At 43.9% G+C, this 144179-nt stretch overlaps 4 protein-coding genes and 1 long non-coding RNA gene across 6 annotated transcripts; 3 read left to right on the plus strand and 2 right to left on the minus strand.

Annotated features, from left to right (window-relative positions):
• Window positions 1–9114: 9114 nt before the first annotated feature.
• On the minus strand, window positions 9115–56316 carry LOC307092167 (sarcoplasmic/endoplasmic reticulum calcium ATPase 2). The gene is made up of 24 exons (XM_079759071.1): window positions 55986–56316; window positions 54450–54572; window positions 54149–54166; window positions 52824–52906; window positions 52295–52399; window positions 51914–52052; window positions 37340–37506; window positions 36207–36362; window positions 34536–34677; window positions 34046–34212; window positions 33439–33527; window positions 32959–33061; window positions 32536–32667; window positions 30577–30702; window positions 29869–30108; window positions 29235–29346; window positions 21806–22047; window positions 20862–21082; window positions 20261–20463; window positions 19944–20029; window positions 19604–19737; window positions 9959–10076; window positions 9708–9842; window positions 9115–9292 (listed from the first exon to the last, which is right to left on the minus strand). The coding sequence occupies exons 2-24, from the start codon at window positions 54565–54567 to the stop codon at window positions 9119–9121; spliced, it is 3210 nt and encodes a 1069-aa protein (XP_079615197.1). The 5' UTR covers window positions 54568–54572; window positions 55986–56316; the 3' UTR covers window positions 9115–9118.
• Window positions 56317–57024: 708 nt separating this feature from the next.
• Window positions 57025–67871, minus strand: pold4 (DNA polymerase delta 4, accessory subunit). The gene is made up of 5 exons (XM_079729355.1): window positions 67768–67871; window positions 65143–65254; window positions 63107–63190; window positions 58152–58263; window positions 57025–57200 (listed from the first exon to the last, which is right to left on the minus strand). Exons 1-5 carry the CDS (start codon window positions 67783–67785, stop codon window positions 57176–57178), a joined length of 351 nt encoding a protein of 116 aa, XP_079585481.1. The 5' UTR covers window positions 67786–67871; the 3' UTR covers window positions 57025–57175.
• A 2887-nt stretch (window positions 67872–70758) lies between these two features.
• On the plus strand, window positions 70759–89331 carry tesk1a (testis associated actin remodelling kinase 1a; the record flags this gene model as incomplete). The annotated part of the gene is made up of 10 exons (XM_079731081.1): window positions 70759–70974; window positions 77185–77306; window positions 77703–77751; window positions 78326–78472; window positions 83676–83758; window positions 84509–84599; window positions 84983–85066; window positions 85898–85984; window positions 86368–86464; window positions 87498–89331. 10 exons carry the CDS (start codon window positions 70759–70761, stop codon window positions 88721–88723), a joined length of 2202 nt encoding a protein of 733 aa, XP_079587207.1. The 3' UTR covers window positions 88724–89331.
• A 4148-nt stretch (window positions 89332–93479) lies between these two features.
• Window positions 93480–113569, plus strand: LOC307071303 (adipose-secreted signaling protein-like; the record flags this gene model as incomplete). The annotated part of the gene is made up of 5 exons (XM_079730289.1): window positions 93480–93537; window positions 93788–93927; window positions 94137–94278; window positions 109779–109904; window positions 113469–113569. The coding sequence occupies 5 exons, from the start codon at window positions 93480–93482 to the stop codon at window positions 113567–113569; spliced, it is 567 nt and encodes a 188-aa protein (XP_079586415.1).
• Window positions 113570–133259: 19690 nt separating this feature from the next.
• Window positions 133260–139206, plus strand: LOC307091886. 2 transcript variants are annotated; one of them, XR_013812774.1, is made up of 5 exons: window positions 133260–133321; window positions 137730–137894; window positions 138091–138211; window positions 138308–138362; window positions 138486–139206. It is a non-coding gene; the product is annotated as an uncharacterized lncRNA (long non-coding RNA). The 2 variants fall into 2 exon arrangements; XR_013812775.1 differs by having other exon boundaries at window positions 138094–138211.
• The last annotated feature ends 4973 nt before the right edge of the window (window positions 139207–144179 follow it).

Consider the following 144179-nt stretch of genomic DNA (forward strand, 5'->3'; position numbering starts at 1 on the left):
CACACAGTCTCTCTCTCTCTCTCACACACACACACACACACACACACAAACACACACGCTCGCACGCATGCACACACACACACACACACACACACACACACACACACACACACAATAGGCTAAGTAGACGGTATAAGATATAAGTTTGACTAAATCAATACCAGCAAAATTATTTAGGCTAGTAAAGAGAGAGAGAGAGAGAGAGAGAGAGAGAGAGAGAGAGAGAGAGAGAAACAGTTATATGCAGTCAGAGCTATGATGAGCTCTAAAAATTAGCCTAAAAGTGAGACAAAACTGAAAAACTAAATGTGGATGCAGGATAGGAAGTAATAAGGAACCACTTCAGATACTTTTCCTGGATTTTTATGTGGATAACAACAAAAAAGAAGAAGAAAATGAACATCTTAAAGAAACCTGAAGATAACTAGAGGAGAACTGACTGCGTGACTAGCCTTCAACAGGACTTAGATCAAAAAACAAAACCTGGACTTAAGCAGGGTAAGCCTGATCACAGGCCAAGGACACTTGCCCAAGAAGCCTTATCCCAGAAAACTCTTCTTGATATACATTCTGTTATCTGCTAACCATTAAGTAGGATTAGCAGGCTAGCATAGCAAACTAACTGTTAACCTTGGACAGGACAGTTTCAGCAGAACAGTAAACATTATATCACCATGGCAACCAAGCAGCCAGCTGAATACAGAGAAGTGGTGTTTCCTAGTAAGTGCACAAGTGCTGAGGCTAGGAAAAAACACAAAGAGCAGGTCCTTAAACAAAACCCAGAGGTCCTTTATACAGACTTTGTTCAAAGAGGCGAGAGGGTAAAATGTAACCTACTTTTTCCCACCAATCATGTCCCTGAGTGGACGTCTGTCCTCTGCAAAGACTACGACCACATACGCAAAGGGAGAATTGGTCGTGCTGGCAGGGTAACAATATCTGAAGATGAGACCCTGAACATAGATGACCCTGAGTTGACCATCTCCTTCTATAAAAAGGGTACAGTCATAATCCAGGGTAATGAAAACAGCCTGAGCTCCTTCAAGAGAGCATTCCCCATGCTGAAAGCAGAGGTAGAGAGTGGAAATTACACTGCTGAGAAGCAGGTAGTGGAGGAGACACCAGTCTTAACACCGGCTCCACCAGCATCCCCCAGCTCTGACAAGCAGTTCAGAGAATCACTGGCTCATCTTGAGCTAGACTTGGCAGAATTCAAAGAGCTCATGCTCGCCAGGTTAGACAACTCCCCTTATGACTCTTTCTGGGAACTCAAAGAGGAGCTCCAGGAACAAAGAGTTGACAATGAGACCTCCATCTCTGAGCTCAGATATGCCTTCCAGACCATCAAGGAGGAAAATCTAACCCTCAGAGCCCAGATAACAAAGGTGAAAGAAGACGCCAGCAACAAGGAGAGAGCCCTCCTATGGGAAATAATGAAGATGAAGGAGCAGGTGGAGATAAATAAAGCAGCATTTGACAATCATAAGCAGAAACACACAGTCACAAACACACTTACATACACAGAGGCGCAGCCCCTCCCACTAGTCACTCAAAACACACACCCCAGACCACAAACAAACAAAAACAAACAAACACTCCTCACACACTGATAACAAAAACAGCACACAGCGTTCCACACAGACAACTAACACCATTAAATCACAACCTCACGATGAAACCTCTCCTCACTCCCCCACACCCACATCCACTGATTCACTGCCGACCTCACAGAACCCTACAACATCAGACACACAAGTGGTACTCCTCATGGATTCGAAAGGGAAGTTCCAGAACCCCAAAAAACTGTTCCCTGGACAACGAGTATCCTCCAAACGCTGTAACAACACTAACCAAGCCCTCCTTCTCCTTAATCAGGACTCCTTTGGCAAACCCAACACCATCATCATCCACACTGGGACAAATGCCTTGCATTCTCAGCGCCACAGGACTACAGAAGCCATAAAAATGGTTGCCGAGAGAGCAAGCATGGAGTTCCCAGAATCCCGCATTGTGGTGTCTACTCTGCTTCCACGCACATATTTCCCACCCCACATTATCCATGACATAAATGCAGAGCTAACCAGAAGCTGCACTATCCTGCCTAACGTCTAGTTCATAATGTAATAATCGGCTCATAATGTAATAAAATCACGGACGCATAACGTAATAAGGGCTTTGCGCATAATGTAATACTGTAATAACTTATTACATTAAGAACCTTATTGATACTGCTCATAATGTTATAACAGTTCATAATGTAATAATAGCACATATAGTGAGAAAAGTGTTGCATTATCATAATTCTTACTTCTGCCATCCCTGCAGGAGTGGAAGGAAATGCTTTCACCTGTGTCTGTCTCTCAGCAAGATCACATATTTCTGCAAACATGCTGGAGCATTAGCCAACTTAGATGCCATATACTGAACCTCGGTCCCAATAAGTGGCAGGCCTCATAAAAAGGAAGAGAAGCCTTATTATTTAACGCATCATCCTCCATAGGTAAAATCAGTGGTATAAAGGCAACAACTGCAAACACTGACAACTAATGCACTTTTGGGCAGAGGTTTGTTTTTGAGTTTGACTATGATTTGAACATAGGTTTGGTACAGTTACCAACTCAAAAGCTGTCAGGAGAAGAGTTTGGAATAGGGAAGAAGGAGGGGGACTGCAGTTCATGTAGTTTAATGTTCTTTGCTACAATAACATAACTCCTGCAATGAAAACACATTTAAAATTGTACTTTTCAAAACAGTAAGTGAACACTCTTTCCTTCCATACAACCTTACACCCTTCCAATAAAAATGTAGCCGTTTTTTTTTTGTTGGTCTTTAATGCCAATTTAATAAAGGCTTTTATACATTATTTTCCTACTACTTACGTGAACTACATGATACAAGCAGCACAACATGTTAATTCAAACTTATTTTATTTTGGAACTTTTGAACAATAACAAAAAAGTCATCAAAAACGTTGGAGATCTGAACATCAAATTAGTCTCACAATATATACCAGCTATATACAGTATGGGAGTCTAGAAAAGACATAGGGATGTCATAGAAAACATGAACCAGCTCAAATGCTCTTTAAATGTAAACACAGCCTGTCAGGACACAAAAGTAAAAATATAAGTCCAAATAAATTTAACTAAACAATATGCCTATTAACATGATCATAAATTATAGTTGCCAACAAAAATAAAGTCAAGGGGGCTCCATTTGTCAGTGGTCAATGACTGTGCCAGTGATCACTCAAATCACTTTATTTCTTCCAATGAATGTCTTTATTATTGAACCATCCAAAGGATATAAGTCGAATCCCGATCCATGCTGTAATCCACCTGGCATTTTGGCTGAAGAGCTACCTGATGTTGGATGCAAGGCCACTATTACGTCCAGCTGCTTTATATAACCTACAAATACTAATGCTGCAGTCTTCATCCGTCACAATATTTAAACATTCCACCAAAGAATCACGTATAAAAATTCTTGGCAGGAAAGGCAGGGTTAGCTCTCTGAACAAGTTGGAAACTCTGTTGAAGGTGCCCAGCATTGTCATATCCATCAACAGGCAATACTGGATAATGGTTGACAGTACAATCAAAGGCAAATTAGGGCTAGCAATGAAGTCAGGGTCAGCAGGGAAGATATGTTTTGGCACTGTAGAACATGCAGAAGGAACAGTATCAGGGTCAGAGTAACGGACAGTGTGGAGGTCACCATGTAGGACATCATTGGGATCACCATAAGGAACATCACATGAGTCACCATGTAGGACATCATCGGGATCACCATAAGGAACATCACATGAGTCACCATGTAGGAAATCATTGGGATCACCATAAAGATCATCACATGAGTCACCATGTAGGACATCATTGAAAGGGTAATTGTTGGGGTCAGAGTGATGGTCAGAGTCAGGGTTTGAATGGTGTTCAGAGTCAGGGACAGCATCAGAGCCAGTATTATAAAGAAGCACCCTCTGCTTCTCCGCTCTCTGAATTCTTCGAATGAATGGTCTGACTGGTCCATCAAGACTAACATAATGGTCCCCACAACCTTCAGCAAAATAGCCTAGAATCAGCAATGGCAGACTTTCATCGTAGTGACCATGTGGGGATATTATTGCTGTTGCATCAACTCCAAGCGTTGACACAATCATTAAACTGTACATTGAATATGGTTGATGTTCTTTGTAGAGTCAAATGATCACCATATGTACCACTGTGCTGCATGCTTTGCACATAGTCATGCCATTGCCTTTCCACAAAATTAGAAAGATGTATTCCATTCATGGCATGTGGGTGAAGCATTAGGTCTGATACAATTTCTTGCCTTAAAGATGTTGCAGACCGAAAAATTCCAACTGAGGCAAGTTGGTCAACCATGGTAGCAAACTGGCAGCTGCCATCTGAATTAGGGTCCAAACGTGTCCTGAAACCTAGTGATCCAAAGGATTCTAACCTCATTCCATGGGTGATGGGCTGTAACAACTGTATGCGTTGATGTTTTCTGGCCTTGTGCTCAGAACGCTGCTTCTCCCGCTCCCTTGTGATACTTTTTTATGTTGATGTCCTGGGTTGCCTAGCATTCGAAACTTGACTTTGTATTTTGACAGATCTGCATTTCTTTTGACAACTATACCTGGTATCACAGTGTATCGTTTTGAAAATCTGGGACCTGTACTGACCCTCACCAACACTTTGTCCTTTTGTCCATCAGCTTCTGGACTGCACCTTTGAATTCTTTGCCCTGATCATGCTGCAAAATGTTGGGTGGGCCATGTTCAGTGTAGATTTCAATGAGATGTTTAGCAATCTCTTTGCTCTCTTTGCTCTTCAGAGGGCGTAGCCATATGTATCTGCTACACACATCAAGGATGGTTAGAATGTACCTATATCTAACGTTTCTATGCTTGACAGCCCATCTCCCCATGTCGAGAAGGTCGATTTGATGATGCTCTTGAACTGTTTTAGCCCTGATCGGCTTGGGAATGGCCTTGTTTTGAAAAGTAGCTCTGCAAAGTTGATAGCGCCTGGACCTGTCCAATACCTTTTGTGTACTGATGCCGGAATATTTATACGTTAAGTTTTCTGGCACCACAACCCTTGGTCTCTTCAAGCCCTGTCTTCACAATGCCTTTAAAGCTTGTCTTTTTTGCCACCAATTTCCCATCGTATATCAATGTCTTGCCGTCTTCCAATCGTCCAATCGTCCGTCGCCCAAACAAGTGCTTATTCCTCCAGAGACGAACAAGGGTAGCGCGTTGGACCCCTGTCCTTTCTTTAACAGGAACGCAAAACTCTCCTCTCAGTGCTTTAACAATGACATCATATGTCTCATCATCCATTTCTCGACTTCCATGGCCTTGAATGTCAGTAACCAAAAGGGCCAGTGTGAATAGGACCAAGATTGTCATGCCCAGTTTCATTGTTACTTTTCTGTGAATAAAACAAAATTCACTGAATCAGTAGACATTGAGGTGGGGTATGCAGAAACTCTTTATATTCAGCATCACTAGATTAATGTAAATATTTATTTTTAACAAATCATTTATGTACATACATTTTAGGATGTTGTGTACCGCTACAAATAATTTGATAACAAAACGTCTTCTCAACCGCCAGTCCACATCATACTTTTATGGTCCAAGTGGGACTTGAATCGGTGACCTTTAAGTCCCCTAGCCAAGTCCCTACGGACTGAGCAAAAAGCCGCCCCAGCTAAAACATACAACACTATTCTAACAAACATCTTAATACACAATAAATAGCTGCTAGCTTAAACACAAGAAATAGCTGAGTGCTAGCTTAAACACAAGAAATAGCTGAGTGCTAGCTAAAACTCAAGAAATAGCTGCTAGCTAAAACACAAGAAATAGCTGCTAGCTGAAACACAAAAAATAGCTGCTAGCTTAAACATACACATTATCTTACAAACATCTTAATACACATAATTTAAACAGATAAGGTGTATGGCTTGGTTTAACAAAGATATTAATTGAACTTTAAAGGTCACAAATAGGGCTGCTTACCTGCAAAAGTCACAGTAGAAGTGAGCACGGCGTTCTCAGAATCCCAACTAGTGGCTCAACTGTTAGTTCACATCAATAAAATGTGAGAGTGCAATTACTATTAAATAATACTTGGTTTCACAAATTTAGTTTACTAATGCACTGAAGCCCATGCCTTTTGCTTTTACTTGCAGCTTTGTTTGAGAGGTTAAATTATCATAATGCAACACTTTTCTCACTATATGTGCTATTATTACATTATGAACTGTTATAACATTATGAGCGATATCAATAAGGTTCTTAATGTAATAAGTTATTACAGTATTACATTATGCGCAAAGTCCTTATTACGTTATGCGTCCGTGATTTTATTACATTATGAGCCGATTATTACATTATGAACTTCTACTACATTGAAATTATTACGTTATGAGCCGTTATGAGCCGTTAATACATTATGAGTCTTTATTACATTATAAGCTGCAACAGGTGTTAATGTTCATAATTCCTTAAGATGTTTGTAATTGCGTTTGAATATTTATTAAATAACTTTTTGAATAATAGTCTGTTCTCAACCTTGGTTTCTTAAAAAGAATGGAAATAGCCAATCTAATGGGGTTTTTAATGACACAGATTAAAAACATACAAAGCAAGGTTGAAAAGTGTTGAAATGGCCCTTTAATAATAACCTTGTTTCAATGTATGATGCAATGCATATATATAGTTGAATCAATGTTGAATTAATTCTACATTCTTTCAATGTTGATCATATCATAGTTGAATCAAGGTTGATTCATTGTCAGAATTGATTGGAAATTCAACGTTATTTCAATGTTGATTATAGCGAGCCTGATGTCTGACATTAATGTTGATCACAATCTTCAGCCTGACAATATCTTAATGTTGATTTATTTTTTTTCAAAATTATTTTTGCTACCCTTGAAGTAGCACTCGGATTCAAAAAAGTTGGTGACCCCTGAACTAGACTATATGTCAATTGTATATATTGTACCAATATTGTCAAATCAATGCTAAACTGGTCGCGGCACATGATGTGACCCATTTATGTCCAAGTCGAATTTGGCAGTTTGCTGTATAAGTATAACTATATAGACTGCAAAAATAAATAATGCAAAAATTAAATAAATAAAACAGGACAGGTGTCTGGACGATGTTACTTCAGCAAGAGACCCAAAAAAGTATCATGAAGTTGGCATGGGTGTAACCATGGGGATAATGCGCCCCCCTCCTCCTAAAACTTTCAGCCCGAAACATGTTTTTTTAAAATCTGTGTTTGAATTCCATGTGAAACAGTGGGCTCACCGGCTCTTTAATGACACACAGCATTGAATAGATTATATGTGCATCTGCACAAAGCAACTAGAGCGTTTAACCGATGTTAGACTGCAGCCCTCTCAAATCTGTTGTGTTGAAAAAAGGATACTTTAGTTTTTTTGCCTTAACCCTGGCTCAATCCCATACTTACACAACACACTCATTATTGTGTAAAAAGATAGTTTTGTCTGCCGACATTTTCTTTTGCACTTACAATTATTTAATGTAGCCCAGTTCGGGATTCACGTTTCTTACAAAAAATAAGAAAGAACTGACGAACATTTAAAAGCTTCCCGATATGTGCAAAAGAAAATGTCGGCAGACAAAACTATCCTTTTACCACAATAATGAGTGAGTGTGTATTGTGTAAATGTGGTCACAAAATTCCAAAATTCACAAAAGACCCATCATCAATTTACTATTTAACCCTTATTAAATGCATTGTTTTGTAAACCATTTAAAAAATGTCTCTTTTAAAAGCAGTTTAACATTTTTTTAATTCTAACTAAAATGTACTTTTAATTGTCGAATAACTTATCCTTAACTTAAAACATATGCTCCATAAAATAGCATATTTTCTAAATGTTTTACCTGTTCTTTAGTAAAAAAGGTTAAAAGAGCCCATTATTAAACAAGCAGTAGTTATTTCCGGGGTACAATTTGTCATAGTACATGTATTGCGTTTCATGTTGAATTAAAAAATGCTTCCCACACAAGGTCATGTATAGATAAAGGAACATCTTTATTAGCATACAGTGTAAGACGAGACTATTGGCATTAGGGAAGGTTAAGTTAACACTGGTGCCTTAGACCAATGACTGCATTCCCTGTTAGAATAACCATGGTAGCCTACTCATTTAGCAAATTTCAAACAAGTAAAATAAATTGTACCTTTCAAATGCACCTTTCTACCAAGTCCAAGGTATTGGCCTCCAGCACTATGTTATTTAAAAAAATTAAGGTTGTCGTAATATTCTGTCACACTTGGCTCAGGCAGAATTTCTTTGTAGCAAACATAGGCAGAGAAAAAAAATCCCATTAAAAATAAAAATTAAATATCCAGCAAACATTACTGGTGATTTATCAAACATTATATATAACGTTATATTGCATGTGAAAAAAACTAATTTGAATCCGTTGGAAGAACCGAAAAATAATGTAATCGAGGCCTTGTACTTGATTTGGCCGCGTCGATTTAGTCTTCACTTGCAGGTTCTAGCTTTGAAAAAAAAAAAAAAGTTTACTAATAATAATTTTAATGTAGTGTAGCCTTTTTGAGACTGTTTTGGGGTTGGACATTCTCAACCTGTTAATAATTATTGATTAGGATACAACTGTTTATTAACCGTTGATTGAAAATAGCTCTTGAAAATGCGTATTTGTGTTTTTGTGTGTATGGTCTTATGTTTGTGTGCATGATTTACTTGACATTACATCATCATTCCCCACCCCACTACGTCCCTCTCTCTCTGGACCAGTGGCCATAATGACCAGTAAACAACCTCCCATTGTCTCAACAGATCTTAAGCACTTTACTTTCCTTCTTAACAATATTGAGTCTGTGTGTTTATGCTAGGATGAAATGCATTTGTTATATGTTCTTAACATCCTGGTTCCCCCCCGTTTGTCCCTCTTCCTTCCTTGTCCCCTTTGCTTCAGCATTAGGATCCCATCCTCTCCTTCATCCTAATCTTTTGGAATATATTATGAAATATCCCATGAATCCCACCCCATGAATCAGACCCCCCCCCCCCTCTCCTTTTCTGCTCGTCTTCATTCCCAGAAGATGTTGGTGATGTCAGAATCCAGACTGTAGATCCAGACCAATAGCGGCACGGAGATGAAGACGAAGGACCATGACACGCCTCTCATTGGCCGGCTGACCCTCGTCGTCATGGCTTCCATTAGTCCCGCCCCTCTCATCCTCTGGACCTCCTCCTCATCCTCCTGTACCACAGGGAAGTGAACCATGGCAGACGTTAGCAAACAGAGACAGAATGCGTGATGTTTAGTACAGCATGAGTCAGACAGGGGCTGGGCTTTAATGAAGCAATAGTAGATGAAGAGCATGTTCAATGAAGTAGAAATGTCAATATAAATACATTTTTAAGTTATGAATGACCTAGACAGGATTAACCTGCCCTGGACTCATGTGTATGAATACAGTGATGCATAGTAATGTAGGATATGTATATTAAGTGCAAACTCTAGATTGGACCTTGATATACTTGTATTTGTGTATTTTAAAAACATGATGGATGGTGGATTGAGTTTGTGTGTAGATTGCTTCAAGCCCTCTTTTAATTCCAATTGCTAAAGTCAAACTAGCAAAACATACAGACAGGAAGTTTGGCTGACTGACCAGAAGCTGGTTGCCAGGTTCGATATAGTTGCGAGCCAGAAACTTGAGTGCCTCATCCATGAAAATCACAGGAAGTGACATCTTCAGCACCACCACCCACTGGGTCCAGGACAGAGGACGGATCTGGAAGACGACCTGCAGGTGAGGAGGGGGAGAGAGAGGGGGAGTTACCCCAGAATCCAGAACAACCACCCTACGCAAGTGATGTGCACCGTGAGACACGCCTGCATTGGCAGGATGTGATAACTCACAGGCAGCGGGTCTACGTAGAGGATGAGGAAGTGGAGGGCCATTGACAGACAAATGGCTCCCACCAGCCACGGGTTGGACCAGGGAGGCATCTTCAACAGGGACTGGTTCTCTGACAGACTGGAGAAAAGGGGACATACATGCATTAACATTAGAACACAAATGAGTACTTCTCAGTAATACACGCTTCACTGCAGATTAAACTAGTCGCACATTTTGAATTTAGATATAGTTGGACCTTTTAAATGAATGTGTTTCCACATTTCAAATTGATATCAAGCTGTCCCTAATTCTGCACCATAGAGATATGAATCATTCAAACTAATGGCTGCACCCGAGTGTGTACTGTTGGTAGTCCACTGCTGGAATCTGGAGTCTCCTCAGCTATTGCCCTGACGTGTGACCCAATACGGCTTATAACGGAGGACCCCACCTTTTCCTCTACAGTATCTAATAAAGTTCATCAAACTTATGTTTTATGTGAAGATCAGCCTAGAAGCTTCTTTTATTTACATTTTTATTTAAATTTTTTTACAACAGAGGCCAGACAGCACAGACATTGTCAAACCATAATACAATGTTCAATAAAATAATTAACATAGATGGGTTGTATTCATATACACACAAGTTGTCAAAGGAGAGAGTAAGATAATAATGCGTAAAAGGAAAAAAAAGAAAAGAAAAGGGTGGCTATGATCTATTGGTGAAAACAAAGCATGGGCACCCTTTCTGCAGAAGGTCAACAATATCAACAGGAAGATAATCAATAAAGGATTGCCAAATATTATAAAAGGAGTTATCGTTACCCTATAACAGGCATCACCAAATGGCGGACCGGGGTCCGGGTCCGGACCCAGTGACGGTTCTTCCCGGACCCGTTACAATTCTAATATTAAATAAAAAAAGTACATGCACAGCTAATCTAGTTAAACGACAGGAGCGTCATCAATAGCCAAGCCAATCAAATTGATTGTTTGCCTTCCCGCACGCACTAGACTCGAGTGAGAGTGAGGAGATGAGAGATGGCTTGCTCAAAAGTGAGAAAAGTAGATGGTGAAAACCTAACTTTTAAAGATGAATGGACAGACAAATACATGTTCGTTCTGTCTGCAGCCAGTTCTAAACCGCTGTGTCTCATATGCTGTGAAACTGTGGCGTTAATAAAATGTGGCAACGTTGAGCGTCACTATGAGACCAAACATGGGTCGTTTGAGGAAAGGTACCCACAGAAGTCCGCAGTGAGGGGCAAGTAAAATGATCCAACTGAAAGCACAGTATGACAGGTCTACCCGTGTCCTCACGCATACATTTACAGGCCAGCAACGTGCAAATGAGTGTTCATTAAAGATTGCGTGGATTTTGGCTCAACGCAAGAAAGCATTCAGCGATGGGACAGTTGTGAAGGAGTGCTGGATGCGGCAGCAGAGACTTTACTTGACGGTCAACAAAAAGACGATGTGTGGAAAAATCAAGCAAATACCATTGTCAGCTACAACAACAACCAAAAAATCTGAACTATTAGCAGAGGATGTACTGGCACAGCTTGATGCAGCTGTTCAGAACGCAGTATGCATATCCTTAGCCATTGATGAGTCCACAGATGTAACGGATAATGCCCAGCTTTTGGTGTATGTGAGATTACTTCACAAAGAGAAGAAAGAGATGTGTGAGGACCTGTTGGGCTTCATGCCACTTGAGACATGCACAAGAGGAGAGGATATATACGAGGTGATAAAGGAGATGCTCACAAAAGGAAAAATTAATCTGAAGCAAGTAGTCTCAGTCACCACAGATGGTGCTTGCTTTACACGGGGAATGGGTTAGCCTAGCGATTGTAATACTTGCACTTGGTTCTATGAACATCTTTACTGTACCGACAGCGATATATTGTTTCACTTCTTATGACAAATGTACTTATTGTAACAAATGCACTTATTGTAAGTCGCTTTGGATAAAAGCGTCTGCTAAATGCCCTAAATGTAAATGTAATGGTGCACCTGCCATGGTTGGGAGAGAGAAGGGGGCTGTGGCACGGATGAAACAAGACAACCCTGATCTCATAGCCTACCACTGTATCATCCATCAGACTGTTCACTGTGCTATTCTGTCTGAAGGGTTTGCTGAAATAATGAATACCATGATGAAACTCATCAACTTCCTCAGGGCATCCTCATCCGTTCAGCATCGACTGCTAAGAGAATTTCTGAAAGAAACGGAGGCAGATGCAAATGACCTACTACTCCACAACAACGTTAGATGGCTGAGCAAAGGGAATGCACTGGGACGCTTCTGGTCCATCCGAAAGGAAATAGCTGCTTTCTTACAGCAGCTCAAGAGTCAAAAAGCAACACAGTTTGCAAACTTTTTGCAAGATAAGCACAAGATGGATGTGGTGGCTTTTTTGGTAGACATCACCGGACACCTTAATGAGCTCAATTTAAAGCTGCAGGGTCAGAAAAATTCTGTGTGTGATTTGATGAAAAATGTCCACTCCTTCCAGAAAAAAAAAGAAAAGTCCACTCCTTGAAGTGCTATTTTGGTTAGACCAGGGAACATCGTTTCAGGCACAATCTGCAACCAAAAAGTAGCAGAGTCAGTTGCTTCAAAATGCTCTCTCAGAGCAATATCTGCTTGCAGATCAGTGAGCTCTAACTGTAAAGATCCAGGATGTGCCCACTTGAAGGTCTGTTGAACCTCCTTTGAAAATCCTCTGATTTCTCTGATAAGGAATGGATTCTCGATTAGCAGGAGGAGCTGGTGTCCAAGTTGAAGCTGTCAAATCGTTGACAAAAGTTTCCAATCAGCTTGTCTATGAAGCCGCCATAAGGAGAAATGTCTCCCTCACCCTGAATTTGTTCCCGCATTTGTGAGAAGTGCTCACACTCTCCACAAATGCGGGAACAAATTCAATGTGTTCAACCTACTAAAGTTCTCACATGTAACCCCCCTCTTCCGAGACCTCCACTGGCTCCCTGTAATAGCTCGCATCAGATTCAAGATGATGGTACTGGCATACAAGGCAGTCGATGGAACTGCCCCTGCCTACCTCCAAGCATTAGTAAAGCCACACACCCCAGCTCGATCCCTCCGCTCAACTACCTCAGCTGGACGTCTGGTACCGCCATCGCTAAGAGCAAGCAAAGGTCGATCAGCAAAGTCACAACTTTTCTCTGTTTTGGGACCTCAGTGGTGGAACGAGCTCCCTACCGATGTCAGGACCGCAGAGTCGCTCACCAGCTTCCGCAGAAGACTCAAAACTCACCTGTTCAGAGTTCATCTCGACTCTGCATAGAAACCAATGCACAGCCACCATTGAATGTTGTACGTCCTGGCACTTGCACATTGCACTTATTCAAGGTACTTAATTGTGTAGCATCTACAGTAGCTGCTATCGCTGCTTTACACGGGGAATGGGTTAGCCTAGCGATTGTAATACTTGCACTTGGTTCTATGAACGTCTTTACTGTACCGACAGCGATATATTGTTTCACTTCTTATGACAAATGTACTTATTATAACAAATGCACTTATTGTAAGTCGCTTTGGATAAAAGCGTCTGCTAAATGCCCTAAATGTAAATGTAACAAATTCAGGGAATTTCAAAGGAGGTTCAACAGACCTTCAAGTGGGCACATCCAGGATCTTTACAGTTAGAGCTCACTGATCTGCAAGCAGATATTGCTCTGAGATCAGATTTTACAAAATGCCTCACCTGAAGAAAAAAGTGGCTGTTAGGTATTCTGTATTTAGTCTGAAGTTGTGTGAATGACATATAATTATCACTTTCAAACAAGTCAGAAAAACATCTCAGGTCTTTTGAGCACCAGTCATTGAAAATACTTTTTCCTACACCAGGAGGGAAGGCTTTATTTTGAGTTAAAGGTTGTAGCTCTGATGAGAAACCTCTCCGGCCCACGTGTTTAGTAATATCATGCCATACCTTAAGTGTGTTAGATATGATAGGATTGTTTTAACCCCTGCTGGGATGTCAACCATTGTAATTGAAGTAAAGGGAAAAGGGAGAAGGGGGAACAACACCATGCATCCACAAGGGTGTGTGTGATGTAGAAATTGTTTGAGCCAGCCTGAAATTATCCGAGCATGACAGTTGTAATACAGAAAATTTGGAAATGCTTGACCCCCCTTATCTATCGGTAATTGCAAAGTTTTCATCTTTAATCTAGATTTTTATCCATGCCATATAAACCTTGAGAGAAATATTTCAATATCTAAAATGGTTGTTCTATTGATCTTAAGTGGAAGCATTTGCATTGGGTATAATAGTCTGGGAAGTACATCCATCTTAATCAAGCTAATTCTACCCATCCATGATAGAGGAAGATCAAACCACCTGTTAAAGCCTGAATTTGACCATCTGAAGGGGAAATTGACAAGAGCCGCCCGGTCCCCAAAACACCCAGTGGCAAGGCCTTCGACTTGTCATAACTAATTTTGTACCCTGAAATCATTCCAAATTGACTGATAGATAATAGAAAAGGTATAGATCCCTCTGGATTGGTAGTAAACATTAATATATCATCATCATAGAGTGAAATTCTGTACTCAGTGTCTCCTAATATGATCCCCGACAGTCCTTGGTGTGTCCTAATAGTCTCTGCAAGAGGTTTGAGCGCAAGCGCAAATAATAGAGGGGAGAGGGGACAGCCTTGACGTGTACCTCTACCCAAGGGGAAGATGTCAGACATTGATCCATTTACCAGGACCCTCGCAGCTGGAGAGCTGTATAGAAGTTTAACCCACTCTGTGAAACCAGAGCCCAACCCAAACCTATTGAGGACATCAAATAGATACTATCACTTCACCCGATCAAATGCTTTTTAGCATCCAATGAGACAGCAAGGACCCTATTGTTTGTGCTTTGTGCGAGTTGTATTACATTAAGAAGCCGTCGAACATTGGAGTATGAATATCTGTTTTTATAAATCCTGTCTGATCTGATCTAATTAAAATGGGCAACACCTCCTCCAGTCTTCTAGAAAGGAGTTTTGATAGAAGAAAAAAAAAGATCTACTCAGAGTAAACTAAAAGGTCTGTAACTTGCCTAGCAATCAGAAGGTTTATCTTTCTTTCAAATCAAAGAGATGTGTGCAAGATTTAGAGTTGGCGGAAGTGTGCCTCTTTCAGATGAGTCGATAAACATGTTGGTTAGAGGTCCCACTACTAGCTTAGCCATCTTTTTATAAAATTCAGGACCAAACCCATCAGGACCTGGAGACTTCCTACTCTGTAGGGATTTAATTGCCTCTAAATAGTTTTTTCTCAACACTGACGTATTTTGACAATCAGAAGAGTATAGTTTCTGATAGAAGTCCATCATTATTTTACTTCATCATTTTGGTTTCAAATTGTTGTGTGCCTGTGCTATCTCTGATTGATGGTATTGTGTAAGACCCTTCCTGGCCTCTGGCCAATCGAGCAAGGAGCCTGCCGGGGTTGTTACCAGATTCAAATAATATATGTTTGGCAAAAAATATAGCTGATTCTGCTTTTTGAGTTAGTAATTGGTCTAAGGCAGATCGGGCTGCTTCTAGTTTTTTCAGTACAGCTGTAGAGGAGGATGTTTTAAAATCTCTATACAGGGTAATAATTTACTGCTCCATTTCTAGTTGGTTTGTTAATGATATTTTTTCTCATTGCATCTGTATAGGAAATTATGACCCCTCTCAAGAAGGCCTTAGCTGTTTCCCATAGGGTAGAAGCAGAAACATCAGGTGTGTCATTTGTGGAAATAAAAAGTTCCCACTGTGTTTCTAAGTATGTTAAAAATGTAGGCTTGCTAAGAAGATATGGGTTCAATCGCCAATGTCTTGATAAGTGGTCATAGTAGGGTGGAAGGAGTTCAATAATGACTGAGGAATTGTCTGAGATGGCACAAGTGTTAATAGAACAGGTTTTGGTCCTATCCAGGATCGATCTTGAGACAAAAATATAATCAATTCTTGAGAATGAGTGATGGGGGTGAGAGAAAAATGTAAAGTCTTTCTCTAGTGGATTCATGACCCTCCAAGCATCCAGAAGGCCTAAATCTGAGCATAGCTCCTTTGTGGCTCGAGCCATTTTAGAGGGAGGTAGGGTTTTAGGTGGGCTATGATCCATACTTGGGGGCAGATTAAAGAAATATCTGCCAATAACTTGGGAGTAAAACAAGCTGTCGAAAGTGTTTGAGGCGTAGACACTTCCTATGAGGACATGTTCCACGTACAGAAAACCAGTAATAATAACAAACCTTCCTTCTGTGTCCTGAGGGGTATTCCATAAAAGTCGCTAACGAAAGCGGCGCTAAGTTGGTTAAGCCTGGTTAGAACTAACACCAACTTCCACTTGAGGCTAAAGCAATTCCATCAACGCAGTTCAGCCGCGCCTTGCTCAGGTTAGTTCAAGCCAAGCTTACGTTATCGTGGATTAAGCGCGCTCACAAGATATGTAACCAGCCCAGAACTGTGAATGTCGAATCATGGATCAAATGTCCGAAAAGGACCGAGCGGGATCTTTTCCAGCGGCAAACAGAAGCTGCTCGTGGAGGTCTATGATGAGTACAAGCATACAATAACTCAAAAAAGGGAACACCGTAACCATTAATAAATACAGGGAGGCCATCTGGCAAAAAAATCTGTTGAATGCATAGGAGGTATTAAGCTTAACTTATTTTAATTGAATATTGACCATGGATTCCAAAAGAGGGAGATAGTCTCGAGGTAATGTGTCAGACTTGCACCCGGTCGTCTGGGGTTCAATCCCCATGCAATTAGTAATTTAGGAAGGATTACTGGAGAAATCAAAGAACTTTTCATGCCATTTATTTTCCATTTCTTTGAATATTCTAAATTGATTGACCATAGTAATTTTTTCAACAGAAGTGGTACTGGCTGCCTGCCAAGAAAATCACCTGAATGGAATTTATGTGGCTGACAATTTTCCATGCAGCAGTGTCTTTTTCATTGTAACAAAGGCTTCACTATCAGTAACATTAATATTATCATAAACTTTAACATTGGTTTCTGCAAGTTAGATTTGAGTTCTAGGGATATTGTAATACATATTAAGACATATTTATTATATAAAAAGTCAATTGCCTAATTTCTCTGAAATAAAAAGGTAATCACAAAAATAAGCTAACGCAAAGAACTCAATGACGCACTCAGGAATTGAACTCTGGTCGCCCGTACTACAGGGCTAATGCTAGACCACTCATTATTTTATTTGCATTATTTAATCTTAGACCCTTAGTGAAAATATAGGCTGTTTGTACTTCATATATGTACATTTATGACCGTGTATCATCAATCGTGAGGACTAGGCTTGGTGGAACCTTCTGATGGTACACTTGTTTCCAACAGATGGACTTCTCTGAAACACCGATCAAGTAAGCCTGACAGTAAGCCTGGTACCGACCAGGTTAGTTTGGTCGGATAAATTGCCATGGTTACTTAGCGGAGATTCCCTTAAGTCACGTTAATGGAACGCGACTCTAGCTGAAAGTAGCGAGGCTAAGCGAAATAAGCCCGGCTTTGCCTTTAGCTTGGTTGATGGAATAGCCCTCTGGATGACCTAATCAAGTGTAAGCGTAAGTTGATTGTGGATTAGTATTGCTACCCCTCTGCTTTTTTGAGTGGAATAATGAATAATGGATTTGACCAACCCAGTCTCGCTTTACTTTAAATTTTCAAGATCAGTGAGGTGGGTCTCTTGTAATAGGGCCACTTGCACCTTATCTTTCTTAGGCATGGAAAGTATTTTACGCCTTTTCACCACATTATTTATACCTTTGACATTTAGTGTAATGATTTTTGTGTAACTCATTATGTAGATTATATTCATCTAACAAATAAAAATGATCCATTCCAAACCAAGAAACAAAGAAATTAAAAAAAAAAAAATTCTTAAATTTATTATAAATCGGCAGATAAACTGTGCTGTCATAAACATAAATATGTCCATCCCCTAAATATGGGAGAACACAAATAATCTTCTTCATGCCCAAAAAACAATACTAATGTGAAAACAGTGCATAAGGTAATGAAAAAACAAAAACAAAATAAAATAAAGAGCTACCCAGTGGGTAGAATATAGGAACACATGCTGCTAAAAGGAGTAACCGCTTCTCAAAAAAACAAAACGACTTCCAGATCTTACCCCCACCCCCACAACATAAAGGTACTAACAAGCATATCATTGTGGTCACCTAGGTTAACGCATAGCTTTTGCAGCCACATTTATATCAGTTCCACTGCAAAGTGTGAGAGGAGAACAGTTGGGCAAAGTTAGCAGTAAAACAAGTATTGTGTTGAATTGTTCATTCAAAAAATAAACTCACCCAATCCTCAGTAGGGTGGCTTTGGAAACCCTAAATTCAAGTAAAAGTTATATGTTTGAACCAAAGCGCCTTCTGACAGATTCTATCCCAGTGTGTTAAGAAAGCATTCCGCATCTCTCCGTGTTTCAGACTTGTGTTCTGTGCCATTATGGTTGACAGACAGTGTGGCCGGAAAGCGCAAGTTGAAACAAATGCGTTTGACAATCAAAGCCTTACACACGTCGTTGAAGGCCAGGCGCTTTTTTCGAGCAGACAGGTCCTGATGGATGAAGATCCGCTGTCCTTCAGGTTCCAGATTGGGCTTCGCCCTCAGTGCTGCCAGTAGCCTTGTTATATCCCTGGAGTTGTAGAGCTTGATGATCACCGGACGTGGGTGCGGGCCGAGGCTGCGGTGGGCACGGTCGATTTTTATACAGTTCTTAGTGCCAGGGTCTGTTCCCATGTCAAGCACGGTCGGAAGCCAGGATTCAAAGAACTGTATGGGTCGGTTTCCCTCTGTGCCCTCTTTCAGATTGAGAATGCGAATATTGTCCCATCTGCTCTGGTTCTCCATATCATCCATGTCATCTGTCAATTCTTAAAAAAAATGTCCTACTATGAGGAGTCTTGCCTCAAGCCCGAACACTGTATCCTCCACATCCGATCTCCATTGTTCCATCTAGACGATGCGTTTGGATTGATTTTCCAAAGTTGTGGATATTTTTTGCCCGATATCTCAGAAAGCTTCCTGTCTATAATGTCACTGAATTGTTTTGTTACCTCGCGAATCAGAGCTGTGGTGTCTAATAGCGTTTCAACACTTCTCTGTGGAGAGTTGGCCTGGCTAGCAGTTGAATTCTCTTGGCTAGCAGCCATCTTTCGTGATTGTTTTGTTTAAGTCTTGTTTATTTCAACATTGTTTAAATTTCACGTGGGACACCTTTCTTGTAGTCTTTAGTTTGTACACTGATCTTGTTATAAATAAACTGAAATGGGTGCATGAAAGTGCATGAAAAATTAATTAAAGTTGTGTGGGAGCGGGAGCTCAGCGAAAACACGTCTCTTAGTCAGCCATCGTCATGTGACCCAACGTGCCAACTAGCAAACCATTTCTGTGCTGAAGCATCACAATGACTGGGCCAAAAGAGGAGGAGATCTGAGATGATCATCTCCTCATCTCCACCCCACCTCCACAGCGTCTCCCTCTTACCTACGTCACGTAGCATAAGTAACGGTTCTTAACCTTTAGCTTTAGCTCAGGTATGACATATGAGACATAAGCCTGATATGAAGTGGACAGCTGGTATCCAGGGGAAACCTGATCTGTTCCTACCTGTTCAGGGCATTGCACATCTCGATGGTGACCAGGACAGAAAGGGCCATGGTCATGGGGTAGGGGGACTCAAACACAGAGCACTGCACACCGGCAAATTCACTGTGGCCTTCGCTGCACTGCAGGTAGTGGGACTGAAACAGTGGGAAGGAGACATAGACATAGACAGACAGACAGACAGACAGACAGACAGACAGACAGACAGACAGACAGACAGACAGACAGACAAACAGAGACAACAGGTATTGTCACTTGATGTGGTATAATTCTATAATACTATTTTCTATTGAGAGAGCCTTAGATGGTCTCACTTTTGAAGTGAGCAGATGTGGTTATTTACCAGCTGGTAGAAGGACAGTTTGGGGCCATCGTGGGCGGCCATGAACCACCAGGCAGCAGCTCCCACTGTGGCTGCCCCCACATAGCCTGGAAAGGGAAATGCATCCGTGAGTGAGTGAGTGAGTGAGTGAGTGAGTGAGTGAGTGAGTGAGTGAGTGAGTGAGTGAGTGAGTGAGTGAGTGAGTGTGTGTGTGTGTGTGGTGCATGCTCTAATACCAGTTTTCCCGTGCTAATTATGGGCCCGAGTATTGACCAGTCACAGGCAGTATAGGTCCTATCCATTATCGATAAGCAGTAACAGCATTTGAATGGATTTACATCCGATGATGAGGTAGCGGCAGAACAGCCAGCCGGATATCAGCGGCTCCTTGGGGGTGCGTGGGGCGCGGGACATGATGTCCAGGTCGGGGGGGTTGAAGCCCAGGGCGGTTGCCGGGAAGCCGTCTGTGACCAGGTTGACCCACAGCAGCTGGACGGGGATGAGCGCCTCGGGCATGCCCAGCGCCGCCGTCATGAAGATGCTGCAAAACCAGGGTCATTGAAACACGAGCGGTTAGTCAATACTGGGAGATTCAGCGAGTTCTGAACCGTCATTCACATAATCAGTAGCGCTGTCACTCCATGTCCTCTGACAGTGCTCAGATTATACCCTAACGTTTCGGAAGGATCCCTGCAGAGAAATACCACTTCGTATTTCTGGCAGCCCTCACGGTGATTTATGAACTGGGGATTGATGCTATTCATACGGAAGCCCTTTGTAAACGAGTTACGTCCTTCAGAAGTTCATAATACTTATGTAGTCCTTCCCAACTTCAAAATACTGTACCAACAGTTTTGAGACTTCTTAACTGAAGCAACATGCATGGTGGCATGGCCACTCCTGCAGTGAAATGGTGCAACTGGGACTGACGGCCCTCACCAGACTACCTCCCCTATGTTGGAGGAGATGAGGTATCTGATGAACTGCTTCATGTTGTTGTAGATGGCGCGGCCCTCCTCCACCGCCGCCACTATGGTGCTGAAGTTGTCGTCGGCCAGGATCATCTCCGACGCCGACTTGGCCACGGCCGTGCCGCTGCCCATGGCGATGCCGATCTCCGCCTTCTTCAGTGCCGGAGCGTCGTTCACGCCGTCTCCCGTCTGATTGGTCGGGAGGCAAGCAGCAGCAGCAATTGTTTAAACAAAAACCAAAGCATTTTAATCTATTTCAGATGGAGAGTGGTGTAGTGGGTCACATGGTAGTGCTATGGCTTGATCCCAGTCCAAATCCAGAAATGCACGCTGTTTTAGGACGTAGGATAAGACGTAAATATGGAATGGCCCTCAACTGGGAGGTTGGGATGATCATCGTATGGACTTTCATGGAACAGTCAAAACATAGATGCTCAACAGACCAACTGGTCCGTGTGCTGATCCCTCTCATGAATCACGTCATGATTATGGATTAACCATAGAGCGGGCGTGGGCAATTTGGGATCAGCTTCTTCAAGAAACGCTAACCAAATACAAGATATGGGGGTTTGCACCTTTTGTATAGCCTAGAGAACAGTTACTGATTGAGAATCCGTAACTGTTGTATAGCCTAGAGAACAGTTACTGATTGAGAATTATGAATGCTGTTTTTCTCTTGAAAAACAGCATTCATGTCCCATATTTGTTTGACACAAAGGGCTCTACATCTAGATTACATCTAAATGTACATCTAGATTACATCTAAATGTACATCTAAATCTTCTGCAGCATTAGCTTTTGGTCCAGAACGTCTTGAACTGAAACCCAACTAGTCCCAATAAAGATGTTGCGATGTGATCTAGATACAGCTGGTTGTAGGGTCTAGACCGGTCTCCTGGGCCAGTGGCTCACCATGGCGGTGATCTCGTTCAGGCTCTGCAGGTACTCCACGATGCGGCTCTTGTGGGCCGGCTCCACACGGGCGAAGCAGCGCGTGTTGCGGCAGGCCTGGCGCTGGAGGTGGGGGGGCAGCTCGTCAAACTCCCTGCCTGTCAGCCCAACGCCGAAGGGGGAGGCGGCACCCTCCGCCTCCTCCTGCTCCGTGATGATGCCCACGCGCCGGCAGATGGACAGGGCCGTGCCCTTGTTGTCACCTGGGGGGAGACGCCAGGGGAGCATCTCAATGAGCCGTGCCTGTTTACTGACGCACAGACTTGTTTAACATGCAATTTACTGTATCACAAGGATGTGAAAAAACACAATGGGGTAATACAGCAGGAACTGTTGGAGCAGCCTCCTCCTCCAACTCCTCCTCTCTGAAATGTACTCGTGGGTTAGTACACAGGGTATTTTGCTCTCTGGGTTAAAAGTAACACCAGAGGGTTAGTACACAGGGTATTGTGCCCTTTGGTGTTAAAGTAACACCAGAGGGTTAGTATACAAGGTATTGTGCCCTCCGGTGTTAACATAAGGCAGTTTAATATGAGTGTTATAGGACACAATGTGCTTGGTGAGCATCATCGTTCTTTTCAGATATACAGGGTGGATCTTTGACACCAGTAGAACAACATCTCAACCAGCCTGGCTGAAATGTGCCTATAGTTGGGTCATCTATAGAAGTTCCGTGACCGTGGAGAGCAAAGGTTCGTTTCTCACTGGATTTGTCATCTATAAAGGTTAAATAAAAAAATGAGCCGGGGTGCCCCTCACAAAAATGTGGGGAAATTTTGGGAGAGCCCTATATACAAAATGGCTGCTGTCAGCCAAGATGGAAATTAACATTTTAATGGTTTTGCCCACAGTGCTGCATAATACATGGTTTCTGAGACTATTTGGGTCAAGAAATTCACAAATGATGTAGATGTATTGATTTCACCTATTTTTGACCTTCAAATTCAAGATGGCTGTCACTTTTGGCTCTTTAAATGTAAATTTTTCAAAATCCTCATTGAGCCTTAATATTGAGAGGTCTGCTCATTCTGAGTTCAGTTATGGACAGTAAAATTACAAGTAGGCTATGCAGATGTCATCTCAAAGTGAAAAAAGATCAAGGTTTGTGGTTGATGCGAAACAAACTTTGCTGATGTTATTAGTTACCTGAACTGTGTTGATCAATTGGTCTCTTCATTTCATTATGAACTGGAAAATAATGAACACTTCTGAATTGCATAAAATATTGATAAAGTTGTCTTCTGCAGTAATTCGTTAAAATCGTTAAAATCATTAAAATTGTTCAGCTCAAGGCAGATAATGCACAAATGTTCAAGGACATTGTCCCAATCCTCTGCGCTTTCCAACAACAGATGTCCTACATCTATGCTGTTTAGAATAGATTCAAAGGCTCTGGAATGGCAGACACTCTGTGCTGCTGAGTTCAACCAACACTGTTTACAGCAGGGGTAGTAGTGGAGGGTTCTGTAGACCAGCGGTCCCCAACCACCGGGCCATGGCCCGGTACCGGGCCGCGGGACATTCCTAACCGGGCCGTAGGTTCGTAGGCTACGACATGAGTAAAAAAATAATAATAATAAAAAAAAAAAGAATTCATGCAAAATGCATGCATACTTAATAAACTCAATTTACTTCGCAATACTGTCACTCTTTTACATGCCATAAGTCTATATGCAGTTGTTAGCTAAACTGCGAAAATGAGCAACTCAAAACAGACGTGTTTAGAAAGTTTCATTGTAGGGGTAGCGGGGGAAAAAGACCCACTGACGATAATGAGCAAGAAACCGCAAAGAAAAAGAAAGGGTCTTTCAATCGAAAGTATGACGAGTCGTACCTAAAATATGGGTTTATAGAGACCGGTGAGTCACATGCACCAAGTCCGTTATGTGTGGTATGTGGCGATACGTTGTCGAATGAAGCTATTAAACCGTCAAAGCTTATTCGTCATTTAGAGTCCAAGCATCCTACACTTAAAGACAAACCCCTTGACTTCTTCGAGCGTAAAAAACGTGAGCAAGAATCACAAAAAATAGTGCTTAAAACAACCACATCTGTGAACGTGGCTGCGCTAAAAGCCTCATACTTAGTGGCTAGTCACATTGCTAAGTGTAAGAAGCCCTTTACTATTGGGGAAGAGCTAATTCTGCCTGCTGCAAAAGACATGTGCAATGAACTCCTTGGGGAGGCTGCAGCAAAAAAGGTAGGCTCGGTACCTCTTTCAGCCAGCACCGCCCATAGGCGAATTGATGATATAGCGGAGGATATTGAAGCACAGTTGTTGGAGAGGGTGAATGGTTCACCGTGGTATGCGATCCAGGTCGATGAGTCCACTGATGTGGAAAACAGGGCAATTCTGCTTGTTTTTGTACGGTTCAGTTTTGAGGACGATGTGCAGGAGGATTTGTTGTGTGTGCTGTCACTTCCAATGAACACCACAGCTGCAGAATTATTCCGGGCTTTGGATGGTTATGTGTCAGGAAAATTAGTCTGGTCTTTCTGTATTGGCGTTTGCACTGATGGGGCTGCAGCCATGATTGGACGGCTGTCCGGTTTCACTGCAAGGGTTAGAGAGGTTGCACCTGACTGCGAGCCCACACACTGTGTCATTCACAGGGAAATGCTGGCTAGCCGAAAAATGTCGCCCGAGTTAAATGGGGTATTAAATGATGTAGTTAAAATAATCAACCACATAAAAGCACACGCACTCAACTCTCGTTTATTGGAACAGCTCTGTGAAGAAATGGACGCAGAGCACAAACGCCTTCTCTTGCACGCAGATGTCAGATGGCTGTCAAGGGGCAGGTCATTGGCCAGAGTGTTTGAGTTGCGAGAGCCGCTGCAGAGGTTTCTTACAGAAAAAAAGTCACCATTGGCAGCACATTTTAGAGATGAGCACTGGGTGTCCAAACTGGCTTACCTGTGTGACATATTCGGATTGCTTAATGAGCTCAACCTGACACTCCAGGGGAGAATGACGACTGTCTTTAAACTGGCAGATAAAGTTGCTGCATTTAAAGCCAAGCTTGATTTGTGGGGACGACGAGTGGACAGGGGAGTATTCGATATGTTCCAAACATTAGTGGGGATTTTGGGAGAGACTGAGGCAGGGCCCATTCTCTCGCAGCTGGTGCGCGATCACCTTGTTGCGCTTTCAAATGAATTCAAACGTTACTTCCCATCCTCCAAAGATCCACGGCGAACAAATGAGTGGATCTGCAACCCATTTGTCAATGTCCCGAATCACTTCTCAGTGCAGGAGGAAGATCAATTGATCGAAATAGCTAATGATGGTGGTCTTAAAAATGTGTTTGAGCAAACCTCTCTGGCGGGTTTTTGGATCAAAACCAAAGCGGAGTATCCCGAGATATCCGTAAAAGCGCTGAAAACGTTGCTTCCATTTCCCACCACGTACCTATGCGAGGCCGGGTTTTCGGCAATGACTGCCACTAAAACAAAATTGCGCAATCGATTGGACATTTCAAACACGCTAAGGGTGTCACTGTCTTCCATCACCCCCAGATGGAACCTTCTTGTTGCAGGGAAACAAGCACAGGGCTCCCACTGATTCAAATGAATTGTAGCCTATTCTGTGGCCTCACAAACGCGTGTTAAGTTCCCTTACTGACATTTTGTGTTGTGCATGTTTACACTTGATAGATGTTACTTCAAGTTTAGTTCAATATATTTATGTTCATAGTTGTTCACTTTTCACTTGTTCAAGTTCACGTTCTTTTTTAAGAGTTTGTTACCTTCACTGTTCATAAATAACTGGAACTAGTTATTTTAAATGAATGCATGCACAACACTATATGAAAATATCAACAAATTGGCAACTCCTGCGCAACATAATCCAACCCCCCCCGGCCCGGCCCCGCCCCGCCGGTCCGTGAATTTTTTTGGAGAATCAAACCGGTCCTTGGTGCTGAAAAGGTTGGGGACCCCTGCTGTAGACCAAGCACTACGAGGGAAGCACTACAGGCGGGGTGTGCGCTGCCCCCAGCTGTGGAGAGAGACTCTAATACATAAACGGCTAGCAAAGATTCTTGAGCATGAAGAGCTATCAGAGGACATCAAGGAGAATCTCAAGACCCTGCACAATGCACTCACTAAAACTCAGGAGGCCCCTACAGAAAGCTCACAAGGATCTTGAGGAGGATGGTGATGTAAAGGAGCTGATCAACAGAGTTAATGAGATACCTGGCACAGACATGGGGGACTTTTGGTTCTCGTTCCTGGAGATGACCGACCCACTTGTGCAACGTCTTAATGCATGTCATGCAAGAAATGGTACAGAGTACCTAGTGTCAACATACAACATGCTGCCTTGACTGATGGCATACGACAATCATGATTATGGAAGGTGGTTGCCAGATTATTGGGCAATAATCTCCTCGCTGTCAGATGAGAGAATGGCATTCTTCAACATTCACTTCAACCAGTCAATGACAGGGCTACCTTACTCCTGTCGGCCACTCGACCTTTGGATAGAAACAACTATGAACTCGGAGCTAAAGTAAGGATGGATTCATCTTCTACAGAATGAGAAGCAACTGTTCTCAACAACAAGAAATGCAAACAATGTTGCAAGGGTGAAGTCTTCTGTGAAGCAGAGCCTCAAGTGCCAGCGCCGCCATAGGAAGCATGTTGAATGCCAGCCAGCAAGGATGAAGAAGGACGAGCAGGCAGTTCAGGACCTGATGGCATGTATGAAGGATTTTGAAGCTGAGCCCTTTAACATCTCTTCACCTACACTGAGGTCACTACAGTCTGGCCTGGTCGCCTCACCAGTGTGAGTGCATGACCTAAAGACTGCACTTCCAGATGGCCAAGCTCAGGTTGAAACCTTCCTGCAAGAGGGAGTGTTCGCAAAGATCAAGCCTCTCACTGCAACCATCCACAGGAATAAGAGGCAAAATTTTGCTGGAGAAATTATCTGTACACCATCTGGTGCTCATATGAAGGTTGCCCATATGGAGAGATCGGGGCTGGCAACCCTAGTGGACCTTGCAGAGGGATCAGGAATGATCCAACTTGAGTCAGCCCTTGAGAGGAGAGTGACTCAGGATTGCCTTTCACTTTACAATGTAGATGGGTCAATGCGCAAGACTGTGAAGAGAGTTGTCTCTTCAAGCTAGACCCAGTAAGTGAAAAACTGAGAGACCACGTTAGCCTTGTGGACATGGGGCTGATCTGGCGGCTTGCCACCCCCACACCTGAAGACCGTGAGTCTTGGAAGCGGGACGGACCAGAGTACCACTGGGATGACTACTTGGATAAAATCTGTGCTATGATCTTCTCACGCCACGCCAACGCATATCTCATCATCCTTGTCAATGACATATATGACCTTCCTTTCAGTATCAAGGATGATGAGCACGATCGTCGTGCAGCAAAACACCCAAAAGGCCCAAATGTTTTTCCCAAGCCCGAAGACAGGTTCCCAGGTGCTGCTGAGTTCAACCAACTCATGGTTAATTCCGGAAATAAGGTCAGACTACAGAAACTTGTTAAGGAACAGATGAAAAGACAAGCAGGTCATGTGCATGGGGACATCATATACTACAAGGGAGAAACGTCAACCAACCTGAGCACTGGCGTGGCTAATGGGGACTATGTCTTCAGACATCCAGATGCAGATACAATGCTGCTCTCTGCCTATGCAAAAGTGAGAGCCAGTAAATACACTGGACCTGTTGTTCTAGACTGTGGGGACACAGATGTGTATGTCCAAGCAGCTTACGTCTCGCAGCAAGTCAGAGGTGATCTGCTGATTAAACCCAAGCATGCGTTAATCAACTGCCGTGCTATGTTCTCGGAAGAGGTTGCAGATATCATCTTACCTCTCCATGTGATCACTGGCAGTGACCACACCTCAGGGTTCTATGGGCATGGGAAGAAGAAGATGTTGGAGAAGGTGAAGATCAATTCTGAGGCAAGAGAGCTCCTGGGACAAGAGGGCGAGAGTCTGGAATTAAAACATGAAGTCAGAGCGGATATGAAGGCATTTGTCCTCTCCATCACTTATGCTGAGAGTGCAGAGGCAAGCTGCGGGCAGGCCAGAGTTTCCAAATGGCACAAACGAAGAATAAGAGTACAATCCGTCTCCCACCTGATGATGACTCTTTTAATCTTCATATGGAAAGGTCAAACTACTTTATATATCGCCAGCTCCATTACACCCTACAAGAGCATCCTTCTTCCATTGGTCACGGCTGGGAACTAGTGAACGGAAAGTGTCGACCAGTGCGTCACACCCTGCCCCCCTTGCCCCAGCAGCTCACACCTCATGACTGCTAAGATGAAACTAGCAGTGATGATGACAGCAGTCAGCGTGGAAATTCAACAAATTCAGATGGAGTCTTTTTAGTCGATTAAATAAATAAATAATAAAACAACGTTAATGTTATGTTAATGAAAACAACTCCAAGCTAAAGAATCTTCTCTGTCTCCCTGCTTTCATTGGTTCCACCCCAGACATCTGATGACCTATGTGTATGTTGTAATTTTAATCTGTCCATAACTGAACTCAGTATGAGCAGACCTTTCATTTGAACCTAATATAAAGGCTCTATGACGATTTTGAAAAAATGACATTTAAAGAGCCTAAAGTGGCAGCCATCTTGAATTTGAAGGTCAAAAATAGGTTAAATCAATAAATCTACATCATTTGTGAATTTCTTGACCCAAATAGTCGCAGAAACCATGTATTATGCAGCACTGTGGGCAAAACCATTAAAAAGTAAATTTCCATCTTGGCTGACAGCAGCCATTTTGTATATAGGGCTCTCCCATAATTTCCCCACATTTTTGTGAGGGCTCATTTTTTTTATTTAACCTTTATAGATGACAAATCCAGTGAGAAACAAACCTTTGCTCTCCACGGACACGGAACTTCTATAGATGACCCAACTACTAGCCATTTGGCCTCGGGCCAGCGTGGGGGAGCCATACTACGGTTCTGAGATTCTGCTGGGATTAGGCGCTGGGATGAGGCACTTGTTGCTTGGAGAAGGAAGCACTTCACACAGGGTTTTCACGTGATAGACTAGCGTTGCGTTTTTTACGCTTTGTTTTATATTTGACGCATCATAAAGGGTCGGATGGACAGACTCCTCCACCATGTTCCTGCCTAAGGGTTGTGTCCCAAAACAGAAATTCCCTATGAAAGTAACACCAGATAAAATGCAGATTTATCGTTTCACAATTTTTTTCCCATCGACCAATCCATTGGTCGTAGAGTTAGTCGCATTTCAGTGGACCAAGATGTGGGTTGCCTGACTACAGCCCTAGAGGAGATGCACAGAACCCTAACCCTGGTAAGTATCTCTACTGACCCCACAGAGGAGCAGACATGGTGCGCTGGGAGAGGGCCTCCAGCCAGCGGGATTACCTGTGATCATGATGACCCGTATGCCAGCCTGGCGACACATCCGCACCGCGCCCAGCACCTCCTTCCTGGGGGGGTCCAGCATGCCCACGCAGCCCACAAACGTCAGGTCCGACTGGGGAGAGCAGAGTGGAAAGAGTCCACCGTATTCAAAACAAGGACGCCTTTCAAATAAGAGCATGTGCTCATCGCAGACAGGGGGACCACGACAATACTGCACAGGCACAGCACTGAATACAACCCATTACTGCACTTGCACAACGGGTTAGCAAACAGAAAGAAATAATAAAATGAGCTAATCCAAACTTATGTTGTGAGGTTAAGATGAGAAATGGCTCCTATTCAACATCCAGCTGTAATCCTTCTTTTTATAAGAATTATTCATTTTATAAATTACTTCTTCTCATCAACAGTCATACTCCATATATCTGATTGTTATGAAGACACCCCCCCCCCCTCCCTCCCTATCCTCATCTTCTCCCACCCTCTCCCTCTTCCACTCTCTTTCTTCCTTTCCCATCCTCTCCCTTCATCATCCTCTCCAATCCTCTACCCCTCCCTCTCCCATCCTCTCCCTCTCCCACCCTCATCCTCCCTCTCTCTCACTCCCTCCCTCTTCCACCACCACACCACTGACCTCATAGTCTGCAAAGGTGGCCGAGTTCTCGAGGTTGAGGGAGCGGTGGTCCGGGGGGGTGTCCCTGGTTGCCATGGCAAGGCAGCGAAGCGTGTCCCTCCCCGAGGCCCACTCCCGCACGGTGGCAAGCACCTGCTCGCGGACGGCCGGGCTCAGGGGCACCCGGGTGGACACGGCGTCCGAACCCGTCCCACTGACCCGGATGTAGTTACAGCGCTCCAGCACGCTCTCTGGCGCCCCCTGGTGGAGAGGGAGGGGACAGGATGTAACGGTACGTTAAAGATCCCATATCATGCTTTTTAAGGGTTAATAATTGCATTAGGGGGTACTACTATAATAAGGTTACATGCCTGTATGTAAGAAATACCCCTTATTATTCTCACTGTTAATTTCTGCAAAACCAATTTCAACATCTTTCAAAAACGTTGTTTTGTATCATGTCGCAATAAGGCCTCCCTCCTGAGTAGCCCAGTCTGCTGTGATTGGTCAGCAAGGCCACTTTGTTGAGATTGGTCGAAAGCTTTCCGTGTGTTTGGGAAAATTCATACTCCCCGAGAAGTTGTACATATTGCGGGTAGCCGGGAGGCACGACTTCTGCACTTCAGCAATGCCCACTGCACACTGTTACGGAAGTAAAGTTTGAGGGCAAACAAGCTGTTTCACGCACTTATTGAAGGACGGAAGAGGATAAAAAGAGTCAGATCCCACCTTGATGAACATCTTGGCCCCTGTGGTGGAGCGGTTCTGCTTATTGGGTGAGCAGAAGACGGACATGGACTTCCTGTCCCTGGAGAACTCCAAGGTCAGCTCCTTCCTCATCAGCTGTTTGATCACCTGAAGGAGATCGGGGAGGAAGGTTCAGTGTTGTGCATCGTGTGTTTGAACCAATCAGGGGAGCGATGCAAAAGATATTCTCTCAGAGCATTTCAGTCACTACCGGACTACGGATTGCGCCTGTATTTGAAACAAACGACACACAATTAATGTCATATTATCGTTGTTACTATAACTACAGTTTTCGCGCGCGCATGCTCAACCTCTAGTTGTATTAACAGGGGTAATTGTTCAATGTAAAGTGGAGTATACTATGCATGCAAATCAATTATTAAATAGCTTTTACTGTTATTCAGGGCTGAAAAGTGCATTGACATTTTAAAATGCAAGGCAACTACTATTGGTTAGTTGAAAATAATAATCATCATTGAGATTAAACATCTCTTACAGTGTCCTGGTCAAGACAGGCAAATGTAGCCTACATTCACACATAGCATACACACAAAACATAAGAAAAATAAAACAGTCTGCAGGGGGGAAGGGGGATATCAATATTGCAAGATAAGGAGGAGCAACAAAGTGTAGACATTTCGGGAGGCTCACGGAGGTGAGTTATATTACATTTGAGCAACAAAGTGTAGTCTTGTGGTGGACTCTAGACATAATTCACCATACTGTTTTAATGACATTTTTTCGTTGTGTTATAGGAACACTGTCTCTTTAAGATCATGTCACTTGTGTATTGATATGCCGGTCGGCGCGATGTATGAATTGAACGTTTTTTATATAACAAAATGGACGACCTGCCGTTGCTTGTCGAAGTCGAGAAATTGTCTTCCCTTCTTTTATCACAATTTCTACAGTCTATAGGCAGAACGTCTCACCTGGGAGTGTTTGTAGACGGCGGAGCCGTCATGCCTAAAAACATGACGTCTTACCTGGGCAAGTGTGTCGCTGCGGTGTGTGCGCGTGCGTGTGTGTGCTTACCTGCGCGTGTGTTGATGGCGGAGCTGTTATGCTTAAAACATAACGTCTTACCTGGGCGAGTGTCGCTACGTGTGTCATGTGCGTGTGTGTTCTTACCTGCGCGTGTGTCGATGGCGGAGCCGTTATGTTTAAAAACATAAAGTCTTACCTCGGCAACTGTGCCGCTGCCTTTGTCTTGATGTGCGGTGTGTGCGCATGCGTGTGTGTGCGTTTGTGTGTGTGCACTTCCGTGTATGTGTCGCTGCCTTTGTCTTGATGTGCGGTGTGTGCGAGCGTGCTCGTGTGTGTGTGTGCGTTTCCGTGTATGTTCGTGCGCATGTGCGTGTGTGTGCGGTGTGTGATTGCGGTGTATAGGTGCGTGCTTGCGGTGTATGTATGCGTTCGCGCCTGCTGTGTGTGTGTGTGTGTGTGTGAGCTGCAGGTTTCTTGGCACATGCGCACATGACTTATTTGAGTAACTGGTGCGACAGGCCTGCTATTATAGTAGTAAGATGTGCATGATGGTGACGTCACATGCAGAAGGCAGCTATACCTGTTTATGGTAGACATACAGCTTTACGGCAGGGACACAGGTGTATGAGACACTCATCCAACTCTACCTGTTCAGACATTCCGTGATTTATTACAAATGACAGCTCTTGAATCGTATCTAAATCCCCTCTAAGTGCAGTTACAAACAGAAGTAATATGGGATTTGAAGAGCTTGTTGTTGCAGGACTCTGAATGACCCAAGCCGTGATGCTTGATGTATTGCAGATGCAGATGTATTCAATTGCTTGTACTAGTGAAAGTCAACATAGCATGTAAAGCGGGCAGTGACCGATCTGTAAGGTTTGGAAACGGCGTGCGGTCAGACAGAGGTGGTGGGAGGAGACGGCGGTGAGGAGGAGGAACAACAGTACGTACGGAGCAGCAAGCGGTGGCCCTCTCGGACGGGCTGATGCCTCGCAAGTTCGTGTCGAACACGTTCATCTTCTCCACCAGGCAGCACAGGGCGGTCTCTGTGGCCTCACCCACCTTCTCGAACACACCCTTGGACTGAACCAACATCAACCGTAAGAAAGCCATCATGGCAACATACTTCTCATTTGATTACTCTCCTTTTTTTTTTATAATGGCTTTGTAGAATATACAAATATTAAAAACATCATGGTACAGTGCATCCATCCCCCCACACACATTGAAATCCAAATAGATATTGAGTAGTCTTTTTTTATCTCATTGATATAGAGAATAGAGCACCATTGATTGGAACTAACAACCATAGGGTCGTCAAGTTAACTTAATTCGTCTCTCTAAATTACGCGCTGTGAAGAAAGTATGTCTGACCTCGTTGAAGTCCAGAGAGGAGTCGTTGCAAAGGGCGCAGATGGAGGCCAGCTCCACCAGGCCCTCATACTGACTGCAGCGAACCGCCAGGTCCTCTTTGTACCTGCAGCACAGAGCACAGATCCAGGCAGGCCACAGATCCAGGTAGGCCAGAGATCCAGGCAGGCCACAGAGAGAAGACACGGATTAAGGATGGAGGAAGGAAAGTGGACCATAATAAACCAAATGTTGACGAGGATAGAGGTAAGAAGGAGGTGAAGGAATGTTAGAAAGGAATAGGCTCAGCGAGGACAAAGGGGAGTTGGACATGCTACAGTAAACCTTTACACAAAGTAGTTTGTACGGGAGGGGAAGCCTTGAGTTTGAAATGGACAAAATACACTTTTATTGTTACGAGAAGCATGAAGAATTAATGCTTCTCGTGCAGGGCGGGGTGGTGCCATGGTGTTAACAGGTGTTAAAAGGTTAAAGGTCACTCACACTTCCCCTTCTGGGGCATATGTTGATCCGGTGATATTGAACTCGCTGAGATTGCAGCATTCTCCTGACACACTTTCCACCACAAACATCTACACACACACACACAAACAATGCACACACACACACACACACACACACACACACACACACACACACACACACACACACACTGTTAGTTAATGGTAGTGGATTATTACCATTCAATGACCACATTTGCAACAGTAGCCAACAGCTTATTTAAAGTTGCTACAACCTTAATTATTTTTAGTGGTTTTAGTTGCAGGAATGCGAAAAAATCACAGAACTTGAATTTCAATCGCAATTTTGCAATTTACTGGTAAATGAGATGCATTTGACATGATTGCATAGCCATATTCCTCAACAGGGAGGTCCCCTGTGGAAGTTCACCCAGGGAAGTCCTTCTGTAAACAGACTGGGCGGTGGGGCGATGATTGGTCAGTATTGCAGGGAAAGTGAGATGATTGGTTAAAGTCACGCTAAGTGTTGCAGGCGATGGACGTATTTTCAAGCTAGCGTTGCGATCATTTCAAGGGGACTGGCAAAAGTGACGTGAATTCTGGAGACTGCGACACGAGGGGCGTCTCACCCGGCAGACAGACATCTGGTTGGTGGTCAGGGTGCCCGTCTTGTCGGAGCAGATGACGGAGGTGCAGCCTAGCGTCTCCACAGAGGGCAGGGAGCGGACAATGGCGTTCTTGCGAGCCATGCGCCTGGTGCCCAATGCCAGACAGGTGGTGATCACAGCAGGGAGACCTAGGGGGGGGGGGGGGAAGAAAGAGAACGAGAGAGAGAGAGAGAGAGAGAGAGAGAGAGAGAGAGAGAGAATGAGAGAGACATAAGGATGAGCATGAAGGGCCAAAGACTGGTTGACAAATACAAAATATAAAATAAATAATACCTATACAGATATAAGTGAAGTAGAGAAAAGTATATAAAGGAACATAAGTAACTATAAACTATCCTTCAAAATTGCATGGACTCAACAATTCTAAAACGAAGAAGAGACGTTCGATTTTCAAATGGGTTCAAGGGATGGAATATAACGAATGCAGGGAGACAGAAGATGGCGGCCCTACCTTCTGGTATGGCCGCCACGGCCAGGGCCACAGCGATCTTGAAGTAGTACACAGCACCGCGCAGCCAGCTGCCGCCGTGCACAGGGTCGTTGAAGTGGCCCACGTTGATGGCCCAGACCGCGATGCATATCACACTGATCACCTGGAGGGGGCGCCGGTCCTGTTACTATCAAAGACCACATACGCCGGACCATCTCTTGCATCGGATATATAAATATAGAGACCTTTGAGAAATACTATTTGCCATTTTTTATGTATTTGTATATATTTTGGCATTGGGTTTTTGCAGTAATTTTTCAAGAGAGTTATGAGAACTTGAATGAATACTAATATTACAGTAACCCGTTACAAAATGGACATATTCCCTGATGTATACAGATAAACATGTACGATGTCTTAGAGGAAATGAGAGTTGGGACTCTTGTCGTTTGAGTGAACCCTCCTCCAGCCTAATGTGAAGCAATCGCCCTGTGGACACGAGTGTTCTGAATCTATTGGAAGTGGGAATTAAGACATAACAATGCACAAAGGGAGGTCTTCTCCATCTGAACAGGCGGGAGTGGTAGTACGAAAGATGGTCAACCATGGTCAACACCACCTCCGGAGAGGCCTGGGAACCAATCTCACCAGCTCATGTTTCACCTGCTCTTCAAATCAGGCTCGGCTGCCATTCAAAAAGATGAGTCCCCGGTACGAGCTAGACCGAACAATCACAACCGTTAATCACTATGAGGCGGGATAAAATGAAGGTGCAGGTACGCAATAGAGGCATCAACGACACCAAAGATGGCTGCCGCTGACTGAAAACAGTCTGCTGATTCCACAATCAAGACGGTATTAGACGAACTGGATGATATATTTTCACCAAAAGACAAATTAACATTCCTTTTTTTCATCACTCAGTGCTGTGTCATCCGTATTGTTGCTATGATTGGTCTATCCAATTGCATCCAGAGGCATTTTGGTACGTGCCCGTTGGTGACGCCCCTTGGAAATGGAAAATGAATGAGAGGTTACAGAATAAATGCAGTTTGCGGTCGCCTGCCAATGCCAGGATACCTCTGAAGGTGGTGTACGCTACCTTCAACCTAGCATAGCGTTAGCTTATCGTCTAGACCCAATGTTTCACAGAAATGTTTTCAAATCTAATGCTTGGCTCATACAAGGGACTGCTGTGATGGCCTTCTTGCCGTCTTTGTGTGTTTTTGTGTAGCTTGGGGCAAGACGCTTTGCTCCTCTCAGGTGGTTCCTGGTGATATAAGGCTCACCAGTCTTCCCATGGCTCTCTCCCTCTCCAGACATCATTTGACTTTTGTTACACCATTATTTTGGTTAACTTCTGTTCATCGATAAATGATGATTACTTTTGCAGTTCGATTTTGGTGTGTCCCCATATATGTTGTGGCCAAGAGCCGGGCCGTGACACTGTAATATGCTAATCTATCTGAATCATTGCTGTGCATTGCCTACTTTATACCATTCTACAATTGTATATGCAATGGAATAACATTGGAATTATATCATTAAAGATGATTGGCACCATCATCTAAAGCACTAGTGCACCACGGTAACTGTGTCTCCGCCCCTTCAAACCAGGGATGGGGTGCAAACCTGAACACAACAGTGCGTTGGCATCCCTAGATGCTGAACTGTGATTAGTTGGTTCAGTACCTTGGACAGCTGCTCTCCAAACTGGTCCAGTTTCTGCTGCAGGGGCGTGCGCTCCGGGTCCGTGGCGGCCATCTGGTCCCGGATCTTACCGATCTCCGTCTGGACCCCAGTGGCCACGACCACGCCGATGGCCCGCCCCGCCGCTATGTTGGTGCCCTGAAGGGACACACAAGTAACACAACAGGAATTGAAGCCCCTGTGTGGATCCTAGGGAGAAGGTGGGGCTGTAACAACCGCCAAATAAGTCAGTTATAGTGGATGGCTCTCGTGGCAATGAGTTGGGCTTCACCAACACCGATGCTGCCACGATGTGTTGACCAGTTTAACGTCTGGTCTCTGATGCTGCTCCTCTCCAAGGCTATGATAGACTATATTTAAGCACCGGTACAAATACCAGTACTCAGAGTCGGGCCCATTACAACCACCCCAAACCACTTTACGCAACGTGACGTAATGTTGAGGAGCCAACGGTGCACCAAAATACGTTTTTATGTTTTTTTTAAACGTGGTGGGAGATCTGTTCTATGTGTTCTTGTGTGGACGTGTGGGGCTCTGACTGGGTAGAGGTTGACTGCAACGTCCGAGAGAAAGTTTAGCTGTTCCCAAACCATGGCGTTTATTGCATAACGCCATGGTGTGTTTGGATGTTGAAGCTCCGTACGTGCAGCGATTTATTTAATACCCTCGTCCGAGGGTTAGGCTTCCCGGACACCAATAGTATAACGCTACGATGTGTGGCGCATTTCATATAGAACATTGCTCATCATAACATCATACTCAAGGACGGTACTAAAAAAGTGTCACAAAGTTGCCTACCATTGTGATAACAAGCCCCCCTCTTTCCTAAAACACTTTTTTATCAAATTGTTTGAATTCCCACTAAAACCGTGGCTTCACTGGCTCCTTAAACTGTATTGGTATTCTGAAGTACTCGTATCTGTACTCTGTATTTGTGAGTACCCAAATGGAAGTACCTGTACTTGCACTTGGTCTGTGAAAAGTGGAATCGCTGCTTCCCTATATGCAATACATATTTCCCAATTCAACAGCTACATTACAGATGGTATTTGTGATGACTTGGCCTACAAACACACACACACACACACACACATATTAAGTTTGTAAGATCTTACTGAGAAAAGCATGTTTTTCTTGTCCTGGTTGACAGCGCGGGGGTCTGGCACAGGGTCAGTGTGCTTCAGAACTGAGACGGACTCCCCCGTCAGAATAGACTGATCCACCCTCAAGGTTGTGGAGCAGATGGAGGTCAGCCTTATGTCTGCAGGCACCTTGTCACCAACTGTGGGTGAGAAGGGGAATCCAGAAGAAGTCACTAAACAAAAGTCATCAAGGTGTGCATGAAGCATCAGAAAAACCATGTCCAATGGAATCCATTGCAATCTCACATATTTTCACACACACACACACCATAGATGGAAATTAACTTTTCTGCCCACCAGTCACTATGGCAGGTAGATTTAAAAATCTACCAGCCACTCATCTTTTTTACCAGCCACTTTTTATACGCTATATAGTTTCACCCGGTCAATGATGGATTTAATATGGACACAAACGACTAAACATTGGATCTTTGTATGGATTTATATGCACGTTACGGGATGAATTGTTAAGCTTCTGTAAGGGCAACGATGGCACAGATGACTGATTTGGAACGGAACAACAGCAAAGTGAGGAACCCCGACTTTTTTACTGTTCAATTATTAATGTTGTTTTTGAACGAGTATTACACATCTGTGTGTGTACACCTCTAATGGCGAAAAGTGATCTCAGCCTTACTTCCACCCGTATGGCTCCTGTCTCTCTTTTAAATCTGTGAGAGTGTTTCTATCTGTGTCTACAGTATAGAAACAGATTGTGTGTGTGTGTGTGTGTGTGTGTGTGTGGAGGGGTATGGAGGGGGGTTGTGTGTGTGTGTGTGTGTGTGTGGAGGGGTATGGAGGGGGGTTGTGTGTGTGTGTGTGTGTGTGTGTGTGTGTGTGTGTGTGTGTGTGGAGGGGTATGGAGGGGGGTTGTGTGTGTGTGTGTGTGTGTGCGTGTGTGTGTGTGTGTGTGTGTGTGGAGGGGTATGGAGGGGGGTTGTGTGTGTGTGTCTGTGTATGTGACACGCAAACTATTAGAAAACCTCCAATAGCCAGGTTTAGGATTATCGGTTTATAGTCAAGAGGTGAGGAGAAAGAAATCTGTTGATCGACTAATTTATCTATTCGCATGCGAATCAATTGTTCAAGTGTTTTATCCTGAATGTCCTGAGGCAGATCAAACCTTGTAGGAATGCAGCAGTACAATATGCACCAAGAGGACTTTTTTACACAGTGCCGGGAATGGCACTACCATTCAAAGTAAAAAGACAAATATAAATATATTTGTTTGGATGATCCTAATCAGTCACAAAACTGTGATGTTAGAATCCACTGGAATGAAAGTACAAGTAAAAAAAAAGTGTTGTATTGCTTTAAAGAGTAAGGGTGGGTCAAGCACTCACACAAAAACACACACAATCCAGCTTCCTGTTGTTACATCAGTGACTAATGTCACTGTGTTCCCATGCTCTGTAGGAAAAACTGTAGGATTATCCGCACACACGTGCGCGCGCGCACACAAACAAACACACACACACACACTTTTGTGAACCCCAGCCTGAGACAGCGTGTACACTGGAAGTGTACACTCAAGTGTATTCCTACGAGCCCATATGAAAAGAGAGGGCTGTGTTGAAAATACTGTCATCAAATACGCATGAGGAAATATCACATGATCTGTGCATGTGCAAAAGTGCTTTCAGGATTGTCCAAAGCAGATATGGAAAAAGTTTCAGTGGGAGGAACTTGATGATACTCCAGTTCAAGGTCGGCCAAATAGTCAAATAAAAAACATCTGAAATTAATAGCTTTGCCTCTATTGTATTTATTCTATTTTACCAGTTTTCTTTTGTTGTAGTTCTCACTGCTCTACCAACAAGGGGACCGAGAGAGGAGAGAGAGGCAGATAGAGAGAGCAAGAGGGAGAGCGAGAGGCAGATAGAGAGCAAGAGCGAGAGGCAGATAGAGAGGCAGAGGGAGAAAGAGAGGCAGATAGAAACAGCAAGAGCGAGAGGCAGATAGAGAGAGCAACAGTGAGAGAGAGAGAGAGGTAGATGGAGAGAGGGAGAGAGAGAGGCACAGGGCCAGGGGTAAGCATGTACACGGGACGCTTGTCAAGGGAGAACTAAACAGAGGCGCTGCAATGTTATTCCAACTGTGTCAAAACACACTGATGGAAACCGGCTGCTGGAACTTGGCTTGGAAACAGCACGTTCTATGGAAGTGAGGCAAACATCAACCACAGCCTTGATATTGGTTTAACCTTCATAGCAGATCCTGGTATTTAGAGACAACATCAAAGGCTGCATATATTTGATGTATTTTTGTTGTTTTGTTGTCTGTTCTTATTCAAGAGCCTCGTCAGTCTTGTTTGCATGAAGATAAACCCACAAATGAATGAGGATAGTTTAAGTCTGTGGATAGCATTAAGGCTCAGGGCCCAGTTTCCCGAAACCTTCTTAAAGCCTTCTTACCGCTACTTAATTCGTAACCTCTACCTTAACATCTCACGTGTTTCCCGAAACGCTCTTTGCTACGAATCTCTTCCGTACGTTGTTCATTGGTAAGATTGGTCTGAAGCGCTCGTAGAACCCTCTTAGCTCTACCATAGTGATGGTTCAGCTTCTGACGCTAGTCGCTGCCACTGTAACCTTAAGAAATCCCTGTTACACATGGAACTGCCACATTGGCTGTGTTGTGTTTCACCAATGGGTTTACGTTATTCATGTACAAAATAATTGCTGGAAACACACAAGCACAAAATAAAAGCAGGATAGACATGCAGAATAGCAGTGTTACGAGAGTAGCGTATGTGTGTGCGCAATAATTTTTTATTTATTTAACCTTTATTTAACCAGGAGAAAGACCTATTGAGATTAAAAATCTCTTTTTCAAAGGAGACCTGGCCAAGACAGGCAGCAGCACAATGAACCACAGTTGCAGACAAACAGTTACAGACAAATACACAGGGACAAAAATTTAAATAGCACTAACATAAAGTGCTTTTTTGGCAGTGGCGTGCGGCAGTGCGTGTATGAGTGACGTCAGCGAGTGAGTACGAGTGAAGAGAGCGAGCGGTAGCGTGCTTCAGTCTAGTGCAGGGGTTTTCAAAGTATGAGAGAGTGAGCCCCCCCTCAGAGAACAAATTTCAGCTGAGCCCCCCCCAAAAATTTTTTCTAAATCCCTGTGTTTTGAAAGATCTTTTCATTATTTTACACATTTTAAACATCTCTGATCATATTTTACACATTTTAAACATCTCTGATCATATTTTTTGGAAACATTTTAGAAACATTTTAAACATATTTTTGAAACATTCTAAAAATCTTTGTGCGTTTTTAAACACATTTAACCCATTTTAACATCTTTATCTAAGAATGTTTTTGCTTAACGTTTTTGAAATACATTTGAACATCTTAATCTGTAAACTTCCAGTTTATTTATATTTATATATATATATATATATATATATATATATATATATATATTCACAGATCCCTCTGACATCAGGTCGAATCTGTCGTTGAAACGGGGATTTGTTTGTGTGCCACAGAATATGAGTCATTAACTTGCATTGGCTCAAAATCCGTGGCCGCATCACGGAAATACCTATTTCCTGTGAGACAAGGTTGCCTACGTTTAGACTTATTAAAGTTGTTTACCTCTATAGGCGTGGTTTCCGAACGGTCTCTTAGAAGTCTCGTTAGAAAACACTCCTTACGTTGTTCGTAAATGGCGCTAGCCGCTGTCCAGAAAGAACGTGCTGAAATCAATTGCTCAGAGATGAGTTTCCATTTCTTGCGCATGACAGCGTTCTAAGAAATATTGCAGTCTTTGCGAATAAAACATTGCACGAAATCCTTCTAGTAGGCCTAAACATTTATTTAACCATGGGCGAACATAGCATAGCCAACACTGATTTAAAAAAATATATAGAAAATATAGAAAACAGTGAGTAGATTGAGGCAATCACATCCTTAATTACATCTGTCGCAGCCGTGCAAATGAGCCTATTGATATTTTGTTTACAAAAGGTGTCTGCTCTCAAGCCAGGCGATCCCCATTCTCTGCTAGTACATCTCAGGCCAGGCGCTCCCCATTCCCAGGTGAGGACATACCCAGCTTTGAGGATCTCCCAGGACAGGCCGGCAGCTACCTCTTAGCCACTCAGAGCCTAATTGTTTGTCAATTTGCAAATTTCACAAATTGCTTGCAGAATTGTGCATGCCTTGACACTAGCCGCGTTTACATGGACACTTCTGATTTGATAAGAAGTGGAAGAACAGCTCAATCGGAATAAAACATGATCATATATACGCCTCAATCTGAATACTCTGATCGGAATAGAATTCCATGCGGAATAGAATAGGTGGTTTAGTCCGCTATAATCGACATGTATACACTTTTGGGTTGGTTTGGGCTGGGTGTGGCTACTTTTTAACTTAGAGAGATGGCATCAGCAGTTGCAGTAGTTCGCAATTGGTCCATCTGTACATTTATGCACACCGAACTACACCGCTGTTAAGGAAAGTGGATATTTTTTGCCTGATTCCCGTCTTTCTTATCACTCCGTAAGCAGTCCAGTAACTTATCAACCCCAGCGTGTCCGGTTGCTAAGCAACGTCAACTTCTTTGGTGGACTATTTCTCTGCTGATCAACACTATGAATGGTGATTGTAAAAAGACACACTGTGTGAAGATATTGTTTAGTTTTGGCAAGGAGCCGTGTAATAAGCGGGATAATGTATAGAACATCGCCGGTCATTATCGAAAATAATACCCTTCAAGGCGAAGCAAGACACCTCCGCTTCGCGTCGGAGTCCGGTTCGCCCTGTCTGGGCTTATTTTCGCGATAACGACCGGCATTCTGTAGAACATTAGCCCTTACAAATATCATACAAGTCCAGACCAACTTAACGGTTGTGCGCGAGAGACATACGGACGTATGGCCATATATACAGTACATTCCGATTGCATGAAAGGAAAATATCTATTCCGATTAGAAATCTAATCGGATTTCTAATCGGATCAGAAGTGTCCATGTAAACGCGGCTACTGTCAATGCGGCAGTTCCATGCGCATCGGGGATTTCGAAAAGAACAGTGGCGGCGACTAGCGTCAGGAGCTGAACCATCACTACGGTAGAGCTAAGAAGGTTCTACGAGCGCTTCAGACCAACCTTACCAACGAACGACATATGAAAGAGATTCATAGCAAAGAATGTTTCGGGAAACACTCGAAGAACTTAAAGAAGACGTTACGAATGACGTAGCGGTAAGAAGGCTTTAAGAAGGTTTCGGGAAACATTTCGCATCCGTAGCCAATTGAGGCCAAATGAAACCGCATGTTTGAATTAAGGATGTTGTCTCGGCTGTTCTTTGTTTGGGCCGTGGGTAGGCTACAGCAAGGTGAGGTCAGCTCGACTCGCTTCCAATAATTTCAAAAACTGAACAAAACTGTCTTCTAAATTAAGGAAATACTAGGAAATGAATAAACCATTATAAGAAACGAGTGAACGTAATAAGTGGTCGAAAGACTTTTTTCAACCACCGCCTCTTTCCCTTGACATTTAACACACACTGGCCGGGCGGTGCGCAAAGCCTGCACACAGACCCCTACAGGTCACAAAAAGCAAAGCAGTCTCAGCATAAACAGTATTATATAATAAGCTAAATAAACTATTAAAAATGTAGTTTTCATTCCATAATGTCTATTTTTCTATATATATTTTTTAAATCAGTGAAGGCTATGCTATGTTCGTCCATAGTTAAATAAATGTTTAGGCCTACTAGAAGGATTTCGAGCAATGTTTTATTCACAAAGACTGCAATATTCTTTAGAACGCTGTAATGCACCTGCCCATGAAATTGTAACTCGATCTCTGAGCAATCGATTTCAGCACGTACTTTCTGGACAGCGCCGTTTACGAACGACATAAGGGGTGTTTCCTAAAAAGACTCCTAAGAGACCCTTCGGGAACCACGCCGATAGAGGTAAACAACTGTGATAAGTCTCAACGTAGGAGTCTTCGTAGCGCGCTAAGAGAGAACGTTATCGGAAAACCGGGCCCAGAACAACAGGAATCTATACTGAATCTTCTCCTGAATAGAAGCCCTTCTCCACTCCTTAATAGATCCATGGCGCCGGTGACTAGAGATTTCCCAATTTCTTAAAGGGGACATATTATGAAAACAACACTTTTCCTGGGATTTGGGGTGTTGTATTGGGTCTCTGGTGCTCCCACACGCATACAAACTTTGAAAAAAGTCTGTATGCATTTCTGAAAGTACCCCGCCTACAGTTGGAAGGGGGCACATTTGAGTATTACCTCCCACTTCCCCACCCCCCTCCATCAGAGCATAGCTAAGATTTTGTGGACCAGCGGACGAGCGCTGGGCGGAGATGTTCGCGAATTTCAGAAGCAGGGATATTCCATACCAAAATAGATATATAAGAATAAATTGTCAGTTTGCCATGTGACTGCCTGGCAGGAAGTCCGGCGGAGCCGCCGCCGAAACTCTAGCAGCAGTCCGGCATCACCGGCGGGGGGAGCTCGGCGGCAGCCCGGCAGCTCAGCTCCGGGAGTACAATCACTTTCTCTTAAATGTCACGGTTCAATATGGACTTCAGGGAGTCAACGCCAAAGTTCCTTTCCCCCAATTCTTCTCAACCATGGCCGAGATAACCCCCACTACGAGTCTTTACTTGTTGTGGAAGTACCAGAGACGTCAGATGCAGTCTTAATGATTCACAATATCATCCGAGGCGCACATAGCTTTTGGCCGTGATATTAGATATATTATATAAATACCTATATATTATAGAATATTATAATTATATTATATTTAGTGCTGTCAAGCGATTCAAATATTTAATCGCAATCGCATTAATGTCATAGTTAACTCGCGATTAATCACATTTTTTTCTATTCTAGTTATCCCTTGATTTCGTGCTGCTAGCCTTTTAGTGAGATCAGAGTGTTGAGAAGGACAGTAATAAAATATATTTGGTAAGATGGATATAAGAAGAGAGACCCGCAGTGAATTCAACCCGGTCCACTAAACATCGGGTAGGTGCATGACAGTGGTAGGCCTACCGTAAAACATCAAAAGCCCAGGATTTTATTTGTTTCAATCGCTGAAATTTCGAACAAAACTCTTGCTCAGCAAAGATGGGAAATACTAACATTTATTATTTAAACCAGTATGAATATTCCTACCGTACCTAGGCCTATACACATTACCAGGCTATCGAATAACGCCCACACACACACACACACACACACACACACGGTGGTAATCAGGAGAGTCGGGAGAATTCACGGTGGGCCTTTAACATTTCGGGGCTGTCGGGCTGATTACTGCGGGATAACAATATTGCGTTTATAAAAGTTCCTTGCAGCGCCATCCGGCAGCCTGAGCTTTGCGCCCGCAAACTCTCACTCACTCAACAAATGCAACGCTCACAAACTGTCAACATCGCAACCAAGTCGATTTTGTCTAGAGGGGAGTAACTGAGCGGCCCCTCCCAAAGTGGTACAGCCCAGGTGGGCCTTGAACTGCGATTGGTCGGAAAGACGTAACAGCTAATGACAACATTGAACTCTTGTGCAGGCTCGAACAGAGTGACACACAAACACACACACACACTTTTAAGGAGTTTTTCACCCGCTCCGTATCCTTGCTTGCCCCAACAAGTTTGTGCAGCGTACTTGTTTTGTTTCCGGTGTTGCTAGATCCGGTGTTGTAGTTTTTCTAACGCGACTAGTTGTTGCTAGACAGCAGGTTAAAAAACTATGTTTGCCAAGCTGAAAGAGCGTTAATTGCTCGTTAACGCCGTTAATAACACGTTAAACTGACAGCACTAATTATATTATATAAATATAGAGCTCCAGGAGTCCGCAAACAGCAACAATCACTTCTCCTCCATGCTGTGGTTCACTCCGACAGCTCATTTGTCAATGGGCAGCAGCTCATTTGCATTAAAGCTCCAGACACCAGAAACAGCACATTCTGTAGGGACTGAAACAGAGTGGAATAGCGGTGGGTGAGATTCTTTTTTCCTAAAAGCTATTTCCAGCAAACAGCTTCAAAAACATTTTTCTGGAACTCCCATACTATGTTTACGTGTTGGGAAAACACCATAGTATGTCTCCTTTAAACAAAGATATATTGTGGTTGGTACAGATTGCTTATACTGTAATAAAATCCTTCATTTACAATAGTACTAAAACAGTACTTAACCAGTGACGAAATCACAGGGATGGCAGCAAACACAAAAGCCTTATCAATTCTGCTCAAATTCACTGTTGGCCAATAAAATGGATTTCCAAAATGTTTGATAGTTTTAAGAGTTTCTGAACCGTAATATTAAGTGAAAATGAAGAGCAGTGGATCATATAATCTAGATATAATCTGGATATAATCTGGATATTCTGAGCAGTTTGATTGAATATATTGTGGCAACCCGGCTTGGTGAGTGAGCCACCTCCTTCCAATCAGCACAAGAACCGGAGCTTACTTAAAGCCAAAATGGCACTTTTATTCAAACATAAATTATATTACTATTAAACCAGACAAAACCAAGCTTTGGAGGAATCCAGTCTTGTTCCTCCGGGTGGAACCACGTCAACCACGGCGACTGGTCTCTCCGCACATGCAAACCAGGAGAGCATGCTTTTTAAAGCATGCTTCCTCACCTGCTCCTCAGCTCCTCCGCATTTCAATGATTGGCACCAATGCTCTTACTGGCTCCATCTGTTGAAAATCTGTGGTACACCACCGTTGAGCGTGGCCCCCTGCTCGAGCCGTTGGACCGCCTCCCAGAGGAGAACTCGCTCCTCGGCTTCTCTCTGGGCAGCGGCCGCGGCTCCGTCGGGGCTCTGCATCGGGGTTCGTGCGTCCACTGAAAAACCTGTGGCTCGGTCGGGGCTCTGCATTGGAAGTCGGGCGTTCACTTAAAAAATTTCCATGGCTTGACCGAGTTGCCCGCCTTCTCCACCATATGTGGCAAACCGGCTTGGTGAATGAGCCGCCTCCTTCCAATCGGCACTCAAACATAAATTATATTACTATTAAACCAAACAGCTTTGGAGGAATCCACAGTCTTGTTCCTCCGGGTGGACTCACGTCACCCACGGAGACTGGTCTCTCCACACACACACGAACCAGGAGAGCCCTGAATGAGTGTGGAAGCATACTTTTTAAAGCATGCTTCCCCACCTGCTCCTCAGGTGCTCCACATTTCAATGATTGGCACCAATGCTCTTACTGGCGCCATCTGTCGAAAATCTGTGGTACACCACCTCCACAACCTGCCCCCTGGGCCTCCAGGGGCGCTGTGCCAGAGACGGGTTTCCACAATATATATAATACGTTATATAATTAGGGGTCGAAGCAGTCCCCTATTGTTTCTGTAACGTTTTTTTTTCCCCTAAAAAGTCATACTGCAGCCTATACCGTAAGACGAAAACTCTTCAAATTTTCAGGTATGGTTACCAATAACCCCCACTACCCATAAACCCAAATTTGAAAAAAAATCATGAATCATCGAACAGAATTTGTTTTATTTAGTTCTATTTGAGAAATATTGGCCAATAAAGTTGGAGCAGTTAGCCCATTTTTCTTATATGACCATTTTGTTATTGTATAAAAAAAAACATACGACCATTATTATTAGGTGGACACCAATACCCCCCACTACCCATAAACCCAAATTGTGGTACTGCACCCAAAGGTGGCGCTATTTAAAAAAAATTGAACTAGCCTTATTTCTCCTTACTAGATTGACCTGGGCCTCATTTCCCGTTAACGATGGATCTGCGCTCGTACGATCATTCTCACGATGGATCTTGCGAACCATCGTGAATTTCTTTGGAGCGTTTCCCGAAACTGCTCTTAACATAAACACTGCACTCACGACGTTCGTAGGATTGTAACTGTCCACTGACACGGTGCTGAAACGGGCTATGTAGGAAGGGGAGACGAGGGAATGACGCAGGAAAATGGGGTTAAAAAGGGTTAAAATATCTCCCCATCAAGGCTAACAGCAGAGTACCCTGCGAAAAGAATAGACTGCAATAATATGAATGCTAAAGATATTAAAACACAATTGATTAGGTCTAGGCCGACATATGCTATATCAGTCCTAATGCTGAAAGCACTGTGCATACTTTTTTTCACGGCATTTCCCCCAAAAAAATTTCCCAAATAGGTTGTGTGACAACTACATTTATCTTAATGTGCTGATTTCTGAAACATACTTTGCGCAGCAAAGAGAGCCGACTTTATCTGATTCCGCATAAGGTTTCATTGATTGGCGTGCATTCTCTAGTCTAGAATATTTGTAGACATTAAAAATGCAACGTTCCATTCATTCATTATCATTCAAACGAGAGGCTAGGCATTGACACACAGCTATTGCTGACCCGATTAGGAGAGATTGGTCTAGATCCTGCCCATATTGTTGGGCAGGATGAAGTAGGCTATTGGTCTTTTTACACTGCCGAGCCGGTTCAGTCGCAGCTTGGCACGCATGACGATTTCACCTTTTTATTATACCTTTTATTTTTTTAAGTTACCTGTGTAAAACTGAGGGGGTCAAATCCCCCGTTCGTTACGGCGCGGGCCTTCTTGGTTCACTGGGGAAGGCGGGGCTGCGCACGGAGTCTCTGACCTCTTTAGAATAATTTGTATTATTGCATACTCCCGAATGTTTTGATTTTTTTATGAACGAAGACACCCGCATGCAATAATGACTTCACGTCTGAGTGTAAACTACAAACATGATTAACTATGGTCCGGGATGTTCGTTAGCCTACTGTCTAGACAGGGTCCAATAAATAGTGAACTTCATCACAGCCTCACCAAAGCGCCGACAGTGCTTAATGCAAACAATTGCAACAAAAAACGCCTGCAGAAATTCTCCGACACCCACTGGTCTCAGCATGATGTCTACAGTAGCCTATGTCTTCTTTCATTGATCAATATGAGGACATTTTAACCACGATGGTTGAATAATGTAATCATTTGATTTTATTATATGCCTTGTGACGTGGCGTTTGACATTTCGGCTGCGCATGTATATTTGGAATTTTAAATTGCTGCAATAAATTATGTTGTTGACTTCTAACATGTCTCTATCTTTGCTGTTTAAATCTAACAGCAGTGTATGAGTAATATATCGGCGGTAACCACTGTTTTTGGTTGCGAAATTGTGCCAGCTGGACATTCCGTGGTATTGGATGTGTTTTAATAAAACACTTCCAATACACGGAATGTCCGCTGGTGACGCCACTGACGCTATAGTAGGCTAACGATGCTCTTAGCATCCTACGAGTAGCCCTAGAGTCCTCGTTAGCTAAGAGCATTTTCACGACGTTCGGTACCAACGATGCTTTCGGGAAACGGTGTGAAAACTGTACGATGCTCGTACGATGCAATTCACGATCCACTTACGCTAACGATGCTTTAGGGAAACGGGGCCCTGGACTCAAAATTTTCAACAAAAAACACAACATTGAACAGCACCTTAAAAATCATCAGGCAATCAACATTCCGGCTCATTAGTTTCCAACAATCGGACTGCCAAGCCACAGTATGGCATTAAGGGGAAGTTCTTCGTTAACCATTTTTCCTTCATAATTAACTCTGTCATTAGGGGTCCCTATTGTTTCTGTAACATTTTTTTTTCCCCTCAAATTCTGTAAAAAAGTCATACTGCAGCCTATACCGTAAAATTCAAATTTTCAGGTATGGTTACCAATAACCCCCACTACCCATAAACCCAAATTTGTGGTACTGCACCCAAAGGTGGCGCTATTGTAAAAAAAAATCATGAATTAGGCTTATTTCTCCTCACCAGATTGACCTGGACTCAAAATTCTTTCAGAATATTCTCTAGAATCCGATGCATTTATAAAACCCCTGCGTTTGTTAACCATTTTTCCTTCATAATTAACTCTCTAATATCTATATTTCTTCCGTTAGTGTCCTTGACTACAAAGGTTTAATTTCCCCAGAATTTCAAAGATTTTTCAGGTATATGCTCTGCACTTGAGAAATGTGTGCTTGGAGGTTTCGGGATGTTGTATGCTTATCAATAGACATGATGACCATGTGAATGAGACTGCAGTTCAGGTTTATCAGTGGCTCCTTGTACAGGTGATCCTTAGGTTGAGAGTTCGAATCCCGATTATAGCGTTATGAACAAGCTGAACATGACATCCAGCCATTGCTTTGCAGCTCACCTGAAAGCCGAGGCACAGTATTGCATGAAGTGGAACATCTTCATCAACATCTTTCCTTCATAATTATTTGTCATATTTATATATCTTCCAATAGTGTGTTCTTGACTTTTAATTTTGCTCGGACCCTGTTTATTACCGCTTGCGGTTATATTATTTATATTTCTTCCGTTAGTGTTCTTGACTAAAAATGTTTAATTTCCCCAGACTTTCAAAAATTTTTCAGGTATATGCTTTGAAGAAAGCCCTTAATTCACTTGAGAAATGTGTCCTTGGAGTTTTTTGGATGTTGTTTGCTTATCAATAGACATTTTGACCATGTGAATTAGGCTGCAGTTCAGGTTTATAAGTGGAACATCTTTCCTTAAATATGATTATATTATATTAAACACATAAATTATATAATATATTTATATATCTTCCATTAGTGTGTTCTTGACTTTTAATTTTGCTCGGACCCCGTTAATCACCACTTGCGGTTATATTTAGGGGTCCAAACAGCAAAGCTGCTTGGTCCCCTATTGTTTCTGTAATGTTTTTTGTTTTCCTCAAATTCTGTAAAAGTCATACTGCAGCCTATGCCGTAAGTCAAAAACTCTTCAAATTTTCAGGTATGGTTACCAATGACCCCCTCTACCCATAAACCCAAATTTGTGGTACTGCACCCAAGGGTGACGCTATTGTAAAAAATCATGAATTAGGCTTATTTCTCCTCACCAGATTGACCTGGACTCAAAATTCTTTCAGAATATTAATCTCTGGAATCATATGCATTTAAAAAACCCTGGTCTTCTGCTCGAAAAATGTTTACTTTTCCCACAATTTCATAGAAAAGCCAAACGTCCACAGTCTCAACCCATTTTGCCTATATGACCATTTGGTTATTGTATAACTACCATACGGCTATCATTAGGTGGATACCATTAACAGTGCAAATTTTCAGCTCTGTACTCTTTTAAGAAAGCTCTTAATTCTCTTGTGAAATGTGTGCTTGGAGTTTTCTTGATGTTGTGTGCTTATCAATCGTCATTTTGTACTGGTGATATTTAGGTTGAGAGTTCGAATCCTGATTAGAGCATTATGAACAAGCTTAACATGCATTCTGTCATTGCCACTCATTTAAGAAACACAACATTGAACAGCACCTGAAATGCATCAGGCAATCAACATTCCGGCTCATTAGTTTCCAAGAATCAGTCTGCCAAGACACAGTATGACTTAAGGGGAACATCACCGTTAACCATTTTTCCTTCATAATTAACTCTGTCATATTTATATTTCTTCTGCTAGTGTTCTTGACTACAAATGTTTAATTTCCCCAGAATTTCAAAGATTTTTCAGGTATATGCTTTGAAGAAAGCCCTTAATTCACTTGAGAAATGTGTGCTTTGAATTTTCTGGATGTTGTGTGCTTATCAATAGATATTTTGACCATGTGAATGAGGCTGCAGTTCAGGTTTATAAGTGTAACATCTTTCATTAAACATGACAATTATATGCTATTGTGGTGACCCACAATGACAATTATAAGACATTCACCAAGGGACTGTACCTTTAAGGAAAAGGGTTTTGGGGTAACAGTTCGGGTTTACGACAGTTCGGGTTTACGAGTGTTCCGGTTTACGGCAGTTACGTTTGGGACTCATGCTGGAGTAACTTGTATTATTTGAAGTGGAGAGTAAAGCCGACTCGACCCATCTCCGTCTCTTATCTAGTCATTTACTGCACTCCACACTATATTTATATATCTTCCATTAGTGTGTTCTTGACTTTTAATTTTGCTCGGACCCCGTTAATCACCGCTTGCGGTTATATTTATATTTTTGATTGAATGAAATAGGTCTGAAATGTTTAATATTTACACACGACTCAGTTCCAATGTTGCGTTCAGCTTATCACCCACACTTCCATGCAGCTATTGGTTGGCTGGTTTACTCCTGGTTTTTCAATTTAGATTCAACCTGAAACAAATACTCTCACCATGCATTCACACACTAAAGCGGGCAGGTGGCAAGGCCATTTCTAATCCATTACACTCCTAAATCTTAACTAAGGTCCTTGAAGTGAGACTTAAAGTATCTTTAATGTCGATGAATTCTCTAAAAATAAAAAAAACATCCAGAAATATCGGATCTAAAATGAATAACAGGGAACGACGTCATCGCTATCCGCTTATTGCTGGGTTCAGGTGTCAGCAACATGGTCAAATCACTCAATTTATAGAATGAAACTAAATAGAAACCCAGGATGATTATCAGGGTAACCCATTTTGTCCTCACAAAAACTAGAAATTCATCAGCATTGATAGAAGCTGTACAATAGATTGGTAAATCTAGAACAGCTCAATGTTATGTGGAGTTTACCAGCTACTTCCACGATCTCCCCCGGGACGATGTCTCTAGCCCGGATCCTCTGCACGCTCTTCTTGTCCTGCCGGTACACCTTGCCCATCTCCGGCTCGTACTCCTTCAGTGCCTCGATGGCGTTCTCTGCATTACGCTCCTGGAGAACACACATACACAGTTCGGTAAACTACAGCGCTCTTAAGGGTTTGCTCTGCCCCATGTAGCAGGTGGTTCTCCGACCCCACACAACTATGCAGCGAGGGAATTATCCAATGAGGACACATTACATTCGCGTTACCATCAATCAATTACTCAATCCTTTTCCTTGTTTGTTTTTTCGAGAGGGTCTTTCAGAAAAACAAAAACACACACACACACACACACACACACACACCTTACCTGCCATACTCCTACAATGGCGTTGGCAATGAGGATGAGGAGGATGACAAATGGCTCCACGAAAGCTGTGATTGTCCCCTGTCCTTCCTCAAACCAAGCCAGAGTCTGTGAAATAACCATGGTGGAGTTACTTTGAGATGAAAACCCATGCAATGCAAACCATTGCACTTATGTCTGTTTCTGTGGCTTGTTTGTCATTCTTTGTATATCTAGGTAACCCTTTATCATCATTTGCCTACAAAATTCTGCTACACCCCTACTACTGTATCTCTACAGGAAACAGCATTCATACTTTACAGGTGATGCACATATTACATTTTGCGGGGTTAGTCAGTGGGTTAGTCAGTGGGTTTCATAAACCCACTGACTAGATTTACAATGATCACAATTCAGCAGGTAACCCTGTAGTAAAACAAATTCAGTTCCAAGAATGCTTTGAACTTCAACAAGACAAACATTCTACACTTCTGCATTATCTTTATAACATTTCATGATTTAGATTTTGTATGAGGTGTCTGTGTTTACTTACAAAGGAAATACATGCGGCCAGCAGCAATATTCTGACCAACAGATCCTCAAACTGTTCCAGGATCAGCTCCCAGAGAGATTTACCTGGAACCAGAGGGGCAGAATCAGGCATGCAGGAAAGAAGGAGGGAGGGCCCACACAGAGGTCTAACTGAACCCTAGGGTCCGAGACAGACGACTGTACGGGCTAGGGTCCACACTTTATTACAGCCATTTTACATCTGGTCCGGGTCAGGTCCCATTCTATGACCGCAGGGCCCGGTCGGTTTATCATCATGTGTAAACCCGAGTGGACCTGAGCAGACCTGGGACCAGCAGGGATCAGCACTGATTCCTAGAGGAACGCATGGAAGTGCATGGAAGGTTTGTCAGGTCCATAAAATGCCTTAGTGATCCCTCTTCTCTCAGACATTCCCTGGGTAGGGTCTGCAACATCTCAGACAGACCTGTCGGTGTATAAATTATGTGTGACTAGACTTAACTTTTCATTTTCTTTTTACATCAAAGCACTATGAATCTTTTGGCATCAGATTATAGGACTGTCTCCAAAAGTTTGGCCTACATCCACCTTTGTCCTCGTCTGAACACCAGAAGAATCTCCTGAGCTCATTTCAATTGCTGTGTAAATAAGGTATGGCTCCCCTCCCATACTAAATGTTTCTGCCCGGTACGAGATAGGTCGACCAATCACAACCGTTTATCTAATATGAGGCGGGATAAATATGAAGAAGGTGCAGAGGAACACTGTAGAGGCATACCAACAACAACCAAGATGGCTGCCACTGATGTAGAACGGCCTGTTGATTACGCTATTGAGGCATTACTAAACAAACTACAAGGTATATTGTCATTAAAAGAAGAACAAACAACTTCACTAAAAGCTTTTGTTTTGTAGAAAGATGTCTTTGCTGCAAGCACGTTGTCTAGCCGTTTCGAAAATCTGCCCCATATGACATCACTAGTGGGTGTGTCCACCTAGATCTGTGCTGGATAGATGAGCAACGTTTACTTCAGTCCACTGGGTAGGCTGGTAGAGTGATCTTCCCAGCACAGATCTAGGTGGACACGCCCACTAGTGATGTCTTATGGGGTAGATTTTCGAAACGGCTTGTAAGGCTAATCACACTCACACCTGGTGGTATAATATGTCCCCTTTAACAATGTTCGCTGGTTTAAGATCAGCTCTGCACAACCCGTTTAGTCGCTCTGATTGGTTGCAGGCCTAAAGGCAATCTGCTCAATACCTGTAGGGGACGTCCCTTGGAAATCGAAATGAACAAAACGATCCAGACTAATTACATTTTGTGAAAAAAATAAACCATCCTACCTTCTTCCGCAGGCAACTCTGGAAGTAAAAAAAGAAAGGGACATATGTATGAAACAATAAGACAGGAGTCATAGCTGCTTCATACACAAGCAGTTGCATTTATGTCACCAGATATTTGGTCAGAAATACTACAATGTAATGTAAATTGTATGGATAATAAATTATTCTTGCAAACCAATGAACCCTAACCCTATGAAGCATAGCATGTATGTAACACCACTAACCTAAGCCTACTAATTCAGCCTGAGGTGTGACACTGATGGGTGGATCATTATGAAACACAATACTGAGATATGCCTACCATTGGGCCCCCATCTGTCCCGACTCTTCCTCAGCTGCTCACAGCTCAGGCCGGTTGATTCATTGACACTGAAGAAGCCCAGACTCTCCTCCACCGTCTTGGTGTGACCGTTGTCCATTATTACTAGCAGAGGAAGAGGGCGGGGGGAGAGAGAAAGACAGATAGACAGCGACAGAGAGAGTGAGAGTGATGGGCAGAGGGGGTAATGGGTTAGTGGATGTGATGAGAGAAGAGGAGGGCAGATAATGATGGGGAGAAGATAAGGAATAGAGGAGGGAGACAGGGACAGAATTAGAGAATAACAATGAAGTTATGGAAAAGCAAATCGGCTAAGTAGACTAAGGCACAAATTGAAAATTTTAAGTTCACAATCTGCAAATCAAATTTGAATCCATGACTAGAAACAAAACAAAATAGCTTGCCTTTGCACCTATTACATAGAAATCGCAGAAGATTACCACACATACTGGCTTGGGAAACCAAGCGACTGGATAGCCAAGGAACTAAACCAGGCTAAACGCAGAGCAAAACATGCCCCTGAGAGATGAACTGCTAGTTAGGTAACGTTATGTGGGGGGGAACAATGTGCCCGATCATAATATCAATGTCTATTTAAGGCTAAGCTATGTGTGAATATCTGGCCTCTGCAGATTAAACATCCCTGTCACCATTGATCAGGGCCTTCCTGCCCATTCAGCGTGCAGGGCGACAGAGGCCAGGATGCGAGGGTGACTAGTGGTTCAGAGGCCAGGAAGCTGACTAGTGGTCCACAGAGGCCAGGACGTGAGGCTGGGAGGCTGACTAGCGGTCCACAGAGGCCAGGAGGCTGACTAGTGGTCCACAGAGGCCAGGAGGCGGACTACTGGTCCACAGAGGCCAGGAGGCGGACTAGTGGTCCACAGAGGCCAGGACGCTGACTAGTGGTTCACAGAGGCAGGACACTGACTAGTGGTCCACAGAGGCCAGGACGATGATTAATGGTCCACAGAGGGCGGGACGTGAGCCTGGGAGACTGACTTGTGGTCCACAGAGGCCGGGACGCGAGCCTGGGTGGCTGATTAGTGGTTCACAGCTGGAACCTGAGCGGTTTCATGAGCTGTTGGGGTACTGGAGGGAATGGATGGACTTGGATCCGTCGCTCGGTCCAACGACAGCGCCATGCAGACGAGACATGAGCACATACTGTATAAACCCTGGACTGGCTACAATAAACGAGCCCGTGTTAAAGAACCCAACCAGCAGATCAGGTCTGGTCCACCCTGGTCAGGAAACAGTAGCGCATGGCAACCATCAGAGAGATGATGGAGACGCGAAGCCCGATGAAGGCCCAATGCAACACACCGAGTGACACTGGACGATGATAACGCTAGAGAGATCTCAACACACAACGGGAGCACGGCTGGCCTCACGCTTAAGGTTAGCCTCGTCCTTTACGGGAGCGTTTAGCAAACATACGGTCATTTAATATATAACCATATATATATATATATATATATATATATTAGAGCAGGCGGTCAGCCCGTCTGGGTCTCTTACCGATGCAGTGAGTCCGCGTCCGTCCAGAGAACTATCGATCCCGCTTTATAAATCACACTGATCAGAGTAACATGGGGGTCTGCGTTAAATAACGACTATCGTTTCATCCTCTCATCCTTCACATCTAAAGGTCGATGTTGTCATAGAAACTGCATCCGATTCTCAGATGAGTAGAAATGTCGCCGGTTAAAATGTAAAGGCTGTATACAGGCAAGAGTCCTCGCGTGTACTACAGGTTTAGGAGCGCAATTAACCGCAGTCCTTAGAAAATATTCCTTCTGGAGAATAGAAAAGATACCGCTGGATAGTGTTAATAGGCCACAGAATGGAGGCGATTATCGGTGTTCGGCTTGCCTTGATGAGTTCAGGGAAGCTGAACCAATGAGACATTTCGGAAAAGGATTGACGGCAGTGCTAGGCGAATCAAATTTGAGGATTTTCCATAATCCCACCTGCTATGAGTTGACTGCCAACGGTTCCGCCTCTAGGAATGACTCTTCACCAATCGCTGAAATTTGCGTCTGCTGTCTGAAAGCAGACGCAAATTTCGGATATAACTAAGAACAAATCAGCGCCCCGTCCTGAGTGAGTGGCAGCGCAGCAATCGAATAAAGAGACGTTATTGAGGGAGTTGATTCAGACGTTATCAGGACAATATTTATGTTTTCCAGGCGTCATGGCTCTGACGCCCTATGACACTCTACTGTCGTTTGCACAATATATATATATATATATATATATATATATATATATATATATATATATATATATATATATATATATATTTAAAATAAAGAAATAGCGTAATGGCTTACTTTATACTGTATAGAAGCCACCTACATTCAAAACTAAAATTGTATTACCAGATTGCAGACCATTTTACCCTGGTAGCAGACGTCCAATAGTGTACAGTTCCATCCGGAGGAAAGGTAATTTGGATGTATGAGATGCAGACTAGTGTAAGAGACGTGAGTACGATAATATGTTGAAAATTAATACGTGTGTAGTGCAAGGAGGGTGAGACATTGAGTGACAAGACTGGCATCATAGTGTTTGTTATTTATTTGTTGTCATTATGTCACCACCACCAGAGTTGAAGCAGGTCTAAACAGTCTGTTGGTTTAAAGGTCAAGGCAATTCTAACATGTAGTAATCAACTATGGGCATTCTTCTTGTTCTTCTTCCATCTCTCACAAGGGATAGTCACTCCATAAGCTGAAAGACAAAGACAGATGTCTGACAAAGACTCACTATTGTAGCTGTTTGCTGCGTTCCCCAGGTGAACAGGTGACAGATGATGCCATCATTACTGGGGTATAACAAGCCTTTTACGAGAAAGGATGAGTCGAATATCTATAGTCCATAATATTATATTATTCAGAGATGAAGGAGAAATCTTTAATTCTGTGATTGCTGTTGAGTGTTGTTGAAGGGTAAGCAAACCATGTTTGGGCTCCAAGTACCATCACATTTTGGGCCGAGATCTAGGAATGTGGTCTTAGCCTCATGTTACCACCCATGCTAACTTTGATCAAATTTTTTTAAGGGGCTATGACCCCTAAATCCTTTTTCTCTGTATATGTCTGATATGATTTTCAACATAGTGGTATGTGTCATTTAGTCATGGTTTAAAAGTATGATGTGATTTAGAGAGTAGGAGTAATATCCTATGTTTTTTGCTGGTCTGCGTCGTCCAGTTTGTGAACGCTGAAACCTCACCTCCTAACTAGTAAAATCTTTGAAGTCCCAGAAGACTCAGCGGCAACGGAGGCGAGATGTGTGTGGATGTGTGGAGCTCTGTCTTGGCAGCAGTTAGGGCTGATGACCGTGTCCGATAGAGGGTTAAACTTCTCGGACACCCATAGTATAACATGAAATATTTTTCCTATGAATATTTATAATTAAATAAAGGGGGAAAAGTGCAATCAATTTTGTCTTTTAATTTACATTTGACCCAAAGTCAAAGCTTTTTAAGAAAATTAATCAAATAAATGATATTGGTGTGACCGCTGAGTGCGTATGACACACCATCCTAGACGTTGTCTAGCACAAGGCTAAAGATAGCATCGTCGGCAAGCGTCTGGTGTATGTTTATACTCTCAGCCTGCTCCTCCTGAGACCAGGGGTCCCTGTGTGTCTGTGTGCATGCGTGAGGGCCCTGCTCACCTCCGGGTGAACTGGGGATCGTTGTTTGTACGCAGCAGCAGCTCCCTGATCTCGTGGGGGGGGTTCAGCCCGTAGACCTGCGCCCGCTCCCATCTCTGGAGCCTGCTGATACCTGGGGGAGGACATACGCTGGGGACGGGGCTCTTAGACTGTTGATACGGGCTGTCTACATACATAGATACATAGATGATTTACAGTATATATATATATATATTTACATAGATAGATGTTATATATAAACTCAGCACAAAAAGTAAGGAAATTTGTGTCTGGTTGATTATTTGATCATTTTAAAGTCTGTATAGTTCCCTTTCAAATGGTGCCCCATTTGTAAGAAACATTCACTTGTGGGATTAGCAGCAGAGCTGAGTATGTGGGTTGTGCAAAATCTTTTTTTCAATGGGGTTGAGGGTAGGACTGCTAGCAGGCCATTCCATCCTCTCCACTCCCACATTCTGGAGGTAGTCTCTGATAAACCCCGCCCTGTGGGGGCGAGCGTTGTCATCTTGGAGGATAGAGTTCGGTCCCAGACTGTAGAGATATGGGATTGCCAATGGTTGCAGAATCTCATCTCTAAATCTCTCTGCATTGAGATTTCTTCCAATAATGATAAGCCTCGTTTTTCAAGTGAGGGAGATGCCAGCCCACACCATCACACTGCCTCCACCAAAAGATGTTATTCTATCGGTTCAGCAATCATAATAGCGTCCTCCGCGTCTTCTCCACACTTTGACCCTACAATCCAACTGCTGTAGGCAGAATCTGGACTCATCACTGAAAATAACGTTCCTCCACATGTTCAGGTTCCAGTGCACATGTTGCAGACACCAGCTCAAACGGGCCTGAGGGTGAAGGGCAGTCATGGCAGGACTCCTGGCAGCCCTATGAGACCGGAGATTGGCTGTGTGTAGTCCGTTCCGGATTGTCTGGGCAGAGAGCTGTCGGCCATATCGTCCTGCAAACCTTGACTGCAAATCTGTAGAAGACAACCTATGGCACCTAAGTGCTGACAGGGTGATGGTCTTCTTGGGGTGTCGTCTTCTTGGGACGCCCACTTCGCGGGCTGTCTTTCACATCCCCCGTTATGTGGGATGCGGAATATGTGATTGTGAATATGCGGAACACCAGCTTGAAGTTGCCCAATCAATAACCAGTTTGGCAATGGCAGAAAAGATTTGGCAAATTTTTCATGGGCGCAACCCACATACGCAGCGCTGCTGCTCATCCCACAAATGCATGTTCCTTACAAATGGGGCACCATTTTAAAGGGAACTAAACAGGCTTTCCAACGGTATAAGATTTATTGCCAAAAAGCATTGTTACCACAGAGAAATAATCTACCAAACACAAATTTCCTTATTTTTTGTGCTAAGTTTATATATAAACAGAAGTCACAGACAGACAGACAGACTAATAGATAGGTGAAAGATATACATAGTGTGATAACAGATATATAGATATATGATGACAGATAGATAGATCAATTAGATCGAAAGAAAGATATAGAACGATTGATTATAGACAGATAGATGGATAAATAGAGGATAAGATAGATGATGGATAAATAGAAAGATTGATAGATTAAAGGTCCCATGGCATGAAAATTTCCCTTCATGAGGTTTTCTAACATTAATATGATTTCCCCTAGCCTGCCTATGGTCCCCCAGTAGCTAGAAATGGTGTTAGGTGTAAAACGAGCACTAGGTATCCTGCTCTGCCTTTGAAAAAATGAAAGCTCAGACGCTCCGATTTCAAATTTGGCCCCATATGTCATCACAAGGGGCCAGGTTACCTCCCCTTCTCTGCTTTGCCGGCCCAGAGAATTTGGCCCACCAATGAGACAATGAGCTACGACTGTTGTACACTTCTTTGTTATTTGGATAACCGTTCTGCTGTTGGTGTTATGGCACATAACACATCGGGTTCTCTGACGTCTCTGGTATTTCCAAAACGAGACTCGTAGTGAGGGTTATCTCAGCCATAGTTGAGAAGGAATTGGGGGAAAGGAACTTTGGCTTTGACTCCCTGAAGTACATGAACCGAGACATGGAGGAGAAAGGGATTGTTGCTCGCGAGTGCCTCGTGGCGGTGGTGCCTCGTGGCGGTGGTGCCTCGTGGCGGTGGTGCCTCGTGGCGGTGGTGCCTCGCAGCGGCGAGCAGCGGGCAGCGGGGCTCCGGCGGGAGACAATCGCGGGCAACAATCCCTTTCTCCTCCATGGCGCGGTTCAGTCTACTTGATGTGGAAGTGTAAGAACAAGAGACGTCGAATAACCTGACGCAGTCGTTTGAGATTCATAATATCGTCTGGAGGTGCACACAGCTATTGGCCGTGATAATATATATTATATGATATAAATATCTATGTATAATATGATTTTATTTAGATATAGAGCTCCAGGACTCCCGCCGGATCACCCAGATTTTTCTAGAATATTTACAAAACACGGCCAAAGGCTGTGTGCGCCTCGCCATTGTGATACATCCACTGTAAACAGAGCGCATGGTACCGTGGCCGCAAGATGCTCAGGGCCACACCCCCACCTTCCTCCTTGACCCGCCTCTCTCCTCCTCATTTGCATTAAAGCTACAGACACCGAAACGGCGCGTTTGGGGAAAGCTCAATGTGCGACTGGCTCGTAGTGGCTGTAATTCTGCACCACGGCTGATTTTCGGGAAGGTATTAAAACACTGTGATAGGGGCCCACTAATATCTATATTAAAGCATCCATAAAGTAGCATGCCATGGGACCTTTAATAGATGATAGACATGTCATTCATTGAGGTGTTACAGCAACTTATATCAAAAACACAATAGTCAAATGTTAATAAAAAAGTTAGTGAAGAATTGAGAATTGAATATAATAAATATCTATTAAAACAAATAGTTTTTTTTGAAGGTACAAAGTTAAAGGTCCCCGTGGCTTATATATAGGTGTTAGTGGGCCCTAAATACAGTATTTGAAGACGTTCAAGAAATTCAGCCTTTGTGCAGAATTACAGCCAGTCCAACAATGAGCTTTCGACAAAAGTGCCATTTTTTAGAGGCGGGTCAAGGTGGAGGGTGGAGGTGTAGCTCTGAGCAGCTTGCAGCCACGGTACCATGCGCTCATGTTTTACAGTGGATGTATCGCAATGGGGAGGCGCACATGGCTTTAGGCCGTGTTCTGCAAATATTCTAGAACAGAGATCTCCGGGTGCTATATCTAAATAATATCATATTATACATAGATACCTATATCATATAATATATATTATCACGGCCAAAAAGTGTGCACCTCCAGACGATATTATGAATCTCAGACAACTGCGTCGGGTTCTCCGACGTCTCTGGTTCTCCAGAGACGTCTCTGGAGAACCCTTCCGACGTCTGTGGTTCTCCAGAGACGTCAGAGACGGCGGAGACGGCGGGAGACAATTGCGGGCAACAATCCCTTTCTCCTCCATGTTGCGGTTCATGTATTTTAGGGAGTCAAAGCCAAAGTTCCTTTCCCCCAATTCTTTCTCAACCATGACTGAGATAACCCTCACTACGAGTCTCGTTGTGGAAATACCAGAGACGTCAGAGAACCCGACGTGTTATGCGCCATAACACCAACAGGTTTTATGGCGCCTCCAGACGATATTATGAATCTCAAACGACTGCGTCGGGTTCTCTGACGTCTCTGGTTCTTCCACTTCCACATCAATCTGAAGTAGACTGAACCGCGACATGGAGGAGAAAGGGATTGGTACCCGCGATTGTTGACAGCGATTGTCTCCCGCCGGAGCCCCGCTGCCCGCTGCCGAGGCTCCGGCTGGAGACAATCACAGGCAACAATCCCTTTCTCCTCCATGTCGCGGTTCATGTACTTCAGGGAGTCAAAGCCAAAGTTCCTTTCCCCCAATTCCTTCTCAACCCTGGCTGAGATAACCCCCACTACGAGCCACGTTGTGGAAATACCAGAGACGTCAAAGAACCCGACGTACAGCAGAACGGTTATCTCAATAACAAAGAAGTGTAACAGTCGTAGCTCATTGTCTCATTGGCGGGCCAAGTACTCTGGGCGGGCAAAGCAGAGAAGGGGAGGTAACATTTCCCCGTATGACGACATATGGGGAAAATTCCAAATTGGTACGTCTGAGCTTTTTTTTTCAAAGGCAGAGCAGGACACCTAGTGCTCGTTTTACACCCAACGCCATTTCTAGCTACTGGGGGACCATAGGCGGGCTAGGGGAACTCATATTAATGTTAGAAAACCTGATAAAGTGAATTTTCATGCTATGGGTCCTTAAAATGTTAAGCAATGCCATCACAGTGCAAAAATCTTTGCAATTATACAAATATAATATTGTCAATTGTAAGCTATCTGCATGTAATTGATGGATTATGATGGATGAGAGGGTGCTGTGGTATTGTACTTTGGCATTAACATTATTTTCTACTGCTTTCTACTTTACTACAGCTGAGTAGTAAGTAATAACACAAATATTATATTACAATAACCATATACTAATAACCAATAACCAAAAAACACAAATATTATATTACAATAACCATATACCAATAACCAATAACCAAAAAATACCATATTTGGAAAACCATTCTAAAATACAAGATAATGTATAGCATATGGTGTCTAGCTCAATGTCCAGTGTGGCATTACCACTGAAAAAGGGGTTTGAGTCTCACTGGGTCCCCAACTGCAGACTGTAAGCACTCGATAAAAGCCCCATGGCAGATATAATTTCCTGTATATTGCCTGGTAGCAAAAGGGACCCTTGCCATAATGGATGGGTGGTTATCTTTGGTCAATAATATTCAGGGGTGAATGTTGAAGGAGCCATGTGGAAGCACTGCTTGATAAATGACACATTTCAAATATGAAACCTATGACAAAGTTGAAGGCATTTACCCACACCATCGTATTTCTTGTTCGGTCCAGATCATAGTTCAGTAATCGTGCTACATGCTTTACCTGTACATGGCCCATACTTCCAGTCCAGATCAAACTGCTTCAGTTCCTCCAGCTCCAATTCTTGCTCTGTTATAGTCTCAGTCTCTGAGTGAACAAAAAACAACTATATTATTAAAGATATGGACAAGAAGTATATCCATCTTTTCATGAACATCTCAAAAAACATTTCAATATACAACTCGAAGTGAAATAATAAGTCAGTCATGAGAGAACGCAGACATTTTTCCATGTGACTATACTGCCCTGGCTGGACTTGGTTTGACAGAAGCACAGCATGGCTGCTGGTATTTGTAATAGTAGTACTTAGCGTTCTGTAGCATCTTATCCTAGCTATCTTTGTTGTATACGGAGAATGGGTTAACCTAGCAATTCTTAGTGCTTGGTACTATGAACATCCTTACTGTACCGACAGTGATATATTGTTCCTCTTTCTTCTGACAAATGTACTTATAGTAAGTCGCTTTGGATAAAAGCATCTGCTAAATGCCCTAAATGTAATTATAAATGTATTTGTATCACCATTACAACAGAGGTACCCGCATTCAGCTGTGTCTGTAACTGATGACCGTTGTCTTGAGTCTATGACAAAACAACACACACTTATTGTAGCCTACATTGTTTTATATTATAGCATTCCGATGAAATTTGATTGATTGTTCAAGAGACATTTAATATATTTGGGTTGTGTCAGACTGACAGAACACAAAATTATATCCGCAAAGATAAATTCAGTTTGAAGTTCGGAATTCCACCTGTTTCCCTCATAATCTCAATAGCTCAGAAAACTATTTATTTCAGAAAAGTTTTGTTAAGCGAGTGCCACACGATAACCTTGATATAAGGAAAAAAAAGCATCAGCATCAATTTCAGTTATCTAATGGTGTGACATATTTCCCAATGTCTAGCCCTTAGACCAAGACTAATCTGAAAGCAATCTGCCCTTTTCATCAAGTTATTATTTTGTTATGCAAGCGTATTACGCCAATCTAAAATCACAGCGGTGCACTTCTATATAAACCTTCATCCCCCTTTTCAATTAAGATAATATAGTTAGAGCTGGGAAGTACTAAATACAAACAACGGTCTACTTTTACTCGCTACATCTGAACACAAATCTTTGCTTTCTACTCCTTAGAAATATCAAGCATTTTACTTGCATCATTGGGTGCCTTCCTAACATCAAGACAGATTTCAACCTAAATGCACGTAACAAGATGAAAAGTGCTGCATATCGAGCAAAGATACATAAATAAGACGTGAGGTTCAGGCTCTGAAATTAGATTAATTTCAGAGCCTGTACTTACCACTTATACTTAAGTAAAGAAGTCGAATCAGTTGCTGAATTTACATTAAAAATGACTTTGACTTTGATCTTTGTTCATGGAGCCACAGCCACAGCCACGCCATGCTACAGCCAAGCCGCTCAACGCCAAGCCCATGCTCGGCCCAGGACCCCCCCTTGTCCTTTCTCTTGCCCTTGCCCTGGCCTGTGCCCTCTCCCTGGCCCTTGCCCGTAAGTTGCATTCTTCTCTTCCGTTTTTTTGGACTTCCTATTGGACATTTTCCCGGTCATTGCGACCGCTAGTTTTCTGTTCCCCTGGACTGTAGTGCCCCAGTGCCTAGCCAAGCTCCTTAGTTTTCCCCCACTGTTGCTTTGCCTGTGCTCGTTGGAGCCTGTTGCCTACGACCCCTGTTTAAAATATAAACAGGGGTATTTCATTTTTTTTCTATATTTCTTTGTTCAAGTATATCGTTGTGCATTGCGGTCCATTTTCTGCACCTTGGCCAGCGGCCGCGACACGCAGCATGTCATTCCCTGACACTTTCTGTAAACAGTGAGTTGTTTGTGGTTGGGGGTAAAGAGACTCTGCCTAAAACATCTGCTTAAAGGAACACAAGTCAATTGATTTGATTGACCATAATTTCCTGATGCTTAATGCACTTCTTGATAACCATTAATTAAATCTTCATTAACAACTTGGCCCCACTCGTGTTAAGGTCGACTAGTACACAAACTAAATGTTGTCAGATGGTACCATTCTGTGGTGGGGATGGGGGTCTCTTTTCCCTCTTGACATGTCGTCGTTTCTTGACCACCTTGAAGGAGTCTGTTATCAGGCGGCGCTTCGTTGTCATGGTTATGAGGACCTGAAGGAAGAGGGATGACATGGGTTCAGGACGGTACGGACGCGTCCACGTGTATCTATCTCTATATATCTCTATATATCTATCTCCTCTAGAATGGAGCACAGCTCTATGAGCAATGTAATGTTGTTCACAAACAAAGACCTCAATGTTTTGAAATTGTCATCCATATTGTTAATTAGGTACACCTTTAAAAACGCCTCCCAAAAGAATAAAATTGAAGATAAGGACTTGTTTCTGCAGACCTGTAAGTAGACTAACATGCATTGATAACAGTCACAGAAAATATATTTACAAAGACGTTACTGTCAGCAACATTGAACACATTGAGATATCAGGTTCATGTAATTTTAGTTACATACTAGCAGAGCTAGCCTATATATTTTTTTACATTTATTTTATAAATTATTTTATAAATGATTTATAATAATTTATGCAACCAGCAGGTGCTAGCAAGAAAAGGCAGGAGAGAGGTGGAGCACGTCTTACAATGGTTTAGTCGTTATAACAGTGTAGTAGACTACGTTTTGAGCTCTTAAACCTTAATGTGCTTTTGAGGAGTCAAATGAATGGCATTATACAGAGAAGCTACATTTGTAATGTATTTTTAAGAAGATTGTTGCAGGTCCACATGCTAGGAATGACGCAGAAGATAAGTGACCGTAGCAGCAACAGTGAGATTTTCAATGCAGTTCAGTTTACAAGTGAAGACAGGGTTATTGTTTGGGACAAGCCTAACCGACCTGATTCCAAGTACATACAAGAGCAAAGTCTGGCGTATAGGATCCTGCATTTTCAATAATGTCGGACCCTGTATTTCAAAAGTGGTACAAGCAACATCCATGGCTTCACCAGCCCATTATTGAAGACAATTCTGTATTTCCAGTTTGTCAAAGCATATAAAAAATTAAGAAGAGCACATCGGAAAAGATGTTGAGTCGTCTCGATCATTTAGCAAAACACTGCAGGTGTGGGTACCAGATTGACTTGGCCGCTAGATTGACTCGGGGTCCTGCGGTTACAGATGACGTATCGACACTTGACGTATTGATACAAGCCGACGGACAAAACCCGGAAGGGTTGTTTATAAACAGGGCTCAATCATGGACATAAAAAGAAGGCTCAATCCGTTTTAGTTTTGATTTCATTGAACGCAGCCCGTTCTTTGGCACAAACAAAGCCATTGGAAACACGTCTAAAAGCACTGATGAATGCATATGTAACCCAGTTCCTGTTAGGGACTCTTAGAGAACAGAAGTGTCTGCGTGTGGGTTGCTGTTTTGACTGTGTTGGGAGCGCTGGAAATAAAGTGGATCGCCCCATTCAGTGAATAGAGTTAACCGATTCTTCTTTTATATATTACCCAAGTATAGCCAACAATAAAACGCTTGGTTACACATATATTTTTGTTTTCACATGTAAAAGTAATTATCACCTACAAAATTAATCCTTTATTGATGAAAGCCCCCCCCCCCCCCCCCCCCCCCCCAACGTTTATTAGCTCACGTTAGCCATCAATATAAAGCCACAAATATTATCTGATCAATCTTCGTACATTAGATTATTATTCATAGATTAGAAAACAAAAGGAGATCGTTAATACTTGGGAATAAAAGTGTTTACAGGAAGTGCATCATTATTGTGCATGTACGACCCCGAGTCGATCTGGCAGTCAAGTCGATCTGGTACCCACAAAGGTACAGTTTGTTTGTGTTTCAGAATAGGCACTCAATCATTCTTTTGGCCGCTGACTGTACCAGCCAGATTCTGGGCTAAACCCTGAATGCCTTGAAAATGGTTGAACAGATGGTAAAGATTATGTTAATAATCTTGAAGTTCAGGCCCAAAATATTGCAATATATGTGCTTGAAAAGGGGAAACAATTTGTTATATGGAGCTTAATGTTTTTAATAGTTTGTGTTCATGTGTGCATGCACATGCACCACTTGGGTATTGGCAGTATTGACAATTTAAAATAAATGTCCCCACAAATAGTCAAAAGAAACCTACGCCCTTAGATGAACGTGCACTTACAATTCCGATTTGATCAATAACGTGAGGGTTAGGGAAAGGATGACAGAAAATTTCTGTTCACCCAAGAAAACAACAACAAAGCTATCTCAAGGCCTGCCAAATCACATAGCCATGATTTGAATCACAGGCTGTGATTTAATGAAGTTAGCGTATTCCTCGTCCACGCTTGTCTAACAATATATAACTACAGGCTATAAAAATAAAGCCTGTACTGAATTTATTGATTAATACCGATTAATATTCTGTCTTGATAAATTAAATATTGCCAAAAAATCAAATCTCCTGTGCAAAACCCTGGATGATGAAGTAAATAAGGGCGGATGAATGATGTTAATGTATTTATGTAAGCGTCTTATGGAGTCTCGATCAAAGCACAGCGCCGTTCATCATTCATCAGTGGGCTGTTATCACGAACAGAAGGTTTTAATGGAAAAAAAATATGGCTTTGATGATGTTATATAGTTAAATTGTGTTTAACTCACGATCTCTCTCTGTTTCATCAAAACAAAAGCAACATCAAAAGGGGCGTTTATATTTTCTTCTTCGTGTGACGCCTGATTTAAGGTATGTTTGTTTCACACTGCCCTCTGCCGGTCATTAATGTGTGTGTCACGCCCTCTGTCGGTCAGTATACGGAACGACATCCAGGATTATCTTGATTCATTGCTCGGGTAGAACAGAAAGAATAACTTTCAATGTAGGGACTTATTATTAATACACCATATAATTATTACAAAAAGTAGGATATTACTCAGAGCACGACTGATTTCAAGTCCTAGGCCATTGTTCTTAAGGTACGGCCAGACTGAACGCGTTACGCGCGTTAGAGGCGTTGAAAATCAGCATTTTTGCATAGGGAACCATTGGTTTAAACGTACGACCACCTGATGGCTTTTTGGTCTTTGATTGAGCCTTGTCTCTACAAAATGGTCTGTGTCTCCAGAGCCAAATCAGCTGCCCAGAAAAAAGAAGTGGTCGCACCTGCACGTTCATCAACAGTACTTTATAAGTAGTTACAGATGTAATTATACGTGATGCCATTGCATTTGTATTTGTTGTTTGAGCTATACTTTTTTTCTTTTCCTCAGTGACAACTGCTTCAGCCCATAGATTAACTCTTTATTTTTTCATCACTGGTGATGAATCACAAAGCTTGATCTATGAGAAAAAGGTAAATCATTAGAAATATAACCTCAGCATCATGGGTGTAAAAAACGACGTGGTTCTTATGAAGGTAAGTACTTGAACTGTGCTAGAAAAAGCCTACCATCCTGAATGCTTACTGTTATATTCTCTCCCTCTTAAAATAAAGATGTTTTTTTTAAAGCGGACTCCAAGAATCACACAATTTTTCCAATGTACCTGTACTTCTGCTGTGCAAACGACAATAAATATCTTGAATATTGAAAAGTTGTAGTCTTGTACTCATTACCTTGACTAAAATAAATTGCGTGTGAAAAACAGGGAGACATGAAAAACATTCAAGTTGGTGGCCCTTGAGGACTACACTACAGCTACTGCTTAACCAAACAAACACCACTGAACAGGGATGAACACAGCTACCTGCCTAGACTCAAACGGCAGGTCAGCTTGTCTTTATTGGACACTGAATGAAATAACACATACAAATTCATTAAGCTTCAATTGTACTGGGTTACTCGCATCATCACATCTATAACATGTTACTACAAGGAAAGCAACGTTAGGTAGCTACGTAACGTTAGTTTTATATACGCAAAACCGTGTCCTATAAATGAAACTATTATCACTCAACACAACAGGCAAACATCAAGGCTGAAATAAAACACTGGTTAAGAAATCTTGTTAGAATTTGCTGTTTCTGCATCGTAATACACGTTAGAAAGTGACAGTTGCCTGACAGACTAGACTTTGACAGTAGCTAGCGTCTGTTAGACTTAGTTTTTTTTTACCATCGTATCTGTGAATGCAGGTCGCAGAATACATACTAAACCCCTTCTCCAATTTGCTGGTCGGAGTTTTCGTTTCGCTACATAATCGATGTACATCAGTGATGTTTATTGTCAGCAGCTCTTGTAAACACCGGGTGTCGAACGTCGCCATCGTTGACCGGAAGCTGTGAAGCTGTATTACGGCGAACCAGGAAGTGCTTGTGCAAGTAGCCTATTAGGTTTCTGACGTCACTGTCTGTATGTTGACTACGCGACCTTTTTATTCCGACCAATCAGAGGCGAGCTGAGCCGGCGCACCGCGGCCGGTCGTTATGGGGGCTGTCTGAGCTGTCAGAGGAGCGGCGATCTGGACCACTATCAACTCCTAACGGGGGATTAAAGCCACCACGGAGATCTGCGTACTGCCGCAAACAAACACCCGCGCCTCTTCACCACAAACATGTGGACTATGGCGCTATTTTAATCCAAAGAGGTAAGACGCGGATCTTCCGCTATAGCGGTCATCCCAGCTTCATGCTGGTTGGAATTTTCTTACAATGAATTCCACAATCGATGTACTATGTTGGAGGCGAACCTGCAAACAACGCACCGGTGTTGAACAGTGAAGTGTAAACGGCCTCACATCGGGCTTCTGTCGGTTAAGCCTCGCAGCTTCCAGCCCTCGGCGACCTATTTCTGACATGGAGGTGATGGCTTATGGTTCCACTGCACCGTGCATGCTGCAGGACCAACAAGAAGGAAACGCATCGCAAAGAAGTCAACCACCATTATCATGAGGAATGCATTAAAGTATCCCTTTTTGTGCAAGTCTGTAAAATAGGATGGATAATGAGATGGATGTGGTTTGCAATGTGGGCGCTTGGCATTTCCTCAAAGTTCTGTGGAGAGCATGGTCCAGACCATGCCTATGTGCAGCTTAATTAGAATGTCAGTTGTATTTGAGTCACTGTTTCTGCTTTCTCTCCTCAATTTCAGGACGGGAAACTACGATAAAGGAAAGGGGTACCCGAGCCCTTCTGGACAAGACTGACCAAAGGGACCGAACCACAATGGTACATTCCACAAGGAAGGGACGGGCTGTCAGCTGCGCACTCGGGCAGTTCTGACCTCGCTGGTCCACCGAGTCGCTGGTCCACTGGGTCGCTGGCCCACCGGGGTGCCGGTCCACTGGGTTGCTAGTCCAACTGGTTGCCGTCAACCGGGTCACTGGTCGACAGGGTCACTGGTCCACCAGGTCGCTGGTCTACAGGATCACTGGTCCACCGGGTCACTGGTCCACCGGGTCGCTGATCCACCGGGTCGTTGGTCCAACAGGTCACTGGTCCACTGGGTTGCTGGTCTACCGGTTGCTGGTCCACTGAGTCACTGGTCTACCGGTCGCTGGTTTACCGGTCGCTGGTCGACCGGGTCTTCTTATGCCGGCGAAACCAACCAATTTTACAATTCTCATTACAGTTAGCTACAACTCATAGGGGCTGCTAGTGGGAAAACCTGCATGGTGCAAGTTTACCAGAGAAGGGCATATAGTAGACAAACGCTACGATGGACTATGACGGAGGTGACAAGGACTGCTGTGTCCGCTGCCCCGACCCCGTGGATGGGGACCCGGAGGGGCCCGCGGCCCACTGCCACCAGGCGCCCCACCGGATCCGCCCGTCGTCCTACCGGGCCCTGCGCAGCGCCATCTCCAGTTTGGCCCGGATCGACGACTTCTTCTGCGAGAAGATCGGGTCGGGCTTCTTCTCCGAGGTCTTTAAGGTAGGCCTGTTGTCAGCCGTTTGATTGGTTTGTGTCGGCCTGTGGGTTTCTGTAGTACGTGTAAGATGGGACCGCTGTGGGCTCCTAAAAGTAGAGTTGTTCCGATACCCATACCAATATCGGAAATTCCTCCGGTACTGCCTCAAATGCAGTATCGGGTATCGGCAAGTACGCAGGTTAGTGCACTATTCCGATACCATCACAGGACTAGCTCATTTACTACACAGGCAAAGAAGACACAAACATGTGTGGCGTTATGCTGTGTTCGTTAATGGTCGGAGGTGGAGAGTCGGAATGTGAAACGCATCATCTCCGTCCTACATGTGTTCGAGCTACCAAGGCGCAAAAACATGGATGCATGGAAGCTTAAACCTATAAATGTATTATTTTAATTATATAACTTGAGTATCGGGCGATACTCAAGTTCAGGAATCGGATTGTATCCAAGAGATTCTTTTTTTTTTTTATCAGAACATCTCTACCTAAAAGGTGCTTTGATCACCTTTAGACCTTTTTGGAATTATTGTTGAATAACCAATTATTGGTTATTTAACAATAACCATCTGATTTCCTCAACTAAGAATACCAAAGGGCGCAATAACATTACAACTCAACATCCACACCAGAGGAAAGGAGTTGTTATCAGGTGCTGGTGTCTTTGTTCAGTGTGAATCATCTGCTGTACATTGATAAACCTCCTTGCTAGCGTTCTGTATTTACGACCTATGCAAACACACGCCTAGTCTCAGAGTTTGTTAATGTTGTTTCCATCCTCGAAAGAGCAAGATGGTTTTATGGAAAGATAAAGAATCAAGGAAATTATGGAAACTATACAGTAGTCTGTGTTTTCGATCATTTTAGTTTCAAATTGAAGAGCCTCAAAGTTCCTCTGAGAACTTGAAGTTTAACAGTGTGCACTGTATTCTGTACTCGGTCTCCATTGATAGACCACACATTGTGTGCGTCACCTTGAGCCAGCATGTAGCCCTGCTCTCCACTGCTTACTCATTGTGTTCAGCAAACAGCCAAACCTTCAGGTGTTTGCTCTCTGGTTATGCTTCTTGAGGAACCAGGGCGGGTTCCTCAAGAAGTGAAATTCCACAACAATTAGCGTCTTTTAAGTCTGTTCAGGAGAGTTAATGACAACTGGGCATTGTGTTCTTAAAATTCCAACTCTTTTAATTCAAGGCAAAGGAAATAAAATTAGAGCAAGATATCATAACATTTCATAGAGAATTCTGTAACAATTCCTCCTAAAATAACAGGTGCTCCTTGATCAAGACATTCTTAAACCCCCATCTGTCTCCTCAGTCCAGAGACCCTTTTCCCAGAGGAACAGTGTCTATTACCATCGCGATTTAAATATCAATGATTTGTTGATGTGGGGAAAACATTGTTTAATTTATATATGAGTTTATATATTATATAGAGTTTATAGATGGCATATTGTTAGCACAGAAATCCATTCATTTAGATTAAATAAGACAACATCCTAGTTTTAAATATATTTGGTGACTGCATGTGACTATAAGATTAAGTGCAGGGTTTCCCCCAGAAAATGTCTTAGTCAAGGTGGTCAAGGAGCAGGGGGGGTGGTCTTCAGTGAGGTTTCAGTTCGCAATAATATATGTAACCACCTGATGCCACCGTTTCAATTCCATTCAAAAAGCTTTCTGGCACGACTATTGTTTTGAACAGTATTACCGATGCATTATTTATCTTTATTTTTTGTACTTGATGGAAGTATGTTTTCTTTTTATGTTTCTCTATTTATTTATATATATATATATATATATATATATATATATATATATATATATATATATATATATATATACATAAATATACTTTTTGTTATACATTGGTAGTCAAGGCGGGGCCCTACTGTTGTTAAGGCTGCCGACCTTAACCATACAGTGCTGGGGGAAACACTGAAGTGTGCAACATTGAATGCAGTTTTTCTCATTTTCAATGCAGGTAGAAAAATATATTTTCTGCAGATCATTATTCTAACTTCATTATTAATGATACAACGTTATGTGTTACAATGTTGCAACAATGCAATATGAGGATAAATATAGAGTATTCTGTAACATTCCTCCTAAAATACTAGGTGCTCCTTGATCAAGGCATTCTTGAAGCCCCATCTGTCTCCTCACTCCAGAGACCCTTTTCCCTGAGATGTTATTAGTCACGTTTCCATCTAAAAGGTGATGCGAATCTTTAGAAAGTTCGCAAATAAGAAATTTGAATTAGGTGCGTTTCCATCAAGTGGTTGGAGCGAATGTGTGTACTAAACTACACACATTCCAGGGTTAGTCGTATCCTTTTGATAACATCCTCTCTTAGGTCCTGATATATAGTGGAATTGCGTTGTTTTCCATCTAAAATATCTGTAATGTTTTTTTCTTTGATGAGAGCAAGGAAAGGTTTTACATCTTCAGCGGTCCACACGTAGCTATTATTCACATTGGCCATCTGTTCCATGGACGTATTTAAAGGATACATTGTACATATTTATAATTCGAAATTGTCCGTGTTACGTCGACGTCGCCGCCATATGAGACCAAGATGGCCTGTACACAAATGAGGGGAGCTGTTTTTCTTTAAGTTAAAAAATAGTACTGTGGCGAATGTCAAAAGCAGAGGCGTGATATTCTTTCAGTGACTTTATTGTATTGCTACAAGAGTACACCAAGACTTAACTTAACAAAGAACCTGACATCGACTAACCGAAATCACTTACCGTCGACCCCACCGTTGGATTCTCAATCCTTTTTAAAGCAAAGAATGATGGGAAAACATCAGCAACCAATAGCAGTGGTATAATCAATACAACGAACATAGCCCCGGCGCTACAGTACTGTAACATTGAGATGTCTGAATCCTTTGCATTGAGTAGTTTTAATTAAAGGGTTTATTAAACATATATAAATAATAATACAAATATAAAATAAAAATGTTTTCTTATGAATAAAAAACAACTCATTGAAATCTGTTGATACATGTTAACATTACAGGCCTCGACATTAACGGTTGCCCGCTTGCCCGGGGCAGGTGAACTCTGTGATCGGGCAGCTTAAATGTGACATGTAGTTGCCCGTTCGGGCATGTGATTTTTTTTTAGAAAATACACTAAATAGGCCTACAAAATAAACATCCTCCTATATCGCAGGAGCGGAACTTCCTACAGCGCTGTGCATCGGTTTTCAGTAAAACAGGAGAATAAGAATCATAACAATAATTTGTGTTCAGTCACTTCCGTATAGCCAACCGCCACATACGGAATAGAAGGAAAAGTCACTTTCGTTATGTTCCTTCAGCCTCCGAAAACTGGCCAAGTGCCAGGTTAATGTAATGGAAATAAATAAATAAAGGCATCCTTGGGTCCGTCTTGACAGTGGGCCTGCCCACCGCGCGAGTCTGATGGAAACTCTTAACGTCAATTTGAAGTAGGAGTGTAGGCCTACGGTATAAACGGTATAGAAAGTACACCAGTGTGAATTTGTGCTACGGTATGGATTTTGACGTTACCGTGTGACCGGTAGACAGTGCTGTGTGTAACGCGTAACAAAGTAAGTAACGCGTTAATACAGTAACCTAACTACTTGTTCATGTAAAAAGTAAAGTTACGCGCAACTACGGAAAATATGGTAACGAAACCTAGTTCCTTTTTCAATTCGGCGCCACGTTACTTTTCCCAGGGACAGATTTGACAGCGATACTGTCTTCTCAGGCAGTATGCTATTGTGCAAGCAGGCAGGCGCGCTGCAAGCTCTCCTGCGTGCTTGCGTAATAGTCTCATTCCACACCGTACGAGACAGACGCTGGTAGCGTAAAGCTGTCTCTGCAATCAGACATTGCTTCCGCAGGCATTTTGAAAGCCAGTCCTTACAACAAAATGCCAGCAGTGGTACGAGATAACAAACGCTGTCACTGTATACCTGTGTAAGGACATGGTTCCCTTTCAAAATGTCGATAGAAAGGGCTGTAAAGAGATGGTCAAAACACTCTATCCCAGGTACGCGTTACCTGCCCGCACACACTTCAGCCAAATTGAGATGCCAAAACTATACGTCAAGGTCCGCAAGCAAGTGGAGAAACAAATCCATACTATTAAACATTAGTGTTTTTCAGAGATGGAAGTAACTAACTTTTTTATGCAGTTTTGCTGCCTTACCAGTATTTTACCCCTTAAGAGGCATTTAAATCGAAATTAGAAGATAAAATTAACATACCGTGATATAATACCGTTACCGTCTATGCCTCAAAACATACCGTGATATACATTTTAGTCCATACCGTACAGCCCTAATTTGAAGGAACGAATTTAACTATGTTAAATTCGAGGTAAGTCAAGCTTTTTGGAGCAAAAACAACAGCTATTTGTTGCTTGATTCAACTAACGTAAGCTACCGCTTTTTTGATGTGATATAATTTACAATAATATTGTATTTTTAGGACCGAGTCAATGCCGAGTACTGCACAAACGTAGACCTTGCATAAAGTTAGTAAATTGTAACAACATAGGGCTATTTAGATAAATAATCTGGTAAGGGTGTTGTCCTAGGCTAATACACCAACAGCAAATTTCTGTATAACAAAGGGCTACATTTTGCGTGTGTGTGTGTGTGTGTGTGTGTGTGTGTGTGTGTGTGTGTGTGTGTGTGTGCGCGTGCGTGCGTTCAGGCTGCTCTATAGATTTTCTCTGGTGCTAGTCGCGTCTGCTCCGGTGTAATGTTCCAATGGATTTGTGTGGATCAGTCAGGCTGATGGAAAATCCAGTAAGCCTATTAGTGCTGCTATGCTATTAATACACACACACACACACACACACACACACACACACACACACACACACACACACACACACACACACACACACACACACACACACACACACTCACACACGAGAATCTAAACTCTGCATTTACTTATTCCCAGTCAATGACTCCCAACACATACACACACACACACACATGCATACAACCTGTACGCTAATCAGTATCTGGTATGCCAAAGTTGTCCTCCTAGTGTCTGTGCACATCCCAATGCACTGAGAAACATCAAAGTGGGAGAGAGTATATCATTAAGATGTTACTTGACTGAGAATAAAAAAGATTGTCAACATTTGTGTTCTCTGTTAAATGCCTTAACAACTATAATTTGCTAGAGTACGATACAGTTGTGTGCAACTTAAAAAGATCACCCCATAATTGACCTAAAATTACCCAAACTTAATAGCCGTCTAATTATTTGTTCATTATTTAGATTTCATCGTGATTTATTACTTCCAATTATGTTATGACCCTTTAAAGGTCGACACCAAAATCCACGTAAACATTGGTTTTAATTAGTTTTCAGCTGTCTACCCCAATGCACAAATGGTCAGAACATATTGAAAATGTTTATTTTTTATGAACACAGATTTCAGTGTTTTCTCTAGCAGAAGATGGAATGCCCAGAGCACATTAGGGACTCAGACATGGCCTATCTCTGGGAGCTGTTTAGGAGGAGACACAAGCAGCAACACTGCAACTGAAATGGGGATTCAGCATGGGCCATTTCTGAACTGGCAAACAGGAAGGAAACGCTTCATACACTAATGTGTAGGGTTCACACTACCTAACACATCCTTATGTGGCAATGTTATGCACACCCACCACAGAGGATCATTTAAAAAATATTTGCAACATTTGGTCATTGTTTACAACATTATTTTCACACGTAGATCAGAACGCCATTGATCTTAGTCAGTGTCTCTCAAAGGATGGTTTGCAACAGATTTTTATAGGTTCATCTGCATTCGATTTTTGGTCCACACGATGGGGTTGCCGTTTCCACCAATAGGCACTCGGGATTCCCGTTCATCCCAAACCCAGCTGGCTCGCAGAGGAGCTGTTCTGGCTGTAGCCATCTTTTTCAAATATCTTTGATTCAATATTATAGGCTTGGCTAGTAAACAAAGTACATTATCAAAGAAATTCATAGTATATCAATTCAATAGTTCTGAAGTAAAGTTGGCCTAGTGTTGAGTGATTGGGAAAGGGTGAGGGCCGCTTATTAACGTGGATTTTGTCTCTTCCCTCCATGCCTATTGTGAATTTGGTCGCCCAGAGAAAGGTTTGGGGAACAGTGATGTAAGTCATTGCCCTGATCGGCTTGCTTCTCTGGGTCCTAATAACGCATTCTTATCTTCATCTGATTCAGGTGCAGCACAGGAACACCGGCCAGGTGATGGCGCTGAAGATGAACACACTTGCCAGCAACAAAGCTAACATGCTGCGGGAGGTTCAACTCATGAACCGACTCTGTCACCCGAATATCCTCAGGTAGGTGTTGGTCACACCTCAGAGACTCTCCCACTGCCACTACAGAGCTCAGAGGGAGTTTATTCAAAGGAAATGTTATGCATCCTACTTTGCATACAACTTTTTACAATGCATGCAAAAATAAGTTATAACCGATTATCTCCTGGTAATCTCAGACAGTAAAATCAATCCACCATTGGGAAGAAAATATGAAATGTTGCAGTGTGTAACAATGATATTTCATTTGAACAGTTTTGCATACCACAGGGTCAAATGGTCAACAACAATTCAGAAAGGACATAGAATCATAATTGATCTAGGCATATATATATATATATATTATTAATTTGTTCAAAATGAAAAATGTTTATTGTGCCCATTATTTGTTCTTTATTCTATCTATATGCGTGTGTGCAGGTTTATTGGTGTGTGTGTCCATGAAGGCCAGCTGCATGCGCTGACGGAGGTAAATGTCAGGCCGTCCCCCGTCCCCCACTCCTCCTACATAGCATAGGGACCTGTACCTCTCCATCTCGCTCCTCTCCTGCTCCTCCGTCTACCCCCCCCACAAGTCCCGGTGGTATTCCACGGACCCTTCTTATCTGAGAGACGGTGGTAACCATGGCAACAGATATGTCAGACCGCTGACAGGAGCAATTCAAGATACCCTCCTGCAAATGGCAATGAATGATTGATGTGCGTTGCGGGCGTCTTACTGTCTGCCTCTTTGTTGCTCTATTGTCTGTGTGTGTGATGTGCAAGCGGAATATGTGAACAGTAGAAGACAAATACTCTTATCATGTTCGCTGTGTCTGTTTATTATGTGAGGAACTGTTTTGGAGGGTGATTTGTGGTTCCTCAAGGCTTTTGATTTCAAATCTATAGATGAATCTTAATTTGTGTTTGGACACATTTGATCATGTTTACCTCTCTGCTGCAGTCCAATGTGTCTGTGTGTGTGTGTGTGTGTGTGTGTGTGTGTGTGTGTGTGTGTGTGTAATGTATTACTATTCATAGATGTGTATGCCACTTTCTTTCAGTACATCAATGGGGGAAGTCTAGAGCAGTTGCTGGACAGCGATGTGTACCTGTCCTGGTGTGTGAGGAGGGGCCTCTCGCTGGACATCTCTAGGGGCCTCCAGTACCTGCATAGCATGGGCATATTCCACAGAGATCTAACCTCCAAGGTAGAGCATCACACTGGGACTGGAAAGAAGCCAAGTAGACAGGATATGTGTGTACATATCCTTATTTACACATACAGAAGACACATTACTTTGGAAAGTATGAAATCTGTCATTGGAATACTGGAATTCAGTCATTATTTAACTTGACTGCAGTACTGTCTTTTTCTTTTTTAAGCTGCTCCAGTGTATGTGTATGCTAGGATTGTTCAGTTTGGAATTGTTGGTCAGGTTAGATAACCATGCCACATTACATATTGAAAATATTAACATGTGCATAAGCCTGACTGTTAATCTCTGCCGACATGTATGAGCTGACCACTTAAGAAGCTAGAAAGCTACTTTAGATCTAGACTATCACGAGTTGAATTTAAAGATGAAAATATTAAAAAGATCAATATATAGCTTTTTTTAGCAACAGAAGAAAATGAGTCTTTTAGTATTAGAGCGCCGATGGCGTCACTGGCATGGTAGGACTAGGTCGTTGCTGCAGAAACGCGAACGTCTTCTACACTCCAAGGCGGAAAATAGTGATTTTAATATGGCTGGTTACACGTTTGAACCTGTGAGGGACATGCCTGTAGTCAGGGCCGGCGCTCGGCATAGGCGACCTAGGCGATTGCTTAGGGCGGCAAATGCGTTGAGAGGCGCCCTTATTTAGTCAATTAAAATATACGAAACAAACGGAGAAGGGAGGGGGTGCGGGAGCAATTGCTAGGGCGCCCCGAAACCGTCACCGTAGTACGCAGGACAATGCAATGAAGAGGGAATGGAGAGGGATCAATTTCAGGCTCCTGCCTCACCTTCGGATCGTGTGGGTGTGACTGGTGTGCATGTGCGTGCTGCCGGAGCATGGACACTGCCATTGAATCGGTATGCTGCCGAGAGGTCCCGGTCAACCTTGACCATCTAATGGTGGGATTAGGTTGCATAACCATGCATAGGACATTTCGGATGCTGTGCGGCGAGAGAGAGGTTTTGGAAGTGGCCATGCCCTATCTAAGGGACGTCCGAGCGGAGACACTGGAGCGCCCCATAAATAGCAACCAAGTAACAAGGCGAAAACGATCTTTCCCCCTTCATTTTCCTTTGATGCGTTTCAGGAATAGCTCCGTAAAGACGGACTCATTGGGGAAACGCAACGAGCTGTACAAACGCTGTAGTACCTACATATTGAAGGTGCTGGTTCTCCACAAAAAAAAGTGGAGCGCATCAAGCCTGCGCGCTGCATAAAAACATTCAAGTCGAGGAGGAGATAGTTGTTTAACCTTTTAGATTGAGTAGCATTACTTTTTAATGTACAGATAGTAATTAATTAATTGACCAAGAGGCTGTATTTAAAGCTACAAAAACAATACAAAAAGAACCTGTAACTTTCAACGCCACTCTAACGTCGCTTCAGGCGTCCACACGAATCCTAACACGAAACCGCATAGGTCCGGTTTTATTTGAAACCACCCTGGGACCATGGACCTATCTGCCTGATAACATGGTTATTAAAGACATGGTTTCACAAAAAAATCGGCTCCGGGTGGGCGGGTCCTGAAAGACATGTTAGATGCACTTTGGGAGATCCACCCGTGGATGAGCATAGATGCGAGGCGGATTCACGAGTGTCACGTTTACTTTAGGTGGATGTTGGAGGTTTACTTTCTGGTGGATGTTAATGGATATTGCACAGATGGATATTGCACAGATACATCTTACTATGAAACTACTTCGAGTTTAACTCCCTCTGCATCAGCAATCGGCTAGTCTGCGAACATCAGGGTGAGTAGAAAGGAACATTTGTGGAACTTCTGTTTACAGACCCGCCATGGTTTAATTAGCAGCTTGGAAACATAGATCTGTGATATCGTCGGAGTAACAGTTTATACACTTTATGGTCGTAGTGCTAGCTTGTGGAGATTGACATGACAGGGGCTATCGGAGAGTTAGTCAGTTTTAAGTCTGCCAGCCATGTATTAAGGGCTGGTTTCTTATTCAAAGGTAGCCTGTGGAAATGTATGATTACCCCAGCTGCCTTGGCCCTATACAATTCATTACTGCAGCCAGGGCAATGCAGATGCCCTGGCTGCAGTAATGAATTGATGATCCTCCTGTAGACCTGGTTGTTTGCTTTTCCGTAGCCATTTCAGCGAGCCTCAGAGCCTGACTCATTACCTGCTATGGCTGCTAGAGCCAAAGAGTAGGAGTAGGTTACCATGCCAGTGAGGTAGCTGATTGTTGAAATCCAAGATGGCGGCGCCCTGTAACATTTTCACCGTACAATTTAATCCCTTTTAGCAAGTTTTTCGTTTTCCTTTCAGCCATTTTTAGCTATTGTACCAATGAGAAGGCAGACAATACATCTGTTATATCAACTAAACTTCACATTTCAGTTCAGTTCATCTTTAAAATAGAAAGAAAGATACTGTTAATGGTATGTCTTGAGGGGAAGATATACTGAATGGGTCTACGCACAGATACGCCTGCTGCATTCTGGGATGTACAACATAGAATATTCCACACGTGACATCACGACGACTGGCTGGCGGGCAAGAACAACGTTCTCTAGCAACTTAGTGACCTAATCAAGGATCTGCCATATGGGGTCAGGACAGCCTCATTAATAATGAATGCACAGAGAAGGATTTACAAATGTATTTTGTGATTTAGATATAAATGACTCTCTTCTCACAAATACATTTCAATGCACACACAAATGGATATCGTTATGTATAAATGTAAAATAAATCTATAAACAAAAATAAGTTTCACAAACACATTTCTGATTCACACACAAATGTGTTGTTTTAAATAAATGTAATATAAATCCATAAATATATTAATAAAAAAATGATTTGCAATTTTCATAAAAAATGTATTTTGATGTTGTTACATTTATATACAAACTGTATATATATACGAACTTGTTTGCATTTGTGTGTGAACTGGTCTGTATTTATTTGCGGATTTTTGAGACTCTCCAGACGTGACTCGATTCACAAATGCATTTTTTTCAATGCCTCCCTCGTTTTCAGCCAATCACATGACTGCGGTCCCGACCTCTGAAGAATAAGTCCAGCCTCCGAGCTTCCCGGTTCCCTCGGTCAAATGTCTATGGGAAATAACGGATTTTTCGTACATAACATTGTTATGTACGAATGATCGTACATAACAGTCTCTAGGTGGCGAAGAAGTAAAAGCTGCGTCACGTTTTGAACTACACACTTTTTCCATCTAGTTTCGACTGGGTTTGGGATTGTCGGTGCCGTTAACGTAGTAAACGGCACCGACAACCTAAAACCCCAGTCACTGCAGTCATGTGATTGGCTGAAAACGAGGGAGGCATCTGATTGGCTACAGAGTTCCTTGTTGAAAAAAATGCATTTGTGAATCCAGCCACGTCAGGAGAGTCTCAAAAATCCACAAATAAATACAGACCACTTCACACACAAATGACAGCAAGTTCACAAATGAAAAGAGGCTTATAAATTCAAGTTTAAAAGTTTGTATGTAAATGCAACAACATCCAAATACATTTTGATTAAAATTGCAAATATTTTTTAATTCATATATTTATGGAATTATATTACATTTATTTAAAACAAGACACGTTTGTGTGTGGATCAGAAATGTGTTTGTGAAACTTATTTTTGTTTATGGATTTATTTTACATTTATACATACCGATATCCATGTGTGTGTGCATTGAAATGTATTTGTGAGAAGAGAGTAATTTATATATAAATCACAAAATACATTTGTGAATCCTTCTCTGTGCATTCATTATTAATGAGACTGTTCTGACCCCATACTGCCAGGACGTCGCCAGTTTTACAATACGAAACGAAAGTTGGTATTTTGAGGTGAAAACAATACGCCAGATAGTTGCTGTGAAATTGGATGTAGCCTACTAACTGCCGAGGAGTGAAGCCGGGGTTATGTTTGTACCCCATTAAAAAATGAGAAAAACTGTATTGTTGTCTATAAGATTAGAATTTGCCATAAGTAAAATATATTGTTTAATTACAACCAACAACTACAACAATTACAACTTACCCTAACCCTTACATTATAATTACGATTATTTGAAAATGAAAATAACCCTCCCTCTGCTATCATGGGGATCGCCAGTGTTGCCAGATTGGGCGGGAAATCTGACCCAATCTGGCAACACTGGCGAAGGCGTCACGTAAGGATCCTAAGCCGTTTTATTTCTGAGTGCAGCAGAAAGTTCCGCTGCGCTTGAACTTCAGAAATGCTTGAGAAAATGTAATTTGTGTGGACGCTACCGCATTACTTGGTCAATAAAAGAGCTACTCTAAAGTTATTTGATTCAGAAAAAAGCTATTTGTTGATCGTTTTGCGGGTAGCTAGATAGTACTCACTCACCTTTGCTTGGATTATGAAGACTCCTGTTTTTCACCTCCTATACGACAACGTTGTTAACCCACCCACTCTTGAAAAAAAGTTTGCTATCCGTACTTTTGTAGGCTTTCATTTTTTGTGCGGTATAAGGTGACGGATTCTCTAAGATGAATGTAAATATCTCCAGTCCAAGTCTGGTCGAGACGTTGCCAACTTCAAAGCAATGAACACATCAGCGGGTGCTGTGTATGGATCACAAGTTCCGATTATGTTTTATCTTTTCTTGATATCTAATTTGAACATTTATGGTCTCAATAGTTTATTGATTGTAGTAGGCCTACTGGGAATCTGCAAGGCTGCAATTCCCCTGGCTGGCCGCTGTTCGTCGCCATTTTGTCGGCATTTGTTGCCCTCCAGGTAGCCATGGTAGTCACGTGACTGCAAAGTATGAATATAGAATGTTTAACAATCTACAATATAGATTCTTCCACTCCACAATGTACAATATACTAGAATGTTCCAAAACATACAATATAGAATGTTCAACAATGTACAAAATAGAATGTTCTACAATGTACAATATGGAATATTCCACAATTTACAATATTAAATATTCTACAATATAGAATATTACACAATCTACAACATTGAATATTCCATCATGTACAGTACAGAATATTCTACTATGTATATCTCCTTCAGAAGCTCCATTAGGGCTGTGGTCAGATGGCATAAGAATTCCTTACTGTGTGTTAACCTACATTCAGCGGTGTTGAAAGTGGGCCAAGACTTGCGCTGCCCTAAATGTTTGGGCCTTTCCTCCCCTCCCGTGTGGCTCCGGTCACTCCTGGCAGAACTGTCTGGTGCGCTGCGACAGCGGGCTCTTCACCGTCGTGGTGGGGGACTTCGGTCTGGCAGAGAAGATCCCAGACTACAGGTCTGTACCGTGGACCAGGCCCCATGTCTACAACACCACTACATGTAGATCTTATGGCAGGAACCTTTTTCAGAGATCAGAACACAGATGTGGCTCCTAACCCTGATTACAGGTTGGCTGCTTGTATGAACCAGGTCACCTGGTCCATAATCTACGTGTAACACCTGGACTATGAACAAGGGCACCTGGTCCATAGTCTACGTGGGACACCTGGACTAGGTTCAGTCTGCTAGTACATACAAAGAGCAGGCCCACAATAAGTGTGATCAACACTGTGTTGTCCTTCAAGGCGGCCTCTGAGAAGGGTTCTATAGTAGCTGTAGTGATTCACAGTTCAAGAGAACTCAATGTATGAACAAAGGTTCATAAGAGTTGGGGGCTTCGTGGACGTCTGTGTCTCCTTTTGTATACATTCAAAATTGTTCCCAATGACTATTTATAGAATGTTTTTCCCTTACAAATGAAAATTGTTAGGTTTTTAGAATGAAAAACTTAAAATTTGGTCTGGTTCACTGCTAAGGTTGTGGTGCACTATAAGGTGATTTAAATAATGTAATCACCAGGTTTGTTGGCAGGTTAACTAATGAGGGAATATTTATTGAGGGAATATGAATAGACCACATGAGTGAATCTTACCGCTATGACCTAAATGTTTTCATATCCTGACTATGACAAAACCCACTAATCAGGCAGAATGGGTTTTAGTCACAGATGGAAATTAAAATCACAATTGCACCTTTTGAATCCTAGTGACGGAGTGAAGAAGCAGCCTTTGGCCACTGTGGGCTCCCCCTATTGGATGGCCCCAGAAGTTCTCCGTGGAGAGTTCTATAATGAGAAGGTACAACGCAGAGTTGAGAAAGTTGCATGACAGCATTGATTTTTTTTCCTAGAGGCATCCTTATAGGACAATAAAGGGTGTAGCTCATGACACAAAGTATGGGTCTGCTGCTTTTATGGACCAGGGCAGGGGAGGTAGACTTGGCTTCCCTAGTTAATCTATTGCCCGTGCCCTGAGTTTGACCTACGGTGAAGCCTCTGTGTCAAAGGTCAACCGGATTATCTCATATACGGAAATATAGTTTTAGAGTTAGTTAGATTTTGATGGTAAGTCTGTGAGGGCCTCCGTGGACCCTAGTGGGGTCGTCATAGCAACGGTCCAATGCATAACAATGTGAGGGGTAGAGGATGTGAGGAACTGACCTACTCATGTTGCTGCCCTAGGTGGATGTGTTTGCATATGGGATCATCCTTTGTGAGATCATAGCCAGGATTGAAGCTGATCCGGACTTCCTGCCCAGAACTGAGGTAGGCATCCCTATCCTGTTGGTTTGTTGTACGGGAGCATCTTTCAGAATAAGTCCCTGTCCTTGATTGTGTGCAGTGTTGGATATCGTGTGTAATGTAGACTTTATGTGATGTTATTCTCTACAATGATCTCGTATGGATCTATTTCTTTCGGAGATCAGTAATCAGACGTTGTAGAAGGACCTTTCTCCTCTCCCACTTTCAGCAAAGTACAATAAATGCTTTATGACAGACTTTTATAGCAAAATTGGAAATCTGAATCAATAACCCAGGTACGTAGTGCAGTTCCCTCTGCGTGATCGCTGGGAAGGACTGAGATGCAACAAGCAGTCTCAGAAACCTAACTTTCAAATGAATCACGACAGTGGGAGGGAAAGTGACTGTGTGCAGATAGACAAAGCATTTCACTTTTACTTCTGCAATCTTTTGACTAATCCTGTTGCTTGGGATGAGTAAAAAAGCTTTCTCTTACACTGTTCCACCTGGAAACTCTATCTAGGATATCCATTGACAACAAAGATAATGTCTGTCGGTTAGACCAAAGCATCGTTTAGCTAATAGGAAACACAAGCTCACTGCCAGCACTGCTCAATGAACTTCTTGGCGCTAGAGGGAACACTTGCATCCTGTTCAGAAGCTAATGCTTTTAAACACACGGTCTGTACACCGTACAGCCCTACTACCTCAGAGATACCCTGAGGTTGTAAGTACTCAGAGTACTGTTTTCATAGAATATTTACAAGTTAAGGGCTTACAAGTTAATTTACATTACAAGTTGTGTATGGAAAAAAATATTTTGTCTATTTACTGCTTTTTGGTGTGCCTGCGTAGGACTTTGGACTTGATGTAGAGTCGTTTGAGAACTTGATCGGGGACTGTCCACCAGCTTTCCTTATGCTGGCTGTAACCTGCTGCAATGTAAGTAGAATATCCCTCCCACAAACATGCACACACTTGCTATGGCCACACAATGGTATGGTATCATTGCCATTTCTCCTGCTTGAAATAATTTAAGAATATTCAACAAGAACAGAAGATTCTGTGCCAACCATATTTCCACTCTGTGTCAAGTTTTCAAACAAATAATCATCTTCATACGAGAGTCTTACTAGAGATGTGTGACTTGGTCAGGGCAGCTGCCTTTATATGAGTCTTGATTTGTTTTTGATTGTGAGATCAAACAGTAGGCATAAACAATGCTACATTTTATGGAAGCAAATTACATTTGCTTCCATAGCTCAAATTACACTTCACACACACACAGACGAATTGACGTTGTCTGTTCACCTTGTGTTCCTCAGATGAGTGCGGTTCAGCGGCCTGCGTTTTCCGACGTTGTGTTGACGCTCGAGGTGATGCAGGATGAAGGGGGGGAGAGCGGTGATCCTATCACTCTGGGTATAGACAATTTAATACATTTGCTTAAAGTGGCAATCTCAAAGATCTGTTTCACCCTCTCGGGAACCTATGGTAGAAACTAACAGTACGTCGCTAAGCATACCAGTGAGCTGAAGAGGGAGTCTGCATCACCCCCTCTCTGGCAGAACCCCCCTGCTGGGCCGTGGGGAACGCGCCACTCACTACGCTGTTGGTGGTTTGACTGCATGGAGGGAAAGACCACCAAAACCCAGTGTGTAACATTCATAATATCACGAATGCAAGGGCTGACATGAGTGGAGCGAAGCCTCCATCTCCGCTGTGTCGCCTCCTTCGGTGGTGGCGTGTAATTTATGGAAAATCTTTGGAGATCTTCGAGATTTCCAATTCAAATATGTTGAATACATCTTGTCAATAAAAATACTTTTGTATAAAGCTCAAAGCATAAGGCAGTGTAGAGACAGACATATAATATTACAAACGTTAACGTCTTACAAGTCCTAACATGAAGCAAGCAGAACACCTCAGAGCTGGTTGTGTGTTGCTCCGTTTGAATGATGATTCTATTGATTGTTTGTGTTGTGACTGAATTGTGTGCTTTGAAATGTAGGCTAAAACGCATAAAATCAGTTTACACTATCCATTAGGGCTCTGATGCCCACTGCCCATAATGCACCCTGTCAGTGAGGCTGAGAATAGAACAGAGCCCACCAAGCATGTCTTCGGCTCGCTGAAAACAAGGAGAACAAGCATTTCTCCTTCTCCACTTGGGGCCCTCAGAGCCTCCCACAGTAACACAATCCATTGAGCCTCTAATGGTCTCATGGCTGACAACCTCAAAAAACGCTCGCTCACTGGCCCACCAAATGACGACAAAGACCAACCCCCACCAACATGGGGCCAGGGGGCCCGACCAGGGGGCTGTTGAAGTGTCTCGTTGGTGCGCATGTCAGATTGGTTTTGGCAGCTTATCGTTGGGTGTTGCTGATGGGCAGGTACCTTGACATCGGTAGTGATTCTCTCTCTTTGCTCTTCCCCTGGTCTCCGGCCTCAGACCCCGTTGTCGTGGAGACCAGTCCCGACCAGCGCAGCTCATCCTGTCACCCGGCCGACCGCCAGCACCAACGCTTGGCCCGGAGCCAGTCGGACGCTTCGCCACCGGCGACTCTGACCCCCAGCCACGCCCCTGCGGCGGCTCCCGGGACCCCGGCGCGGGTCAACCCCTTCTCCAGCCGGCGGGACCTCAACGGCGGCCGCTGCAAGCTGCTGGACACGCCCAGCATGTCGGTCATCTCCCTCACCTTCTCCCTGCCCGCCCCGCCCCTCCGGCCCTCGCCGCTGTCGCCCCACACCCTCCAGCCCGGGGCGGGGAGCAGGAGGAGCGGCCCCACCAGGAGGTGTCTGTCCCTGCCCTCCACCCCGGACCTGGGCGGGCTGGGGGGCGGCTCGCGGTGGAATCACCAGGACGTGTGGAAGGAAGGGACAGAGCTTCCACCGGTGGCGCCCCAGGCTGGGCTCACGGACGGGTTCTCCCCTGGGGAGGCTCTGGTGTTGGAAGAGCAGCGGGACCGGGGGCCGACCGCAGGGGAGGAGGACGTAGGGGCCGCACAAGTGTCGACGGAGGACTCTGCTCTGGAGACGCAGTCCCTGGAGCGCCTAGAGGAGGAACCGGAGGAGCCGGAGGAGCCGGAGGAGCAGGAGGAGCCGGAAGAGGGCGGGGAGGCGGAGGGTCTCAGCGAGGCCATGGACTGCACCAAGTCCCCCGAGGCTGAGGGCGGAGCCCCCACAGCTAGCAGGCCTCTGCGCACCTCCTCCTCCTACTGCCCCATGCAGGCCAACGGCTGGCCCCTCCCCATCTCCAACGGGCCGCCCTCTCTGCCCCCCTTGCCTCGCGTGGACAACAACAACGGCCCGTCACCGGCGTGCGTGATGGGACAGCAGGTCTGGTGGGGGGGGCTGGGAGCCGGCTGGGGGCTGAGCGGCTGCACCGGGGCCCCCCCCATGGAGCAGGAGCCCGGCGTGTCCTGCCCCAGCTGCTGCCTGGTGGGCCTGGCCCTGCCGTCCGCCCGGCCCTGGACCAGCTCTCTGCTGCCCCAGCGGCGCCGCCCCCCCCCTCGCCACAACCTCAACGGAGCGCCGGCCGCCGCCTCCCCGGCCGGACCCTCATGCTCGGCGAGCTCCGTCCCCCGCGCCCTGATGGGCCGTGGGGCCAATGGACTGGGGGGCGCGGTGGGGGCGCCGCGGGGGCGGGGCCTGACGCTGCCTGAGGCTCAGACCTGAGCATGCCACACTCACAGTTGCATGGGGGGGGGGCTAGAGTCTGCTGCTACAGGGGCTTTGAATGTGTGATGGCAACCAGCCACTCTATAGAGATGTTCAGACGAGACCACGGCCACGGGGAGAGTGGACAGACAGAGCGAAGGACACACAAGCTACAATCCAAGCTGAAGACAGGCTAGGTTGTAGGCCGCCCCGCAGGGTGTTAAAGCATTCTACTAGTACTGGACCAAATAACACTTTGTGTACGGCTGTGTCTCCTGTCCCGACCCCCAGTCCAGCTGGGCTGAACTGTTTTACCGATGTGCTCCATTCGGCACTGGTCTGTATTTGTACTGATTGCTTACAACTATTTGTCAGTGCATTTGCGCACATTAGTTTCAGTAAAAGTATTTTTGCTATATTACCAACTTTTGATTATCTAAGGAAAGGCCAACATTTTCTCAAACTGATTTTCTACAAGGTGAATGTCTTCTTTTACACTGTGATTGGAATATGACTCGGAAGATGAAAGACGAATAATGTCAATGTCTCAATACTATTTAATATGTTCAATTGAGGTGTGTGTGCGCGTGTTAATCAGATGGAATTTTAAAGGATCAATTTTTATGGAGGTGTTGGAAAACCGTAGAGTCTAATGTGCGCGTGCGTTTCTGTTGTTCATTTGTTTGTCAGAAACGTCATGGCATGATGTGCAGCAGATGTTAACCATTAAACCATAATGTCCTTCCTGTGTTCCAGTTCCCTATGGTTGGTATGTGCGTTATTATTTTAGTCACATAAAGCTACACCACTACTTATGCTAGAAAATATGAAGCACAAACAGTATTTCCATATACTTTATGATACCGGCAAACTAGACAATGTTATTAATACGGTTGTTATTAAAGCCCGTCTTTTAGGTTTAAAGGTAGTTTGATACGCTTTGGTATAGGATCAGCATTGTTTAGCAATCATCCTAAAGAGGGTTACTGCTTGGTAGGACTTTGTAGATATAATAAAATGCAAGTTAGTATTGTTATATGGACAAGATACAAATCTGAAATACTTCATTCATGATGAATCGCTGAATTAGTCGGAGCATCAGCGTGCACTAACTGCACGTTGATCCCCTCTTGGCTAACTCAGCGATTCATCATGATATAAGTGTTTCTGCACGCAGTAAGTTGCGTGGCATCGACTGGGTCCAGAACCAAGGACAGCGCGAGCGTCTGTCCCGAGGAGCAGCGATGACAGGCGGCACGGATGTTTCCTGTTCCTCTCGACGCGTCCATTATACGCATGACACCTACAGGCTGCTGTCTGGCTGGTTCTGCATTCAGCGACCATAATGTTAATAATAATAAAGTGAATGTTGCTTTCGAAAAAGGAAGACTCTAGCAAGTTGAAACCAGGTGGACTTGGATTGATCATCAGAAGAAGAAAGTTTATGTTATAAATTGAGCCAACCGATGAGAAGTATTTAGGCTTTGCCATATGTTGTCAATATCCATTAATTATAAAAGGAAAAAGGTTTTCGTGAACTGGGTGTGGCTGCCGATTACCTCTCTCTCTCTCTCTCTCTCTCTCTCTCTCTCTCTCTCTCTCTCTCTCTCTCTCTCTCTGACAAACACCCGACGTGTTTTAGGACCAGTCTTGATGTCTATGCATAGGGGAATCGCCCACCGCCTCCCAGTCAGGTTTGAAGAAGTTCCACCAGATCGTTCAGGCTGATCCCAACTCCGAGGCGGTAAGTGGGATCCGGTCTCTCTCTATCTCTATACGGTCTAGGTCAGTCTGTTTCGCAGGTGAACCGATGCTTTGCCGCAGGATTGTGAATTGATCGGCCTGCATCGGAGTCCCTGTTTTCCAATATACCGACGTTTCACATCAGCTCCCTATTGAGACAAACGGAATGTGTTCATAGTCGATGGAGGGACCGGAGTCGGTAGGTCATCCTCTGAGGACGCTGGTAGGGATGAGGACTTCTTTTGTATTTTGGGATCTACAACATAAAATAATGTCATGTTTTGGACTCAACACGTCCGTGTTCATCCATCGTCTGAACACCCCAGGACATTGGACGGGACAACACGCAGGCGCCTCCACAGGGGAGACGGTTACCCTAGCAACAACCATTTAAAATAGTCTACAGTGTTACATTGATAGCTGAAAGGGATGATATCGATTATTTCTAGAAAATCATCACCAAAAAATGGTAATTATGTTCCAAATGGGGATCCTGGCTTCAGACAAAAAGATGGGACTGCGATTTAATCCCTAGAGGTCACTGTTTTAAAGATGTGGCATTTGAGGGGAGTGTTGCTTGTGGGAACATAGAGGTGACGGGACAGCCCGTCATCACAATAGATCCGGTTATTATGGGATGTAGTTTGGTTAATTTGCTTTACAAATTCATACATTTCATATGTACAGCGTGTACAGTCCACACATTTCACTTCCACAACAATGGAATGGAAATTATGCTGTCCTACATGTTAGGTATTCTGTCATTACTCTAGACTATAGATGAGGCCACACACACACACACACACACACACACACACACACACACACACACACACACACACACACAGAGACTGCACATTGATGGTTTAAGACATGTTTTGACCTTGGCAGAGTTGTGGTTGTGAAAAAAATAGATTAAATAGAATAAATAAGGAGTTGTAAAGGGCAATAGAGGCAGCAGAAAAAAAAGGCTGACATGATGTGTCATCATTACAACTTTTTACTATGTTGTATTTATGCCTCACAGTTCTTCTGCCTCGACCAGTCAAAGCTGAATTTTGCTTCTATTCACCTTCAGACCAAAAAAAAACCTCAAGGTCAGAGAGAGAGAGAGAGAGAGAGAGAGAGAGAGAGAGAGAGAGAGAGAGAGAGAGAGAGAGAGAGAGGGGCAGAGACAGAGACAGAGACAGAGAGACCGAGAGATACAGATTCAATTCAATTAAATGTAAGGGCTTTATTGGCATGAGAAAGGCATTCCGTAATATTGCCAAAGCAAAACAGTGGCAATGACAGAAGTAACACAATGAAACAAGTAATGGTAGAAGAGACAAGGCAGTAAACATCAGTAACAGTTGGTACAAAGAACTACAGAAGTATTAGCAGAGTAAAACACAATGTGAACAGTAATAGTACACCAAGCCTGGTCTATCTGTGGTCCGTCTCCAGGGTCTGTCTGTGGACCGGTTTGTTTGCGGACCAGTCTGTCTGTGGGCCAGTTTGTTCGTGGACCAGTCTGTCTGTCTGTGGACCGGTCTGTCTGTCGGCCGGTCTGTCTGTCGCCCGGTCTGTCTGTGGACCGGTCTGTTCGTGTACTGGTCTGTCTGTGGACCGGTCTGTCTGTGGGCAGGTCTTTCTGTCTGTGTACTGGTCTATCGACAGGTCTGTCTTTGGACCGTTCTGTCTGTCTGTGGACCGGTCTTTAGGGCTGGTCCACCACGCCCGGGTCTGCTCTGCGTCTCCCTGGGTGTGAAGGCAGACACGGTGCTCTGCTCTCTGCTGGTGTGTCCTGATGGCTCAGGGCCAATAATTGTCCCTTTTGGATCGGGTTCTGGGTGTGCTTGGAGATACCTTGTTTTGGCCAGAGTGTTGTGGGCTGACCTGGGTCAGCCCACCAGCACCAGCTCTGGGTGGGACTTTCTTCTAGGTTGGTGCCCTGGTTGGTGCACTGCTTTTAGTGCTTTGTGCTGGAAGGCATTTGGATTGAACAAAAATGTGAAATTGCAATAAATCAATTGGCTATTTGTTCCAAGTGTCAAAATGTCATTGTTTGCTGAGTGGACCCGAGATTCGACTGCCATATAAGGCCATCACTCTCTCTTTCTCTCTGTCTCTCTCTCCCTCCCTCTCTCCTAACATGACAGTGATGTGATGACTTCACTCGCTACGGATCCAACACTTCCTGATTCATAACCAGAGCACCATGGCAACAGGCAGAAAAGGTTGGTTCCCATCCGTCTGTCTCTCTGAGGATATCTGTGTGTGTGTGTGTGTGTGTGTGTGTGTGTGTGTGTGTGTGTGTGTGTGTGTGTGTGTGTGTTTGTGTGTGGCCGGCAACGGCACATTTATTCAGGGGAAAATAAAACAACAAGGGGATTCGCCCATCCCGGTAAAACTATAAATCAAAAGTCCGGGCTCCGTGAGCCTCGGGGGACGTTCCGGTCCTCTCTCTCCGACTCTCACGCGTTCTTCTCCCGATCGCGGTCTGCGGCGCTCTGTCCATATGGCCCGTCGGCCTCCTCGGGAACGGGTCTCGGCTGCAGTGGTCCGTCCTAGGAGCCTATCTCGGTCCGGTCCTCGGCCCTACACTGAATCCACACGTTTTTTCATTAGCCCGTCTCCGCTTCCCTTTATATCTCTCACCTACGTCTGATCGCTCTCCCTCGCAGGTGTTTCCCCTTTTACTTGAGCGGGGCCGCACCAATGCGGTCCCCGGTGCCCTCTGGGGGAGAAGGGTGGTAGACCCCCTGCACCACCTGTCCCCTAGGCATCCATGGCCGCTGTGTCGGGCCCGGGTTGCCACACTATATGTGTTACTATGGATTTGTGTGCGTGAGTGCGTGTGTGTGTGTGTGTGTGTGTGTGTGTGTGCGCGCCCGCCCGTGTGTATGTGTTTCCATGGACTTGTGTCTGTGCGTGTGTATGTGTGTGTTTCACACATGTTTGAAAGAATTCAACTTATAGGTTGTGATCGGGGCCATGGGGAGAGACAGATGGCAAGAAGTTTTCTTGCCATCCTGCATATTTTACAACAATGTGTCAAAAGAACTACTTGAAACACGAGACCCAGATGTTTGAATTTAGGATTGAAGGTGATGATTTAAGAGCTTATAGCTCCCAGCTCTTTTCTGTGCATCTCCTCTCTGATAGACAGTAAATGCACCCTCTAAATGGCGGAGGAACTTAGGGAGGGAGAAGTTAGGGAGGGGATGTTTTTGTTTAGTTTGACAATCTTTTCTGCTCTCTCTTTACAACACTGGAGTCTTTGTGAAAGCACCTTTGAATGGTACGGCCATATTTAGCTTTAGTTGTGGTGTGTTCCCCTGTCCTACCGGTCACAAGGGTCCACCTCCAGTAAAGGGGGTGGTGTGCGTTTCCCAGACGACAACGAGCCCCCAGGCTCTCCTACACGACGTGACGACCAGACATCCCCGGCAACCATCACGGCCATCCCAGAGAAGGATGGTAGCTTCCTGGTCAAGGTGTGTCCATGTTCATCCTAGTGTACTCACACACAAAACACAAACACATACACACACACACACACACACACACACACACATCTGTAATTTGGACATTTTCTTCTGCATTTACACTAACTTTGTAACAACAACTCCTTTTGTTTATAAAGACATGTTTCTCCATTTATTTTGTAGTCTTACTCTTGACTGAATGTTACCCACCTGCCCAGGCCGGGTTCCTGAGGAGTCACCACCGCTATGAGGTGGTCTTCACCGTGCCGGACGTCCAGACCGTGGGCAAGGAGCTCTGCTCGCTGCCTCCTGCCGCACATAGCAGCCTCAGAGTCCACTGCATCACCAGCACACTGGAAGGTAGGTCCAGATCCTGTCTGAACTGTGACCCCATCCCATCCAATACGCAACATCCAACGTTAATAACACTGACCTATTAGCTCTAAAGTTACTAACACTGAAGCTATTAGCTGCAAATAGTGGTGCAACGGATCACGGGCTACCCGTGATCCGTACGGATCAACCCTCACGGTTCGGGACGCAAGTGATCCGCGGATCAGCTGATAAAAAAAGCTGTGTGTTCACGTGATCGGCGCATGTTTAAAGGACAATTCCGGTATTTAGCACATTGAACCCCCTTTCTGACTTATCTAGGATGAAATATAGTGGTTGACACACCGAAATGATGACTATTGGTCCTGTCTTGGGTATTTGGCTCATTTCGAATCGCCCCTGCCTGCTTCAGAATGGCTGGCTTAGGGCATTCACAAAACTGTCCTTAAAACAACCCTAAACGTTAGTTTTCAGAAATGTGCAACTCCCCGAGTGGTTAGTGGTATTCATTGATGTTCCTTATCAAGTATTGTAGCGAAATACAGTTTCTGTCATGTTTTATTTGGCATTTTGTAAATCCCATCGAAACGGAAACCGAACCGGAAGCGGAAATTGGCTGTTTATTTTTGGTTGTGGTCTTTTCGCTCGGTTCTCCGTATCAACAGTAGGGCTAGAACAGAGTCACTGAGCAATGAGTCTTCAAACAGAAATCAATGGACTTACAAAATGCCAAATAAAACACAACAGAAACTGTATTTCGCTAAGATACTTGATGAAAAAAAAATGATGAGGATGTCTGCCTTGCCTGGGGAGAGCGTAGACTCTAAACTCCCCCCAGCAATGCAGACATCCGGAATTTAAAGGGGAACTATGCAACTTTTGTGGCTTAATTTACCTTAATGTAACAGGTTAAGAGTCATTGTGATGGTTCTATAACCCTTTATGGGTCGTGGAAAAATGGAATATGCAAGATTCTGCCGGCGACCCGCCGCCCACTCTCGCGGGAGTCTCGGGTCTCGCGAAGCACCGAATTGCTTTACGGCACTAAAGACCCACAAACACGGAACCGGCTTGATATAAACACAAGTAGCGAAGGGATTGTTACATTCATCATGGATCACCAGGCTAAAAAGAGACTGAGAAAACCAATGTCGGAGAAACAGAAGGAGAGAAAAGGGAGACTGACCGACAGAGAGGCCAGACATGAGTAAACGTTGGGCGAGCTTCTCAGGAATAGCGTGAACTGAAAGAAAAAGAAGACTGCAAATCGGATGCCGACTTGCCATGGCCGTGTTGCTCTTGAAATTGTAAGTACCCTTGGGTGAACTTTGTCCTCTTTGTATTGTGGCTTCTTGATGTTGATGTTCACAGTCTCTGTGAACATGTGTTTGCTCAACCGTTTTGTTGTGAGCCCTGTATGTTTCTAGCTTGCTTGCTTGCTGGTTTGTTAGCGTACTCGCTACCAAACCTTTGTTTCCATGGTTGTTTTGCTGTTCCTCTGTCTCATCCCTCAGATACAGGCTAAATCCCCGAACCCAGGTTCTTGTTTATTTAGATCATTAGACCGCTATTCGAATGCCTCCTATTTTTCTAAGAGTGTATAGCCTATATCATGCGATATGTCCGGCTGGCCATATAATGCAGTACCCTGCACGAGAGCTGCTAGCACATATTCGTCGGTAACAGAACTGTTACGATATGTGACCCTCCATTATAGCTTTAGCCATGTTATACCTTTAGTGTAGTTCCCCGCTTGTAAACATGTTTGTAAAAAGATTGCTTTGTATTTTTTCTTAGTTACAAGCATTGGCAAACAGCATTGTTATGAGAAGGCTTGATGACCCAAGACGGCTCGGCCTGCCTGGCCCGGTACATCCACCACCCACATCCGAACTTGTGCGGATGTGGGTGTCACGAGGAGTGTCACGAGAAAATCCAGAGAACCCTCAAGAAGATGTTACACAATAGCCGTAAGGCAAAAAACAAACCACGAAGAACTGTCACTTGGATTTCTTTCAATATCCAAAATAAATATTTTTCTAACAAAAGTGTGTATTATTGAACAAATGAAAGAAAGGTGGTGAAAACATCTGTTATTTAAAAAAATTGAAACATTTTAAAACCATATACAATAATATTTATTTAGAATGTTTATTTGCAAGCATTTACACGCAAACATAAATTTGTCCCTAATCTTCCAGACACAGCATCTGCCTATGACAACTCTTGCGGGGACGAGCGACAGCATACCGTCTCGATCTCTGAATCCATTTCCCTGTAATTCCGTAAACAAGTGACGTACTTCAGCAGATGCATAAATGTGCGATTGCTGCGCAAATTGTTCATGCTATCCTTATGTATTATGTTGGCCAACACTCTGACACTGATCGTTCTGTTCAACAACCAAAGATAAAACAATTCTAAACTGGGATACATCGCCCCGTCAACTATAAAAAAGGATGGGTTTATTGTATCACATACACCCTTTCAAAATGTATAACCTTGTCTAGTCTTTATTAACATCTACCTCGGACATGGCTCCACGCATTCGCCGGCTTCTTTGAAAACAAATGCACATGGCTAGCGTGGATGGTGAGGGGTCATCAACGAGTTGTTACGACAGTGTTGTAAAATATCTCCTCTGAAGCTGTAGGGAAGAAGAAGTAGCCAAAGTTCCATAGTTCCCCTTTAAAGTTGTAAATCCAGGTCTGCGGTGCTTCCTTTGGACACGTTTTTTTTTTCTTTTATTTACTATCCATGTTAAAAAGAAGGAATAATGCCTCAGATTGCACTTTAAGTTTTTATTTTATCTGGACACAATCTTTTTTAAATATTTACTATGCTTAAAGGAAGCAGGATTATTACTAAATTGTTCACTTTATTTGTTTTTTACACATTTGAAGATTTTATTTAAAGGTACATTTGTCTTATCTTTTTTGTTGTCAATCCGAAAATTATCCGACCCGTGACTCAAAAACCATGACACGTTCCGAACTGTGAGTTTTGGGATCCGTTGCACCCCAAGCTCCATAATAACTAGGACTAAGACTACTAGCTCCAATAATAACACTGAAGCTATTAAGGAATTTCTCCTCCAGGGGATTAATAAAGTTGTTATCTTGTCTTATCTAATTAGCATAAAAGTTACTAACACTGAAGCTATTAGCTCCAAGGTTATTAGCACTGAAACTACTAGCTCCAAAGTTACTAGCACTGGGCCCATTTTCCCGAAAGCATCGTTAGCCTAAGTGGATCATGAAGTGCGTCGTACGAGCATCGTACAGTTTTCACACCGTTTCCCGAAAGCATCGTTGGTAACAATCGCTCGTAGCTAACAAGGACTCCAGGGGTACTCGTAGGACGCTAAGAGCATCGTTAGCCTACTATAGCCTCAGTAGCGTCACCACCAGACATTCCTAGTATTGGATGCGTTTTATTAAAACACATCCAATACCACGGAATGCCCAGCTTGAGCACTTTCACAACCAAAAACAGTGGTTACCGCCAATATATTTCTCATAGACTACTGTTAGATTTAAACAGCAAAGATAGAGACCTGTTAGAAGTCAACAACAACATAATTTATTGCAGCAATTAAAAATTCCAAAAATACATGCGCAGCCGAAATGTACCGATCAAACGCCACGTCACAAGGCATATAATTGTCACAGCGACCTCCCCCTCTTGTGTGGGAGGTCGCTTTCGAGCTGCACTTGCTGTCTCCCTCTGATTTTAATTCAACCATCATGGTCTGCTGGGGACGCGTCCCCACCAGATTTCGTTAAGATTCATTTTGTACCCACCACTTGTAAAAAAAAAAGTAAAAAAAAATCGAGTTGAATTATTATGGATTATTACACAGATTTTCTCAATGCCGTGGAACGCTCCGTTCACTTGCATGGGCTCTTCACAACTTCTGGCGGTGAATTATATTTGATAATTCACCGTTGCTAAGCTGTCAAGGAAAACCTTTTGCCTATAATGACGTCTTTGGTATCACTCCTCAAGTAGTCCGGTAACTTTTCAACCCCAGCGTCTTCGGTTGCTAAGCGACGTCCACGTTTTTGGACTATTTTTCATCAACACTACGAATGCTGGTAACAAATAAATTGTAAAAAGACACACCATGTGAAGTCATTTTTTCGTTTTGGCACGTAGCCGTGTAATAAAGGGGATAATGTATAGAACGTCGTCGGTCATTATCGAAATTAAGCCCTTTCAGGTCGAACCAAGACACCTTCGCTGCGCGTCGGTGTCCTGTTCGCCCTTTCGGGGCTAATTTTCCCGATAATGACCGGCGTTCTATACATTATCCCTTACTTATTACACGGCTCTTCTCAATGCTGTAGACTGCTCCATTCACTTGCATGGGCCTTCCTAACGTTCAGCTGTCAATTATTTTTGATTATTACACGGCTCTTGTCAATGCAGTAGAATGCTGACATCCACCATATTTGACCGCTGTCAGGGAAAGTGTTGTTTTTTTGCCACTGATTCACGTCATCTGTATCACTCCGCAGTCCGGTAATTTATCAACCCCAGCGTTTTCGGTTGCTAAGCGACGTCAACGACTTTGGCAAACTATTTCTCTGCTGATCAACTCTACGAATGATAACAAATACATTGGAAAAAGACACACTGTGTGAAGTTATTTTTCGATTTGGCAAGTAGCCATTACTAATAATACCAATACTCTTTGGCTGGGATGATGAGGCATCAGACAATCAAATCAGTTTAGCCTGCTGTTTACATAGGTAAAAAGCACCGGAGCAGGTTGCTAGTACCATGGACAGTATCAGAACGATAACCTGTTGAACTAAATGGATGCGGTACGCTACACCACGGGATGCATCTGCAGACCACTGCCACATAAATAAAGGTAAGACGCGATATTTATTGCTTAAGATTTGCTGGTGCTGTGGCGAGGTCTTATGTGTTTTTTGCACTCAAGTGGTCGGCTGTTTTAACTTGCAATTGATAGTCGGTGGAGTCAGTCTCTTGTTGACACAAAGTGACTTTTGGTCATTCTTGCTTTGCTTGAATTCTGGAATAATTGTGGGGGGAGTGCATAAGTTTTGGTCAGAATGCCTGATGTAGGCTAGTTTTGATGGAATGCGTGTTGTGAATTGAGAACAGCCAGCTCATGATGTGATACAGCGTTCAGCTGTGCAACAAATATTTTTTTCTTTTTCAATCTTGACGACTTTTGTAGTGCTGTGTGTAGCCACACGTTTGGCCCTTCTGAACTTAAACACACAGTTGATTTCCTTTCCTAGCTCCTCTTGTTTATGGTGTTAGCTTAGCCATGGGCGTCAGTTTGGTTTGAAATGTGCTGGGGACAGAGACGCATTCGGAAGTGCATTTTCAGAATGATATGGCTAATCATGTCACGTCAACATTGGATACATGGAGCAGAACATAGTGGGTCATTTGTCCGATGCTTTTTGGAAACGTTTTCTTCATAAAACGTGCCAGACAGATTTTGTATACATTTTATTCCTTAGTAATTAGCTACATGGGTATTCCGTATTTCAGAACCTTTGATTACCGGCACTAAAGAGAGAAAAAAGTGCATCCTCATTGTACCCAGCACTTCTGAAAATGCACTTCTGAATTCGTCTCTGTCCCCAGAAACTTTCAAACCAAACTGACGCCCATGGTTGCGATTGTTTGCATTAAGCATTGTAGGCGCTTCGGTGAGGCTGTGATGAAGTTCACTATTAATTGGACCCTGTCTAGACAGTAACGAACATCCCTGACCATAGTTGATCTCGTTTGTAGTCTACACTCAGACGTGAACTCATTATTGCATGCGGGTGTCTTCATTCATAAAAAAAATTAAAACATTCGGGAGTATGCAATTGTAGGGTAGTTGCCTTTTCGCGACCATGGATGGCGCTGTTGTGTTGTTGTTGGTCCTCAGCGGTTCAGCGATTGTGGCCTTTTGGCCTTACAGGCCACCGTTTTGTTGCAGGGATTCGCCCGCGCAAGCGCCATTTTTGTCAATTGTTTGTTTCTCTGCCGTAAGGTAAGCTGCATAAACGGTGCTCTGTGTAAATGTAAAGTACTTATGTTTTATCCGTATGTTTTGTGGTAGAATGCTAGCCGTAGGTGAATCCTTCTCTTCTTTCTTTTCTTTTTTATACTTATGTCAATTGTTTGTTTCTCTGCCGTAAGGTTGAACGTTTGAGCTGTGAATGAGAGAAATAAACGGCGGCGTGGTCCGAGCCATAAATCAAGAAAACCATCCGTGTGTCCCTCCTTCCGCACCCCCCCCAACACCTACACCAAACACAACGCAGAGTCCGGGTGTGGAGTGGCGTGAGCTCGCACGGCCTGGGTTACATCTTTGGTGCCGTGACCCGGATTTGTGGCGCTCCGAGGCCGAAGAGGAAGCGAGGCTGGCCGCAGCCCCTCAACGCCGCCGCCGTACTGAACTGTGTGTGACGAACTAAGTTATTCCTGTGAAGAGAATATTGAAGATGATGAGTGACCATGCAGACTCTCCACTGAAGCAGGGTCTCACTGCAGCAACATCAGGCCCACCCACCCCTGTGCCTGCAACAACCCACAGCTATGACTCCCCAAGCAGAACGCATACTCACTTCCCCAGTGATGGAGCTTCCACCAGTCACCAACAACCATCTGTGAGGTCAAAGCTAACCACCCAGTTCCTCAGGTCCCCTACTCAGCAGCTGCAGTACCACACTCCAGTCCGGCTGCCCACAGACTTTGGACTGGGCGCACAGCTCAACCCATCACCCCCAATTCTGTCCCCCTATACTGATCCCCGTGCAACTCCCCCAGTGTTCCAGCCGGCTGTGCACATTACCATGCCCCCTGTCCTCCTGCCCCAGACCAGTGTGCAAAGGCCCCCCACAGTCACCCTGCCACCTCAAAGCCCCCCATATCCCAACTTCCCAGAGACACAAGTCATACAGCAGCCCACCATGAACCAGCCAGCTGTCTCCCCTTATCCAACGCAAGTTTATCAGCCAAGCCCCCAGGTCCCCACCAGCGATACTGTTCCCTTACCTGCACCCCAAGCCCCCATGTTGAGTTTCCCAACACCACACACAATGAACACTATGAATAACCCCTCTACAGCTGAACAGACCTCCCAAGGCACAGACTATGGACAAATCCCCCAGTTGCACATGTCACAAGCTGCTGCACACCATGCTCAGATTCCCCTGCACTCATCTGCCACCAGTGCATGGGGCCCCACTTCAGCTGCGCCCACCTCTCTGAATGTTGCCCATGCTGCTTTCAACTACACATCTTCTCCCCACACCCAAGCCCCAGTATATCTACAGCCCCCTGCCTCAGTCCCTCAAGTCAGCATGTATCCAGATGCAGTCCCCCAACACGCCCTCCTGCCTCCATCTTCCATCCAGCACATGCTTGCACCTCTAAACGCCCCTGTCAGAGCCACAGCCACCCCAAGCCCCCCACCAGCAGCCTATGGCAGTTTCCTGCAGACTCATCAGGTGAAGAATGTCCAAGTCTTCACTGGTAACGCTGACAGCAAGATGCTTATAGAGGACTGGGTTCGTGACATGCAATATCTCCTGGAGGCAATAGAGCTCCCGCCCCATCTCCGCTTCTCCACTGTGGTACGTCACCTGAGTGGTGAGGCCAGGAAGCTGATCCTGAATCTACCCCCCCATAACCAAACCCCTGAGAAGGCATTTGAAGAGCTGAGGGCAGAGTACGGTGACACACAGGGCTCCCTGGACCCACTGGCCGACTTCTATGAACGTGGCCAGCGGCCAGGTGAGTCTGCCTGCTCTTATGCTATAGCACTAGAGGCAACACTGCGAGCTGTAGAAGAAACCCAAAGAGGGGGCAAGCTTTTCCCTGACCGTGACAGTAAACTCACCCGACAGTTTCTAAGAGGACTAAATGAGGAGGAAGTGTACATGAGGATTGCTCCAATGAAACCTCGGCTTCTGAGCTTCCGGGAGCTGCAAGATGAGCTCAGAAATCTGGCAAAAGAGACAAAAAAGTTCCAGTCATTAAACAAGTCAAAGAACACCTATGCACAGGTCCAGGTTGCATCAGAGTGTACTTTAAATATGAAGACAGACAAAGCTAAACATACATCAGAGTGGTCAGAGCAAACAGATCTCGTCAAGAAATTAGCCCTTTGTCAAGAGGAGCAGATGGCTAAGCTGACGCACCTTGAATCAAGAATGGCTGCTCCCTTCTCTGCCCCTGTCCCCCCACCAAGAGCCCGGCCGCCCCCCGGACCCACAACCCAGACTTCAGCTGTCACATGCTACCGTTGTGGGAAGCAAGGACATATAGCCCGGGTTTGCAGAGCAGTCTTCCCAGATCCCAATCAGATATGGGCCCAACAACCTCAGCCCATGACCCCTGCAGAAGGGACCACACCTCACCCCACTCTGCCTTTAAACGGCTAGAGCCCATGGTCACCGGGGCGACTATGGGCAAGCAGCAAGACCCCCCACTGCAGGTGAGCAAGACTGGTGATGGAGAAGAGGATACCCCTTTAGTGGGCCCCAGGAATGAGGGGGAGGTGGAAGTCAATGGAATGAAGTGCAGAGCGCTCATTGACTCAGGCTCTCAGATAACCAGTATTACACACCAATACTGGTGCAACCACCCCATCCTCCAGACACAAAAGCTCCAGCCCTCTAAAATTCCCATTGAAGGTGCAGCCGGTCAGAGTGTAACTTACCATGGTGTCCTGCGCATCAACTTGACTGTGTTGGGAAAAGAGTTCAAGAATGTGCCAGCTTTTGTTGTAACTGACTCTGAGTATCGCTCCTCTGTCCCTCTGCTTGTGGGAACTAATGTCCTCCGTGCCTCCAGAACCCATCTCCGAGCAACCTATGGCCAGCAGTTTCTCCACCAGGTCAAGCAGAGCCATCCAGAGTGGTACACTTCTCTGCTGGAGATTGGGGGCATAGAACATAATGATGTGGATGACGTGGTGGGCCCTGCTGTGTACACTGGCCGCAAGGTACACATTCCTGGGGGAAAAGAGATGGATTTAATGTGCAAGATAAAGGCTGGCCCACAAAGAAAGACTTACACTGCAATGATTGAAGGTCACTCCTCCCTGCAGCTCCCCCAAGACCTCTTAGTCGCCAAAGTCCTCGCTGATGTAAAGAGAGGATGTGCCCCTGTCAGGGTAATGAACCTGTCCCAGCAGACTATTACCATCAAGCCTCACACACATCTGGCCAAAGTTTCCCTGGTGAACAGCGTGGTGGACTTTTCAGACAAAAAGCAGGGCCAATGTCACGAGAGCAAGAGCAAAGAGACGTGCATGAGTCTGGATCAGGTTGTGGCGAGCTGTGGAGTGGACTTGGGTGAAGCAGCAGTTGAGAATGAGCACCAGCGCTCCCTCCTTAAAGATCTTGTGGAGAGGAATGTAAGTGTGTTTTCCCAGCATCCCATGGATTATGGCCACACAAAGACAGTGCAGCACGACATCCCTCTAGTTGATTCCAAGCCTTTTCGGCTCCCTTATCGCAAGATTCCCCCAGCACAGTGGCAAGATGTGAGAAAGTTGTTGATTGAGATGGAGGCTACAGGAGTCATCAGGCCCAGTAAGAGTCCGTATGCTTCACCTGTAGTGCTTGTGACCAAGAAGGACGGCTCTTTAAGGTTGTGTATTGACTACAGAAAGTTAAACTCCTGCTGCACAAGAGACGCCTTCCCCCTGCCCAGAATAGAAGAGGCCCTGGAAGCTCTGGGGCAAGCAAAGTTCTTCTCTACACTGGACCTCACGTCGGGTTACTGGCAGGTGGAGGTGGCGGAGCATGACAAACACAAGACAGCATTCAGCACACCGATGGGGCTGTTCGAGGCCAACAGGATGCCCTTTGGACTGCAGAACGCCCCCTCCACCTTCCAGAGACTCATGACCTGCTGCTTCGGAGATCTGAACTTCACTCACCTGTTGATTTACCTTGATGACCTCATCATATTCTCCAAAACTTTTGATGAGCATCTGGAGAGGCTGCAGCTGGTGTTTGATCGGCTCCAGGAGCATGGCTTGAAGTTAAAACCCTCCAAATGCCAGCTGATGAGGCAGGAAGTGCAGTATCTGGGTCACTTGGTGTCTGCTGAGGGAGTCCGGACAGACCCAGAGAAGATCAACAGGGTTAAGGACTGGGTGAGACCCACAAACCGGAAGGAAGTGCTGCAATTCCTGGGGTTCGCTGGTTATTACCGCCGGTATGTGAGTGGATACTCCGCCCTAGCTGCTCCCTTGTACCGCCTCACTACTGGTGACCCAAGGAAGAAGAAAAGAGGCGGGAAGAAAAGTCTGGCACCTGACCCACCCTTCTTGTGGACTTGTGATTGTGAAGAGGCTTTCCAGACCCTGAAAGAAAGGCTGACGACCGCTCCAGTCCTGGGCTATCCTGATTACAGCCTGCCTTTTGTCCTTCAGACGGACGCCTCAGGGGAGGGGCTCGGCGCCGTCTTGGTGCAAGTTCAGAGTGGAGCAGAGAGGGTCATAGCATTCGCCAGCAGGGGTTTGAGTCCAGCTGAGACGAGGTATCCTGCACACAAACTCGAGTTCCTCGCTTTAAAATGGGCGGTGACAGACAAATTCTATGACCACCTCTATGGGCGTAGATTCTCAGTCCAGACAGACAATAACCCTCTTAAATATGTCATGTCCTCTGCAAAGCTAGATGCTACGGGCCAGCGGTGGGTGTCTCGGCTGGCTGCCTTTGACTTCGATGTCCAGTATAGGAGGGGCCAGAGCAACGCTAACGCGGATGCCCTCTCCCGTATGTCCAACCAGGAGGTCACCGAGGTCCTGCAAACGTGCCCCCAGCAGGTGAGGTCCAGTGAGCCCAGGCATGGTGTGGGACAGCCCACACAGGACCCAGTAAACCCCACAGCCAGGAGCACGTCTGCCTCAGAGAAACCCCAGTCTGAACCCCCCACACTTAATGAGCCCTACAGAGACATAGGAGTGGAGTGACTGCCATGACGAAACAGGAGATCCGCGCAGGGCAGAAAGAAGATCCTGTCATCGGCCCTGTCCTGCACTACAAGAGTCTCGACCAGAAGCCGAGCCGCAGCGAGAGGATCAGTGGTGGTGGGCAGGTGTGCCTTCTCTTAAAGGAGTGGAGGAGGTTAGTGATCAGAGATGGTATCATGTACCGCCGCATCCGAGACAGCCAAAGGGGAGCAGTGGAGCAGCTAGTACTGCCAGAGAAGCTGCGTGAATCAGTCAAGACGGCTCTTCACAATGACTCAGGGCACTTAGGTTTGGAGAGGACTGTGCAGATGATAAGAGAGAGATTTCATTGGCCACGCATGTTCCAGGAGATAAAGGCTTGGTGTGAGCAGTGTGAGAGGTGCTGCCTGAGAAAGACCCCAACTGCAGGAGTAAAGGCTCCCCTGGTCAGCATTCACAGCAGTGCCCCCATGGAGCTCGTATGTGTGGACTTTCTGACTCTGGAGAGGTCAAAGGGCGGCATAGAAAATGTTCTCATCGTCACTGACCAATTCTCACGCTACGCACAGGCGTACCCCACTAAAGACCAGAAGGCCAACACTGTTGCCAGAGTGCTGTGGAAAAACTTCTTCTGTCGGTTTGGTTTCCCTGCGAAATTGCATGCAGACCAGGGGCGCAATTTTGAAAGTGCTGTTGTGAAGGAGTTGTGTAAGTGTACTGGCATCACCAAGACCCACACAACCCCCTATCACCCCCAGGGCAACGGAACCACTGAAAGGTTTAACCGCACCCTCATGAACATGCTTGGGACACTGGAGCCTCACCTGAAGCCGCGGTGGCATGAATATGTGGATGCAATGACACACGCCTACAACTGCACACGCCATGACTCTACTGGTTACACGCCGTATTACCTGATGTTTGGCAGGCATCCCCGGCTCCCTGTCGACCTGATCTTCGGGCTGCAGACCACTAATGAGCCATGTGAGTATAGTGAGTATGTCCAGACTCTGCATGACTGTCTGTCACAAGCTTATGCCCAGGCCAATCAGACCTCTCACCAAGCCAAGGGACAACAGAAAAAATATTACGACCAGAGAGCAAAGAGTCAAGTCTTCAACCCAGGTGACAGAGTTCTGGTTAAAGTGTGTCATGTGGAGGGGCGGCAGAAACTGGGAGACAAGTGGGAGCCCCGGCCATACATTGTGGTGAAGAAGCAGCCCAGCATTCCTGTGTATGTGGTGCGCTCAGAAAATGGCAACACAGAGAGAGTGGTCCATCGCAATCTCCTCACACAGTGTATGTTTCTTCCAGTCGATCGGGCTGGTGGGATGACAAGAGGAGAGGTAGAACCGGACACAGAGGAGAACATGGAGGATACAGAGAACATGGAGATGGAGAATACAGAGGACATGGGAGAGCAAGCCGGAGAGGAGTCAGACAAAGTGGAGGACTTGGAAGTGGATAACCCGGAGGACAATGTGGAGAAGTGTGTACCTGGGACAATAAATGGACAGTGTGAACACACAGAACTGGAGGAAGTGGATACAGAGACGGGACGAGTGAGTGAAGGAGAGGAGGGACATTTAACAGCCAGGGGCACCAGCCTGCCTCCCAGGCCCAATGTTCCGAGGAGGAACGCGCCGAGAAATCGACGTCCCCCCAAAAAGCTGTCCTGTGAGCTACGAGTCGTGGAGTCAGAGGAGGATCGGCAGAAGATAGAGAGAGGATGGAAGTTGTGGCAGAGAGCCAAAGCAAGAAGAGCAGCAGGACACATGTAGCTTAACACAGCAAAAGCACCCACCTTAATGGGGGGGTACATGCACACATTTTCATCATAAAACACTGCACACCACACTTATTCATTCTTCACATGTTTATTTTGGCAGTTCTCTTTGTTTATGTTTAATAGGTGGTCCTTATTTTGCTTATTTTGTTATGATGACTGAGACGCCATCAATTAAAGAAGGGGTGGATGTAGGGTAGTTGCCTTTTCGCGACCATGGATGGCGCTGTTGTGTTGTTGTTGGTCCTCAGCGGTTTAGCGATTGTGGCCTTTTGGCCTTACAGGCCACCGTTTTGTTGCAGGGATTCGCCCGCGCAAGCGCCATTTTTGTCAATTGTTTGTTTCTCTGCCGTAAGGTAAGCTGCATAAACGGTGCTCTGTGTAAATGTAAAGTACTTATGTTTTATCCGTATGTTTTGTGGTAGAATGCTAGCCGTAGGTGAATCCTTCTCTTCTTTCTTTTCTTTTTTATACTTATGTCAATTGTTTGTTTCTCTGCCGTAAGGTTGAACGTTTGAGCTGTGAATGAGAGAAATAAACGGCGGCGTGGTCCGAGCCATAAATCAAGAAAACCATCCGTGTGTCCCTCCTTCCGCACCCCCCCCAACACCTACACCAAACACAACGCAGAGTCCGGGTGTGGAGTGGCGTGAGCTCGCACGGCCTGGGTTACACAATAATACAAATTATTCTGAAGAGGTCAGAGACTCCGTGCGCAGCCCCGGCTTTCCCAGTGAACCAAGAAAGCCCGCGCCGTGACAAACGGGCGATTTGACCCCCTCGGTTTTACACAGGAAACTTGAGATAAGAAGGTGAAATCGCCGGGCGTGCCAAGCTGCGACCGAACCGGCTCGGCAGTGTAAAAAGACCTATAGCCAGGGTTCGAGTTAGGTGGGAGCCAGTGGGAGCTGAGCTCCCATAGAGAGAGGTCAGGCTCCCATGAAAGCAGCAAACTCAAATATCTGTGGGGGTCTCTGAAAATACAGCAGCATAATATTGTAATTACAAATAAAGCTATTTTCCGTTCCACGAGTAATATTGACGTCAAGTGGGATAATAAAAATAACATTTATTATTACTATTATTATTATTATTACTATTATTATTATTATTATTATTATTATTATTATAGAACGCCGGTCATTATCTGGAAAATAAGCCCAGACAGGGCGAACCGGACACCGACGCGAAACAGAGGTGTCTTGCTTCGACCTGAAGGGGCTTATTTTCAATAATGAGCGGCTACTTGCCAAACGAAAAAATAACTTCACAAGGTGTCTTTTTACAATTCAAAACTCCCCCCCCCCCCCCCCCCGTCAACAACTTTAAGAGACCCCCAGAGATGGAATCATAACTCGAACCCTGCCTATAGCCTACTTCATCCTGCCCAACAATATGGGCAGGATCTAGACCAAGCGGGGGGGGAAATGCCGTGAAAAAATGTATGCACAGTGCTTTCAGGATTAGGACTGATATAGCATATGTCGGCCTAGGCCTAATCAATTGTGGTTTACTATCTTTAGCATTCCTATTATTGCAGTCTATTCTTTTCGTAGGCTACTCAACTGTTGGCCTTGATGGGGAGATATTTTAACCCTTTTTAACCCCATTTTCCTGCGACATTCCTGCGTCTCCCCCTGCGTCATAGCCCGTTTCAGCACCATGTCAGTGGACAGGTACAATCCTACGAACGTCGTGAGTGCAGCGAATGCGCGTTCATGTTGAGGAGTTTCGGGAAATGCTCCAAAGAGATTCACGATGGTTCGCAAGATCCATCGTGAGAATGATCATACGAGCGAAGATCCGTCGTTATCAGGAAACGAGGCCCTGAACGACTAGCTCCAAAGTTACTAACACTGAAGCTATTAGCTCAGAGGTTACTAGCACTAAATCTACTAGATCAAAAGTTACTAGGACTAAAACTACTAGCTCCAAAGTTACTAACACTGAATTACTAACTCCAACGTTACTAGCCACAAGGATAAGAACACCAAAACATTTGGACCCAAAGCCAGTAGCCCCATGCTACAAACATCCAAAAGCTGATATCCCTAATGCTACTGACAGCAGAGGGCAGGAGCTTAATTGCTTCAAATTCAGAACGGCTCCACCACTGCACCACAGTTACTTGTTGCTGTGGTAAAAACAAAAGCAGGTGAAAAAACGAATGACTTCTCCTCCTTCTAGTGAGATTATATGATGTTAAATCATAACAAAAAAATGTATATGTTGTAAATTCATGGAAGGAACATTTACTGTGTAATTATAATTCACAAATGTACATGGAAGTCAATTTAGTCATTGTCATTTGCATTGCATTTCAATCTCACAAACATCTCATAATTGTTTGAACATCAATAGCACTGTATACATACAAGACACCAAGACCAAGGTTGTTGCCTCGGAAGAATGATGGGAAGGACTTAATGCAATGAGTCCAAGCACAAAGGACAGATCAGTACTGATATCATGAGCCCGAGCTGACAGGGGAGGCTTCAAAAATCAATGGGACAGCTCTGATTACACACACAGACTTGCACGCACACACACACACACACACACACACACACACACACACACACTGTCTGCCTGTCTGTCTGGAGTTAATAATAAATAACTTTGATTTTCCTTGTGATGGCAGTGATGTCCATTTAGTGAAAATCCAAGTATCGTTCAACGCAATGTGCCTCAAAACCATATATTTTATATTTTCAATCCACACATATGATGATCAAGGACTGGTGTCCGTGGTCATTGGTCCAACCTCTGTCTCTTGGCCTCTCTTTGCAGGGGGCATCAAGGTGACGTGTGAGTACCGGACCCGGCAGGAGGGCGTTCTGCAGGAGGACATCACCCTGGTGACCAAAGGCAGGAAGGACACGTGTGTGAAGGTCCGCCTGCAGGCCCGGGTCATAGGTGGGTACACCCTCACTTGGACTCCTGGTACACTTTGGTTAACTGTTCCTTATTGCTGCATACACGAACTATGCAACTATGACATGAATCCCTCCCTTTGAGAGTGACTCAGTAAAAGTGTGCAGATGTGTATTTTTGTTTGTATTGTTAATATAGTGCTGCATGCTAATTAGGCTTATGATCTATATTATAGTAGCCTTTTGTAAAACATGAAAAAACGTATATTATACATATAACATATATAATATAAAAATACAACGTCACCAGTGATTTATTCAGCTTGATTCCAAAACGACACGACTTCCATAGGATGTATCCATTAGTTTTCCATTGTCTACTTAGCTTACAGGAATAACACAGCCTACACTTTGACACACAATGCACCCAAGGTACTAATTCACCGGTTTCCACAGAACTTCACTTTACAGCAGCTAAATTAGCTAGTATGTCACACGGAGACATTGCTGCAGTAGTTATAATGGGGTTTTATAGGAGAGTGTATCTTCAGATCGCTGTAACATAACCCATTAGTATCAGATATTAGCAATGCCAGCAACCTCGTAAATACAGAACTAATGTTGGCTTTGTAGGCTTGGAGTGTGGCCGCAATCTCCGCTGCCGGGGCATTACCTCTGAGTTCATAAAGAGAGATTTGCGATGGATCTGGTGGCGGGGAGCCAAGAAATGTAGGCAGATGTAGCGTCTGATCCGTCAGGCAGTGATTCATTAGATTTCCCTTTTTTCTTTTAGCAAAAAGCTGCAGAACTCAGCAATAGCTGCACACCAGTTTTTCCCCAAAACGAGGGGTAGAACATCCAAATCAATCACAAACCAACTGCCATTGACTGCTGTAGAACCCACCAGTAGCTGAGCTAGAGCTAGCGTTGCCAGGCTAGCTCTCCCAGCCAAGTCACCTCTGATCCCGCGGCTGTCAACTTTAGAGAGATGCCGAGATCGAGATCATATGCCGTTCAGGAACGGCATATGCCGTTCAGGAACGGTAACTGCCATTCAGGTGGAATGGCATATGTCGTTCAGGAACGAAAACTGCCGTTCAGGAACGATAACTGCCGTTCCCAACAATGGTATTTGACACCAGCACGCCCCGCCTCCTCCGTATAATTTCAAGACGAGTATACGACAAGTATTGCCGTAAATGTAAAGCTATACATATATTTGGTCTTTATTGACACTATATCACAACATAACGCCGTAAATAAAGGGATTTATACGGTTCTCTTGTCCATTCTGTTGTTAGGATATGTGTGATCTGTTTGTTGTTGCTTTTGAAATGACAGATACTTTTGAAAACAGCCAGACTTGCTCTGGTGACGGTAGTTAGCCTAGTCACCTAAACAGGTCTGACTAATCGATAACAGAGATTTAGAGCTATAGTCTATGACTACAGAGGCAGGTCCCTATATCTACCATAGGGTGGCACTGTAGCCTATGGCTAGACAGTCATCCATTTTTCCACTTGTGTTTTATCAAGGTGTCCTAATAGCATAGCCTATATAGCCTACTGTATGACTGCTTCAGCTCATAACTATTCAATAGGCCAAATATTAAGTTTTGCATTTGTTCCTATTGATGTTTAACCAAAAAATTAAAGTAGGCCTACAGGTTCCTATCATTTAACACTGATCCAGTGTCATAAACCTTTCTATACCGACATGATCCAGTAGTATCATGGCATATAGGCCAACCGTTTTTCCGCTGGCATGCCAATTATGTTAATCGAAAGTTCCATTTCCTACTGGAACCACCGTTTTCCCACTGGCATGCCACTCATGTAAAATGGTATTACCAGTTTATACTGGCACCTTCTGTTTTTCCGCTGGCATGCCACTCATGAAAAATGATAATTACCAGTTTATACTGGCACCTACCGTTTTTCCACTGGCATGCCACTCATGTAAAATGGTAAATACTAGGGATGTGCATTTCTGGCAAAAATACTATTCGTTATTCGCTGAGAAGTATTCGAATAATATTCAAAAATCGGTCAATCAAGACCCCCCCACGCACGCACGCACCTCGGATACACGCACACACAATGACACAGGGAGAGGCTTGTTGATTTGTATGAAATCAATCAAAATTAATAAAACATCGCTATTTATTTTACTGAACACAGCCTGCATGACGGTGAAATAGACACGTCTTTAGCATATGGCCCAATAAATTTACACGGTGTGTCTTTTTAAAATTTATTTGTTACCAGCATTCGTAGTGTTGATCAGCTGAGAAATAGTCCGCCAAAGACGTTGACGTCGCTTAGCAACCGAGGACTGAGGGATTATGAGTCTATGTCACTCCACGCTCTAAGCGCATGTCATGCAGAAAGAGACGAGAGCGACAAGAGCCGCAATCATGTCTTGTTGTGCGGTTGGTTGGCATCAAAAAGCATCCGTCATTTCAAAAGCAACAAACAGATCGCACATATCCTAACAACAGATCGGACAAGAGAAACGTATAAATCCCTTTATTTACGGCGTTATGTTGTGATATAGTGTCAATAAAGACCAAATATATATAGCTTTACATTTACGGCAATACTTGTCTTGAAATTATACGGAGGAGGGTGTGCTGGTGTCATATACCATTGTTGGGAACGGCAGTTACCGTTCCTGAACGGCAGTTACCGTTCCAGAATGGCATATTCCGTTCCTCCGGAACGGCAGTTATGGTATGTGCCACCGCGACCACTGCCATGGTATGTCAGTGGTCTCGGTGGCACATGCCACAGGCCAATAAACGATCTCGGCGCTACTGCAAATTTGATCGCCCGTGTGGAGTATTGTATATGTCGATATGTGCGTATATGCTTTCACAAAGATTGATAAAGCCTGTTATACATATCATTAAAGTACATTTGATCCAATTGTTTAATGGATAACTGTACATCGGATAGAAAGTTGCCTCCAGATGTCACTCTGGGTATCGTAGGAAAACAGCACATTGGAGAACTTCACGTGAACCTGACACGACAGCCAGTGACAAACTGCAAATATCACCCATATGAAAAAACAGGACCTGGGTGCTCTGTTCATCACCATTTGGGTCTTTCTCAAATTCAAAGTGTTTTACGCTGTATTATTACTTAAAAGCCAATGTTGATCAAGACTAAATACTCTGCAACTGGTTTCAGCAGAGCATGTTGCTATGAAAACAGCCCGACAGCTCCACGCCTTTGAAACATAAAACCTGCTTATCATGCAGCTCACTTCTTCTCTTTAAGACCACGCAGCGAGCACTGGCTGTATTGAGTACTACTAACCTTTACGTTAAAACGGGTTAAATACATCAACCATTTGCACAGCATTTTTTCACTTTTAGTTGCAGCCTTTTATTTTTGTTTTGTTGGTCAAGTGCTGTTGAATTGACAGTAGAATAACGCTCACATCCCAGAGATTAGCAAGCATCTCATGTCTCACATTCAATAGCAACAGACAACAAACATACAAAACGAGTCAAGTTGCATACACTTAAATAAGTGAGCAAAATCCTCCCGTCCTTTCGTCTTGGTGTGTACCTCATCTCCTCGTTGTTGTGCCCTCGTAGACCCCCACCACGGGACCCCCATGCTGCAGGAGGGGGTGAAGTGTCTGGGGATGGAGAAGGACAGCCAGGGGAAACACAGCAGCAACCACAAGAGGAAATGACCCGACAACACAGCCACAAACACACACACACACACACACACACACACACACACACACACACGTAACATAACATTACATAAATGCTTGCCTAAATATGATATTCCAAATTGTATCTTTAAATATATTGTAATCTAGATCAACTGTTTTTATATATATATATACATACACATATATATACATATGTATATGGGTATACTGTATGTATATATATACACAATACACACAAACAATTTGGCGTATACTGGAAAAATTTAATTGCAAAAACTAATGAGAACCTCTACAAGTTAAACACAAAGGAACAAGTTATTCATGTACATATGTATGTGTGTACACACATACATGCACTAATGCATGAACACACGTTGACAATCGCATACTGAAGACATGTCACTATGTAAAAATGACCAGTTGATTAATTGCTGGGCGACCACATCATCAACATGTGCACCTTCCAAAAGACTCAAACTGATATTATCATTCTTTTGTAAAGGACACCCAGTCAGCCTGGTTTGAAGCTCATTAGCCTTTATGTTAAGGTCAATCTGCAGTTTTATTTTTGTTGCTATAAAACAGAGCCTATTAGTACTATATTCTGATGGGCCATTTCTCTTATTGTTTTTTTATCAATTTTGTGTGTGATTCCAGTTTTAACTATTAATTTCAATCATAATTTGGTCATATATGTAAGACCTAAATAGGAGGAGATGGAAGTATGAAACCCGATGTGTGCCGGGCTTCAGTAAGCAGAAATCAATTAGGATTGGTTGATCCGTTACTCGATGATAATGTTGGAGGTAAAGCTAGCTGACCAGTGCCACCAACCTGCATTGGCACAGTGGCCCCCCACATGGATGTATGGATCAATACAGAACGCAATGACGCATATTCCTAATGAGACAATGAAGAATTAACAGTCAATTTATGATCTGAGTATTACCGGTTACCGGTTGTAACGGTTGCCGGACCCAGAAGGCTTTTCCTCTTTGCTCATAACAGAAGAGTGTTAAATGTAAGGCTGGAATATATAAGAAAATATATTTATATCACATCATCATGCATACAATGTCTCATATCTTATTATCTTATAAATTCACAGACACAGACAGACACACACACACACACACACACACACACACACACACACACACACGTAAACTGTTATATGTATATGTAACTGTTATATGTAAACTGTTCCAACCACACCTTCCACCCGTCCAAGGAGGACAAGTCAACAAGCAGGTTGTGTTGAGTTTTATGAGAGCCAACAAAACAATTATTCTTACTTCTTTATTACTTGTTAATTACTTCTTTGACTGCTATTGATACTTTTTAGATTTTAATATTTGCCATAGTGGTCGAAATGTGAGATACATTATTGTGGGTAGACACTAATCAGAAGGCTAGAGTGACCTTGGTTCAGAGATCGGAGAGATCCCATTATCAGGATTTTCCAGTGGGCGTGGTTCTTTCTGGACAGTCACAGCCAAACTCCACGACTACACGAGACTTTCAACCTCTCAGCACATTAAAGCATGCTTGGATGGGCTTTGGAGAGGGAGAACACCAGAAAGTACCAGAAAATAGTTTAAAGGGGACGTATTATACAACCAGGTGTGAGTGTGATTATTTTCGAAACGGCTTGTAAGGGCTAATCACACTCATACCTGGTGATATAATATGTCCCCTTTGAAAAAATAGTTAATTAGAAATTAAGAATTAGAAAATGAGAAGCCCCCAAAGTCAAGCCAGCCGGTGGGTCACTGTACATGCGAAAAACATTGCTCTGGTCTATTCGGTCATCATTGGTTATCTCACCAATGGAAAAGTGCTTAAGTGTCAAAATAACGTTGACATCTGGTTCCTTCTTAGGTATTTACACACTAATTATAAAACTGGTCAACTCTAAAACTGTGACTATACTGTATGAATGGTTATACACTACCAATGAGTTTTGTCACCAGATGAATGATTCAAGTTCTGCTATTTTTGTGAATGCAGCTTTATTTTTAAACCATCCACACAATGAAAAATGAAAAGCTACTTCTTTTTATATTAAGAAATGAACATACCCTACAAACCATGGTGCTTACTATTGGTTTATCTTCCGCTGTTTGTGTCAACACATGATCAAGGGTTAAAGTTATTTATTATTGAAGACCAAACCATGTAAAGTGCTTTTGACCATATATGATGGCCTGACTTACAAAATGAAGCTATGTATTTTGATACATAGTTTCGGCATAATCTTTGTGCTTATTTAATGATTAACATGTGTGCAATCAAAAGCACTATTCATTGTGATCAATGTTTATTAGGTGAGTGCTGCATGCAGTTTAACTATTGTTCTTCCTAAGTTGTATTCATTCTTTCTTTCCTTCTTTCTTTGGGACCATTTTATTTATATTTTCAACTTTTTTAAGATATTCTCATTTTAAAATATATATTTTTTACAATGGAAGTAAATTCTCGGACACTTCAACTACTTCAGACAGAAGTGACTTTATTGAGGGTTGTTTTATTTTATCTCATGTACCACCAAACATGCATTTTCTGTGGCTGTATCCCTGCACACAGAGCGCGCATGCGTGTGTGTGTGTGTGTGTGTGTGTATGTAACTTATGAGTTATGGAGTCAAGGTGCCAGGTGTTTATTGTTCTCACCATTGGTCTTTTACATGCTTAATTTGTGTGCTGTGTATTAATGTAATCTCATTGAAGAAACATTTTCTGCTGCTGTTGGTTTATTCTTTACACAGAACTTGTGAGGTTTGTGTGTGTGAGAGATAGATGAGAGGTTCATTGTATACCACATTACATCATAGTTAATAATTAGGTTGCATTTAGGTTTGTATTCGTGTAGTTGCGATTGCAGAAGTATTTGATTTATCGGTTTTCTGGCAATATATGTTTTGGGCGGGTTTTTGGTTAGTTGGGCGGTTTTTAGTCTATAGTTGGGATACTTTCATTAACTAGATGTGAAGGAATAAGGTCAATAACATACTTTTCCAAGTTACTATCACACACACACACACACACAAAGTGACTTTACTAAAACCTATTTTCAACCTCACTTGGCACTACAGCACTCACCACATTTTCTGCAGGAAGTGTAATTTCCAGTGTTGATTTGTCTTTTCATTGTAATATACTGGAAATATAGGGGTGGAAGATAAGTTTCTGCCAATAGACAACGGGATTGGGAGAAACAAGAGGTGTGTCCAGTTTCAAGGCCCGTAGTATAGAGCGTTGTGACTGGCCAAGCGCATATTGGGGGAAGCCACACAATGGGGGATATAATGGTGTGATCAGGATGCCTCGGAAACCAGCCTTCCGAGCACTTATAGCGTTCCCGTTCGTCTTTGCGATTCCGTCAGGAAATTGGCTAGTCGTTGTATATTGTTAGCTACATTAGCCTCTTTAGCAAATCAGCTCGAAAACAAACAACACGACTTTACATTGTATTGCACGCACAGCAAGACCGTGCAATGCATAAATTGGTGACCGGAATAAAGTAGCAATGTAATCAAGTGTGTAAGAGCATTTAAAATCAACATTAAAATGACCAACGTCGTACAAAAACACTGTGCGGCTTGACTTTGGAAGAACAGCTTTTGTCCATAATGGATGTACTTGTGAAAGCGGCCATATCTGAAATTAGCCAACTATTCTCGGAAGGCTCCACTAGCCTTCGCTTACAAATAACTCAGAGCCTGAAAGAAAACTAAGCGCTGAGGACGAGGATGAAGGTGTTGAAGGAGTGAGCTTTTTTCTCTGCAGCTTCAAACAAGATCAAATGCATCACGTGCAGCATGTCGTTTCACCCCGGCTCGAGCCAACTTCTGCCAACCACGGACTAAACCACTAGAAAATGGGGGAGCGTACCTATGTTTCCCCGGGTCCTATGTTCCCCGCTTTGTATGTGACCGGGGAACATAGGATCCGGAGAGTGAATCTTTTTTTCGTAGGATGGTAGGAGCAAGTACCTATTTTTTCGCCTCTGATTCACCTGTGATTGGTTAGAATGGCTCTCCTCCCATTGGTTATGGTTAGGGTTAGGTTTAGGGTTAACCCTCACCCTAACCCTAACCCTAAACCTGACCCTAACCCTTCGCACCCAGGGAACAAAGGACCTGGGGAACATAGGGATGACCCCGGAAATGGTGAGTGGAGTTCCGGCTGTAATGAGTAAAAAACAGGACGGTCCAAGTGCTCAGGGGGCATTTTTTGTATTTTTAGTAATTGGACAAAGTTATAATAATAATGATTAAAAATGAACATTGAATAATTATTTATATCGGAGAAGCAGGCTACCAACACATGCCCAAAACAGTCAATGTTGTAGCTATATTAGCCAAGCATTGTTGTTATCATTTAGCTTCTACGCCTGGATATGTAGCAAGCACCTAGCCTTTAGCCATATAAACGGGGGTCCCCACAGGCAAACACCCGATTTACATCAATCATATTTCCAATCGATTAATAATTTTAGCGCAAGTGTAACAGGAAATACAGAACTGTATAAGCCTGAGTTTGTGTTTCTAGGTATTGACGTTGTTTAGGCTCTGCGACGTCTGCAATGGTAAGCCATAGTCACCTTGGGTTATCGCTAAATAGCTACCTTGGGCAAGAACGTCCTCAAGCTCTAGCCTCAACATCAATGAGACCAATGCTGTGATCCATTTGTATGGTACACCTACCTTTACGAGTCGTAAGGGGTAAACCTCCCAGGAGGTACGCCCCCTTTTGGTCGGTCTCACTCGGGTAGACCGAGTTCAGTGAGGCTGACCATACAACTCAACAACAAAAATGGCTGTGCCCGTGAAGAGAATTATTGTCTTTGTATTTGTACCATGTTGGTCATTTTAATGTCGCTCTTACACACTTGATTACATTGCTACTTTATCCCGGTCACCAATTTATGCATTTCACGGTTTCTAGTCAGCATGGATTATAGGCTGACTGCTAGATTCTACCTGCGCTAAAAAGCCTGGTGCTCTTTTAGAAAGCATCCTGACCAGAGCCCTGATGAAACACGAGTCAAACTTGGGAGTTGCATTTCAAAGATGGAATCAAGAGCCGAGGAGGGTTTCAAGACAGATGTCACATGAGCTGGTTTATAATTCTCAAAAATCAATAAATTCAAAACGTATACTGTAGCAGGTTCGAGCAATGAGAGCAGGCGGGGTTGTCGTTCTCTCCGCAGGAGATCGGTTTATTTGCTTTCAAACGGAACAGAGATATCTAAAATGTAACAAAAAGGGTCCATTTAGAGCCGTCTCGTGGTGGATCTCGGTCAGTGTCACTCGCTCGCTCCGGACCTCCGTGGTCTGTTCGCTCCTGGGTCTGGTCTTACTATAACAGAAAGCAGGCACATAAGTACACCCTCCCTGATTGACCTGAGTGCAGACACCTGCTCACCACCAGGTTCAATCCCCCCCCGGCCAATCCCGTGCGCTCCCAACCTGTCCATACTCCCCCTGCAGGCCAGACGTCGCACGTCCCCCCACATATACATTTTAGCAATCAGCTTATAGGGAATGACACGTAGGGCCCTATATTAACGGTCTGAAATGAAAGTGAGAAGCGCAAAACGTAAGTGGCTTTGTGGGCAGATCTCTGGCACTGTTGCTATGATAGCAAGCAAACGGCCTGGATCCACTGAAAATGTACTCATCCGCGCTAAAAAGCCTGGTCCTCCTTTGGAAGGGCATCATGACCAGAGCCCTGCTAAAGCACGAGGACTTATTTACTTATACAGTTTAAAGTAGAATGATTTAAACCTGCTACATACTGTGGCAACCCGGGCCCAGGAATGTCTCGGTTGTACGGGAATCACCACACGTCACGGCTGGTTCAAAGCCCGGAAGGGCATTTATTCGGGGTAATTACAATTACGGTATTTAGCAGACGCTTTTATCCAAAGCGACTTACATTGGTTAATATACACATTGACGGCAGAGTCAACCATGCAAGGCGACAGCCAGCTCGTCAGGAGCAGTTAGGGTTAAGTGTCTTACTCAGGGACACATCAACAATCAGCTAGGAGGAGCTGGGGATCGAACTACCTTTCGGTTACAAGGCAACTGCTCTACTTCCTGAGCTAAGCCGACCCAGTAACTCAAAGAAACATGTGGATCAGGGTCCAACGTGTGGAAAACGAAAAGAATACTCTGACTCCGTGAGCCAGGAAAAAAGGGGGTCAATGTTCGGTTCTCTCGGGGAGAGGGAGGTCCATCCCGACGGCGTTCCGATCCACGGCGGCCGGTCCTTGGCCGGGGTGCGTCCTCCTTGGGGCCTGTCGGGAACGGCTCGGTTCAACCTCCGTCTGCTCGTCCGTCTGGGGTTCTGGGGTACTCCGGTTTCTCCCAGCTCCTACTCTGTTTCGGGACAGGTGACAGCGCTTTTAAAGGGTACCTCTCTCTCCCTCTCCTACGACCTCGTAAGGCCCCTGCCACTTGGCCAACAATTTGCACTCCGCCGTCGGAATGAGTATCATGACCAGGTCTCCGGGCCGGAACATGCGTAGCTGGGCCCCCCGGTTGTAGGCCTGGGCCTGCTGGGTCTGCCGAAGGTGGTTCCGGACGATCCAGGAGGGCCTCAGTGTCCTTATTCCCTACCCGTACCGGGATAGTTGGGGCTCCGGGTTTCTGGTGGGCCCAGCAGGTGGCCAGGAGGCACGGTCCGGACCGTCCCCCGTCGGCGAAGGCTGACGGCATGGACACATCCCTGCTCCGGGTGCACTGTCGGGCTAGGTGCCCAGTTCGTCCACAGTTGTAGCATCGTCGGTCCTCCCGGGGTTTCGAGGAGAAGGTCGGCGGCCTTGGTGGGGGCGACTGTTGTCCGGCTCTTGGGTCTCGTCTGTCCCTACGCGGCTCGGCGGGCCGCGACGGGTTCCGGGTGCTGACACTCAGCTGTTGTGCCACCTATCAGTTCTCAAGCTGCCGTATCAGCTCATCCACCGTGTCGGGATGGTTGTGGGCGAGGGTTCTCCGGGCATCTGGCGGGAGCTGACGGATGGTGTTGTCTATGAGGACCCAATCTAGGATGCTTGGTCCTTCTCCTGTCGTGAGCCATCTTCGGATCAGCCGTCCGTGCTGGGAGTCCTGAGTGCGTACGGCGCCTCAAAGGTCGAATCGCCAGTCGTGGAAGCGCTGGGCTCTGGCGGCGAGGCTATGTCCATAGTAGGCCAGTATTGCCTGTTTCAGGGTTGGGTATTGACCGGCGCGCTCCGGCGTCAAGTCCTGGCTGGCCTGCTGTGCGGGTCCGGTTAGGAAGGGGGACAGGATGTGTGCCCACTGGTCCTCCGGCCAACTCTCCCGTCGGGCCGTCCTCTCGAACACCTCTAAGTAGGCGTTTGGTAAGACGGCTGGTCGGCGCAGCAGTCGGGGTCTCGCGCACCGCTTGCTGCGTGAGCCTTAGTATCACCTCCCGGAGAAGAACGAGGCTCTCTGCGGTTTCTCTCTAGGTGGCGGCGGCCAGGGCTTGGTCCTGTTGCTAACGCTGGGCGGCGGCTGCGGCCCCTTCCGGGTTCTGCATCGGTAGGTGGGCTGGTAACTCACTGTAGCCTGTAGTGGGGTCAAATTGCCTGCATTCTCCACCATATGCGGCAACCCGGGCCTAGGAATGTCTCAGTTGTACGGGAATCACCACACGTCACGGCTGGTTCAAAGCCCGGAAGGGCATTTATTCAGGGTAACTCAAAGAAACACGTGGATCAGGGTCCAACGTGGGGAAAACGAAAATAATACTCTGACTCCGTGAGCCAGGGAAAAAGGGGGTCAATGTTCGGTTCTCTCGGGGAGAGGGAGGTCGATCCCGTCGGCGTTCCGATCCACGGCGGTCGGTCCTTGGCTGGGGTGCGTCCTCCTTGGGACCTGTCGGGAACGGCTTGTCCGTCTGGTGTTCTGGGGTACTCCAGTTTCTCCCGGCTCCAACTCTGTTTCACGACAGGTGACAGCGCTTTTTAAAGGGTACCTCTCTCTCCTAGTTCCCCGCCGCAGGTGTTCCCTATCTCGCCAATAAGTGTGACGAAAAGGACGTCCTCTGGCTCCGTCTGCTGGGTATGGGCGGTACACGCCCTCCACAACCTCTCCCCTGGGCCGTCCAGCCCGAGGGTTTGGGGACGGGTTGCCACAATACATCTCTGATCCCCCATATAACTAAAGTATTTCTAAAACGGGGTAGGAAACAACATATGAGCTGGGTTGTATCTTTACGACCTCCCCACATCCTTAAAAGGGGGAGACATAGCGGTGCCTTCTCAGCTGGAGCCTTTGACCCTTGACCACAAGGTAAAGGCATAATCAACAAATAGACGTTAGAAAGAAAGAATGTCAAAATATAATTATTCCAATACACAAGTGTGTACAAAGTACATAATGTATCCTTTTGTGCAAATAATGATTTAAAAAAAATTATTCTGCTATCTTTGTTTTCCTCTCTGTAGAAGACTGTAATGACATTAGAAACCGCAGCACACAGCGAGGCGCCACCTCGGATAGTCTGCATGTGAACGCCCACATGTCCAGTCACAAAGGGGAGCTCCGAATTCTGAGCGTCCACGGAAAAGGGGAGGGCATTGTCATCGGACAGCCATGACACCCTCTTCACTGCATCCGACGTGGAGGTCTTGAGCCTGCTGTCCAGGCACTTGGCGTGGCCAAGTGCCTGGAACGCGGCGACTGGCTCGTCCACCTTACAGAGCTGGGGCATCGGGACCGCAACGGCCGGCCCTGTGTTTTGTTTGCGGGTTTTACGGGTGTGACCAATGCATGATGCGCTTCAAACAGAAAGGCAACCTGAAGCTCCACATGAGGACTCATGGTGTGTTCCTGAATCTTCGGACGCCAGCCTTCCGAGTCGGAAATCTCCAAGCTTTCTTGCGGCATTTCTCGGAGGCACGCCCCCTTTTTGTCTTCATCTCTTGGAATTCTGAGAGTAGACCTGAGAGCAGTGATGACGCCCTCAACAAAAATGGCTGCGCCCGTGAAGCGATTTATTTTCTTTGCATTTGTACCATGTTGGTCATTTTAATGCTCTTACACACTTGATTACATTTCTACTTTATTCCGGTCACCAATTTATGCATTGCACGGTCTTGCTGTGCGTGCAATACAATGTAAAGTTATGTTGTTCGTTTTCGGGCTGGTTTGCTAAAGAGGCTAATGTAGCTAACAATAAACAACGACTAGCCAATTTCATGACACAATCACAAAGACGAACGGAAACGCTATAAATGCTCTGAGACCGGAAATGACGTTAAAAGTGCAACTCGGAAGGCTGGCGTCCAAGGATTCAGGAACACATCATCACTCTAGGGAGAAGCCCTACAGCTGCTGCGCAACCAATGCGTGACGTGCTTCAATCAGAGCTCCAACATGAGGATTCACACCGGGGAGAAGCCCTGCGTGTGTCTGCAGTGCAACGCCAGATTCAGCAACCCGAGCTATTTGCGTTTGCACATGCTCAAGCACACGGGCAAGTGCTTTGACATGGAGCAACAGGATGCTTTGATTGACACCTCTATCCTGTATTCGTTGAAATTACTGCTGTATATTTGTTATCATGATTAAAGACGCTTTCCAACTTTTGATTAGCTTAGTTTTCATTGTTGTAAATAATTGATTTTTTGGACACTTCGGACAACGAAATATTTGTTTTCATTTTAGAACGTGATCATGGGAAGATAGAGGCAGCAAAGTTACAAAGCATACATTCAATTAGACGATGGGTTTAAATGATTCTTATGGGAAACTCACATTGTGGGTTAATACTAAGGAAACTAAGGTGAGGGGGAAAGACCATGGTGGAGAGTTTAGGGTTGGCCAGAGGAGAGACCAAGTTCAATTGCAATACAGTTTGGGTAAAGTGGACTTGACTGCCTGACAGTTACAGGAGTCTACACAACAAAAGAAGTCAGTCGATTGGCCAGTATCAGACGTGGCTACAGTGGCAATGCAAATGCAAACTATCTTAATACCTTTCAATTAGAGAGGACGGGAGGTATCTCTAGGTCCAAGGAGAATGTATAGAAATTCCTTTCTATTGGCTAGTTATTATAAGGACAGAGTGTAATGGGAAATTCTATTTTCATAATCTGTTTCTCTGAGTGTTGTGGAATGTGCCTGTTTTCGTGAACATTGATGTGTTTGAAAGCTGTTCTTCTGACCCCTTCCTCCCCGGGGGAAGGTAGGGCACGGCCATGACCCCCTTTATGACATTCTGAAGAGGTTCAATCGATAGATTAACATCTGGGCCCCGTTTCCCAAAAGCATCGTTAGCCTAAGTGGATAGTGAAGTGCGTCGTACAGTTTTCATACCGTTTCGTCGTGAAAACACTCGTAGCTAACGAAGACTCCAGGGGTACACGAAGGATGCTAAGAGCATTGTGAGCCTACTATAGCCTCAGTGGCATCACCAGCAGACATTCCGTGTATTGGATGTGTATTATTAAAACACATCCAATACCACGGAATGCCCAGCTGGCACAAATTTGCAACCAAAAACAGTGGTTACCGCCGATATATTACTCATAGACTACTGTTAGATTTAAACAGAAAAGATAGAGACATGTTAGAAGTCAACAACAACATAATTTATTGCAGCAATTTAAAATTCCAAAAATACATGCGCAGCCGAAATGTACCGATCAATCGCCAAGTCACAAGGCATATAATAAAATTAAATGATTCCATTGCTCTTGTGTGGGAGGTCGCTTTCGAGCTGCACTTGCTGTCTCCCCCTGATTTTAATTCAACCATCGTGGTTAAAATGTCCTCATATTGATCAATGACAGAAGACATATGTGACGGTCGGGATTATTGCCGCTGCCTTGTAGGGGTAACACAGTTCTCCTATGCCCCTGTATTCGAGTAAACCAGCGCTAGTGTGTGTGTGTGTGTGTGTGTGTGTGTGTGTGTGTGTGTGTGTGTGTGTGTGTGTGTGTGTGTGTGTGTGTGTGTGTGTGTGTGTGTGTGTGTGTGTGTGTGTGTGTGTGTGTGTGCCGGCGCAGCGTTAGTTCGTTGAGTCACAGTTTTGTTCGGGCTGCGCACGATATGTGTGTCTTCAGTTTCAGTGTAAATGGTTAGGTGTGGTGCAGGTATTACAGATACCGCAGCAGGGATCGCACTTCGGGATGTGCGATGGCTGGCAGGGCAAACTTCTCCTGACACGTCCCCAGCTTTCGGGCAGCTCTAGGCAACCATGTAGGACAGCGTCCTTCCTCGTAATAATCAAATGGAGAGCCTCTTTCCCCCGTCGCTTTCACTGACGTCCAGACTCACTCCGCAACGAAGCACTCAAAACCGCCGCACTACTCTCAGTGACCGAGTTGACGTCAAACCGTACTACGCTTAACTTATACTAACTAATAAACTAATAAAACAAAACGAAAAAAACTGCTTGCAACCGCCTTACTTCTCATTGCACCCGGGGTCCTTCACTATCTTCCGCTCCCCCTTCCCGCTCGTTCTCACTCCCGCCTCTTTCCTTTTCCGGATCCGTCATGCGTCTTAAAGGCGCAGTCTATTTGTACCCGTTACACATAGGCTACTGTAGACATGAATCATGCTGAGACCAGCGGGTGTCGGAGAATTTCTGCAGGCATTTTTTGTTGCGATTGTTTGCATTAAGCACTGTAGGCGCTTCACTGAGGCTGTGATGAAGTTCACTATTTATTTGACCGTGTCTAGACAGTAACATCGAACATCTCTGATCATAGTTAATCGCGTTTGTAGTCTACACTCAGACGTGAACTCATGCAGGTCTATATATATTGCATGCAGGTCTTCATTCATAAAAAAATTAAAACATTCGGGAGTAGGACTATGCAATAATACAAATTATTCTAAAGAGGTCTAGACTCCATGTGCACCCCCAGCTTCTCCAGTGAACCAAGAAAGCCCGCGCCGTGACGACCGGGGGTTGACCCCCCTCGGTTTTACACAGGAAACTTGAGATAAGAAGGTGAAATCGCCGGGCGTGCCAAGCTGTGACCGAACTGGCTTGGCAGCGAAAAAGACCTATAGCCTACATCATCCTGCCCAACAATATGGGCAGGGTCTAGACCAAGCTCTCCTTATCGGGTCAGCAATAGCCGTGTGTCAATGCCCAGCAGGGCCGGCGCTAGCCATTTGGGTGCCCTAAGCACAAATGCATTGTGGTGCCCCCCAAAAATGGACATCAATTCAGTAATTGTCAGTATGTTTCTCTTTATTTCCAAAATAACTTCAACATGTAATGTTTGCAAATAAATAAGAGAAATTAAAATCTTGATAAAAGACTACACTAATTGTGCATTAACAATAGCACCAAACATTTAAATAAATAAAATAATACAGTGCCTACAGAGGGACACGTCTGCATTTCCTGGCTGCAAAATTAGCAATCAGGTCATCATATGACAGTTTCTGAGCCACGTCTCGATTGATGCTGATGACGGCCAGTCCACTTCAACGCTCCTGCCCCATCGATGAACGCAGGTATGTTTTAATGAGCTTGAGTTTGAAAAGCTTTGCTCAGCAGAGGCAACTGTGACGGGGAGAGTCAATGCAATTCGCAAAGCAATCCACAGATTGGGATACACCTCTTGGAGCTGATTGTCATGAAGAAATGTCAGCATTTCCAAGGCAGATGTCTCTGGTGGTAGCTGAGGAAGGTTGATGATTTCCTGAAGCATCTCAGGTCCATCAATGTCAGCTGTTCCCTTTTCCGTAAGTGTGAAAAATGTGGCCTCAAGCTTTTTAAGGGCATCATTGAAGGGCTCTTCAACAGCTTCATACGCAAACTGCCTTTTTGTGCTCCTGAGTCTTTTCTGCTTAAGCTCTGGTTCTATATTCAGGGCCTCACAGAGTTCCTTAGCAGTTGACACAGCCTTGTCAAACCCAGACTGTCTGTATTTGGTGAGGTTACTTTTGGCACTGTCAATGAGCCTAACAGCAATATAAAGCTGCATGGAACTTGATTGAAGTAGCTTGTTCACCTGGTTTGTGATGGTAAGAAGTTCACACCACACAACAGAGCAAATCAAAAATCGAAATGAGGCTACTTCCTCAGCAAGAGCTTGAGCCTCCACTTTTGCCACTGGATCCTTTACAGCCTCCCTAGCCTCCAGGAAAGCATCTCTCACTCCCTTTGTTTGATTCCGGACAGCTGTTACATTCTTAAGCCTGCTCTCCCATCTAACATCACTCCAAGATTTCAGTGTCAGTTGGACATGCTTTGTCAAAATGGCCCATCGCTGGGTGGCCCCTGAAAAGAAATTGAATAACTTTTGCAAATAGCCGAAGTAGCCAGTGGCATCTTGGGAGGACTTGGCAGCATCAGCTATGACGAGATTCATGGTGTGAGCTCCACAAGGAACAAACAATGCTCTTGTGTTTAATTGTAGAAGTCTAGCCTGAACACCTTGCTTCTTCCCCTTCATGTTGGCTCCATTGTCATAGGCCTGTCCTCGACAATTTTCGAATGGAATGCCAAGCTCCTTCAACTTCTCTAGGATAACATTTGAGAGGCTAAGGCCAGTAGTTTCCTCCACATCAATATATCCCAGGAACTATTCTTTAATGTCTGGTTGTAGCTGGAGATGGACAATGCGTACTATGACTGACATCTGTTCCTTGTGACTCAAATCTGAGGTACAGTCAAGAATGATAGAAAAATATTATGCTGACTGGATATGTCTCACTATAGTGCTTAATGTTTCTGAAGAGATTATCTGAATGAGTTCGTTCTGTGTCTCATGACTGAGGTAGTGTGTGCGGGAAATTTTAGCCAGGTGAATCTCCATTACAGGGTCATATGTTGCCATAAGCTCCACTTCCTTCAGAAAGTTGCCATTGTCTGGCTCATGAAGACGGTCAGAAGAGCCTCTAAAAGACAAATTTCTTGAAGCCAGTGAGAGAGTGATTGAGAGCAGGCGTTTCAGAACATCTCGCCACTTTTTCCTTTCTGCCTCCAGTAATGTCAACTCCTGTTGGTCTATTGCCATGCCCTTTTTAAGCCGTGTGTCCAGTTCTCTCCACACAACCCGATCAGCATCTAAAATGTGTGCTGGCCATAGAGCAGGATCAGTTGGAGGGGGCACATACGTCTCTACAATGTCACTTGCTGATGGCCTCTCAGTGACAGGACTCACTATGCCGGTGGTTGTGGGCTGGGTTGTATCTGTACCTGAACTAGTAGTTGATGGTTGTTGGTCAGGGCTGGGTGCTATTGCAGAGTCTGCAGAGATTGGTGGTTGATGACGTGTGCTTGAACTGCTGGTGGATGGTTGATCATCTTAATCTTGCTCCTGGTCTTGAGGAACTCCTTGCACATATCTAAGCATTGACCCTGCATTCAGAAATACAAGAAGAAATGCTCAGGGATTGTACACTGAAATACAGTTTTGCACCTTGATTTAAAAACAATATTAAATATTAATTAGAGGTTTATGTAAGCCTATGTGTAAAAAAAAAAAAAAAAGGCACCGTTACGAGGCACCGAAATGTGCGTTCTTATTCGATCTCGTTACAACCATTTACGTCGGAACCGGTTCCCTACTGGAACCGAGTTTCGGTGCTCAACCCTAGTTACCAAGAGCCGTTCTCCATTCATCAACTCATTACTTTAAAGTATCATCTGTAGCATTACTTTTTCCACTACAGTACACAATTGCATACTCGTTGGTTCACAGTACACATGCTAGCATAACGTAGGCTACATAACAAACGCCAAATAAACGTCCTGAAATGCAGTAGGCCTATATAAGTAAACTTGGCTGATGACTTCTGATGGCTAAAAGAATATAGGAGCTAACGTTAGTTTGTTGACGTTAACGGTAACGTTAACCCTGGCATGAGCATAGACATTCATACAAGGACTAAATGTTACAGAATTAGCCATTTTTATTTAAAACATTGTCTTACCTGCCATCAACGCGTGTGCATCATCTCGATGTCTCTTCTTCTTTCTCTTATCCGCCCCAGACTCTTGATGCCTTTTCGAGGCCATGTCCAAACACAGGTGTCTGCCGAACTTGAGAATGATGTCGAACATACCACTGGGATGTGGGGGAGGGGGCACCAAGGGGAGAGAGAGAGGGAGACACATCTTTTTCTCGAGCAAATGTTACTTTTGTATTGCTTATCTATTAACACGTTTTACACATGTTAATTTTAAATATATGGTGTTATTATGATTATTGTTATGATGATGATTATTATTATTTTTTTGATATAATTTTATTTATTTATTTTTTTTTTGGTGCCCTACGCGCAGTGCGTGTTCTGCATGTGCGGAGCGCCGGCACTGATGCCTAGCCTCTGCGTTTGAATGATAATGAATGAATGGAACGTTGCATTTTTAATGTCTACAAATATTCTAGACTAGAGAATGCGCGCCAATCAATGAAACCTTATGCGGAATCAGATAAAGTCGTTTTTTCTTTGCTGCGCAAAGCATGTTTCAGAAATCCGCACCTAGTTGTCACATAAGCTATTTTTGATTTTTGTAATATGGAAGGGGGGAAAATGCCGTGAAAAAAATGTACGCACAGTGCATTCAGCATTAGGACCTATACATATGTCGGCCTTGGCCTAATCAATTGTGTTTTAAATCTTTATATCTTTAGCGTTCAAATTATTGCAGTCTATTCTTGTCGTAGGCTACTCTGCTGTTGGCCTTGATCGGGAGATATTTTAACGCTTTTAAAACCAATTTTCCTGCGACATTCCTGCATCTCCCTCAGTACAGAGTCCATTTCAGCACCGTTTCAGAAGCCAGGTACAATGCTACAAACGTCTTGAGTGCAGTGAACGCGCGTTCATGTTAAGAGGAGTTTCGGGAAACGCTCAAAAGAAATTCACGATGGTTTGCAAGATCCATCGTGAGAATGATCGTACGAGCGAAGATCCATCGTTATCGGGAAACGAGGCCCTGGTTTAGCATTACTTTAGTTTTATTGGAGGGCACAGCTGCCCTCAGCATCCTGACAAAACTGTATAAGAGGTCCATGCTTTAGCCACTGCATCGGACTTCAGCTTGCGGACCTATTGGAGGGACGCAGGGTGATTTCCCATCTGGGGATTTCTCCTTGTGGAGCTCTTGGAGAGACGCAGGGGGAACTCCCATTTGAGCCTCGTATTATTGTTTGTTTGTTTGTTTGTTTGTATGATTGTTGTTTGTTATTTTACCTTTATTACCCAAATTATGACCAAAATTGTTATAAGTTCGGATGACTCTTCATTCTACAGTTTAGGAAGAAAATTATTGACGTGGCTCAAAATTCCCACCACACAGGGTGGTTTATATTATTTGTTTATTGTATATTAGTTAGGTTAGGGCTGCATGCAGCGCTCAACTATTGTTCTTAGGTTTAGATTTTGCCAGAGTCCGAGTAAGGACAGCTGTGAAAAGGTTGAAATCCTGATTGGAAGTGTTATGATTTTGGGATTTTTTGCTGGCCTCTAGTGGCTACTATGACCTTGTGTTTCATGCTTCTGTTTGGGTTCGGCCATCTTGGGTTTGCCACCTGAGGTTAATCTGTTGATTATCATGTGTCCAATTAAGTGTGGGTACTTAAACCTTGTTTTCAGTTCCTGCTGTGCTGAGTTTTTGTCCAAACGCCCATAGTAAGCTTATGCTAAGAACTTTACTCTGTTTATCGTATATTCGCCTTTTTGAGTTTTTTGAGAACTACAATATCATTTTGGATTTTGGAATGTACCTTGTTTTACCTTTTTGTCTGGAACTCCTGAGTTTTTGGAACGTGTTATTAAAACTTTTCATTGGAGACTACCTCTGCATCTGAGTCCGGTTAAAGCCCTGTTCCTGCGTAACAGGAAGATGCCATAAGCCGTTTTCACCCATGTCCTCTGCATTTTCGCCACATTTGTATATCAGGAGATTTGTCCCTGATGGTGATTCACACACTTTGCGATGTCATTCAGACATCATTAGAATCAACAGGGGATTTAGGGGGGTGGGCTTGCAAGGGGCGGGATATGACGTAGGGTCTAAGTTTGCAAGAGGCGGGATAAGTTTGGCCACTGTTACTTTAGCTTGTTTTGGTTTGACCACAGACAGCATGGAGGCAGAATGGGCAGAACTCATCGCAATCATCTTAAATGTTGCTGCAACGATGCATCATATATTCCGTTGTATCCACAACATCCAAGCATTGATCTATGAAAGTTTGGAGCATGAGTTACAGACGAATAGAAAATACGACGAAGAAGAAAGGCGTCGCGAACGACTGCGTTACCGGAGAAAGAGAGCGTATTTTTTTGCTTCATTTCATAAATAACAAACACTGGGACAAATGGAGTTGATTTCTGTGTTTAACTGAGAAAACAGGGAGTGGAAGGACGGGACCCTATAATTTTCAGCTAATTGTTGTCAATATTAATAATAATAAAAACATTGTTGTTTAGCTGTGAACTCATGTATTGTAATTTATTGTATGATGTTTATTGTATGAAGGCCTATCTTTTAGTGTTCAACAGGAATGACTTAAAAGCAGTGCCAACATTAAAATATTTTTTTTACAATTCAGCGAACAAAAGGCAAAATGCTGATTATCATTTAGGGTGCCACTCTATGACATGCAAATAAAGACTGAAGCGTCATCAACACGCCCACTCAAGTGGTGTGAGAAATACAGACTTTCTACGCCTCATTCACACATAATAGTTAATTTACATTTCGTACAGAGAAAATACTACCTCAGGGGTAGTCTTTCTTCAGGACAATTTCAGGATACCAATGGCAGGATATGTTGTTCACACATGCGGCCCATCAGGAGTATAGCAGGAGAATAGCAGGACTTACGCTTATGTGTGAAAGCAGCTATTGGGGGACTTTTAAAAACCAAGGATAGGCTTCATATCTCCCACGATAGGCCTACTTTAGGCAAATGTGTAGGCCTAGGCCTCCAATGTTTCACCTTGGAGTATGTTCTGCTCTGTTTGATTAATGGGGGCATGTTTTGTCCCATGTTACTTTGTTAATTGCAACAGTAAGTACAGTACTGATTTCTACAAACCTTCTCAAGCCTATTCAAATTCTAATACTTTTACTGAATTAAAAATGATTGTTCAACCCTGTGATGAATGTATTTTGGTCCAATGGGGGCATGTTATGTCCCATGTTACTTTGCCTATTGCACTAAATGTATTTTTATTTGAAGAAATAGGCCCAAGGCCTATTTTCGTTCCATGGTTGTCTTCAAATATTTCATAATGCTTCAATTATTTTTCTCATTTAAAAAAGACAGATTGATGTTCAGTAAATAATTGAACGTTAATGTGAAGCACAATAAACGGTGTCATTCATTTTTCCAATTGACTTTTCTTATAATGTTTATATTGCACACGCATGCTATATAATACACCCATATTTAACTGAATGTACTGCAAAATTTAAAGAAAATCCTACTGGGAAGAATCTTGGCACCCCTGCTCTAGTGGCTTGAGATGAAGGTATGTTTAAAGCTATCATTTTCAAAATGATTGTATTCATTCATTATAGATTGTTCGTGTGCAAACTGTGTGAATTTCCATTGTACAGACGTACAAGACTAAAAGTTATTAGGTTAAATATAACCAACTATAGGTCTACAACTGAGAGAGAGAGAGAGAGAGAGAGAGAGAGAGAGAGATCCACTAACATAAAGAGGGAGGTGGGGCAGTTGAAGTGTGCTCACATTGATCTCAGCATGTGTGAAGCGGCAGGAGTGCCATGATCTCCCCTCTGAGTCATCTCATTCTCCCCTTTCAATCATCTCATTCACCTTAGCTCCCAGTGTTTTTCCACCGGCCCATCCTTCTCCTCAACTACCTGCCTGCCACGCTCTACTCACCAGTCCAACTCTCCTCACCTGTTTGCACTCAGCTGCCTCTGATCACTAATCAACCTGGTATATAGACTCTACTCTCAGTTCACTCAGTGCCAGATTGTTCTATGTCTTCACTACTAGCCTCTCCAGCGTTTTCCAGACTAATTCCCCGTTATCGACCCAGCCTGTCCCCGACCTGCCTGCTCTGTCTCTGTCCCGATCTCCTAACAGTAAATAAAAGACATTACCAATTGTCTGCCTGCCTACGTGTGCTGCTTTTGGGTCTGTCCCGATCCATTACAAGGAGGGATTGACTGTGGATGAGCAGGGTGTGTGATTGGCCTTTTAAAGGTATGCATATGTATTCAGTCAATGTGCATCTGATATGTCCCTATCCAAATGACTTAATATTAGTAGTACAATCTTTTTCAGATTAGCACAGATCTGCTTCCTCTTTCACTGATAGTTATTTGTATTATTCACAGGCCAGGTGTAATTCATAGGTGTGAAGCATCATCAGTCTCTGTGCTGTTTAGGGGACACATCAATATCAATGCAATATAATATATGGTAAGAGATGCATGCTTCCCAATGGGCCATACTGTCCTCACTTTCTTCTGTGTTCTGATGTTTAAATGTAGAACATTGCATTAGAGTATGATTAAATGACGGAAGAATCAGAGATAGATGCGTTTATCATTTGAATCTGTTTGTTCATGGAATGTTGCACATACTGTACATACACAGGCATGACTGGAACACAATGAACAAGTCGTGTCATGAACAAAAACAACCTCAAACACAAAGTGACGCCTTCTCATATAACTACTGTGATCAGCCGCCCACTTCTCGTGTTTCATTTCCGTGTCTTGAGTAACTGCTGTATGCCCGTATTTCAGGAGCAGAGTGACTGTAGTCAGCTGGACCTGGGGACTAGAGGTAAGGAGCTACACTTTAGTAATGCTAGAGAGAGGGAGAATGAAGATATCTGTAAAACATAGGTTACATGTTATGTGAATTTTCTTGAAATGAAAAAAAAAGTCCTGAAAATCTTGTTTATCTTTCTGGTGCCATTGCCGATGGCCTAGTGGATTTGATTGTTACACAGGGAAATGATGGTGTGTATGACGCAGTGGCGGGCCATGTATTTTACACCTAGGCCTTCAGTGCTATCCTTCCGCAATTAAACGGCCTGACCAGGGCTATAGGCTACCATCTTTGTATTTGTATCTGAAGAAGCCACCCCATTGTCAGAGTGACCTTTATCTTGAGGTGACCTCCGAGCTTCCATAGAAAGACATCAAGTCGACATTATCTTGAATCGTTGTGTTGGTATTGTTGTGCGTGTGTATCAGTGGTACAATCCAGGAAGGAGGGGGTGATACATGATACCACGGCATTGTTTTTTTTTTTTAGGGGGTGGGGGATTTACTCAGTTTTCTGTGCAATTTGCTGTTATGTTTTGCTTTCAAATAAATGTCCTTATTGTTTGATATTTGTGTAATGGTAGTGTTACTATCCAATAATTTATTTTCAAAACAGAGATCATTCTTTGCTTCTCTCCTTCTGTACTCTGTAGTGCACTTTCGCTGTTCTGCTAAATTGAATGGTGCCACATTAGTTCTATACGCTGAATTTCAACATATTATTATCACAATTAATCAGTGAAGCGCTTCTACCGAGGCCGTAGTAAGTTTTGTCCACCCCACTTTTTCTAATCTCATATTGTATTGCTCATTGCCTGTCCGTCTACTGATTCTGGAGCTAGACAGTAGCTATTGTAGACAAGGTCAGGTCAGGGGAGCTCGCTCAACTGTTAAAGGTCCCATGACACGCTATTTTATGGATGCTTTAATATAGGTATAAGTGGGCCACTAACACAGTATTCAAAGACGTTCCCGAAATTCAGCCATGGTGCAGAGTTACAGCCACTCCGAGCCAGTCGCACATTGAGCTTCCCCCAAATGCACTGTTTTGGTGTCTGTAGCTATAATGCAAATGAGAAGGAGCGAGGCGGGTCAAGGAGGAGGGTGGGGGTGTGACCCTGAGCAGCTTGCAGCCACGGTACCAAGCGCTCTGTTTACAGTGACGATGGTGAGGCGCACACAGCCTTTAGCCGTGTTCTGTTAATATTCTAGAACACATGGGAGTCCTGGAGCTCTATATCTAAATAATATCATGTTATACATGGATATTTATATCGTATAATATAGATATTATCACGGCCAAAAGCTGTGTGAGCCTCCAGACAATATTATGAATCTCAAACGACTGTGTAGGGTTCTCCAACGTCTCTTGTTCTTCCACGTCCACATCATTCTGAATTAGACTGAACCACGACATGGAGGAGAAAGGGATTATTGACTGCGGTTGTCTCCCGCTGAAGCCTTGCTGCCGAGGGACCGACGCCTCGGCAGTGGTCAGCGCTTAGGCACCACCGGCTCCTGCACCGCCGAGGCGGTGGTCCCTCGGTAGCGGGAAGCGGGGCTCAAGCGGGAGACATTCAAGGCCAACAATCCCTTTCTCCTCCATGTCGTGGTTCGTGTACTTCAGGGAGTCAGAGCCAAAGTTCCTTTCCCCCAATTCATTCTCAACCATGGCTGAGATAACCCCCACTACAAGTCACGTTGTGGAAATACCAGAGACGAGAGTCCGACGTGTTATGCGCCATAACACCAACAGCGTGTACAACACTTTGTGTGTACGCGTGTGTACAACACACACGTTACAGTCCTGGAGCTCTATATCTAAATAATATCATATAATACATAGATATCTATATCATATAATATATATTATCACGGCCAAGCTGTGTGCGCCTCCAGACGATATAATGAATCACAAACAACTTCCGTCGGGTTCTCTGACGTCTCTGGTTCTTCCACTTCCACATCAATCTGAAGTAGACTGAACCGCGCACTGCCTGCTGCCGGCTGCCCGCTGCCGGGCGGTGGTGCTTCGCGGTGGTGGTGCCTCGCGGCAACCAGCGGCAGGCAGCATGTCGCAGTTCATACTTCAGGGAGTCAAAGCCAAAGTTCCTATCCCCCAATTCCTTCTCCACCATGGCTGAGATAACCCCAACTACAGTCTCGTTGTGGAAATACAAGAGACGTCAAAGAACCGACGTGTTATGCGCCATAACATCAACAGCAAACACTGTGTGTAATCACACACACACACACACACACACACACACACACACATACACGTGTGGCGCTCGCACGGTCGTGTCTCATTGGAGGGCCAAATTCTCTGGGCGGGCCAGGGAGAGAAAGGTGAGGAGTTTAGATCCTTTATGACGACATATGGGACCACATTCCAAATCAGCGCCCTTGAGCCTCCGTTTTTTCAAAGGCGAGCATAACACCTAGTGCTCGTTTTACACGGAGCGCAAGTTTTAGCCACTGGGGGACCATAGGCAGGCTAGGGGAGCTCATATTTATGTTAGAAAACCTCATGAAGTGAGATTTTCATGCCATGGGACCTTAAACTTCTAGCCTTGACAGCAGCCAACCTGTTATGGACTTTCAGAGAGGTGGCTACTTTAGAGCAATGAAAGCGGAATTGTGACTCGGGAGGTGATGGTCTGGAAGGTTAGACCTGGTTTTCACAGCCTTGATTTATTTTTAGATTTGTATTCGCACAACTTTAATAATTTGAGGTAGGATATTGTAGGTTATGAACTGCTTGTGAAACTGAGATATGCATACATTTGCTAGCTACAACACATGTGAAGATCGTACTACATGCTCTCATAGTTGATAATCACTCAAGATTGGGTATATGTGTATATTGCTTCGTGTCCATAAATGATTTAATGGTAACATTAATCTAAATGTTCACACAGAGATGAGCATCCTTAAATATTGTAGGAGGAAGAGGACACAGGATGACCAGCAGGTCATATGAGGAGAAAGGGGAGAGGATATGCTTGTAAAGTGTATGGATGGCTACTAGCTTACATAAGAAGGCCAATGGCATGTCATTCTCTGATGAAGCCAGTTGTGTTCATAAACATTTGTTGCATTCCTAGATGCGAGATGAAGGGATGGCAGAACAGGGGGCATCAGGGCCAAGACACAGGTTATAAAATATCAGATAGCTCACAAGTGTAGGACAACTAAATACATTTATATGGCTATTCTCTCCACCATTATCAGTCTCTGCCACAGCCTCTCATGCCAGTCGCAGGGAGTGTAGGGAGAAAGTAATTATTTTCTGGTCCCAGTCGTTATATGCCCTGGATTACACGTATGTTGTTTGTGGATTTAAATTATAATTTTTCATGTCAAGAGTTTGACCGTTTATTGTGAAATTGTTCAGTTAAAGGCTTTAAGAAAGCACAATGAGAAAGACTACATGTCTCGTATGTGACGTCACGCTCCCTGCGACTGGCGTGGACAAGACCGACAATCTCCCCATCGGCATAACTGAAAATCTACACATGCCCCGACTTATAATGGTTTTCACCTCTTTCGATGCTGTTATCCTCCCCTTGGAAAAGAGCGGTGAAGTGGAGCAGAGAGATTGCCATGTCTGTACCAGAGTGGTGGTCACGTATATCATTCGTGTTGAGAGCAGCGAGGGGCTGTAGTTCACAAAGCGGCCTCACACAAAACCTAACATTATCAAACTTCCTCACGATTTTATTTTGTTTTCTTTGCATTAAAAATTGTAATTTAAATCCACAAACAATATATGTGTAATCCAGGGCATAAAAAGACTGGGACCAGAAAATAATTACTTTCTTTCCAATGAAACCCATTCATATTTTACGATCTCATATGTCCCATGGGGGTCTACTGTAAGTGGCGGACTTACGAGCTCTATGGTGGGTAAGATTTTATCAACCAGTGACAAAGCGCAAGGTGCAATGATACAGTGTATCGACTGCAAACATTGGGCAGAAGCACTCGTATACAACAAGTCACCATAATGTAGCAGAGGCAAGAAGTTTGCCTCTGAAAGAGAAGCAGGATTTATATCTAAAATAAAAGTCTAACTTCAACTTGAGCTGAGAGAATAGATTTGTATTGTGACTTAAAAGATAATTGGCGATCAATGAGAAAGCCCAAGTACTTATAACTTGAGACCAATTCAATTTATTTTCCTTCTGAATTTAAAATATTTGGACGAATTTGGTAACTCACTAGTGTTGTAAAAGTTTAGTTTAGTTATTACCCCTATTACCCATTTTGAAATAGTATTCTATTAACTACTGAATACTATCGTGTGACAATTGCTTTTATCTCCATCACAACATAACTCAACAGAATGAATATTTTTATGATAATGGTTGTAGTTTTTTTTATATATATTTTTGTCACAAATGTCATCCAAAACACAGAATCTGAAGTGATAGCCCAAAGCCAGTCTCCCTGGAGGGGAGGAAGATGGACGACGAGCCGGATGAAAGAGCCAGGTTCCCCAGCTGTCTCTCCTTGAAGAGTGACAGGTCAATGACTGAACAGGTCAATTTTAAATGTCAGGAGACTGTCCCACAACAAGACTGGTATGGTTTATAATACACCTGTTGAATGTAATGTACTATGCATCACATTTGAAAAAAATCTAAACTAATTAGAAAAAAATAGACCACTAAAATCACCACGAATTGCCAAGAATGTACTTCATATTCATGAATTTCAAATGTGTAGGCAAATTATAGGTAAACAGACTGAAGTATAACTGGATGTCTAAATATACAGCAGCACTGGGATGAATACCACAGAAGACAGGAAAGGAGAGTCTTTAAAGAGCCATGATTCTATGGATATTCCTCCAAATGTTCAGCAAGATCATGGCCAGAGAGGAAGAATGGAAAGGCCGGTAAATGTTACACAACCCTTGAGAAGGATGTGCTTGATAAATCCAATTGGCATTATATTCATATTTTTAAATATATGGTATATTTGATGTTTACAGGAACTTGAGTCCAGATGAATTACAGTTGAATGTTAGAGGGGCAGAGGGAAACCCGGTATGTTGTCTTCGTGAATCATCTTCAGACAGTAAAAGTGGTTAATCACTATTAATTCTTCATTAAAATAAAAAGTAAATGTACATTACTGCATACAAATTAAACATGCACGTGTGGTTGCAGAAAGCGCTTGATGGACTACCACAACATATGGAGGATTGGACTAAGGAGCATGTGAAAGAGTGACTGACTTTTCTTAAGGTCCAAGAGAAGATTGTGAGTTGTCTCTATGAACAAGAGTTGTCGGGGTCTTGTTTGGTCTGCTATGAAAAACAAGACCTATTCGATTTAGGTGTCTCGCGAGCAGAGGCGGAGCCAGACTTTGTGTACATCCGGGACTTAGCCCAGAGGGGGGTCTGGGGTTCCTCCCCCAGAAAAATTTGAATTTCTAAAATGCGATTTCCTGCATTCTAGTCCATTTTAGGGTGACCTGCTGGACATTGGCAAATCCTAAATCTCTTCTAATTCATAGCCTACATTTTCAGTTGCAGGGCCTGCTCAAGACAATACTATTTAATGGAAAGAAACAATAACCACTTAACTATTGACTTCTAGATATTTTTATGTAAACTACAATGGGAAAATTGAGACTTATAATTTGAGACTAACTTTCAGTAGATTCAAAGTGCCTTGTCATGTTAAATGACATTTTTATTTTTTATTTAAAAACAAAGGAAGAGACTGAAAGGTTCCTCCTATAAGGCAACTCTATTTAATGGAAAGAAAACATATTACAAATGCAAAGTATTGTGAAACAAGATTCTCATTCCTTAGTTGGTACATCTCTTTATTGTAAATGAGAACAAATTGAATGACTGAATGAATGAATAAAATATTGAATGAATTATGGTGAGAGACTGATTCAATTAACTGTATTAAAACTATGAGCCAAAATGTTTTAACTGAAGGAATTAAGTCTAAAAATGATTCATCTTTATTCTGACCCCATTTTTTTTTCTCTTATCTGATCTTCTTTGGATTCTTACACTTCTCATTTAATTTCTTCTTCACACTCCATTCCAACTATTGTCTACCCCTACCCCAGTGATTATCCTAGTTTTGTGGTGGCAACATAAGGCTATACCTGCGTGGTTTGAGATTAGCAAACCTGTCAATTACGCTATCCCTGCTTATGACGGACACGTTTTCTCTTTAAATCCTCATAACGGCCAGATCGTTGAGCCTTTCTTGCCCCATAGTGCTCCTAAGCCAAGTGTGAAGGCGCCGCAAGGCACTGAAGGAACGCTCACAGCTACAGCTGCTGACTGGAATAGTCAAAGCAACTTGAACTACAGCTCTGAGAGTGGGAAACATGTCAGCATCCAGCATTTGGAAGACACTGGCAGTATCAGGGATGGTCTGGGTTTCCATCTTTCTCCTGATGAATGTTGTAGCCACCAGAACTTCTTCTGACCTCAGCTCAATCTTGTAATGGCGGGCAAGGTTTTTGAGGAAATCTTCAGAGAGAAAGACCTCAGATGTTGGGTTGCAGGCTTGAATACCTGACATAATCTCTTCTCCCACACTTGAAAACCGACAGGTAGACTTGTAGTCAAGACCGCCTAAACCGAGACCAAGACACTACCAAGACCAGAGGGTATCAAGACCGAGACCAAGACGAGACCAAGGCCAAGACAGACTGAGTCAAGACCAAGACAAAGTTGAGACGAGACCGAGACGAGACCAAGACCGAGACCAAAAAAACCAACAAAAAAAACAGCTAGTGAGCTAGTGTTACACCATAACTTGCATCAATTGAATAAGAGCAGCATACTGGGGTAAGAGTTTCAGTCCCAGTTTAAATTCAATTTAAGAAGGCATTATTTCAACTACAGACAGAACAATGCAGAGACAGAGCTTGTCATGAATGTGTGTGACTGTGAGCTCACTCACTGTAAATGTTTTCGTAGACTGGGTGAGATAAACTATGTATAGCAATTGCATGACAGCTGTTACTGCACTATTAGAGGATTGAGACTCCTTTGTCTGCTGTTGAGGACTGATATTACTGACTGACTGGTACTAACTGGTCCAAAAGTCATCTGATAAAACAGCTTACACCTCCAACAGCTATGGGAAATATGTAACTAATTACAATTATACTTAATTTGTAGATGAAATTGAAGATACACAATTATAACCTTGCCAGAAATAGATTAAGCCTGTGAAGTCAAAACAATGTGATATGCAGATGTTATTTAAATGTCAATGGTCACATTTATTTAGTTAAACAACTCCATTTTAAATAAAATACAGTAAACAACAATGACATGCGCACATGTCACATGAATCAAATGCAAACTACAAATTCTACATACCAATACAAACTGCACATCAAATAGATCAAATAACATCAAATAACAAGAATAAAGACAAGATGCTGACATCTTGATGTCTGCAACAGCATGTGATTACAACACACTGCCAATAATATAAAGCCTGTTCTTCAGTAAGGCAAGAACAACAGAACAGACACTATGAACAAATAACAGATGATACTTAAAAGAGAGAGAGAAAGAGAGAGAGAGAGAGAGAGAGAGAGAGAGAGAGAGAGAGAGAGAGAGACAGAATGAGAGCATCACTTAACTAAACAGGCATATTTTCAGAGTGGAGGGAGTGAGAGAAAACAGTTCACATTTTTAAATAGTGACTGATTGCACTTCAGGAAAATTAAAGATTGCAACAGCTTACAGCATAGCCGTGCATGGTGGGGTCTCATTAGAATGCCACCTCTACTAAGAACTCTCTCAACTGGGGCAGAAGAGGCAGGGACAGAGAGGACTTTCATGGCAACACTGTGCAGACTGGGGAAAGGCTCTTTGTTTTTCGACCAAAAGGTGAGTGCATCACAGTCACAGTCATTTATGCTGTCTAGGTACTTGCGTATTTGTGCATCAGTGCTCAAATCCTGGGTTGTGCTGCGTTGCAACCTAAAGGTCTTGTAGCGTGAAAGAAGACGCTATTTCGGCGGTGGGGCGGAGTCACTATCCGATGCTTCTGCATCTTCTTCTATTGGTGCTGCAGCTGCATCTCTGTCTGCCTCTCTGATCAAAAGGCCTTGAAAAAGTGCACACACACATACACACACACACAGACACACACACACACACACACACACACACACACACAAAAGAGACAGGATTAGACAGGATGCCTCTAATGAGGGTAAAAAACAACGACGGTAATAGTAATTGCAACAATAACAACAGTAATAAATAATAACTATATAGCCACCTGTTAATGATGTTTTAAGGTCATCTCTGAACCCCAAGGTGAGGAATCAACTTCTCTGTCAAAGTGGCCCTTGACATAGGAGTGTATTTGCTATCCAGGACATTCAGGAAGTATCTAAAGTATGGATTCTCAACGATAGACAGGGGGAGAGAACATCCAACTATGAGGTCCTGGAGGATGGACTGGGTGATAGCCTGTTGCCTGGATGAATTTGGAGAATATAGCTGGATGTTTGAAGCAAACACCGCTATTTGTGGCTGTGTTGGATCAGACAATGATGCTGTAGATCTAGCTTTGTACTCCAAGTACCTACAACATAGGGGAAAAAGAATCTGTAAGTCATCTGTTTCTATTCAACCACAACAAACTACTGTATCTTACAATGCAGTAATTTTAAATCTATCAATGAGTGCAGGTCTTTACATACAAAATAACGTCATCCAATCCAGTGTGACACATTAACAGAAAATTGATTTTTCACATTGCATTAAGCCTCCTTATGTGTCAGCCAGCATCAGACACAGCTGATGACAAGAAATTAAAGAAAAAAATATACATATTCAAAAAAGTCTTAAGTTACACTCTGGCCTAGGCTATACAATAGAATTGTGCCCCATAATAGATAGATAGAAAGATCCATCAATCAATCAATCAATCAATCAATCAATCAATCAATCTGCCTGCCTGCCTGCCAATTCAAACTCAAGATTCATGACGAGGAGTTGCGGCGTGTGAATCAAACTCGTTGCAAGGAGTTTCGAGCTGTCGCTAAACAATCAACATGTCAAATTGTACTTTGTCCTTCATAAGTATCTCTGGTTTTAGGACGTTTTTACCTCACAGCTTTTATGACACAATGTCAGTCGAAAACAGATGTCAAAGCAGCGTTTTGGAAATGGAGAGAAATTGAGTTTTATTGACTATAAAATTAAGGCTCAATTCCATCATCATCCTTGCTATCTAGGCCAGAGCTGCTCTGATATGATCTGGCTTCATCGTCGAGAATGCCGCTAGTGCTAACCTAGCAATGTCGAGGCACCCAAATTGCTCATCCTTCCTTGCGTGTCAGCAACCATATTATGCCAAAATCAACAACAAACCACATGATACCAGCCCTTAAAGTGCTCACTGACACGGTTTTGATATACAGTATTTCTACTCAATGAATTCGCCAAAATATCTAACGTTGGTGAAAACTGTTAATGTTTAAGTAGCCGAGAGACACTGATAAGTTAACTACCTGTACTTAGCATGTAGTTACACTCTTAGCCAAAAATTTTTCAGTAAGTCTGCAAAGAACTGAAGCTTGCAAAAAAATATCCGTCCCCTAAATAATTTATACCGCTAGCTTACCTCTCCGGGTGTCTCAGCTCCAGGTGTCGTTGATGTGAACGTTGATGTCGTCCCGGCTGTTTCAGTTAGAGAGACTTTGCAAAACTTGCATTTTGCAGAACGCTTCTTTGTTGCCCCTGGACTGCAAATTTCTTTGTGTTCGGTGAATGCAAATTTAATGATGGCAGAATTCGCTGACATTATTATTACTACTGTAGGTCTGACTGAGACTGACAGCTACGACGTAAACCTAACGTTTCGCCCTGGCTACACTTGCGTCTTTTGATTGGATGAGCGCCAGTTTCTTAATCACAACAAAAATACATGTATGTCATTGATTGGTTGCATTTGAAAGGTGGCATTTGAAGGGCGTGAAAGGCGAAGTAATTTAATGTTGCATTATCGAATATTATGTTTTGTATCATGGACATTATTTGTTGCAAATCTCCCGACCACTATGTCGACCTGAGACCGCAAGACCAAGACAATGAGACCAAGACAAGACCGAGGGATCCGAGACCAAGACCAAAGACGGTCGAGACTGTGACAAGACCGAGACCACGTAAAAGTGGTCTCGAGACCGGTCTCGAGACCAAGACCGGTCTCGAGACATCCAACTCTACAGGCAGGCACACGGAAAACTGCAAATTAGACATATATTTTTGTATGGAATTTGCCTGCTTCTAAAATGCGCAAACATCTTCGCCCAGCGCCCGTCCGCTGGTTTTCCATCAGCATTCAACTGTGCGACCATCCCTGTTACGTAGGCCTATGCCCTCACGGATGAGGTTTTGTCGAAAAAGTTAATGATCGGTCTATAATAAGACCACGTTGGCTATGTAATCGATGACAACAGGGGACATTTCATAGTGGTTGGTGAAAACCAGGACATTTTAGCGTCCCGACAGGCTTTTGTCGGGACTCGGGACATGCAACTCAAAATCGGGACTGTCCCGGCAAAACCGGGACAGTCCCGATTTTGAGTTGCATGTCCCGAGTCCCGTTGCATGTCCCGTGTCACCTTAAACTAAACTAGACTGCTTACAACATAAGTCACAAGCACATTATTAGTTTTTAGTGAAGTGATTTACAATGATTCTCCCCAACTGTATACTCTGACATGAAACTATTGTGGTATAACACCCCCTTACCCTTTGGGTCATTGTTTACATTTGTCCAAGTAACATCAGTCTGTAGCCTATGTATAAACCCACGAACGCACGCTTATGCTACTGCTTTCAGCGTTGATCA

This window comes from Pollachius pollachius, assembly GCF_949987615.1.
Source record: "Pollachius pollachius genome assembly, chromosome: 2".
Lineage (NCBI taxonomy): Eukaryota > Metazoa > Chordata > Actinopteri > Gadiformes > Gadidae > Pollachius > Pollachius pollachius.

Excerpts from the sequence above, each read along its gene's own strand:
- pold4 (XM_079729355.1), bottom strand. Across the intron at positions 58,264-63,106 it reads GAAGTATGGGCCATGTACAG|GTATCAGCAGGCTCCAGAGA; the intron begins GTAAAGCATGTA and ends GTCCTCCCCCAG. Across the intron at positions 57,201-58,151 it reads GATCCCCAGTTCACCCGGAG|CTTATGGAGTGACTATCCCT; the intron begins GTGAGCAGGGCC and ends TTTGTCTTTCAG.
- LOC307092167 (XM_079759071.1), bottom strand. The coding sequence starts at position 54,567 with ATGGACAACGGTCACACCAAGACGGTGGAGGAGAGTCTGGGCTTCTTC. Across the intron at positions 32,668-32,958 it reads CCTCTCTGGACTTCAACGAG|TCCAAGGGTGTGTTCGAGAA; the intron begins GTCAGACATACT and ends ATGTTGGTTCAG. Across the intron at positions 9,293-9,707 it reads AACCTGGCAACCAGCTTCTG|GAGGATGAGGAGGAGGTCCA; the intron begins GTCAGTCAGCCA and ends CCTGTGGTACAG.